The sequence below is a fragment of the Taudactylus pleione genome, unplaced genomic scaffold, assembly GCF_031769625.1.
Source record: "Taudactylus pleione unplaced genomic scaffold, aTauple2 ptg000282l, whole genome shotgun sequence".
NCBI classification, from domain to species: Eukaryota; Metazoa; Chordata; class Amphibia; order Anura; family Myobatrachidae; genus Taudactylus; species Taudactylus pleione.
Genome location: NW_028284684.1, coordinates 13,744,449 through 13,869,950, shown reverse-complemented (window position 1 = coordinate 13,869,950; position 125,502 = coordinate 13,744,449). Strand labels below are relative to the sequence as shown.

General features: G+C 39.1%; 49 non-coding genes across 49 annotated transcripts; all 49 read right to left on the bottom strand.

The window, feature by feature from the left end:
• Positions 1-5,665: 5,665 nt before the first annotated feature.
• TRNAD-GUC (transfer RNA aspartic acid (anticodon GUC)) lies at positions 5,666-5,737 on the bottom strand. The gene has a single exon. It is a non-coding gene; the product is annotated as a tRNA-Asp (tRNA).
• A 5,968-nt stretch (positions 5,738-11,705) lies between these two features.
• Positions 11,706-11,777, bottom strand: TRNAD-GUC (transfer RNA aspartic acid (anticodon GUC)). The gene has a single exon. It is a non-coding gene; the product is annotated as a tRNA-Asp (tRNA).
• A 5,970-nt stretch (positions 11,778-17,747) lies between these two features.
• Positions 17,748-17,819, bottom strand: TRNAD-GUC (transfer RNA aspartic acid (anticodon GUC)). Its single transcript has one exon. It is a non-coding gene; the product is annotated as a tRNA-Asp (tRNA).
• Positions 17,820-19,761: 1,942 nt separating this feature from the next.
• TRNAD-GUC (transfer RNA aspartic acid (anticodon GUC)) lies at positions 19,762-19,833 on the bottom strand. Its single transcript has one exon. It is a non-coding gene; the product is annotated as a tRNA-Asp (tRNA).
• A 1,939-nt stretch (positions 19,834-21,772) lies between these two features.
• On the bottom strand, positions 21,773-21,844 carry TRNAD-GUC (transfer RNA aspartic acid (anticodon GUC)). Its single transcript has one exon. It is a non-coding gene; the product is annotated as a tRNA-Asp (tRNA).
• Positions 21,845-25,347: 3,503 nt separating this feature from the next.
• On the bottom strand, positions 25,348-25,419 carry TRNAD-GUC (transfer RNA aspartic acid (anticodon GUC)). The gene has a single exon. It is a non-coding gene; the product is annotated as a tRNA-Asp (tRNA).
• Positions 25,420-27,359: 1,940 nt separating this feature from the next.
• TRNAD-GUC (transfer RNA aspartic acid (anticodon GUC)) lies at positions 27,360-27,431 on the bottom strand. Its single transcript has one exon. It is a non-coding gene; the product is annotated as a tRNA-Asp (tRNA).
• Positions 27,432-31,405: 3,974 nt separating this feature from the next.
• On the bottom strand, positions 31,406-31,477 carry TRNAD-GUC (transfer RNA aspartic acid (anticodon GUC)). The gene has a single exon. It is a non-coding gene; the product is annotated as a tRNA-Asp (tRNA).
• Positions 31,478-33,425: 1,948 nt separating this feature from the next.
• Positions 33,426-33,497, bottom strand: TRNAD-GUC (transfer RNA aspartic acid (anticodon GUC)). Its single transcript has one exon. It is a non-coding gene; the product is annotated as a tRNA-Asp (tRNA).
• Positions 33,498-35,446: 1,949 nt separating this feature from the next.
• TRNAD-GUC (transfer RNA aspartic acid (anticodon GUC)) lies at positions 35,447-35,518 on the bottom strand. Its single transcript has one exon. It is a non-coding gene; the product is annotated as a tRNA-Asp (tRNA).
• A 3,957-nt stretch (positions 35,519-39,475) lies between these two features.
• On the bottom strand, positions 39,476-39,547 carry TRNAD-GUC (transfer RNA aspartic acid (anticodon GUC)). Its single transcript has one exon. It is a non-coding gene; the product is annotated as a tRNA-Asp (tRNA).
• A 3,956-nt stretch (positions 39,548-43,503) lies between these two features.
• On the bottom strand, positions 43,504-43,575 carry TRNAD-GUC (transfer RNA aspartic acid (anticodon GUC)). Its single transcript has one exon. It is a non-coding gene; the product is annotated as a tRNA-Asp (tRNA).
• Positions 43,576-47,685: 4,110 nt separating this feature from the next.
• On the bottom strand, positions 47,686-47,757 carry TRNAD-GUC (transfer RNA aspartic acid (anticodon GUC)). Its single transcript has one exon. It is a non-coding gene; the product is annotated as a tRNA-Asp (tRNA).
• Positions 47,758-49,702: 1,945 nt separating this feature from the next.
• TRNAD-GUC (transfer RNA aspartic acid (anticodon GUC)) lies at positions 49,703-49,774 on the bottom strand. The gene has a single exon. It is a non-coding gene; the product is annotated as a tRNA-Asp (tRNA).
• Positions 49,775-51,720: 1,946 nt separating this feature from the next.
• Positions 51,721-51,792, bottom strand: TRNAD-GUC (transfer RNA aspartic acid (anticodon GUC)). Its single transcript has one exon. It is a non-coding gene; the product is annotated as a tRNA-Asp (tRNA).
• A 1,957-nt stretch (positions 51,793-53,749) lies between these two features.
• Positions 53,750-53,821, bottom strand: TRNAD-GUC (transfer RNA aspartic acid (anticodon GUC)). The gene has a single exon. It is a non-coding gene; the product is annotated as a tRNA-Asp (tRNA).
• Positions 53,822-55,778: 1,957 nt separating this feature from the next.
• On the bottom strand, positions 55,779-55,850 carry TRNAD-GUC (transfer RNA aspartic acid (anticodon GUC)). Its single transcript has one exon. It is a non-coding gene; the product is annotated as a tRNA-Asp (tRNA).
• Positions 55,851-57,796: 1,946 nt separating this feature from the next.
• On the bottom strand, positions 57,797-57,868 carry TRNAD-GUC (transfer RNA aspartic acid (anticodon GUC)). The gene has a single exon. It is a non-coding gene; the product is annotated as a tRNA-Asp (tRNA).
• A 1,938-nt stretch (positions 57,869-59,806) lies between these two features.
• On the bottom strand, positions 59,807-59,878 carry TRNAD-AUC (transfer RNA aspartic acid (anticodon AUC)). Its single transcript has one exon. It is a non-coding gene; the product is annotated as a tRNA-Asp (tRNA).
• A 1,947-nt stretch (positions 59,879-61,825) lies between these two features.
• TRNAD-AUC (transfer RNA aspartic acid (anticodon AUC)) lies at positions 61,826-61,897 on the bottom strand. The gene has a single exon. It is a non-coding gene; the product is annotated as a tRNA-Asp (tRNA).
• Positions 61,898-63,843: 1,946 nt separating this feature from the next.
• TRNAD-GUC (transfer RNA aspartic acid (anticodon GUC)) lies at positions 63,844-63,915 on the bottom strand. The gene has a single exon. It is a non-coding gene; the product is annotated as a tRNA-Asp (tRNA).
• Positions 63,916-65,858: 1,943 nt separating this feature from the next.
• Positions 65,859-65,930, bottom strand: TRNAD-AUC (transfer RNA aspartic acid (anticodon AUC)). The gene has a single exon. It is a non-coding gene; the product is annotated as a tRNA-Asp (tRNA).
• A 1,946-nt stretch (positions 65,931-67,876) lies between these two features.
• TRNAD-GUC (transfer RNA aspartic acid (anticodon GUC)) lies at positions 67,877-67,948 on the bottom strand. The gene has a single exon. It is a non-coding gene; the product is annotated as a tRNA-Asp (tRNA).
• A 1,964-nt stretch (positions 67,949-69,912) lies between these two features.
• On the bottom strand, positions 69,913-69,984 carry TRNAD-GUC (transfer RNA aspartic acid (anticodon GUC)). Its single transcript has one exon. It is a non-coding gene; the product is annotated as a tRNA-Asp (tRNA).
• Positions 69,985-71,928: 1,944 nt separating this feature from the next.
• On the bottom strand, positions 71,929-72,000 carry TRNAD-GUC (transfer RNA aspartic acid (anticodon GUC)). Its single transcript has one exon. It is a non-coding gene; the product is annotated as a tRNA-Asp (tRNA).
• A 1,940-nt stretch (positions 72,001-73,940) lies between these two features.
• Positions 73,941-74,012, bottom strand: TRNAD-GUC (transfer RNA aspartic acid (anticodon GUC)). The gene has a single exon. It is a non-coding gene; the product is annotated as a tRNA-Asp (tRNA).
• Positions 74,013-75,953: 1,941 nt separating this feature from the next.
• Positions 75,954-76,025, bottom strand: TRNAD-GUC (transfer RNA aspartic acid (anticodon GUC)). The gene has a single exon. It is a non-coding gene; the product is annotated as a tRNA-Asp (tRNA).
• Positions 76,026-77,969: 1,944 nt separating this feature from the next.
• On the bottom strand, positions 77,970-78,041 carry TRNAD-GUC (transfer RNA aspartic acid (anticodon GUC)). Its single transcript has one exon. It is a non-coding gene; the product is annotated as a tRNA-Asp (tRNA).
• A 1,941-nt stretch (positions 78,042-79,982) lies between these two features.
• Positions 79,983-80,054, bottom strand: TRNAD-GUC (transfer RNA aspartic acid (anticodon GUC)). Its single transcript has one exon. It is a non-coding gene; the product is annotated as a tRNA-Asp (tRNA).
• Positions 80,055-81,998: 1,944 nt separating this feature from the next.
• TRNAD-GUC (transfer RNA aspartic acid (anticodon GUC)) lies at positions 81,999-82,070 on the bottom strand. The gene has a single exon. It is a non-coding gene; the product is annotated as a tRNA-Asp (tRNA).
• A 1,941-nt stretch (positions 82,071-84,011) lies between these two features.
• On the bottom strand, positions 84,012-84,083 carry TRNAD-GUC (transfer RNA aspartic acid (anticodon GUC)). The gene has a single exon. It is a non-coding gene; the product is annotated as a tRNA-Asp (tRNA).
• A 1,944-nt stretch (positions 84,084-86,027) lies between these two features.
• Positions 86,028-86,099, bottom strand: TRNAD-GUC (transfer RNA aspartic acid (anticodon GUC)). The gene has a single exon. It is a non-coding gene; the product is annotated as a tRNA-Asp (tRNA).
• A 1,943-nt stretch (positions 86,100-88,042) lies between these two features.
• On the bottom strand, positions 88,043-88,114 carry TRNAD-GUC (transfer RNA aspartic acid (anticodon GUC)). Its single transcript has one exon. It is a non-coding gene; the product is annotated as a tRNA-Asp (tRNA).
• A 1,937-nt stretch (positions 88,115-90,051) lies between these two features.
• On the bottom strand, positions 90,052-90,123 carry TRNAD-GUC (transfer RNA aspartic acid (anticodon GUC)). The gene has a single exon. It is a non-coding gene; the product is annotated as a tRNA-Asp (tRNA).
• A 1,938-nt stretch (positions 90,124-92,061) lies between these two features.
• On the bottom strand, positions 92,062-92,133 carry TRNAD-GUC (transfer RNA aspartic acid (anticodon GUC)). The gene has a single exon. It is a non-coding gene; the product is annotated as a tRNA-Asp (tRNA).
• A 1,942-nt stretch (positions 92,134-94,075) lies between these two features.
• TRNAD-GUC (transfer RNA aspartic acid (anticodon GUC)) lies at positions 94,076-94,147 on the bottom strand. The gene has a single exon. It is a non-coding gene; the product is annotated as a tRNA-Asp (tRNA).
• A 1,938-nt stretch (positions 94,148-96,085) lies between these two features.
• Positions 96,086-96,157, bottom strand: TRNAD-GUC (transfer RNA aspartic acid (anticodon GUC)). The gene has a single exon. It is a non-coding gene; the product is annotated as a tRNA-Asp (tRNA).
• Positions 96,158-98,099: 1,942 nt separating this feature from the next.
• TRNAD-GUC (transfer RNA aspartic acid (anticodon GUC)) lies at positions 98,100-98,171 on the bottom strand. The gene has a single exon. It is a non-coding gene; the product is annotated as a tRNA-Asp (tRNA).
• Positions 98,172-100,114: 1,943 nt separating this feature from the next.
• On the bottom strand, positions 100,115-100,186 carry TRNAD-GUC (transfer RNA aspartic acid (anticodon GUC)). Its single transcript has one exon. It is a non-coding gene; the product is annotated as a tRNA-Asp (tRNA).
• Positions 100,187-102,127: 1,941 nt separating this feature from the next.
• On the bottom strand, positions 102,128-102,199 carry TRNAD-GUC (transfer RNA aspartic acid (anticodon GUC)). The gene has a single exon. It is a non-coding gene; the product is annotated as a tRNA-Asp (tRNA).
• Positions 102,200-104,142: 1,943 nt separating this feature from the next.
• On the bottom strand, positions 104,143-104,214 carry TRNAD-GUC (transfer RNA aspartic acid (anticodon GUC)). Its single transcript has one exon. It is a non-coding gene; the product is annotated as a tRNA-Asp (tRNA).
• A 1,937-nt stretch (positions 104,215-106,151) lies between these two features.
• On the bottom strand, positions 106,152-106,223 carry TRNAD-GUC (transfer RNA aspartic acid (anticodon GUC)). The gene has a single exon. It is a non-coding gene; the product is annotated as a tRNA-Asp (tRNA).
• Positions 106,224-108,161: 1,938 nt separating this feature from the next.
• On the bottom strand, positions 108,162-108,233 carry TRNAD-GUC (transfer RNA aspartic acid (anticodon GUC)). The gene has a single exon. It is a non-coding gene; the product is annotated as a tRNA-Asp (tRNA).
• A 1,942-nt stretch (positions 108,234-110,175) lies between these two features.
• On the bottom strand, positions 110,176-110,247 carry TRNAD-GUC (transfer RNA aspartic acid (anticodon GUC)). The gene has a single exon. It is a non-coding gene; the product is annotated as a tRNA-Asp (tRNA).
• Positions 110,248-112,190: 1,943 nt separating this feature from the next.
• On the bottom strand, positions 112,191-112,262 carry TRNAD-GUC (transfer RNA aspartic acid (anticodon GUC)). Its single transcript has one exon. It is a non-coding gene; the product is annotated as a tRNA-Asp (tRNA).
• Positions 112,263-114,199: 1,937 nt separating this feature from the next.
• TRNAD-GUC (transfer RNA aspartic acid (anticodon GUC)) lies at positions 114,200-114,271 on the bottom strand. The gene has a single exon. It is a non-coding gene; the product is annotated as a tRNA-Asp (tRNA).
• Positions 114,272-118,225: 3,954 nt separating this feature from the next.
• Positions 118,226-118,297, bottom strand: TRNAD-GUC (transfer RNA aspartic acid (anticodon GUC)). Its single transcript has one exon. It is a non-coding gene; the product is annotated as a tRNA-Asp (tRNA).
• Positions 118,298-120,242: 1,945 nt separating this feature from the next.
• TRNAD-GUC (transfer RNA aspartic acid (anticodon GUC)) lies at positions 120,243-120,314 on the bottom strand. The gene has a single exon. It is a non-coding gene; the product is annotated as a tRNA-Asp (tRNA).
• A 1,945-nt stretch (positions 120,315-122,259) lies between these two features.
• TRNAD-GUC (transfer RNA aspartic acid (anticodon GUC)) lies at positions 122,260-122,331 on the bottom strand. The gene has a single exon. It is a non-coding gene; the product is annotated as a tRNA-Asp (tRNA).
• Positions 122,332-125,502: the final 3,171 nt, after the last annotated feature.

The window sequence follows — 125,502 nt, the reverse complement described above, 5'->3', positions numbered from 1 at the left end:
AATTGATTTATGGTTGACCATTTCTGATGCTTGATTGTATATTTAGTAATTCAAGATCCTTTAAAAAGCTCAAATGAATTTATCAAAACCCATTACCCCTTATCAACTTTTTTCTAATTAGAATTTGCTTAGAAATCCTTGAATGGCTAAAAGACTATTATGCTAGAGACCAATGGTAGCTCTGCATGAGGAATATTAAACTCCAAATCTCTTCTGCTAAATTATGCCCAAATTATGTGAATGCTATAAAAATTGATAATTTATTCTATTATTCAGCTACTGTTTCCAACTTAATTAAAAAAAATATATATATGTATATATTCACTCTTCTTTTAAGGCACCAATAAATATCTATGCGTTTTCTGGATATTCTATACCATACAATTTTAATACATGGGAATCCTGAATATAAAGTCCAATAAATGCTGGATTTGCCATGTTGTACATGTTCTAAGCAATATCTTTTAGATTATAGCTGATATAGGGCCTGATTCAGAGCCACTTGCTGCTAGTGAGTGCTTGCTCAGAACAAGGGCGGTTTTTTATGTTTTGTATTTGTTTTTTTCTTTCATCAGGCCGCTCGCTAAGCTGTGGGTGACCTCCCACAGCTTTTGCGAGTGGCCTGGAGCCCATCGCGATTATCGTGACCATCAGGCTTGCGAGGAGACCCTGTGGAAGGGTCTGAGCTCTCACAAGCCCGAGTAAACTTCCTGCTCTAATAGAACAGGAAGTCCACTACTGACATCACTAGTAAGGCCACCCACAAACACCAGGCGTTCCTAAGGGAATGCCTGCATTTGTGCAGCCACCCCCCCCCTCCCCGCATGCAAAACACGGTGAGTTATCAATCAACATTGACAGCCGCTCCGTCTTGTAGCTAGACCCATATCGATGGAGCAGCCATCGATGGACGGATCTTGCGCATGCACACGCCGGAGGCGGCGCATGGGTAGTGGGGGACCGTCGAACCACTTACGAGTGTTGTGCGCTTGCGAGTGTGTCTGAATCAGGCCCATAGTCCTTAGGAAAATTTTTGGGTGCTTGCCAAAGACATGTAAATGAAGTGCTTGTTAAAAAATAAAATCCATTCTACTAACCATTGCAAAATGGAATTTGGGTCTTGAGGACCCACCTCATGGAGTTGGGCTTAGACAGCACAAGAAAATTGCTTGAGAAGTTACTTGACCTATACTGTTCTTGAGAATGGGGCCCAACAATGTGGTCTTTCAATGCTAGAAATGTCAAAATAATTCTGAATGTTGTAGTTTGATGTCCTGGAAAATGTGTGCAGTTTTCATTCCAAAAAGTGGCATACACCAATATGCCAACCTCCTTGCTTATATTTTATTTCTACATATAAAAATGTAAGTATGTATAAACCTTCCCAAAATACCAAACCATTCTGATTTATTCCATAGCCACCTAACGCCAACAAATGGTAATAGAAGTATATAATTACAGTTGGTACATTTTGTTTTCTCTATCTGCTATTCCATTTGTATGGATCTATGAGGGTTTCCTTTAAGTACACATCTCAATATATTATAGTTTGGGTTGTTATTTATGCATGCCATAACATTTGTATTATTATTTTTCCACTGTGTCTGAAATGGAATATTGGAGAAATAAAAGTTATAGCCTCCCCGTCGTGGAATTGAACCCCGGTCTCCCGCGTGACAGGCGGGGATACTCACCACTATACTAACGAGGATCAGCTGTGTGCTGGGATTTCTGGTCCAGTCCAGAAAATTGATTTTCAACTAAGAGTTGTTATAATTTCCTTGGGTAATGAAAATGATTGAAATCATTTATACATCAATTTGTTAGTGTACTCTTTCACCATATATCAGATCCATGTCGATTCTTCTGCATCATGAGCACTAGGTCAAATGCTTATAGAGATTGCCCCAGCTATCATTTTCTTACTCTACCCATGTCCGATAATCCCTGGACTGAGATGTTCTATGATTTTACTGTTGATTTGCCAGTGTTTATAGGTATTTCTATGAATTGATTTATGGTTGACCATTTCTGATGCTTGATTGTATATTTATTAATTCAAGATCCTTTAAAAAGCTCAAATGAATTTAGCAAAACCCATTACCCCTTATCAACTTTTTTCTAATTAGAATTTGCTTAGAAATCCTTGAATGGCTAAAAGACTATTATGCTAGAGACCAATGGTAGCTCTGCATGAGGAATATTAAACTCCAAATCTCTTCTGCTAAATTATGCCCAAATTATGTGAATGCTATAAAAATTGATAATTTATTCTATTATTCAGCTACTGTTTCCAACTTAATTAAAAAAAATATATATATGTAAATATTCACTCTTCTTTTAAGGCACAAATAAATATCTATGCGTTTTCTGGATATTCTATACCATACAATTTTAATACATGGGAATCCTGAATATAAAGTCCAATAAATGCTGGATTTGCCATGTTGTACATGTTCTAAGCAATATCTTTTAGATTATAGCTGATATAGGGCCTGATTCAGAGCCGCTTGCTGCTAGTGAGTGCTTGCTCAGAATAAGGGCGTTTTTTTATGTTTTGTATTTGTTTTTTTCTTTCATCAGGCCGCTCGCTAAGCTGTGGGTGACTACCCACAGCTTTTGCGAGTGGCCTGGAGCCCATCGCGATTATCGTGACCATCAGGCTTGCGAGGAGACCCTGTGGAAGGGTCTGAGCTCTCACAAGCCCGAGTAAACTTCCTGCTCTAATAGAACAGGAAGTCCACTACTGACATCACTAGTGATGTCAGTAGGGCCAACCACAAACACCAGGCGTTCCTAAGGGAATGCCTGCATTTGTGCAGCCACCCCCCCTCCCCGCATACAAAACGCGGTGATTTATCAATCAACATTGACAGCCGCTCCGTCTTGTAGCTAGACCCATATCGATGGAGCAGCCATCGCTGGACGGATCTTGCACATGCACACGCCGGAGGCGGCGCATGGGTAGTGGGGGACCGTCGAACCACTTACGAGTGTTGTGCGCTTGCGAGTGTGTCTGAATCAGGCCCATAGTCCTTAGGAAAAATTTTGGGTGCTTGCCAAAGACATGTAAATGAAGTGCTTGTTAAAAAATAAAATCCATTCTACTAACCATTGCAAAATGGAATTTGGGTCTTGAGGACCCACCTCATGGAGTTGGGCTTAGACAGCACAAGAAAATTGCTTGAGAAGTTACTTGACCTATACTGTTCTTGAGAATGGGGCCCAGCAATGTGGTCTTTCAATGCTAGAAATGTCAAAATAATTCTGAATGTTGTAGTTTGATGTCCTAGAAAATGTGTGCAGTTTTCATTCCAAAAAGTGGCATACACCAATATGCCAACCTCCTTGCCTATATTTTATTTCTACATATAAAAATGTAAGTATGTATAAACCTTCCCAAAATACCAAACCATTCTGATTTATTCCATAGCCACCGAACGCCAACAAATGGTAATAGAAGTATATCATTACAGTTGGTACATTTTGTTTTCTCTATCTGCTATTCCATTTGTATGGATCTATGAGGATTTCCTTTAAGTACACATCTCAATATATTATAGTTTGGGTTGTTATTTATGCATGCCATAACATTTGTATTATTATTTTTCCAGTGTGTCTGAAATGGAATATTGGAGAAATAAAAGTTATAGCCTCCCCGTCGGTGAATTCAACCCCAGTCTCCCGCGTGACAGGCGGGAACACTCACCACTATACTAACGAGGATCAGCTGTGTGCTGTGATTTCTGGTCCAGTCTTGAAAGTGATTTTCAACTAAGAGTTGTTATAATTTCCTTGGGTAATGAAAATGATTGAAATCATTTATACATCAAATTGTTAGTGTACTCTTTCACCATATATCAGATCCATGTCGATTCTTCTGCATCATGAGCTAGGTCAAATGCTTATAGAAATTGCCCCAGCTATCATTTTCTTACTCTACCCATGTCTGATAATCCCTGGACTGAGATGTTCTAGGATTTTACTGTTGATTTGCCAGTGTTTATAGGTATTTCTATGAATTGATTTATGGTTGACCATTTCTGATGCTTGATTGTATATTTAGTAATTCAAGATCCTTTAAAAAGCTCAAATGAATTTAGCAAAACCCATTACCCCTTATCAACTTTTTTCTAATTAGAATTTGCTTAGAAATCCTTGAATGGCTAAAAGACTATTATGCTAGAGACCAATGGTAGCTCTGCATGAGGAATATTAAACTCCAAATCTCTTCTGCTAAATTATGCCCAAATTATGTGAATGCTATAAAAATTGATAATTTATTCTATTATTCAGCTACTGTTTCCAACTTAATTAAAAAAAATTTATATATGTAAATATTCACTCTTCTTTTAAGGCACCAATAAATATCTATGCGTTTTCTGGATATTCTATACCATACAATTTTAATACATGGGAATCCTGAAAATAAAGTCCAATAAATGCTGGATTTGCCATGTTGTACATGTACTAAGCAATATCTTTTAGATTATAGCTGATATAGGGCCTGATTCAGAGCCGCTTGCTGCTAGTGAGTGCTTGCTCAGAATAAGGGCGTTTTTTATGTTTTGTATTTGTTTTTTTCTTTCATCAGGCCGCTCGCTAAGCTGTCGGTGACTACCCACAGCTTTTGCGAGTGGCCTGGAGCCCATTGCGATTATCGTGACCATCAGGCTTGCGAGGAGACCCTGTGGAAGGGTCTGAGCTCTCACAAGCCCGAGTAAACTTCCTGCTCTAATAGAACAGGAAGTCCACTACTGACATCACTAGTGATGTCAGTAGGGCCACCCACAAACACCAGGCGTTCCTAAGGGAATGCCTGCATTTGTGCAGCCACCCCCCCCTCCCCGCATACAAAACGCGGTGAGTTATCAATCAACATTGACAGCCGCTCCGTCTTGTAGCTAGACCCATATCGATGGAGCAGCCGTCGCTGGACGGATCTTGCGCATGCACACGCCAGAGGCGGCGCATGGGTAGTGGGGGACCGTCGAACCACTTACGAGTGTTGTGCGCTTGCGAGTGTGTCTGAATCAGGCCCATAGTACTTAGGAAATTTTTGGGTGCTTGCCAAAGACATGTAAATGAAGTGCTTGTTAAAAAATAAAATCCATTCTACTAACCATTGCAAAATGGAATTTGGGTCTTGAGGACCCACCTCATGGAGTTGGGCTTAGACAGCACAAGAAAATTGCTTGAGAAGTTACTTGACCTATACTGTTCTTGAGAATGGGGCCCAACAATGTGGTCTTTCAATGCTAGAAATGTCAAAATAATTCTGAATGTTGTAGTTTGATGTCCTAGAAAATGTGTGCAGTTTTCATTCCAAAAAGTGGCATACACCAATATGCCAACCTCCTTGCCTATATTTTATTTCTACATATAAAAATATAAGTATGTAGAAACCTTCCCAAAATACCAAACCATTCTGATTTATTCCATAGCCACCTAACGCCAACAAATGGTAATAGAAGTATATAATTACAGTTGGTACATTTTGTTTTCTCTATCTGCTATTCCATTTGTATGGATCTATGAGGGTTTCCTTTAAGTACACATCTCAATATATTATAGTTTGGGTTGTTATTTATGCATGCCATAACATTTGTATTATTATTTTTCCACTGTGTCTGAAATGGAATATTGGAGAAATAAAAGTTATAGCCTCCCCGTCGGGGAATTGAACCCCGGTCTCCCGCGTGACAGGCGGGGATACTCACCACTATACTAACGAGGATCAGCTGTGTGCTGTGATTTCTGGTCCAGTCCAGAAAAGTGATTTTCAACTAAGAGTTGTTATAATTTCCTTGGGTAATGAAAATGATTGAAATCATTTATACATCAATTTGTTAGTGTACTCTTTCACCATATATCAGATCCATGTCGATTCTTCTGCATCATGAGCTAGGTCAAATGCTTATAGAAATTGCCCCAGCTATCATTTTCTTACTCTACCCATGTCCGATAATCCCTGGACTGAGATGTTCTAGGATTTTACTGTTGATTTGCCAGTGTTTATAGGTATTTCTATGAATTGATTTATGGTTGACCATTTCTGATGCTTGATTGTATATTTAGTAATTCAAGATCCTTTAAAAAGCTCAAATGAATTTAGCAAAACCCATTACCCCTTATCAACTTTTTTCTAATTAGAATTTGCTTAGAAATCCTTGAATGGCTAAAAGACTATTATGCTAGAGACCAATGGTAGCTCTGCATGAGGAATATTAAACTCCAAATCTCTTCTGCTAAATTATGCCCAAATTATGTGAATGCTATAAAAATTGATAATTTATTCTATTATTCAGCTACTGTTTCCAACTTAATTAAAAAAAAAATATATATGTATATATTCACTCTTCTTTTAAGGCACCAATAAATATCTATGCATTTTCTGGATATTCTATACCATACAATTTTAATACATGGGAATCCTGAATATAAAGTCCAATAAATGCTGGATTTGCCATGTTGTACATGTTCTAAGCAATATCTTTTAGATTATAGCTGATATAGGGCCTGATTCAGAGCCGCTTGCTGCTAGTGAGTGCTTGCTCAGAATAACGGCGGTTTTTTATGTTTTGTATTTGTTTTTTTCTTTCATCAGGCCGCTCGCTAAGCTGTGGGTGACTACCCACAGCTTTTGCGAGTGGCCTGGAGCCCATCGCGATTATCGTGACCATCAGGCTTGCGAGGAGACCCTGTGGAAGGGTCTGAGCTCTCACGAGAGCGAGTAAACTTCCTGCTCTAATAGAACAGGAAGTCCACTACTGACATCACTAGTGATGTCAGTAGGGCCACCCACAAACACCAGGCGTTCCTAAGGGAATGCCTGCATTTGTGCAGCCACCCCCCCCTCCCCGCATACAAAACGCGGTGAGTTATCAATAAACATTGACAGCCGCTCCGTCTTGTAGCTAGACCCATATCGATGGAGCAGCCGTCACTGGACAGATCTTGCGCATGCACACGCCGGAGGCGGCGCATGGGTAGTGGGGGACCGTCGAACCACTTACGAGTGTTGTGCGCTTGCGAGTGTGTCTGAATCAGGCCCATAGTCCTTAGGAAAATTTTTGGGTGCTTGCCAAAGACATGTAAATGAAGTGCTTGTTAAAAAATAAAATCCATTCTACTAACCATTGCAAAATGGAATTTGGGTCTTGAGGACCCACCTCATGGAGTTGGGCTTAGACAGCACAAGAAAATTGCTTGAGAAGTTACTTGACCTATACTGTTCTTGAGAATGGGGCCCAGCAATGTGGTCTTTCAATGCTAGAAATGTCAAAATAATTCTGAATGTTGTAGTTTGATGTCCTAGAAAATGTGTGCAGTTTTCATTCCAAAAAGTGGCATACACCAATATGCCAACCTCCTTGCCTATATTTAATTTCTACATATAAAAATGTAAGTATGTATAAACCTTCCCAAAATACCAAACCATTCTGATTTATTCCATAGCCACCGAACGCCAACAAATGGTAATAGAAGTATATCATTACAGTTGGTACATTTTGTTTTCTCTATCTGCTATTCCATTTGTATGGATCTATGAGGGTTTCCTTTAAGTACACATCTCAATATATTATAGTTTGGGTAGTTATTTATGCATGCCATAACATTTGTATTATTATTTTTCCACTGTGTCTGAAATGGAATATTGGAGAAATAAAAGTTATAGCCTCCCCGTCGTGGAATTGAACCCCGGTCTCCCGCGTGACAGGCGGGGATACTCACCACTATACTAACGAGGATCAGCTGTGTGCTGGGATTTCTGGTCCAGTCCAGAAAATTGATTTTCAACTAAGAGTTGTTATAATTTCCTTGGGTAATGAAAATGATTGAAATCATTTATACATCAATTTGTTAGTGTACTCTTTCACCATATATCAGATCCATGTCGATTCTTCTGCATCATGAGCACTAGGTCAAATGCTTATAGAGATTGCCCCAGCTATCATTTTCTTACTCTACCCATGTCCGATAATCCCTGGACTGAGATGTTCTATGATTTTACTGTTGATTTGCCAGTGTTTATAGGTATTTCTATGAATTGATTTATGGTTGACCATTTCTGATGCTTGATTGTATATTTATTAATTCAAGATCCTTTAAAAAGCTCAAATGAATTTAGCAAAACCCATTACCCCTTATCAACTTTTTTCTAATTAGAATTTGCTTAGAAATCCTTGAATGGCTAAAAGACTATTATGCTAGAGACCAATGGTAGCTCTGCATGAGGAATATTAAACTCCAAATCTCTTCTGCTAAATTATGCCCAAATTATGTGAATGCTATAAAAATTGATAATTTATTCTATTATTCAGCTACTGTTTCCAACTTAATTAAAAAAAATATATATATGTAAATATTCACTCTTCTTTTAAGGCACAAATAAATATCTATGCGTTTTCTGGATATTCTATACCATACAATTTTAATACATGGGAATCCTGAATATAAAGTCCAATAAATGCTGGATTTGCCATGTTGTACATGTTCTAAGCAATATCTTTTAGATTATAGCTGATATAGGGCCTGATTCAGAGCCGCTTGCTGCTAGTGAGTGCTTGCTCAGAATAAGGGCGTTTTTTTATGTTTTGTATTTGTTTTTTTCTTTCATCAGGCCGCTCGCTAAGCTGTGGGTGACTACCCACAGCTTTTGCGAGTGGCCTGGAGCCCATCGCGATTATCGTGACCATCAGGCTTGCGAGGAGACCCTGTGGAAGGGTCTGAGCTCTCACAAGCCCGAGTAAACTTCCTGCTCTAATAGAACAGGAAGTCCACTACTGACATCACTAGTGATGTCAGTAGGGCCAACCACAAACACCAGGCGTTCCTAAGGGAATGCCTGCATTTGTGCAGCCACCCCCCCTCCCCGCATACAAAACGCGGTGATTTATCAATCAACATTGACAGCCGCTCCGTCTTGTAGCTAGACCCATATCGATGGAGCAGCCATCGCTGGACGGATCTTGCACATGCACACGCCGGAGGCGGCGCATGGGTAGTGGGGGACCGTCGAACCACTTACGAGTGTTGTGCGCTTGCGAGTGTGTCTGAATCAGGCCCATAGTCCTTAGGAAAAATTTTGGGTGCTTGCCAAAGACATGTAAATGAAGTGCTTGTTAAAAAATAAAATCCATTCTACTAACCATTGCAAAATGGAATTTGGGTCTTGAGGACCCACCTCATGGAGTTGGGCTTAGACAGCACAAGAAAATTGCTTGAGAAGTTACTTGACCTATACTGTTCTTGAGAATGGGGCCCAGCAATGTGGTCTTTCAATGCTAGAAATGTCAAAATAATTCTGAATGTTGTAGTTTGATGTCCTAGAAAATGTGTGCAGTTTTCATTCCAAAAAGTGGCATACACCAATATGCCAACCTCCTTGCCTATATTTTATTTCTACATATAAAAATGTAAGTATGTATAAACCTTCCCAAAATACCAAACCATTCTGATTTATTCCATAGCCACCGAACGCCAACAAATGGTAATAGAAGTATATCATTACAGTTGGTACATTTTGTTTTCTCTATCTGCTATTCCATTTGTATGGATCTATGAGGATTTCCTTTAAGTACACATCTCAATATATTATAGTTTGGGTTGTTATTTATGCATGCCATAACATTTGTATTATTATTTTTCCAGTGTGTCTGAAATGGAATATTGGAGAAATAAAAGTTATAGCCTCCCCGTCGGTGAATTCAACCCCAGTCTCCCGCGTGACAGGCGGGAACACTCACCACTATACTAACGAGGATCAGCTGTGTGCTGTGATTTCTGGTCCAGTCTTGAAAGTGATTTTCAACTAAGAGTTGTTATAATTTCCTTGGGTAATGAAAATGATTGAAATCATTTATACATCAAATTGTTAGTGTACTCTTTCACCATATATCAGATCCATGTCGATTCTTCTGCATCATGAGCTAGGTCAAATGCTTATAGAAATTGCCCCAGCTATCATTTTCTTACTCTACCCATGTCTGATAATCCCTGGACTGAGATGTTCTAGGATTTTACTGTTGATTTGCCAGTGTTTATAGGTATTTCTATGAATTGATTTATGGTTGACCATTTCTGATGCTTGATTGTATATTTAGTAATTCAAGATCCTTTAAAAAGCTCAAATGAATTTAGCAAAACCCATTACCCCTTATCAACTTTTTTCTAATTAGAATTTGCTTAGAAATCCTTGAATGGCTAAAAGACTATTATGCTAGAGACCAATGGTAGCTCTGCATGAGGAATATTAAACTCCAAATCTCTTCTGCTAAATTATGCCCAAATTATGTGAATGCTATAAAAATTGATAATTTATTCTATTATTCAGCTACTGTTTCCAACTTAATTAAAAAAAATTTATATATGTAAATATTCACTCTTCTTTTAAGGCACCAATAAATATCTATGCGTTTTCTGGATATTCTATACCATACAATTTTAATACATGGGAATCCTGAAAATAAAGTCCAATAAATGCTGGATTTGCCATGTTGTACATGTACTAAGCAATATCTTTTAGATTATAGCTGATATAGGGCCTGATTCAGAGCCGCTTGCTGCTAGTGAGTGCTTGCTCAGAATAAGGGCGTTTTTTATGTTTTGTATTTGTTTTTTTCTTTCATCAGGCCGCTCGCTAAGCTGTCGGTGACTACCCACAGCTTTTGCGAGTGGCCTGGAGCCCATTGCGATTATCGTGACCATCAGGCTTGCGAGGAGACCCTGTGGAAGGGTCTGAGCTCTCACAAGCCCGAGTAAACTTCCTGCTCTAATAGAACAGGAAGTCCACTACTGACATCACTAGTGATGTCAGTAGGGCCACCCACAAACACCAGGCGTTCCTAAGGGAATGCCTGCATTTGTGCAGCCACCCCCCCCTCCCCGCATACAAAACGCGGTGAGTTATCAATCAACATTGACAGCCGCTCCGTCTTGTAGCTAGACCCATATCGATGGAGCAGCCGTCGCTGGACGGATCTTGCGCATGCACACGCCAGAGGCGGCGCATGGGTAGTGGGGGACCGTCGAACCACTTACGAGTGTTGTGCGCTTGCGAGTGTGTCTGAATCAGGCCCATAGTACTTAGGAAATTTTTGGGTGCTTGCCAAAGACATGTAAATGAAGTGCTTGTTAAAAAATAAAATCCATTCTACTAACCATTGCAAAATGGAATTTGGGTCTTGAGGACCCACCTCATGGAGTTGGGCTTAGACAGCACAAGAAAATTGCTTGAGAAGTTACTTGACCTATACTGTTCTTGAGAATGGGGCCCAACAATGTGGTCTTTCAATGCTAGAAATGTCAAAATAATTCTGAATGTTGTAGTTTGATGTCCTAGAAAATGTGTGCAGTTTTCATTCCAAAAAGTGGCATACACCAATATGCCAACCTCCTTGCCTATATTTTATTTCTACATATAAAAATATAAGTATGTAGAAACCTTCCCAAAATACCAAACCATTCTGATTTATTCCATAGCCACCTAACGCCAACAAATGGTAATAGAAGTATATAATTACAGTTGGTACATTTTGTTTTCTCTATCTGCTATTCCATTTGTATGGATCTATGAGGGTTTCCTTTAAGTACACATCTCAATATATTATAGTTTGGGTTGTTATTTATGCATGCCATAACATTTGTATTATTATTTTTCCACTGTGTCTGAAATGGAATATTGGAGAAATAAAAGTTATAGCCTCCCCGTCGGGGAATTGAACCCCGGTCTCCCGCGTGACAGGCGGGGATACTCACCACTATACTAACGAGGATCAGCTGTGTGCTGTGATTTCTGGTCCAGTCCAGAAAAGTGATTTTCAACTAAGAGTTGTTATAATTTCCTTGGGTAATGAAAATGATTGAAATCATTTATACATCAATTTGTTAGTGTACTCTTTCACCATATATCAGATCCATGTCGATTCTTCTGCATCATGAGCTAGGTCAAATGCTTATAGAAATTGCCCCAGCTATCATTTTCTTACTCTACCCATGTCCGATAATCCCTGGACTGAGATGTTCTAGGATTTTACTGTTGATTTGCCAGTGTTTATAGGTATTTCTATGAATTGATTTATGGTTGACCATTTCTGATGCTTGATTGTATATTTAGTAATTCAAGATCCTTTAAAAAGCTCAAATGAATTTAGCAAAACCCATTACCCCTTATCAACTTTTTTCTAATTAGAATTTGCTTAGAAATCCTTGAATGGCTAAAAGACTATTATGCTAGAGACCAATGGTAGCTCTGCATGAGGAATATTAAACTCCAAATCTCTTCTGCTAAATTATGCCCAAATTATGTGAATGCTATAAAAATTGATAATTTATTCTATTATTCAGCTACTGTTTCCAACTTAATTAAAAAAAAAATATATATGTATATATTCACTCTTCTTTTAAGGCACCAATAAATATCTATGCATTTTCTGGATATTCTATACCATACAATTTTAATACATGGGAATCCTGAATATAAAGTCCAATAAATGCTGGATTTGCCATGTTGTACATGTTCTAAGCAATATCTTTTAGATTATAGCTGATATAGGGCCTGATTCAGAGCCGCTTGCTGCTAGTGAGTGCTTGCTCAGAATAACGGCGGTTTTTTATGTTTTGTATTTGTTTTTTTCTTTCATCAGGCCGCTCGCTAAGCTGTGGGTGACTACCCACAGCTTTTGCGAGTGGCCTGGAGCCCATCGCGATTATCGTGACCATCAGGCTTGCGAGGAGACCCTGTGGAAGGGTCTGAGCTCTCACGAGAGCGAGTAAACTTCCTGCTCTAATAGAACAGGAAGTCCACTACTGACATCACTAGTGATGTCAGTAGGGCCACCCACAAACACCAGGCGTTCCTAAGGGAATGCCTGCATTTGTGCAGCCACCCCCCCCTCCCCGCATACAAAACGCGGTGAGTTATCAATAAACATTGACAGCCGCTCCGTCTTGTAGCTAGACCCATATCGATGGAGCAGCCGTCACTGGACAGATCTTGCGCATGCACACGCCGGAGGCGGCGCATGGGTAGTGGGGGACCGTCGAACCACTTACGAGTGTTGTGCGCTTGCGAGTGTGTCTGAATCAGGCCCATAGTCCTTAGGAAAATTTTTGGGTGCTTGCCAAAGACATGTAAATGAAGTGCTTGTTAAAAAATAAAATCCATTCTACTAACCATTGCAAAATGGAATTTGGGTCTTGAGGACCCACCTCATGGAGTTGGGCTTAGACAGCACAAGAAAATTGCTTGAGAAGTTACTTGACCTATACTGTTCTTGAGAATGGGGCCCAGCAATGTGGTCTTTCAATGCTAGAAATGTCAAAATAATTCTGAATGTTGTAGTTTGATGTCCTAGAAAATGTGTGCAGTTTTCATTCCAAAAAGTGGCATACACCAATATGCCAACCTCCTTGCCTATATTTAATTTCTACATATAAAAATGTAAGTATGTATAAACCTTCCCAAAATACCAAACCATTCTGATTTATTCCATAGCCACCGAACGCCAACAAATGGTAATAGAAGTATATCATTACAGTTGGTACATTTTGTTTTCTCTATCTGCTATTCCATTTGTATGGATCTATGAGGGTTTCCTTTAAGTACACATCTCAATATATTATAGTTTGGGTAGTTATTTATGCATGCCATAACATTTGTATTATTATTTTTCCACTGTGTCTGAAATGGAATATTGGAGAAATAAAAGTTATAGCCTCCCCGTCAGGGAATTGAACCCCGGTCTCCCGCGTGACAGGCGGAGATACTCACCACTATACTAACGAAGATCAGCTGTGTGCTGTGATTTCTGGTCCAGTCCAGAAAAGTGATTTTCAACTAAGAGTTGTTAAAATTTCCTTGGGTAATGAAAATGATTGAAATCATTTATACATCAATTTGTTAGTGTATTCTTTCACCATATATCAGATCCATGTCGATTCTTCTGCATCATGAGCTAGGTCAAATGCTTATAGAAATTGCCCCAGCTATCATTTTCTTACTCTACCCATGTCCGATAATCCCTGGACTGAGATGTTCTAGGATTTTACTGTTGATTTGCCAGTGTTTATAGGTATTTCTATGAATTGATTTATGGTTGACCATTTCTGATGCTTGATTGTATATTTAGTAATTCAAGATCCTTTAAAAAGCTCAAATGAATTTAGCAAAACCCATTACCCCTTATCAACTTTTTTCTAATTAGAATTTGCTTAGAAATCCTTGAATGGCTAAAAGACTATTATGCTAGAGACCAATGGTAGCTCTGCATGAGGAATATTAAACTCCAAATCTCTTCTGCTAAATTATGCCCAAATTATGTGAATGCTATAAAAATTGATAATTTATTCTATTATTCAGCTACTGTTTCCAACTTAATTAAAAAAAAAAAATATATATATATATATATTCACTCTTCTTTTAAGGCACCAATAAATATCTATGCATTTTCTGGATATTCTATACCATACAATTTTAATACATGGGAATCCTGAATATAAAGTCCAATAAATGCTGGATTTGCCATGTTGTACATGTTCTAAGCAATATCTTTTAGATTATAGCTGATATAGGGCCTGATTCAGAGCCGCTTGCTGCTAGTGAGTGCTTGCTCAGAATAACGGCGTTTTTTTATGTTTTGTATTTGTTTTTTTCTTTCATCAGGCCGCTCGCTAAGCTGTGGGTGACTACCCACAGCTTTTGCGAGTGGCCTGGAGCCCATCGCGATTATCGTGACCATCAGGCTTGCGAGGAGACCCTGTGGAAGGGTCTGAGCTCTCACGAGCCCGAGTAAACTTCCTGCTCTAATAGAACAGGAAGTCCACTACTGACATCACTAGTGATGTCAGTAGGGCCACCCACAAACACCAGGCGTTCCTAAGGGAATGCCTGCATTTGTGCAGCCCCCCCCCTCCCCGCATACAAAACGCGGTGAGTTATCAATCAACATTGACAGCCGCTCCGTCTTGTAGCTAGACCCATATCGATGGAGCAGCCGTCGCTGGACGGATCTTGCGCATGCACACGCCGGAGGCGGCGCATGGGTAGTGGGGGACCGTCGAACCACTTACGAGTGTTGTGCGCTTGCGAGTGTGTCTGAATCAGGCCCATAGTCCTTAGGAAAATTTTTGGGTGCTTGCCAAAGACATGTAAATGAAGTGCTTGTTAAAAAATAAAATCCATTCTACTAACCATTGCAAAATGGAATTTGGGTCTTGAGGACCCACCTCATGGAGTTGGGCTTAGACAGCACAAGAAAATTGCTTGAGAAGTTACTTGACCTATACTGTTCTTGAGAATGGGGCCCAGCAATGTGGTCTTTCAATGCTAGAAATGTCAAAATAATTCTGAATGTTGTAGTTTGATGTCCTAGAAAATGTGTGCAGTTTTCATTCCAAAAAGTGGCATACACCAATATGCCAACCTCCTTGCCTATATTTTATTTCTACATATAAAAATGTAAGTATGTATAAACCTTCCCAAAATACCAAACCATTGTGATTTATTCCATAGCCACCTAACGCCAACAAATGGTAATAGAAGTATATCATTACAGTTGGTACATTTTGTTTTCTCTATCTGCTATTCCATTTGTATGGATCTATGAGGGTTTCCTTTAAGTACACATCTCAATATATTATAGTTTGGGTTGTTATTTATGCATGCCATAACATTTGTATTATTATTTTTCCACTGTGTCTGAAATAGAATATTGGAGAAATAAAAGTTATAGCCTCCCCGTCAGGGAAATGAACCCCGGTCTCCCGCGTGACAGGCGGGGATACTCACCACTATACTAACGAGGATCAGCTGTGTGCTATGATTTCTGGTCCAGTCCAGAAAAGTGATTTTCAAGTAAGAGTTGTTATAATTTCCTTGGGTAATGAAAATGATTGAAATCATTTATACATCAATTTGTTAGTGTACTCTTTCACCATATATCAGATCCATGTCGATTCTTCTGCATCATGAGCTAGGTCAAATGCTTATAGAAATTGCTCCAGCTATAATTTTCTTACTCTACCCATGTCCGATAATCCCTGGACTGAGATGTTCTAGGATTTTACTGTTGATTTGCCAGTGTTTATAGGTATTTCTATGAATTGATTTATGGTTGACCATTTCTGATGCTTGATTGTATATTTAGTAATTCAAGATCCTTTAAAAAGCTCAAATGAATTTAGCAAAACCCATTACCCCTTATCAACTTTTTTCTAATTAGAATTTGCTTAGAAATCCTTGAATGGCTAAAAGACTATTATGCTAGAGACCAATGGTAGCTCTGCATGAGGAATATTAAACTCCAAATCTCTTCTGCTAAATTATGCCCAAATTATGTGAATGCTATAAAAATTGATAATTTATTCTATTATTCAGCTACTGTTTCCAACTTAATTAAAAAAAATATATATATGTATATATTCACTCTTCTTTTAAGGCACCAATAAATATCTATGCATTTTCTGGATATTCTATACCATACAATTTTAATACATGGGAATCCTGAATATAAAGTCCAATAAATGCTGGATTTGCCATGTTGTACATGTTCTAAGCAATATCTTTTAGATTATAGCTGATATAGGGCCTGATTCAGAGCCGCTTGCTGCTAGTGAGTGCTTGCTCAGAATAACGGCGGTTTTTTATGTTTTGTATTTGTTTTTTTCTTTCATCAGGCCGCTCGCTAAGCTGTGGGTGACTACCCACAGCTTTTGCGAGTGGCCTGGAGCCCATCGCGATTATCGTGACCATCAGGCTTGCGAGGAGACCCTGTGGAAGGGTCTGAGCTCTCACGAGAGCGAGTAAACTTCCTGCTCTAATAGAACAGGAAGTCCACTACTGACATCACTAGTGATGTCAGTAGGGCCACCCACAAACACCAGGCGTTCCTAAGGGAATGCCTGCATTTGTGCAGCCCCCCCCCTCCCCGCATACAAAACGCGGTGAGTTATCAATCAACATTGACAGCCGCTCCGTCTTGTAGCTAGACCCATATCGATGGAGCAGCCGTCGCTGGACGGATCTTGCGCATGCACACGCCGGAGGCGGCGCATGGGTAGTGGGGGACCGTCGAACCACTTACGAGTGTTGTGCGCTTGCGAGTGTGTCTGAATCAGGCCCATAGTCCTTAGGAAAATTTTTGGGTGCTTGCCAAAGACATGTAAATGAAGTGCTTGTTAAAAAATAAAATCCATTCTACTAACCATTGCAAAATGGAATTTGGGTCTTGAGGACCCACCTCATGGAGTTGGGCTTAGACAGCACAAGAAAATTGCTTGAGAAGTTACTTGACCTATACTGTTCTTGAGAATGGGGCCCAGCAATGTGGTCTTTCAATGCTAGAAATGTCAAAATAATTCTGAATGTTGTAGTTTGATGTCCTAGAAAATGTGTGCAGTTTTCATTCCAAAAAGTGGCATACACCAATATGCCAACCTCCTTGCCTATATTTTATTTCTACATATAAAAATGTAAGTATGTATAAACCTTCCCAAAATACCAAACCATTGTGATTTATTCCATAGCCACCTAACGCCAACAAATGGTAATAGAAGTATATCATTACAGTTGGTACATTTTGTTTTCTCTATCTGCTATTCCATTTGTATGGATCTATGAGGGTTTCCTTTAAGTACACATCTCAATATATTATAGTTTGGGTTGTTATTTATGCATGCCATAACATTTGTATTATTATTTTTCCACTGTGTCTATAATGGAATATTGGAGAAATAAAAGTTATAGCCTCCCCGTCAGGGAATTGAACCCCGGTCTCCCGCGTGACAGGCGGGGATACTCACCACTATACTAACGAGGATCAGCTGTGTGCTATGATTTCTGGTCCAGTCCAGAAAAGTGATTTTCAAGTAAGAGTTGTTATAATTTCCTTGGGTAATGAAAATGATTGAAATCATTTATACATCAATTTGTTAGTGTACTCTTTCACCATATATCAGATCCATGTCGATTCTTCTGCATCATGAGCTAGGTCAAATGCTTATAGAAATTGCTCCAGCTATAATTTTCTTACTCTACCCATGTCCGATAATCCCTGGACTGAGATGTTCTAGGATTTTACTGTTGATTTGCCAGTGTTTATAGGTATTTCTATGAATTGATTTATGGTTGACCATTTCTGATGCTTGATTGTATATTTAGTAATTCAAGATCCTTTAAAAAGCTCAAATGAATTTAGCAAAACCCATTACCCCTTATCAACTTTTTTCTAATTAGAATTTGCTTAGAAATCCTTGAATGGCTAAAAGACTATTATGCTAGAGACCAATGGTAGCTCTGCATGAGGAATATTAAACTCCAAATCTCTTCTGCTAAATTATGCCCAAATTATGTGAATGCTATAAAAATTGATAATTTATTCTATTATTCAGCTACTGTTTCCAACTTAATTAAAAAAAAAATTTATATATGTATATATTCACCCTTCTTTTAAGGCACCAATAAATATCTATGCATTTTCTGGATATTCTATACCATACAATTTTAATACATGGGAATCCTGAATATAAAGTCCAATAAATGCTGGATTTGCCATGTTGTACATGTTCTAAGCAATATCTTTTAGATTATAGCTGATATAGGGCCTGATTCAGAGCCGCTTGCTGCTAGTGAGTGCTTGCTCAGAATAACGGCGGTTTTTTATGTTTTGTATTTGTTTTTTTCTTTCATCAGGCCGCTCGCTAAGCTGTGGGTGACTACCCACAGCTTTTGCGAGTGGCCTGGAGCCCATCGCGATTATCGTGACCATCAGGCTTGCGAGGAGACCCTGTGGAAGGGTCTGAGCTCTCACGAGAGCGAGTAAACTTCCTGCTCTAATAGAACAGGAAGTCCACTACTGACATCACTAGTGATGTCAGTAGGGCCACCCACAAACACCAGGCGTTCCTAAGGGAATGCCTGCATTTGTGCAGCCCCCCCCCTCCCCGCATACAAAACGCGGTGAGTTATCAATCAACATTGACAGCCGTTCCGTCTTGTAGCTAGACCCATATCGATGGAGCAGCCGTCGCTGGACGGATCTTGCGCATGCACACGCCGGAGGCGGCGCATGGGTAGTGGGGGACCGTCGAACCACTTACGAGTGTTGTGCGCTTGCGAGTGTGTCTGAATCAGGCCCATAGTCCTTAGGAAAATTTTTGGGTGCTTGCCAAAGACATGTAAATGAAGTGCTTGTTAAAAAATAAAATCCATTCTACTAACCATTGCAAAATGGAATTTGGGTCTTGAGGACCCACCTCATGGAGTTGGGCTTAGACAGCACAAGAAAATTGCTTGAGAAGTTACTTGACCTATACTGTTCTTGAGAATGGGGCCCAGCAATGTGGTCTTTCAATGCTAGAAATGTCAAAATAATTCTGAATGTTGTAGTTTGATGTCCTAGAAAATGTGTGCAGTTTTCATTCAAAAAAGTGGCATACACCAATATGCCAACCTCCTTGCCTATATTTTATTTCTACATATAAAAATGTAAGTATGTATAAACCTTCCCAAAATACCAAACCATTGTGATTTATTCCATAGCCACCTAACGCCAACAAATGGTAATAGAAGTATATCATTACAGTTGGTACATTTTGTTTTCTCTATCTGCTATTCCATTTGTATGGATCTATGAGGGTTTCCTTTAAGTACACATCTCAATATATTATAGTTTGGGTTGTTATTTATGCATGCCATAACATTTGTATTATTATTTTTCCACTGTGTCTGAAATGGAATATTGGAGAAATAAAAGTTATAGCCTCCCCGTCAGGGAATTGAACCCCGGTCTCCCGCGTGACAGGCGGGGATACTCACCACTATACTAACGAGGATCAGCTGTGTGCTATGATTTCTGGTCCAGTCCAGAAAAGTGATTTTCAAGTAAGAGTTGTTATAATTTCCTTGGGTAATGAAAATGATTGAAATCATTTATACATCAATTTGTTAGTGTACTCTTTCACCATATATCAGATCCATGTCGATTTTCTGCATCATGAGCTAGGTCAAATGCTTATAGAAATTGCTCCAGCTATAATTTTCTTACTCTACCCATGTCCGATAATCCCTGGACTGAGATGTTCTAGGATTTTACTGTTGATTTGCCAGTGTTTATAGGTATTTCTATGAATTGTTTTATGGTTGACCATTTCTGATGCTTGATTGTATATTTAGTAATTCAAGATCCTTTAAAAAGCTCAAATGAATTTAGCAAAACCCATTACCCCTTATCAACTTTTTTCTAATTAGAATTTGCTTAGAAATCCTTGAATGGCTAAAAGACTATTATGCTAGAGACCAATGGTAGCTCTGCATGAGGAATATTAAACTCCAAATCTCTTCTGCTAAATTATGCCCAAATTATGTGAATGCTATAAAAATTGATAATTTATTCTATTATTCAGCTACTGTTTCCAACTTAATTAAAAAAAAAAAATATATGTATATATTCACTCTTCTTTTAAGGCACCAATAAATATCTATGCATTTTCTGGATATTCTATACCATACAATTTTAATACATGGGAATCCTGAATATAAAGTCCAATAAATGCTGGATTTGCCATGTTGTACATGTTCTAAGCAATATCTTTTAGATTATAGCTGATATAGGGCCTGATTCAGAGCCGCTTGCTGCTAGTGAGTGCTTGCTCAGAATAACGGCGTTTTTTTATGTTTTGTATTTGTTTTTTTCTTTCATCAGTCCGCTCGCTAAGCTGTGGGTGACTACCCACAGCTTTTGCGAGTGGCCTGGAGCCCATCGCGATTATCGTGACCATCAGGCTTGCGAGGAGACCCTGTGGAAGGGTCTGAGCTCTCACGAGCCCGAGTAAACTTCCTGCTCTAATAGAACAGGAAGTCCACTACTGACATCACTAGTGATGTCAGTAGGGCCACCCACAAACACCAGGCGTTCCTAAGGGAATGCCTGCATTTGTGCAGCCCCCCCCCTCCCCGCATACAAAACGCGGTGAGTTATCAATCAACATTGACAGCCGCTCCGTCTTGTAGCTAGACCCATATCAATGGAGCAGCCGTCGCTGGACGGATCTTGCGCATGCACACGCCGGAGGCGGCGAATGGGTAGTGGGGGACCGTCGAACCACTTACGAGTGTTGTGCGCTTGCGAGTGTGTCTGAATCAGGCCCATAGTCCTTAGGAAAATTTTTGGGTGCTTGCCAAAGACATGTAAATGAAGTGCTTGTTAAAAAATAAAATCCATTCTACTAACCATTGCAAAATGGAATTTGGGTCTTGAGGACCCACCTCATGGAGTTGGGCTTAGACAGCACAAGAAAATTGCTTGAGAAGTTACTTGACCTATACTGTTCTTGAGAATGGGGCCCAGCAATGTGGTCTTTCAATGCTAGAAATGTCAAAATAATTCTGAATGTTGTAGTTTGATGTCCTAGAAAATGTGTGCAGTTTTCATTCCAAAAAGTGGCATACACCAATATGCCAACCTCCTTGCCTATATTTTATTTCTACATATAAAAATGTAAGTATGTATAAACCTTCCCAAAATACCAAACCATTGTGATTTATTCCATAGCCACCTAACGCCAACAAATGGTAATAGAAGTATATCATTACAGTTGGTACATTTTGTTTTCTCTATCTGCTATTCCATTTGTATGGATCTATGAGGGTTTCCTTTAAGTACACATCTCAATATATTATAGTTTGGCTTGTTATTTATGCATGCCATAACATTTGTATTATTATTTTTCCACTGTGTCTGAAATGGAATATTGGAGAAATAAAAGTTATAGCCTCCCCGTCGGGGAATTGAACCCCGGTCTCCCGCGTGACAGGCGGGGATACTCACCACTATACTAACGAGGATCAGCTGTGTGCTGTGAATTATGGTCCAGTCCAGAAAAGTGATTTTCAACTAAGAGTTGTTATAATTTCCTTGGGTAATGAAAATGATTGAAATCATTTATACATCAATTTGTTAGTGTACTCTTTCACCATATATCAGATCCATGTCGATTCTTCTGCATCATGAGCTAGGTCAAATGCTTATAGAAATTGCCCCAGCTATCATTTTCTTACTCTACCCATGTCCGATAATCCCTGGACTGAGATGTTCTAGGATTTTACTGTTGATTTGCCAGTGTTTATAGGTATTTCTATGAATTGATTTATGGTTGACCATTTCTGATGCTTGATTGTATATTTAGTAATTCAAGATCCTTTAAAAAGCTCAAATGAATTTAGCAAAACCTATTACCCCTTATCAATTTTTTTCTAATTAGAATTTGCTTAGAAATCCTTGAATGGCTAAAAGACTATTATGCTAGAGACCAATGGTAGCTCTGCATGAGGAATATTAAACTCCAAATCTCTTCTGCTAAATTATGCCCAAATTATGTGAATGCTATAAAAATTGATAATTTATTCTATTATTCAGCTACTGTTTCCAACTTAATTAAAAAAAAATATATATATATATATATATATTCACTCTTCTTTTAAGGCACCAATACATATCTATGCATTTTCTGGATATTCTATACCATACAATTTTAATACATGGGAATCCTGAATATAAAGTCCAATAAATGCTGGATTTGCCATGTTGTACATGTTCTAAGCAATATCTTTTAGATTATAGCTGATATAGGGCCTGATTCAGAGCCGCTTGCTGCTAGTGAGTGCTTGCTCAGAATAACGGCATTTTTTTATGTTTTGTATTTGTTTTTTTCTTTCATCAGGCCGCTCGCTAAGCTGTGGGTGACTACCCACAGCTTTTGCGAGTGGCCTGGAGCCCATCGCGATTATCGTGACCATCAGGCTTGCGAGGAGACCCTGTGGAAGGGTCTGAGCTCTCACAAGCCCGAGTAAACTTCCTGCTCTAATAGAACAGGAAGTCCACTACTGACATCACTAGTGATGTCAGTAGGGCCACCCACAAACACCAGGCGTTCCTAAGGGAATGCCTGCATTTGTGCAGCCCCCCCACTCCCCGCATACAAAACGCGGTGAGTTATCAATCAACATTGACAGCCGCTCCGTCTTGTAGCTAGACCCATATCGATGGAGCAGCCGTCGCTGGACGGATCTTGCGCATGCACACGCCGGAGGCGGCGCATGGGTAGTGGGGGACCGTCGAACCACTTACGAGTGTTGTGCGCTTGCGAGTGTGTCTGAATCAGGCCCATAGTCCTTAGGAAAATTTTTGGGTGCTTGCCAAAGACATGTAAATGAAGTGCTTGTTAAAAAATAAAATCCATTCTACTAACCATTGCAAAATGGAATTTGGGTCTTGAGGACCCACCTCATGGAGTTGGGCTTAGACAGCACAAGAAAATTGCATGAGAAGTTACTTGACCTATACTGTTCTTAAGAATAGGGCCCAACAATGTGGTCTTTCAATGCTAGAAATGTCAAAATAATTCTGAATGTTGTAGTTTGATGTCCTAGAAAATGTGTGCAGTTTTCATTCCAAAAAGTGGCATACACCAATATGCAACCTCCTTGCCTATATTTTATTTCTACATATAAAAATGTAAGTATGTATAAACCTTCCCAAAATACCAAACCATTCTGATTTATTCCATAGCATTTATTCAAATGCTTATAGAAATTGCCCCAGCTATCATTTTCTTACTCTACCCATGTCCGATAATCCCTGGACTGAGATGTTCTAGGATTTTACTGTTGATTTGCCAGTGTTTATAGGTATTTCTATGAATTGATTTATGGTTGACCATTTCTGATGCTTGATTGTATATTTAGTAATTCAAGATCCTTTAAAAAGCTCAAATGAATTTAGCAAAACCTATTACCCCTTATCAATTTTTTTCTAATTAGAATTTGCTTAGAAATCCTTGAATGGCTAAAAGACTATTATGCTAGAGACCAATGGTAGCTCTGCATGAGGAATATTAAACTCCAAATCTCTTCTGCTAAATTATGCCCAAATTATGTGAATGCTATAAAAATTGATAATTTATTCTATTATTCAGCTACTGTTTCCAACTTAATTAAAAAAAAATATATATATATATATATATATTCACTCTTCTTTTAAGGCACCAATACATATCTATGCATTTTCTGGATATTCTATACCATACAATTTTAATACATGGGAATCCTGAATATAAAGTCCAATAAATGCTGGATTTGCCATGTTGTACATGTTCTAAGCAATATCTTTTAGATTATAGCTGATATAGGGCCTGATTCAGAGCCGCTTGCTGCTAGTGAGTGCTTGCTCAGAATAACGGCATTTTTTTATGTTTTGTATTTGTTTTTTTCTTTCATCAGGCCGCTCGCTAAGCTGTGGGTGACTACCCACAGCTTTTGCGAGTGGCCTGGAGCCCATCGCGATTATCGTGACCATCAGGCTTGCGAGGAGACCCTGTGGAAGGGTCTGAGCTCTCACAAGCCCGAGTAAACTTCCTGCTCTAATAGAACAGGAAGTCCACTACTGACATCACTAGTGATGTCAGTAGGGCCACCCACAAACACCAGGCGTTCCTAAGGGAATGCCTGCATTTGTGCAGCCCCCCCACTCCCCGCATACAAAACGCGGTGAGTTATCAATCAACATTGACAGCCGCTCCGTCTTGTAGCTAGACCCATATCGATGGAGCAGCCGTCGCTGGACGGATCTTGCGCATGCACACGCCGGAGGCGGCGCATGGGTAGTGGGGGACCGTCGAACCACTTACGAGTGTTGTGCGCTTGCGAGTGTGTCTGAATCAGGCCCATAGTCCTTAGGAAAATTTTTGGGTGCTTGCCAAAGACATGTAAATGAAGTGCTTGTTAAAAAATAAAATCCATTCTACTAACCATTGCAAAATGGAATTTGGGTCTTGAGGACCCACCTCATGGAGTTGGGCTTAGACAGCACAAGAAAATTGCTTGAGAAGTTACTTGACCTATACTGTTCTTGAGAATGGGGCCCAGCAATGTGGTCTTTCAATGCTAGAAATGTCAAAATAATTCTGAATGTTGTAGTTTGATGTCCTAGAAAATGTGTGCAGTTTTCATTCCAAAAAGTGGCATACACCAATATGCCAACCTCCTTGCCTATATTTTATTTCTACATATAAAAATGTAAGTATGTATAAACCTTCCCAAAATACCAAACCATTCTGATTTATTCCATAGCCACCTAACGCCAACAAATGGTAATAGAAGTATATCATTACAGTTGGTACATTTTGTTTTCTCTATCTGCTATTCCATTTGTATGGATCTATGAGGGTTTCCTTTAAGTACACATCTCAATATATTATAGTTTGGGTTGTTATTTATGCATGCCATAACATTTGTATTATTATTTTTCCACTGTGTCTGAAATGGAATATTGGAGAAATAAAAGTTATAGCCTCCCCGTCGGGGAATTGAACCCCGGTCTCCCGCGTGACAGGCAGGGATACTCACCACTATACTAACGAGGATCAGCTGTGTGCTGTGATTTCTGGTCCAGTCCAGAAAAGTGATTTTCAACTAAGAGTTGTTATAATTTCCTTGGGTAATGAAAATGATTGAAATCATTTATACATCAATTTGTTAGTGTACTCTTTCACCATATATCAGATCCATGTCGATTCTTCTGCATCATGAGCTAGGTCAAATGCTTATAGAAATTGCCCCAGCTAACATTTTCTTACTCTACCCATGTCCGATAATCCCTGGACTGAGATGTTCTAGGATTTTACTGTTGATTTGCCAGTGTTTATAGGTATTTCTATGAATTGATTTATGGTTGACCATTTCTGATGCTTGATTGTATATTTAGTAATTCAAGATCCTTTAAAAAGCTCAAATGAATTTAGCAAAACCTATTACCCCTTATCAATTTTTTTCTAATTAGAATTTGCTTAGAAATCCTTGAATGGCTAAAAGACTATTATGCTAGAGACCAATGGTAGCTCTGCATGAGGAATATTAAACTCCAAATCTCTTCTGCTAAATTATGCCCAAATTATGTGAATGCTATAAAAATTGATAATTTATTCTATTATTCAGCTACTGTTTCCAACTTAATTAAAAAATATATATATATATATATATTCACTCTTCTTTTAAGGCACCAATACATATCTATGCATTTTCTGGATATTCTATACCATACAATTTTAATACATGGGAATCCTGAATATAAAGTCCAATAAATGCTGGATTTGCCATGTTGTACATGTTCTAAGCAATATCTTTTAGATTATAGCTGATATAGGGCCTGATTCAGAGCCGCTTGCTGCTAGTGAGTGCTTGCTCAGAATAACGGCGTTTTTTTATGTTTTGTATTTGTTTTTTTCTTTCATCAGGCCGCTCGCTAAGCTGTGGGTGACTACCCACAGCTTTTGCGAGTGGCCTGGAGCCCATCGCGATTATCGTGACCATCAGGCTTGCGAGGAGACCCTGTGGAAGGGTCTGAGCTCTCACAAGCCCGAGTAAACTTCCTGCTCTAATAGAACAGGAAGTCCACTACTGACATCACTAGTGATGTCAGTAGGGCCACCCACAAACACCAGGCGTTCCTAAGGGAATGCCTGCATTTGTGCAGCCCCCCCCCTCCCCGCATACAAAACGCGGTGAGTTATCAATCAACATTGACAGCCGCTCCGTCTTGTAGCTAGACCCATATCGATGGAGCAGCCGTCGCTGGACGGATCTTGCGCATGCACACGCCGGAGGCGGCGCATGGGTAGTGGGGGACCGTCGAACCACTTACGAGTGTTGTGCGCTTGCGAGTGTGTCTGAATCAGGCCCATAGTCCTTAGGAAAATTTTTGGGTGCTTGCCAAAGACATGTAAATGAAGTGCTTGTTAAAAAATAAAATCCATTCTACTAACCATTGCAAAATGGAATTTGGGTCTTGAGGACCCACCTCATGGAGTTGGGCTTAGACAGCACAAGAAAATTGCTTGAGAAGTTACTTGACCTATACTGTTCTTGAGAATGGGGCCCAGCAATGTGGTCTTTCAATGCTAGAAATGTCAAAATAATTCTGAATGTTGTAGTTTGATGTCCTAGAAAATGTGTGCAGTTTTCATTCCAAAAAGTGGCATACACCAATATGCCAACCTCCTTGCCTATATTTTATTTCTACATATAAAAATGTAAGTATGTATAAACCTTCCCAAAATACCAAACCATTCTGATTTATTCCATAGCCACCTAACGCCAACAAATGGTAATAGAAGTATATCATTACAGTTGGTACATTTTGTTTTCTCTATCTGCTATTCCATTTGTATGGATCTATGAGGGTTTCCTTTAAGTACACATCTCAATATATTATAGTTTGGGTTGTTATTTATGCATGCCATAACATTTGTATTATTATTTTTCCACTGTGTCTGAAACGGAATATTGGAGAAATAAAAGTTATAGCCTCCCCGTCAGGGAATTGAACCCCGGTCTCCCGCGTGACAGGCGGGGATACTCACCACTATACTAACGAGGATCAGCTGTGTGCTGTGATTTCTGGTCCAGTCCAGAAAAGTGATTTTCAACTAAGAGTTGTTATAATTTCCTTGGGTAATGAAAATGATTGAAATCATTTATACATCAATTTGTTAGTGTACTCTTTCACCATATATCAGATCCATGTCGATTCTTCTGCATCATGAGCTAGGTCAAATGCTTATAGAAATTGCCCCAGTTATCATTTTCTTACTCTACCCATGTCCGATAATCCCTGGACTGAGATGTTCTAGGATTTTACTGTTGATTTGCCAGTGTTTATAGGTATTTCTATGAATTGATTTATGGTTGACCATTTCTGATGCTTGATTGTATATTTAGTAATTCAAGATCCTTTAAAAAGCTCAAATGAATTTAGCAAAACCTATTACCCCTTATCAATTTTTTTCTAATTAGAATTTGCTTAGAAATCCTTGAATGGCTAAAAGACTATTATGCTAGAGACCAATGGTAGCTCTGCATGAGGAATATTAAACTCCAAATCTCTTCTGCTAAATTATGCCCAAATTATGTGAATGCTATAAAAATTGATAATTTATTCTATTATTCAGCTACTGTTTCCAACTTAATTTAAAAAAAAAAAAATATATATATATATTCACTCTTCTTTTAAGGCACCAATACATATCTATGCATTTTCTGGATATTCTATACCATACAATTTTAATACATGGGAATCCTGAATATAAAGTCCAATAAATGCTGGATTTGCCATGTTGTACATGTTCTAAGCAATATCTTTTAGATTATAGCTGATATAGGGCCTGATTCAGAGCCGCTTGCTGCTAGTGAGTGCTTGCTCAGAATAACGGCGGTTTTTTATGTTTTGTATTTGTTTTTTTCTTTCATCAGGCCGCTCGCTAAGCTGTGGGTGACTACCCACAGCTTTTGCGAGTGGCCTGGAGCCCATCGCGATTATCGTGACCATCAGGCTTGCGAGGAGACCCTGTGGAAGGGTCTGAGCTCTCACAAGCCCGAGTAAACTTCCTGCTCTAATAGAACAGGAAGTCCACTACTGACATCACTAGTGATGTCAGTAGGGCCACCCACAAACACCAGGTGTTCCTAAGGGAATGCCTGCATTTGTGCAGCCACCCCCCCCCTCCCCGCATACAAAACGCGGTGAGTTATCAATAAACATTGACAGCCGCTCCGTCTTGTAGCTAGACCCATATCGATGGAGCAGCCGTCACTGGACAGATCTTGCGCATGCACACGCCGGAGGCGGCGCATGGGTAGTGGGGGACCGTCGAACCACTTACGAGTGTTGTGCGCTTGCGAGTGTGTCTGAATCAGGCCCATAGTCCTTAGGAAAATTTTTGGGTGCTTGCCAAAGACATGTAAATGAAGTGCTTGTTAAAAAATAAAATCCATTCTACTAACCATTGCAAAATGGAATTTGGGTCTTGAGGACCCACCTCATGGAGTTGGGCTTAGACAGCACAAGAAAATTGCTTGAGAAGTTACTTGACCTATACTGTTCTTGAGAATGGGGCCCAGCAATGTGGTCTTTCAATGCTAGAAATGTCAAAATAATTCTGAATGTTGTAGTTTGATGTCCTAGAAAATGTGTGCAGTTTTCATTCCAAAAAGTGGCATACACCAATATGCCAACCTCCTTGCCTATATTTTATTTCTACATATAAAAATGTAAGTATGTATAAACCTCCCCAAAATACCAAACCATTCTGATTTATTCCATAGCCACCGAACGCCAACAAATGGTAATAGAAGTATATCATTACAGTTGGTCCATTTTGTTTTCTCTATCTGCTATTCCATTTGTATGGATCTATGAGGGTTTCCTTTAAGTACACATCTCAATATATTATAGTTTGGGTAGTTATTTATGCATGCCATAACATTTGTATTATTATTTTTCCACTGTGTCTGAAATGGAATATTGGAGAAATAAAAGTTATAGCCTCCCCATCAGGGAATTGAACCACGGTCTCCCGCGTGACAGGCGGAGATACTCACCACTATACTAACGAGGATCAGCTGTGTGCTGTGATTTCTGGTCCAGTCCAGAAAAGTGATTTTCAACTAAGAGTTGTTATAATTTCCTTGGGTAATGAAAATGATTGAAATCATTTATACATCAATTTGTTAGTGTACTCTTTCACCATATATCAGATCCATGTCGATTCTTCTGCATCATGAGCTAGGTCAAATGCTTATAGAAATTGCCCCAGCTATCATTTTCTTACTCTACCCATGTCCGATAATCCCTGGACTGAGATGTTCTAGGATTTTACTGTTGATTTGCCAGTGTTTATAGGTATTTCTATGAATTGATTTATGGTTGACCATTTCTGATGCTTGATTGTATATTTAGTAATTCAAGATCCTTTAAAAAGCTCAAATGAATTTAGCAAAACCCATTACCCCTTATCAACTTTTTTCTAATTAGAATTTGCTTAGAAATCCTTGAATGGCTAAAAGACTATTATGCTAGAGACCAATGGTAGCTCTGCATGAGGAATATTAAACTCCAAATCTCTTCTGCTAAATTATGCCCAAATTATGTGAATGCTATAAAAATTGATAATTTATTCTATTATTCAGCTACTGTTTCCAACTTAATTAAAAAAAAAAAAAAAAAATATATATATATATATATATTCACTCTTCTTTTAAGGCACCAATAAATATCTATGCATTTTCTGGATATTCTATACCATACAATTTTAATACATGGGAATCCTGAATATAAAGTCCAATAAATGCTGGATTTGCCATGTTGTACATGTTCTAAGCAATATCTTTTAGATTATAGCTGATATAGGGCCTGATTCAGAGCTGCTTGCTGCTAGTGAGTGCTTGCTCAGAATAACGGCGGTTTTTTATGTTTTGTATTTGTTTTTTTCTTTCATCAGGCCGCTCGCTAAGCTGTGGGTGACTACCCACAGCTTTTGCGAGTGGCCTGGAGCCCATCGTGATTATCGTGACCATCAGGCTTGCGAGGAGACCCTGTGGAAGGGTCTGAGCTCTCACGAGCCCGAGTAAACTTCCTGCTCTAATAGAACAGGAAGTCCACTACTGACATCACTAGTGATGTCAGTAGGGCCACCCACAAACACCAGGCGTTCCTAAGGGAATGCCTGCATTTGTGCAGCCACCCCCCCCCCCTCCCCGCATACAAAACGCGGTGAGTTATCAATAAACATTGACAGCCGCTCCGTCTTGTAGCTAGACCCATATCGATGGAGCAGCCGTCACAGGACAGATCTTGCGCATGCACACGCCGGAGGCGGCGCATGGGTAGTGGGGGACCGTCGAACCACTTACGAGTGTTGTGCGCTTGCGAGTGTGTCTGAATCAGGCCCATAGTCCTTAGGAAAATTTTTGGGTGCTTGCCAAAGACATGTAAATGAAGTGCTTGTTAAAAAATAAAATCCATTCTACTAACCATTGCAAAATGGAATTTGGGTCTTGAGGACCCACCTCATGGAGTTGGGCTTAGACAGCACAAGAAAATTGCTTGAGAAGTTACTTGACCTATACTGTTCTTGAGAATGGGGCCCAGCAATGTGGTCTTTCAATGCTAGAAATGTCAAAATAATTCTGAATGTTGTAGTTTGATGTCCTAGAAAATGTGTGCAGTTTTCATTCCAAAAAGTGGCATACACCAATATGCCAACCTCCTTGCCTATATTTTATTTCTACATATAAAAATGTAAGTATGTATAAACCTCCCCAAAATACCAAACCATTCTGATTTATTCCATAGCCACCGAACGCCAACAAATGGTAATAGAAGTATATCATTACAGTTGGTACATTTTGTTTTCTCTATCTGCTATTCCATTTGTATGGATCTATGAGGGTTTCCTTTAAGTACACATCTCAATATATTATAGTTTGGGTTGTTATTTATGCATGCCATAACATTTGTATTATTATTTTTCCACTGTGTCTGAAATGGAATATTGGAGAAATAAAAGTTATAGCCTCCCCGTCAGGGAATTGAACCCCGGTCTCCCGCGTGACAGGCGGGAATACTCACCACTATACTAACGAGGATCAGCTGTGTGCTGTGATTTCTGGTCCAGTCCAGAAAAGTGATTTTCAACTAAGAGTTGTTATAATTTCCTTGGGTAATGAAAATGATTGAAATCATTTATACATCAATTTGTTAGTGTACTCTTTCACCATATATCAGATCCATGTCGATTCTTCTGCATCATGAGCTAGGTCAAATGCTTATAGAAATTGCCCCAGCTATCAATTTCTTGCTCTACCCATGTCCGATAATCCCTGGACTGAGATGTTCTAGGATTTTACTGTTGATTTGCCAGTGTTTATAGGTATTTCTATGAATTGATTTATGGTTGACCATTTCTGATGCTTGATTGTATATTTAGTAATTCAAGATCCTTTAAAAAGCTCAAATGAATTTAGCAAAACCTATTACCCCTTATCAATTTTTTTCTAATTAGAATTTGCTTAGAAATCCTTGAATGGCTAAAAGACTATTATGCTAGAGACCAATGGTAGCTCTGCATGAGGAATATTAAACTCCAAATCTCTTCTGCTAAATTATGCCCAAATTATGTGAATGCTATAAAAATTGATAATTTATTCTATTATTCAGCTACTGTTTCCAACTTAATAAAAAAAAAAATATATATATATATATATATATTCACTCTTCTTTTAAGGCACCAATAAATATCTATGCATTTTCTGGATATTCTATACCATACAATTTTAATACATGGGAATCCTGAATATAAAGTCCAATAAATGCTGGATTTGCCATGTTGTACATGTTCTAAGCAATATCTTTAAGATTATAGCTGATATAGGGCCTGATTCAGAGCCGCTTGCTGCTAGTGAGTGCTTGCTCAGAATAACGGCGGTTTTTTATGTTTTGTATTTGTTTTTTTCTTTCATCAGGCCACTCGCTAAGCTGTGGGTGACTACCCACAGCTTTTGCGAGTGGCCTGGAGCCCATCGCGATTATCGTGACCATCAGGCTTGCGAGGAGACCCTGTAGAAGGGTCTGAGCTCTCACAAGCCCGAGTAAACTTCCTGCTCTAATAGAACAGGAAGTCCACTACTGACATCACTAGTGATGTCAGTAGGACCACCCACAAACACCAGGCGTTCCTAAGGGAATGCCTGCATTTGTGCAGCCACCCCCCCTTCTCCGCATACAAAACGCGGTGAGTTATCAATCAACATTGACAGCCGCTCCGTCTTGTAGCTAGACCCATATCGATGGAGCAGCCGTCGCTGGACGGATCTTGCGCATGCACACGCCAGAGGCGGCGCATGGGTAGTGGGGGACCGTCGAACCACTTACGAGTGTTGTGCGCTTGCGACTGTGTCTGAATCAGGCCCATAGTCCTTAGGAAAATTTTTGGGTGCTTGCCAAAGACATGTAAATGAAGTGCTTGTTAAAAAATAAAATCCATTCTACTAACCATTGCAAAATGGAATTTGGGTCTTGAGGACCCACCTCATGGAGTTGGGCTTAGAAAGCACAAGAAAATTGCTTGAGAAGTTACTTGACCTATACTGTTCTTGAGAATGGGGCCCAGCAATGTGGTCTTTCAATGCTAGAAATGTCAAAATAATTCTGAATGTTGTAGTTTGTTGTCCTAGAAAATGTGTGCAGTTTTCATTCCAAAAAGTGGCATACACCAATATGCCAACCTCCTTGCCTATATTTTATTTCTACATATAAAAATGTAAGTATGTATAAACCTTCCCAAAATACCAAACCATTCTGATTTATTCCATAGCCACCTAACGCCAACAAATGGTAATAGAAGTATATCATTACAGTTGGTACATTTTGTTTTCTCTATCTGCTATTCCATTTGTATGGATCTATGAGGGTTTCCTTTAAGTACACATCTCAATATATTATAGTTTGGGTTGTTATTTATGCATGCCATAACATTTGTATTATTATTTTTCCACTGTGTCTGAAATGGAATATTGGAGAAATAAAAGTTATAGCCTCCCCGTCGGGGAATTGAACCCCGGTCTCCCGCGTGACAGGCGGGGATACTCACCACTATACTAACGAGGATCAGCTGTGGGCTGTGATTTCTGGTCCAGTCCAGAAAAGTGATTTTCAACTAAGAGTTGTTATAATTTCCTTGGGTAATGAAAATGATTGAAATCATTTATACATCAATTTGTTAGTGTACTCTTTCACCATATATCAGATCCATGTCGATTCTTCTGCATCATGAGCTAGGTCAAATGCTTATAGAAATTGCCCCAGCTATCATTTTCTTACTCTACCCATGTCCGATAATCCCTGGACTGAGATGTTCTAGGATTTTACTGTTGATTTGCCAGTGTTTATAGGTATTTCTATGAATTGATTTATGGTTGACCATTTCTGATGCTTGATTGTATATTTAGTAATTCAAGATCCTTTAAAAAGCTCAAATGAATTTAGCAAAACCCATTACCCCTTATCAACTTTTTTATAATTAGAATTTGCTTAGAAATCCTTGAATGGCTAAAAGACTATTATGCTAGAGACCAATGGTAGCTCTGCATGAGGAATATTAAACTCCAAATCTCTTCTGCTAAATTATGCCCAAATTATGTGAATGCTATAAAAATTGATAATTTATTCTATTATTCAGCTACTGTTTCCAACTTAATTAAATAAAAAAAAAAAATATATATATATATATATTCACTCTTCTTTTAAGGCACCAATAAATATCTATGCATTTTCTGGATATTCTATACCATACAATTTTAATACATGGGAATCCTGAATATAAAGTCCAATAAATGCTGGATTTGCCATGTTGTACATGTTCTAAGCAATATCTTTTAGATTATAGCTGATATAGGGCCTGATTCAGAGCCGCTTGCTGCTAGTGAGTGCTTGCTCAGAATAAGGGCGGTTTTTTATGTTTTGTATTTGTTTTTTTCTTTCATCAGGCCGCTTGCTAAGCTGTGGGTGACTACCCACAGCTTTTGCGAGTGGCCTGGAGCCCATCGCGATTATCGTGACCATCAGGCTTGCGAGGAGACCCTGTGGAAGGGTCTGAGCTCTCACGAGCCCGAGTAAACTTCCTGCTCTAATAGAACAGGAAGTCCACTACTGACATCACTAGTGATGTCAGTAGGGCCACCCACAAACACCAGGCGTTCCTAAGGGAATGCCTGCATTTGTGCAGCCACCCCCCCCTCCCCGCATACAAAACGCGGTGAGTTATCAATCAACATTGACAGCCGCTCCATCTTGTAGCTAGACCCATATCGATGGAGCAGCCGTTGCTGGACGGATCTGGCCATGCACACGCCGGAGGCGGCGCATGGGTAGTGGTGGACCGTCGAACCACTTACGAGTGTTGTGCGCTTGCGAGTGTGTCTGAATCAGGCCCATAGTCCTTAGGAAAATTTTTGGGTGCTTGCCAAAGACATGTAAATGAAGTGCTTGTTAAAAAATAAAATCCATTCTAATAACAATTGCAAAATGGAATTTGGGTCTTGAGGACCCACCTCATGGAATTGGGCTTAGACAGCACAAGAAAATTGCTTGAGAAGTTACTTGACCTATACTGTTCTTGAGAATGGGGCCCAGCAATGTGGTCTTTTAATGCTAGAAATGTCAAAATAATTCTGAATGTTGTAGTTTGATGTCCTAGAAAATGTGTGCAGTTTTCATTCCAAAAAGTGGCATACACCAATATGCCAACCTCCTTGCCTATATTTTATTTCTACATATAAAAATGTAAGTATGTATAAACCTTCCCAAAATACCAAACCATTCTGATTTATTCCATAGCCACCTAACGCCAACAAATGGTAATAGAAGTATATCATTACAGTTGGTACATTTTGTTTTCTCTATCTGCTATTCCATTTGTATGGATCTATGAGGGTTTCCTTTAAGTACACATCTCAATATATTATAGTTTGGGTTGTTATTTATGCATGCCATAACATTTGTATTATTATTTTTCCACTGTGTCTGAAATGGAATATTGGAGAAATAAAAGTTATAGCCTCCCCGTCGGGGAATTGAACCCCGGTCTCCCGCGTGACAGGCGGGAATACTCACCACTATACTAACGAGGATCAGCTGTGTGCTGTGATTTCTGGTCCTGTCCAGAAAAGTGATTTTCAACTAAGAGTTGTTATAATTTCCTTGGGTAATGAAAATGATTGAAATCATTTATACATCAATTTGTTAGTGTACTCTTTCACCATATATCAGATCCATGTCGATTCTTCTGCATCATGAGCTAGGTCAAATGCTTATAGAAATTGCCCCAGCTATCATTTTCTTACTCTACCCATGTCCGATAATCCCTGGACTGAGATGTTCTAGGATTTTACTGTTGATTTGCCAGTGTTTATAGGTATTTCTATGAATTGATTTATGGTTGACCATTTCTGATGCTTGATTGTATATTTAGTAATTCAAGATCCTTTAAAAAGCTCAAATGAATTTAGCAAAACCCATAACCCCTTATCAACTTTTTTCTAATTAGAATTTGCTTAGAAATCCTTGAATGGCTAAAAGACTATTATGCTAGAGACCAATGGTAGCTCTGCATGAGGAATATTAAACTCCAAATCTCTTCTGCTAAATTATGCCCAAATTATGTGAATGCTATAAAAATTGATAATTTATTCTATTATTCAGCTACTGTTTCCAACTTAATTAAAATATATATATATATATATATTCACTCTTCTTTTAAGGCACCAATAAATATCTATGCATTTTCTGGATATTCTATACCATACAATTTTAATACATGGGAATCCTGAATATAAAGTCCAATAAATGCTGGATTTGCCATGTTGTACATGTTCTAAGCAATATCTTTTAGATTATAGCTGATATAGGGCCTGATTCAGAGCCGCTTGCTGCTAGTGAGTGCTTGCTCAGAATAGCGGCGTTTTTTTATGTTTTGTATTTGTTTTTTTCTTTCATCAGGCCGCTCGCTAAGCTGTGGGTGACCTCCCACAGCATTTGCGAGTGGCCTGGAGCCCATCGCGATTATCGTGACCATCAGGCTTGCGAGGAGACCCTGTGGAAGGGTCTGAGCTCTCACAAGCCCGAGTAAACTTCCTGCTCTAATAGAACAGGAAGTACACTACTGACATCACTAGTGATGTCAGTAGGGCTACCCACAAACACCAGGTGTTCCTAAGGGAATGCCTGCATTTGTGCAGCCACCCCCTCTCCCCGCATACAAAACACGGTGAGTTATCAATCAACATTGACAGCCGCTCCGTCTTGTAGCTAGACCCATATCGATGGAGCAGCCGTCGCTGGATGGATCTTGAGCATTCACAAGCCGGAGGCGGCACATGGGTAGTGGGGGACCGTCGAACCACTTACGAGCATTGTGCGCTTGCGAGTGTGTCTGAATCAGGCCCATAGTACTTAGGAAAATTTTTGGGTGCTTGCAAAAAACATGAAAATGAAGTGCTTGTTAAAAAATAAAATCCATTCTACTAACCATTGCAAAATGGAATTTGGGTCTTGAGGACCCACCTCATGGAGTTGGGCTTAGACAGCACAAGAAAATTGCTTGAGAAGTTACTTGACCTATACTGTTCTTGAGAATGGGGCCCAGCAATGTGGTCATTCAATGCTAGAAATGTCAAAATAATTCTGAATGTTGTAGTTTGATGTCCTAGAAAATGTGTGCAGTTTTCATTCCAAAAAGTGGCATACACCAATATGCCAACCTCCTTGCCTATATTTTATTTCTACATATAAAAATGTAAGTATGTATAAACCTTCCCAAATTACCAAACCATTCTGATTTATTCCATAGCCACCTAACGCCAACAAATGGTAATAGAAGTATATCATTACAGTTGGTACATTTTGTTTTCTCTATCTGCTATTCCATTTGTATGGATCTATGAGGGTTTCCTTTAAGTACACATCTCAATATATTATAGTTTGGGTTGTTATTTATGCATGCCATAACATTTGTATTATTATTTTTCCACTGTGTCTGAAATGGAATATTGGAGAAATAAAAGTTATAGCCTCCCCGTCGGGAAATTGAACCCCGGTCTCCCGCATGACAGGCGGGGATACTCACCATTATACTAACGAGGATCAGCTGTGTGCTGTGATTTCTGGTCCAGTCCAGAAAAGTGATTTTCAACTAAGAGTTGTTATAATTTCCTTGGGTAATGAAAATGATTGAAATCATTTATATATCAATTTGTTAGTGTACTCTTTCACCATATATCAGATCCATGTTGATTCTTCTGCATCATGAGCTAGGTCAAATGCTTATAGAAATTGCCCCAGCTATCATTTTCTTACTCTACCCATGTCCGATAATCCCTGGACTGAGATGTTCTAGGATTTTACTGTTGATTTGCCAGTGTTTATAGGTATTTCTATGAATTGATTTATGGTTGACCATTTCTGATGCTTGATTGTATATTTAGTAATTCAAGATCCTTTAAAAAGCTCAAATGAATTTAGCAAAACCCATTACCCCTTATCAACTTTTTTCTAATTAGAATTTGCTTAGAAATCCTTGAATGGCTAAAAGACTATTATGCTAGAGACCAATGGTAGCTCTGCATGAGGAATATTAAACTCCAAATCTCTTCTGCTAAATTATGCCCAAATTATGTGAATGCTATAAAAATTGATAATTTATTCTATTATTCAGCTACTGTTTCCAACTTAATTAAAAAAAAAAAATATATATATATATATATTCACTCTTCTTTTAAGGCACCAATAAATATCTATGCATTTTCTGGATATTCTATACCATACAATTTTAATACATGGGAATCCTGAATATAAAGTCCAATAAATGCTGGATTTGCCATGTTGTACATGTTCTAAGCAATATCTTTTAGATTATAGCTGATATAGGGCCTGATTCAGAGCCGCTTGCTGCTAGTGAGTGCTTGCTCAGAATAACGGCGGTTTTTTATGTTTTGTATTTGTTTTTTTCTTTCATCAGGCCACTCGCTAAGCTGTGGGTGACTACCCACAGCTTTTGCGAGTGGCCTGGAGCCCATCGAGATTATCGTGACCATCAGGCTTGCGAGGAGACCCTGTAGAAGGGTCTGAGCTCTCACAAGCCCGAGTAAACTTCCTGCTCTAATAGAACAGGAAGTCCACTACTGACATCACTAGTGATGTCAGTAGGGCCACCCACAAACACCAGGTGTTCCTACGGGAATGCCTGCATTTGTGCAGCCACCCCCCCCTCCCCGCATACAAAACGCGGTGAGTTATCAATCAACATTGACAGCCGCTCCGTCTTGTAGCTAGACCCATATCGATGGAGCAGCCGTCGCTGGATGGATCTTGAGCATGCACACGCCGGAGGCGGCGCATGGGTAGTGGGGGACCGTCGAACCACTTACGAGTGTTGTGCGCTTGCGAGTGTGTCTGAATCAGGCCCATAGTCCTTAGGAAAATTTTTGGGTGCTTGCCAAAGACATGTAAATGAAGTGCTTGTTAAAAAATAAAATCCATTCTACTAACCATTGCAAAATGGAATTTGGGTCTTGAGGACCCACCTCATGGAGTTGGGCTTAGACAGCACAAGAAAATTGCTTGAGAAGTTACTTGACCTATACTGTTCTTGAGAATGGGGCCCAGCAATGTGGTCTTTCAATGCTAGAAATGTCAAAATAATTCTGAATGTTGTAGTTTGATGTCCTAGAAAATGTGTGCAGTTTTCATTCCAAAAAGTGGCATACACCAATATGCCAACCTCCTTGCCTATATTTTATTTCTACATATAAAAATGTAAGTATGTATAAACCTCCCCAAAATACCAAACCATTCTGATTTATTCCATAGCCACCGAACGCCAACAAATGGTAATAGAAGTATATCATTACAGTTGGTACATTTTGTTTTCTCTATCTGCTATTCCATTTGTATGGATCTATGAGGGTTTCCTTTAAGTACACATCTCAATATATTATAGTTTGGGTTGTTATTTATGCATGCCATAACATTTGTATTATTATTTTTCCACTGTGTCTGAAATGGAATATTGGAGAAATAAAAGGTATAGCCTCCCCGTCAGGGAATTGAACCCCGGTCTCCCGCGTGACAGGCGGGGATACTCACCACTATACTAACGAGGATCAGCTGTGTGCTGTGATTTCTGGTCCAGTCCAGAAAAGTGATTTTCAACTAAGAGTTGTTATAATTTCCTTGGGTAATGAAAATGATTGAAATCATTTATACATCAATTTGTTAGTGTACTCTTTCACCATATATCAGATCCATGTCGATTCTTCTGCATCATGAGCTAGGTCAAATGCTTATAGAAATTGCCCCAGCTATCATTTTCTTGCTCTACCCATGTCCGATAATCCCAGGACTGAGATGTTCTAGGATTTTACTGTTGATTTGCCAGTGTTTATAGGTATTTCTATGAATTGATTTATGGTTGACCATTTCTGATGCTTGATTGTATATTTAGTAATTCAAGATCCTTTAAAAAGCTCAAATGAATTTAGCAAAACCTATTACCCCTTATCAATTTTTTTCTAATTAGAATTTGCTTAGAAATCCTTGAATGGCTAAAAGACTATTATGCTAGAGACCAATGGTAGCTCTGCATGAGGAATATTAAACTCCAAATCTCTTCTGCTAAATTATGCCCAAATTATGTGAATGCTATAAAAATTGATGATTTATTCTATTATTCAGCTACTGTTTCCAACTTAATTTAAAAAAAAAATTATATATATATATATTCACTCTTCTTTTAAGGCACCAATAAATATCTATGCATTTTCTGGATATTCTATACCATACAATTTTAATACATGGGAATCCTGAATATAAAGTCCAATAAATGCTGGATTTGCCATGTTGTACATGTTCTAAGCAATATCTTTAAGATTATAGCTGATATAGGGCCTGATTCAGAGCCGCTTGCTGCTAGTGAGTGCTTGCTCAGAATAACGGCGGTTTTTTATGTTTTGTATTTGTTTTTTTCTTTCATCAGGCCACTCGCTAAGCTGTGGGTGACTACCCACAGCTTTTGCGAGTGGCCTGGAGCCCATCGCCATTATCGTGACCATCAGGCTTGCGAGGAGACCCTGTAGAAGGGTCTGAGCTCTCACAAGCCCGAGTAAACTTCCTGCTCTAATAGAACAGGAAGTCCACTACTGACATCACTAGTGATGTCAGTAGGACCACCCACAAACACCAGGCGTTCCTAAGGGAATGCCTGCATTTGTGCAGCCACCCCCCCTTCTCCGCATACAAAACGCGGTGAGTTATCAATCAACATTGACAGCCGCTCCGTCTTGTAGCTAGACCCATATCGATGGAGCAGCCGTCGCTGGACGGATCTTGCGCATGCACACGCCGGAGGCGGCGCATGGGTAGTGGGGGACCGTCGAACCACTTACGAGTGTTGTGCGCTTGCGACTGTGTCTGAATCAGGCCCATAGTCCTTAGGAAAATTTTTGGGTGCTTGCCAAAGACATGTAAATGAAGTGCTTGTTAAAAAATAAAATCCATTCTACTAACCATTGCAAAATGGAATTTGGGTCTTGAGGACCCACCTCATGGAGTTGGGCTTAGACAGCACAAGAAAATTGCTTGAGAAGTTACTTGACCTATACTGTTCTTGAGAATGGGGCCCAGCAATGTGGTCTTTCAATGCTAGAAATGTCAAAATAATTCTGAATGTTGTAGTTTGTTGTCCTAGAAAATGTGTGCAGTTTTCATTCCAAAAAGTGGCATACACCAATATGCCAACCTCCTTGCCTATATTTTATTTCTACATATAAAAATGTAAGTATGTATAAACCTTCCCAAAATACCAAACCATTCTGATTTATTCCATAGCCACCTAACGCCAACAAATGGTAATAGAAGTATATCATTACAGTTGGTACATTTTGTTTTCTCTATCTGCTATTCCATTTGTATGGATCTATGAGGGTTTCCTTTAAGTACACATCTCAATATATTATAGTTTGGGTTGTTATTTATGCATGCCATAACATTTGTATTATTATTTTTCCACTGTGTCTGAAATGGAATATTGGAGAAATAAAAGTTATAGCCTCCCCGTCGGGGAATTGAACCCGGTCTCCCGCGTGACAGGCGGGGATACTCACCACTATACTAACGAGGATCAGCTGTGTGCTGTGATTTCTGGTCCAGTCCAGAAAAGTGATTTTCAACTAAGAGTTGTTATAATTTCCTTGGGTAATGAAAATGATTGAAATCATTTATACATCAATTTGTTAGTGTACTCTTTCACCATATATCAGATCCATGTCAATTCTTCTGCATCATGAGCTAGGTCAAATGCTTATAGAAATTGCCCCAGCTATCATTTTCTTACTCTACCCATGTCCGATAATCCCTGGACTGAGATGTTCTAGGATTTTACTGTTGATTTGCCAGTGTTTATAGGTATTTCTATGAATTGATTTATGGTTGACCATTTCTGATGCTTGATTGTATATTTAGTAATTCAAGATCCTTTAAAAAGCTCAAATGAATTTAGCAAAACCCATTACCCCTTATCAACTTTTTTATAATTAGAATTTGCTTAGAAATCCTTGAATGGCTAAAAGACTATTATGCTAGAGACCAATGGTAGCTCTGCATGAGGAATATTAAACTCCAAATCTCTTCTGCTAAATTATGCCCAAATTATGTGAATGCTATAAAAATTGATAATTTATTCTATTATTCAGCTACTGTTTCCAACTTAACTAAATAAAAAAAAATATATATATATATTCACTCTTCTTTTAAGGCACCAATAAATATCTATGCATTTTCTGGATATTCTATACCATACAATTTTAATACATGGGAATCCTGAATATAAAGTCCAATAAATGCTGGATTTGCCATGTTGTACATGTTCTAAGCAATATCTTTTAGATTATAGCTGATATAGGGCCTGATTCAGAGCCGCTTGCTGCTAGTGAGTGCTTGCTCAGAATAGCGGCGTTTTTTATGTTTTGTATTTGTTTTTTTCTTTCATCAGGCCGCTCGCTAAGCTGTGGGTGACCTCCCACAGCATTTGCGAGTGGCCTGGAGCCCATCACGATTACCGTGACCATCAGGCTTGCGAGGAGACCCTGTGGAAGGGTCTGAGCTCTCACAAGCCCGAGTAAACTTCCTGCTCTAATAGAACAGGAAGTACACTACTGACATCACTAGTGATGTCAGTAGGGCTACCCACAAACACCAGGTGTTCCTAAGGGAATGCCTGCATTTGTGCAGCCACCCCCCCTCCCCGCATACAAAACACAGTGAGTTATCAATCAACATTGACAGCCGCTCCGTCTTGTAGCTAGACCCATATCGATGGAGCAGCCGTCGCTGGATGGATCTTGAGCATTCACAAGCCGGAGGCGGCACATGGGTAGTGGGGGACCGTCGAACCACTTACGAGCATTGTGCGCTTGCGAGTGTGTCTGAATCAGGCCCATAGTACTTAGGAAAATTTTTGGGTGCTTGCAAAAAACATGTAAATGAAGTGCTTGTTAAAAAATAAAATCCATTCTACTAACCATTGCAAAATGGAATTTGGGTCTTGAGGACCCACCTCATGGAGTTGGGCTTAGACAGCACAAGAAAATTGCTTGAGAAGTTACTTGACCTATAATGTTCTTGAGAATGGGGCCCAGCAATGTGGTCATTCAATGCTAGAAATGTCAAAATAATTCTGAATGTTGTAGTTTGATGTCCTAGAAAATGTGTGCAGTTTTCATTCCAAAAAGTGGCATACACCAATATGCCAACCTCCTTGCCTATATTTTATTTCTACATATAAAAATGTAAGTATGTATAAACCTTCCCAAAATACCAAACCATTCTGATTTATTCCATAGCCACCTAACGCCAACAAATGGTAATAGAAGTATATCATTACAGTTGGTACATTTTGTTTTCTCTATCTGCTATTCCATTTGTATGGATCTATGAGGGTTTCCTTTAAGTACACATCTCAATATATTATAGTTTGGGTTGTTATTTATGCATGCCATAACATTTGTATTATTATTTTTCCACTGTGTCTGAAATGGAAAATTGGAGAAATAAATGTTATAGCCTCCCCGTCGGGGAATTGAACCCCGGTCTCCCGCGTGACGGGCGGGGATACTCACCACTATACTAACGAGGATCAGCTGTGGGCTGTGATTTCTGGTCCAGTCCAGAAAAGTGATTTTCAACTAAGAGTTGTTATAATTTCTTGGGTAATGAAAATGATTGAAATCATTTATACATCAATTTGTTAGTGTACTCTTTCACCATATATCAGATCCATGTCGATTCTTCTGCATCATGAGCTAGGTCAAATGCTTATAGAAATTGCCCCAGCTATCATTTTCTTACTCTACCCTTGGGTAATGAAAATGATTGAAATCATTTATACATCAATTTGTTAGTGTACTCTTTCACCATATATCAGATCCATGTCGATTCTTCTGCATCATGAGCTAGGTCAAATGCTTATAGAAATTGCCCCAGCTATCATTTTCTTACTCTACCCATGTCCGATAATGCCTGGACTGAGATGTTCTAGGATTTTACTGTTGATTTGCCAGTGTTTATAGGTATTTCTATGAATTGATTTATGGTTGACCATTTCTGATGCTTGATTGTATATTTAGTAATTCAAGATCCTTTAAAAAGCTCAAATGAATTTAGCAAAACCCATTACTCCTTATCAACTTTTTTCTAATTAGAATTTGCTTAGAAATCCTTGAATGGCTAAAAGACTATTATGCTAGAGACCAATGGTAGCTCTGCATGAGGAATATTAAACTCCAAATCTCTTCTGCTAAATTATGCCCAAATTATGTGAATGCTATAAAAATTGATAATTTATTCTATTATTCAGCTACTGTTTCCAACTTAATTTAAAAAAAAAAAAATATATATATATATATATATATTCACTCTTCTTTTAAGGCACCAATAAATATCTATGCATTTTCTGGATATTCTATACCATACAATTTTAATACATGGGAATCCTGAATATAAAGTCCAATAAATGCTGGATTTGCCATGTTGTACATGTTCTAAGCAATATCTTTTAGATTATAGCTGATATAGGGCCTGATTCAGAGCCGCTTGCTGCTAGTGAGTGCTTGCTCAGAATAACGGCGGTTTTTTATGTTTTGTATTTGTTTTTTTCTTTCATCAGGCCGCTCGCTAAGCTGTGGGTGACTACCCACAGCTTTTGCGAGTGGCCTGGAGCCCATCGCGATTATCATGACCATCAGGCTTGCGAGGAGACCCTGTAGAAGGGTCTGAGCTCTCACAAGCCCGAGTAAACTTCCTGCTCTAATAGAACAGGAAGTCCACTACTGACATCACTAGTGATGTCAGTAGGGCCACCCACAAACACCAGGCGTTCCTAAGGGAATGCCTGCATTTGTGCAGCCACCCCCCCTCCCCGCATACAAAACGCGGTGAGTTATCAATCAACATTGACAGCCGCTCCGTCTTGTAGCTAGACCCATATCGATGGAGCAGCCGTCGCTGGACGGATCTTGCGCATGCACACGCCGGAGGCGGCGCATGGGTAGTGGGGGACCGTCGAACCACTTACGAGTGTTGTGCGCTTGCGAGTGTGTCTGAATCAGGCCCATAGTCCTTAGAAAAATTTTTGGGTGCTTGCCAAAGACATGTAAATGAAGTGCTTGTTAAAAAATAAAATCCATTCTACTAACCATTGCAAAATGGAATTTGGGTCTTGAGGACCCACCTCATGGAGTTGGGCTTAGACAGCACAAGAAAATTGCTTGAGAAGTTACTTGACCTATACTGTTCTTGAGAATGGGGCCCAGCAATGTGGTCTTTCAATGCTAGAAATGTCAAAATAATTCTGAATGTTGTAGTTTGATGTCCTAGAAAATGTGTGCAGTTTTCATTCCAAAAAGTGGCATACACCAATATGCCAACCTCCTTGCCTATATTTTATTTCTACATATAAAAATGTAAGTATGTATAAACCTCCAAAAAATACCAAACCATTCTGATTTATTCCATAGCCACCGAACGCCAACAAATGGTAATTGAAGTATATCATTACAGTTGGTACATTTTGTTTTCTCTATCTGCTATTCCATTTGTATGGATCTATGAGGGTTTCCTTTAAGTACACATCTCAATATATTATAGTTTGGGTTGTTATTTATGCATGCCATAACATTTGTATTATTATTTTTCCACTATGTCTGAAATGGAATATTGGAGAAATAAAAGTTATAGCCTCCCCGTCGGGGAATTGAACCCCGGTCTCCCTCATGACAGGCGGGGATACTCACCACTATACTAACGAGGATCAGCTGTGTGCTGGCATTTCTGGTCCAGTCCAGAAAAGTGATTTTCAACTAAGAGTTGTTATAATTTCTTGGGTAATGAAAATGATTGAAATCATTTATACATCAATTTGTTAGTGTACTCTTTCACCATATATCAGATCCATGTCGATTCTTCTGCATCATGAGCTAGGTCAAATGCTTATAGAAATTGCCCCAGCTATCATTTTCTTACTCTACCCATGTCCGATAATCCCTGGACTGAAATGTTCTAGGATTTTACTGTTGATTTGCCAGTGTTTATAGGTATTTCTATGAATTGATTTATGGTTGACCATTTCTGATGCTTGATTGTATATTTAGTAATTCAAGATCCTTTAAAAAGCTCAAATGAATTTAGCAAAACCCATTACCCTTATCAACTTTTTTCTAATTAGAATTTGTTTAGAAATCCTTGAATGGCTAAAAGACTATTATGCTAGAGACCAATGGTAGCTCTGCATGAGGAATATTAAACTCCAAATCTCTTCTGCTAAATTATGCCCAAATTATGTGAATGCTATAAAAGTTGATAATTTATTCTATTATTCAGCTACTGTTTCCAACTTAATTAAAATATATATATATATATATATTCACTCTTCTTTTAAGGCACCAATAAATATCTATGCATTTTCTGGATATTCTATACCATACAATTTTAATACTTGGGAATCCTGAATATAAAGTCCAATAAATGCTGGATTTGCCATGTTGTACATGTTCTAAGCAATATCTTTAAGATTATAGCTGATATAGGGCCTGATTCAGAGCCGCTTGCTGCTAGTGAGTGCTTGCTCAGAATAACGGCGGTTTTTTATGTTTTGTATTTGTTTTTTTCTTTCATCAGGCCGCTCGCTAAGCTGTGGGTGACTACCCACAGCTTTTGCGAGTGGCCTGGAGCCCATCGCGATTATCATGACCATCAGGCTTGCGAGGAGACCCTGTAGAAGGGTCTGAGCTCTCACAAGCCCGAGTAAACTTCCTGCTCTAATAGAACAGGAAGTCCACTACTGACATCACTAGTGATGTCAGTAGGGCTACCCACAAACACCAGGCGTTCCTAAGGGAATGCCTGCATTTGTGCAGCCACCACCCCCTCCCCGCATACAAAACGCGGTGAGTTATCAATCAACATTGACAGCCGCTCCGTCTTGTAGCTAGACCCATATCGATGGAGCAGCCGTCGCTGGACGGATCATGCGCATGCACACGCCGGAGGCGGCGCATGGGTAGTGGGGGACCGTCGAACCACTTACGAGTGTTGTGCGCTTGCGAGTGTGTCTGAATCAGGCCCATAGTCCTTAGGAAAATTTTTGGGTGCTTGCCAAAGACATGTAAATGAAGTGCTTGTTAAAAAATAAAATCCATTCTACTAACCATTGCAAAATGGAATTTGGGTCTTGAGGACCCACCTCATGGAGTTGGGCTTAGACAGCACAAGAAAATTGCTTGAGAAGTTACTTGACCTATACTGTTCTTGAGAATGGGGCCCAGCAATGTGGTCTTTCAATGCTAGAAATGTCAAAATAATTCTGAATGTTGTAGTTTGATGTCCTAGAAAATGTGTGCAGTTTTCATTCCAAAAAGTGGCATACACCAATATGCCAACCTCCTTGCCTATATTTTATTTCTACATATAAAAATGTAAGTATGTATAAACCTCCCCAAAATACCAAACCATTCTGATTTATTCCATAGCCACCGAACGCCAACAAATGGTAATAGAAGTATATCATTACAGTTGGTACATTTTGTTTTCTCTATCTGCTATTCCATTTGTATGGATCTATGAGGGTTTCCTTTAAGTACACATCTCAATATATTATAGTTTGGGTTGTTATTTATGCATGCCATAACATTTGTATTATTATTTTTCCACTGTGTCTGAAATGGAATATTGGAGAAATAAAAGTTATAGCCTCCCCGTCGGGGAATTGAACCCCGGTCTCCCGCGTGACAGGCGGGGATACTCACCACTATACTAACGAGGATCAGCTGTGTGCTGTGATTTCTGGTCCAGTCCAGAAAAGTGATTTTCAACTAAGAGTTGTTATAATTTCTTGGGTAATGAAAATGATTGAAATCATTTATACATCAATTTGTTAGTGTACTCTTTCACCATATATCAGATCCATGTCGATTCTTCTGCATCATGAGCTAGGTCAAATGCTTATAGAAATTGCCCCAGCTATCATTTTCTTACTCTACCCATGTCCGATAATCCCTGGACTGAGATGTTCTAGGATTTTACTGTTGATTTGCCAGTGTTTATAGGTATTTCTATGAATTGATTTATGGTTGACCATTTCTGATGCTTGATTGTATATTTAGTCATTCAAGATCCTTTAAAAAGCTCAAATGAATTTAGCAAAACCCTTTACCCCTTATCAACTTTTTTCTAATTAGAATTTGCTTAGAAATCCTTGAATGGCTAAAAGACTATTATGCTAGAGACCAATGGTAGCTCTGCATGAGGAATATTAAACTCCAAATCTCTTCTGCTAAATTATGCCCAAATTATGTGAATGCTATAAAAATTGATAATTTATTCTATTATTCAGTTGCTGTTTCCAACTTAATTAAAAAAAAAAAAATTATATATATATATATTCACTCTTCTTTTAAGGCACCAATAAATATCTATGCATTTTCTGGATTTTCTATACCATACAATTTTAATACATGGGAATCATGAATATAAAGTCCAATAAATGCTGGATTTGCCATGTTGTACATGTTCTAAGCAATATCTTTTCAATTATAGCTGATATAGGGCCTGATTCAGAGCCGCTTGCTGCTAGTGAGTGCTTGCTCAGAATAACGGCGGTTTTTTATGTTTTGTATTTGTTTTTTTCTTTCATCAGGCCGCTCGCTAAGCTGTGGGTGACTACCCACAGCTTTTGCGAGTGGCCTGGAGCCCATCGCGATTATCGTGACCATCAGGCGTGCGAGGAGACCCTGTAGAAGGGTCTGAGCTCTCACAAGCCCAAGTAAACTTCCTGCTCTAATAGAACAGGAAGTCCACTACTGACATCACTAGTGATGTCAGTAGGGCCAATCACAAACACCAGGCGTTCCTAAAAGAATGCCTGCATTTGTGCAGCCACCCCCCCCTCCCCGCATACAAAACGCGGTGAGTTATCAATCAACATTGACAGCCGCTCCGTTTTGTAGCTAGACCCATATCGATGGAGCAGCCGTCGCTGGACGGATCTTGCACATGCACACGCCGGAGGTGGCGCATGGGTAGTGGGGGACCGTCGAACCACTTACGAGTGTTGTGCGCTTGCGAGTGTGTCTGAATCAGGCCCATAGTCCTTAGGAAAATTTTTGGGTGCTTGCCAAAGACATGTAAATGAAGTGCTTGATAAAAAATAAAATCAATTCTACTAACCATTGCAAAATGGAATTTGGGTCTTGAGGACCCACCTCATGGAGTTGGGCTTAGACAGCACAAGAAAATTGCTTGAGAAGTTACTTGACCTATACTGTTCTTGAGAATGGGGCCCAGCAATGTGGTCTATCAATGCTAGAAATGTCAAAATAATTCTGAATGTTGTAGTTTGATGTCCTAGAAAATGTGTGCAGTTTTCATTCCAAAAAGTGGCATACACCAATATGCCAACCTCCTTGCCTATATTTTATTTCTACATATAAAAATGTAAGTATGTATAAACCTTCCCAAAATACCAAACCATTCTGATTTATTCCATAGTCACCTAACGCCAACAAATGGTAATAGAAGTATATCATTACAGTTGGTACATTTTGTTTTCTCTATCTGCTATTCCATTTGTATGGATCTATGAGGGTTTCCTTTAAGTACACATCTCAATATATTATAGTTTGGGTTGTTATTTATGCTTGCCATAACATTTGTATTATTATTTTTCCACTGTGTCTGAAATGGAATATTGGAGAAATAAAAGTTATAGCCTCCCCGTCAGGGAATTGAACCCCGGTCTCCCGCGTGACAGGCGGGGATACTCACCACTATACTAACGAGGATCAGCTGTGTGCTGTGATTTCTGGTCCAGTCCAGAAAAGTGATTTTCAACTAAGAGTTGTTATAATTTCCTTGGGTAATGAAAATGATTGAAATCATTTATACATCAATTTGTTAGTGTACTCTTTCACCATATATCAGATCCATGTCGATTCTTCTGCATCATGAGCTAGGTCAAATGCTTATAGAAATTGCTCCAGCTATCATTTTCTTACTCTACCCATGTCCGATAATCCCTGGACTGAGATGTTCTAGGATTTTACTGTTGATTTGCCAGTGTTTATAGGTATTTCTATGAATTGATTTATGGTTGACCATTTCTGATGCTTGATTGTATATTTAGTAATTCAAGATCCTTTAAAAAGCTCAAATGAATTTAGCAAAACCCATTACCCCTTATCAACTTTTTTATAATTAGAATTTGCTTAGAAATCCTTGAATGGCTAAAAGACTATTATGCTAGAGACCAATGGTAGCTCTGCATGAGGAATATTAAACTCCAAATCTCTTCTGCTAAATTATGCCCAAATTATGTGAATGCTATAAAAATTCATAATTTATTCTGTTATTCAGCTACTGTTTCCAACTTAATTAAAAAAAAAAAAAATATATATATATATATTCACTCTTCTTTTAAGGCACCAATAAATATCTATGCATTTTCTGGATATTCTATACCATACAATTTTAATACATGGGAATCCTGAATATAAAGTCCAATAAATGCTGGATTTGCCATGTTGTACATGTTCTAAGCAATATCTTTTAGATTATAGCTGATATAGGGCCTGATTCAGAGCCGCTTGCTGCTAGTGAGTGCTTGCTCAGAATAAGGGCGGTTTTTTATGTTTTGTATTTGTTTTTTTCTTTCATCAGGCCGCTCGCTAAGCTGTGGGTGACTACCCACAGCTTTTGCGTGTGGCCTGGAGCCCATCGCGATTATCGTGACCATCAGGCTTGCGAGGAGACCCTGTGGAAGTTTCTGAGCTCTCACGAGCCCGAGTAAACTTCCTGCTCTAATAGAACAGGAAGTCCACTACTGACATCACTAGTGATGTCAGTAGGGCCACCCACAAACAGCAGGCGTTCCTAAGGGAATGCCTGCATTTGTGCAGCCACCCCCCCCTCCCCGCATACAAAACGCGGTGAGTTATCAATCAACATTGACAGCCGCTCCGTCTTGTAGCTAGACCCATATCGATGGAGCAGCCGTCGCTGGACGGATCTTGCGCATGCACACTCCGGAGGCGGCGCATGGGTAGTGGGGGACCGTCGAACCACTTACGAGTGTTGTGCGCTTGCGAGTGTGTCTGAATCAGGCCCATAGTCCTTAGGAAAATTTTTGGGTGCTTGCCAAAGACATGTAAATGAAGTGCTTGTTAAAAAATAAAATCCATTCTACTAACCATTGCAAAATGGAATTTGGGTCTTGAGGACCCACCTCATGGAGTTGGGCTTAGACAGCACAAGAAAATTGCTTGAGAAGTTACTTGACCTATACTGTTCTTGAGAATGGGGCCCAGCAATGTGGTCTTTCAATGCTAGAAATGTCAAAATAATTCTGAATGTTGTAGTTTGATGTCCTAGAAAATGTGTGCAGTTTTCATTCCAAAAAGTGGCATACACCAATATGCCAACCTCCTTGCCTATATTTTATTTCTACATATAAAAATGTAAGTATGTATAAACCTTCCCAAAATACCAAACCATTCTGATTTATTCCATAGCCACCTAACGCCAACAAATGGTAATAGAAGTATATCATTACAGTTGGTACATTTTGTTTTCTCTATCTGCTATTCCATTTGTATGGATCTATGAGGGTTTCCTTTAAGTACACATCTCAATATATTATAGTTTGGGTTGTTATTTATGCATGCCATAACATTTGTATTATTATTTTTCCACTGTGTCTGAAATGGAATATTGGAGAAATAAAAGTTATAGCCTCCCCGTCGGGGAATTGAACCCCGGTCTCCCGCGTGACAGGCGGGGATACTCACCACTATACTAACGAGGATCAGCTGTGTGCTGTGATTTCTGGTCCAGTCCAGAAAAGTGATTTTCAACTAAGAGTTGTTATAATTTCCTTGGGTAATGAAAATGATTGAAATCATTTATACATCAATTTGTTAGTGTACTCTTTCACCATATATCAGATCCATGTCGATTCTTCTGCATCATGAGCTAGGTCAAATGCTTATAGAAATTGCCCCAGCTATCATTTTCTTACTCTACCCATGTCCGATAATCCCTGGACTGAGATGTTCTAGGATTTTACTGTTGATTTGCCAGTGTTTATAGGTATTTCTATGAATTGATTTATGGTTGACCATTTCTGATGCTTGATTGTATATTTAGTAATTCAAGATCCTTTAAAAAGCTCAAATGAATTTAGCAAAACCCATTACCCCTTATCAACTTTTTTCTAATTAGAATTTGCTTAGAAATCCTTGAATGGCTAAAAGACTATTATGCTAGAGACCAATGGTAGCTCTGCATGAGGAATATTAAACTCCAAATCTCTTCTGCTAAATTATGCCCAAATTATGTGAATGCTATAAAAATTGATAACTTATTCTATTATTCAGCTACTGTTTCCAAATTAATTAAAAAAAAAAAAAAAAATATATATATATATATATATATATTCACTCTTCTTTTAAGGCACCAATAAATATCTATGCATTTTCTGGATATTCTATTCCATACAATTTTAATACATGGGAATCCTGAATATAAAGTCCAATAAATGCTGGATTTGCCATGTTGTACATGTTCTAAGCAATATCTTTTAGATTATAGCTGATATAGGGCCTGATTCAGAGCCGCTTGCTGCTAGTGAGTGCTTGCTGAGAATAAGGGCGGTTTTTTATGTTTTGTATTTGTTTTTTTCTTTCATCAGGCCGCTCGCTAAGCTGTGGGTGACTACCCACAGCTTTTGCGTGTGGCCTGGAGCCCATCGCGATTATCGTGACCATCAGGCTTGCGAGGAGACCCTGTGGAAGGGTCTGAGCTCTCACGAGCCCGAGTAAACTTCCTGCTCTAATAGAACAGGAAGTCCACTACTGACATCACTAGTGATGTCAGTAGGGCCACCCACAAACAGCAGGCGTTCCTAAGGGAATGCCTGCATTTGTGCAGCCACCCCCCCCTCCCCGCATACAAAACACGGTGAGTTATCAATCAACATTGACAGCCACTCCGTCTTGTAGCTAGACCCATATCGATGGAGCAGCCGTCGCTGGACGGATCTTGCGCATGCACACTCCGGAGGCGGCGCATGGGTAGTGGGGGACCGTCGAACCACTTACGAGTGTTGTGCGCTTGCGAGTGTGTCTGAATCAGGCCCATAGTCCTTAGGAAAATTTTTGGGTGCTTGCCAAAGACATGTAAATGAAGTGCTTGTTAAAAAATAAAATCCATTCTACTAACCATTGCAAAATGGAATTTGGGTCTTGAGGACCCACCTCATGGAGTTGGGCTTAGACAGCACAAGAAAATTGCTTGAGAAGTTACTTGACCTATACTGTTCTTGAGAATGGGGCCCAGCAATGTGGTCTTTCAATGCTAGAAATGTCAAAATAATTCTGAATGTTGTAGTTTGATGTCCTAGAAAATGTGTGCAGTTTTCATTCCAAAAAGTGGCATACACCAATATGCCAACCTCCTTGCCTATATTTTATTTCTACATATAAAAATGTAAGTATGTATAAACCTTCCCAAAATACCAAACCATTCTGATTTATTCCATAGCCACCTAACGCCAACAAATGGTAATAGAAGTATATCATTACAGTTGGTACATTTTGTTTTCTCTATCTGCTATTCCATTTGTATGGATCTATGAGGGTTTCCTTTAAGTACACATCTCAATATATTATAGTTTGGGTTGTTATTTATGCATGCCATAACATTTGTATTATTATTTTTCCACTGTGTCTGAAATGGAATATTGGAGAAATAAAAGTTATAGCCTCCCCGTCGGGGAATTGAACCCCGGTCTCCCGCGTGACAGGCGGGGATACTCACCACTATACTAATGAGGATCAGCTGTGTGCTGTGATTTCTGGTCCAGTCCTGAAAAGTGATTTTCAACTAAGAGTTGTTATAATTTCCTTGGGTAATGAAAATGATTGAAATCATTTATACATCAATTTGTTAGTGTACTCTTTCACCATATATCAGATCCATGTCGATTCTTCTGCATCATGAGCTAGGTCAAATGCTTATAGAAATTGCCCCAGCTATCATTTTCTTACTCTACCCATGTCCGATAATCCCTGGACTGAGATGTTCTAGGATTTTACTGTTGATTTGCCAGTGTTTATAGGTATTTCTATGAATTGATTTATGGTTGACCATTTCTGATGCTTGATTGTATATTTAGTAATTCAAGATCCTTTAAAAAGCTCAAATGAATTTAGCAAAACCCATTACCCCTTATCAACTTTTTTCTAATTAGAATTTGCTTAGAAATCCTTGAATGGCTAAAAGACTATTATGCTAGAGACCAATGGTAGCTCTGCATGAGGAATATTAAACTCCAAATCTCTTCTGCTAAATTATGCCCAAATTATGTGAATGCTATAAAAATTGATAACTTATTCTATTATTCAGCTACTGTTTCCAAATTAATTAAAAAAAAAAAAAAAAATATATATATATATATATATATATTCACTCTTCTTTTAAGGCACCAATAAATATCTATGCATTTTCTGGATATTCTATTCCATACAATTTTAATACATGGGAATCCTGAATATAAAGTCCAATAAATGCTGGATTTGCCATGTTGTACATGTTCTAAGCAATATCTTTTAGATTATAGCTGATATAGGGCCTGATTCAGAGCCGCTTGCTGCTAGTGAGTGCTTGCTGAGAATAAGGGCGGTTTTTTATGTTTTGTATTTGTTTTTTTCTTTCATCAGGCCGCTCGCTAAGCTGTGGGTGACTACCCACAGCTTTTGCGTGTGGCCTGGAGCCCATCGCGATTATCGTGACCATCAGGCTTGCGAGGAGACCCTGTGGAAGGGTCTGAGCTCTCACGAGCCCGAGTAAACTTCCTGCTCTAATAGAACAGGAAGTCCACTACTGACATCACTAGTGATGTCAGTAGGGCCACCCACAAACAGCAGGCGTTCCTAAGGGAATGCCTGCATTTGTGCAGCCACCCCCCCCTCCCCGCATACAAAACACGGTGAGTTATCAATCAACATTGACAGCCACTCCGTCTTGTAGCTAGACCCATATCGATGGAGCAGCCGTCGCTGGACGGATCTTGCGCATGCACACTCCGGAGGCGGCGCATGGGTAGTGGGGGACCGTCGAACCACTTACGAGTGTTGTGCGCTTGCGAGTGTGTCTGAATCAGGCCCATAGTCCTTAGGAAAATTTTTGGGTGCTTGCCAAAGACATGTAAATGAAGTGCTTGTTAAAAAATAAAATCCATTCTACTAACCATTGCAAAATGGAATTTGGGTCTTGAGGACCCACCTCATGGAGTTGGGCTTAGACAGCACAAGAAAATTGCTTGAGAAGTTACTTGACCTATACTGTTCTTGAGAATGGGGCCCAGCAATGTGGTCTTTCAATGCTAGAAATGTCAAAATAATTCTGAATGTTGTAGTTTGATGTCCTAGAAAATGTGTGCAGTTTTCATTCCAAAAAGTGGCATACACCAATATGCCAACCTCCTTGCCTATATTTTATTTCTACATATAAAAATGTAAGTATGTATAAACCTTCCCAAAATACCAAACCATTCTGATTTATTCCATAGCCACCTAACGCCAACAAATGGTAATAGAAGTATATCATTACAGTTGGTACATTTTGTTTTCTCTATCTGCTATTCCATTTGTATGGATCTATGAGGGTTTCCTTTAAGTACACATCTCAATATATTATAGTTTGGGTTGTTATTTATGCATGCCATAACATTTGTATTATTATTTTTCCACTGTGTCTGAAATGGAATATTGGAGAAATAAAAGTTATAGCCTCCCCGTCGGGGAATTGAACCCCGGTCTCCCGCGTGACAGGCGGGGATACTCACCACTATACTAATGAGGATCAGCTGTGTGCTGTGATTTCTGGTCCAGTCCTGAAAAGTGATTTTCAACTAAGAGTTGTTATAATTTCCTTGGGTAATGAAAATGATTGAAATCATTTATACATCAATTTGTTAGTGTACTCTTTCACCATATATCAGATCCATGTCGATTCTTCTGCATCATGAGCTAGGTCAAATGCTTATAGAAATTGCCCCAGCTATCATTTTCTTACTCTACCCATGTCCGATAATCCCTGGACTGAGATGTTCTAGGATTTTACTGTTGATTTGCCAGTGTTTATAGGTATTTCTATGAATTGATTTATGGTTGACCATTTCTGATGCTTGATTGTATATTTAGTAATTCAAGATCCTTTAAAAAGCTCAAATGAATTTAGCAAAACCCATTACCCCTTATCAACTTTTTTCTAATTAGAATTTGCTTAGAAATCCTTGAATGGCTAAAAGACTATTATGCTAGAGACCAATGGTAGCTCTGCATGAGGAATATTAAACTCCAAATCTCTTCTGCTAAATTATGCCCAAATTATGTGAATGCTATAAAAATTGATAATTTATTCTATTATTCAGCTACTGTTTCCAACTTAATTAAAAAAAATATATATAAATATATATATATTCACTCTTCTTTTAAGGCACCAATAAATATCTATGCATTTTCTGGATATTCTATTCCATACAATTTTAATACATGGGAATCCTGAATATAAAGTCCAATAAATGCTGGATTTGCCATGTTGTACATGTTCTAAGCAATATCTTTTAGATTATAGCTGATATAGGGCCTGATTCAGAGCCGCTTGCTGCTAGTGAGTGCTTGCTCAGAATAACGGCGGTTTTTTATGTTTTGTATTTGTTTTTTTCTTTCATCAGGCCGCTCGCTAAGCTGTGGGTGACTACCCACAGCTTTTGTGAGTGGCCTGGAGCCCATCGCGATTATCGTGACCATCAGGCTTGCGAGGAGACCCTGTGGAAGGGTCTGAGCTCTCACGAGCCCGAGTAAACTTCCTGCTCTAATAGAACAGGAAGTCCACTACTGACATCACTAGTGATGTCAGTAGGGCCACCCACAAACACCAGGCATTCCTAAGGGAATGCCTGCATTTGTGCAGCCACCCCCCCCTCCCCGCATACAAAACGCGGTGAGTTATCAATCAACATTGACAGCCGCTCCGTCTTGTAGCTAGACCCATATCGATGGAGCAGCCGTCGCTGGACGGATCTTGTGCATGCACACGCCGGAGGCGGCGCATGGGTAGTGGGGGACCGTCGAACCACTTACGAGTGTTGTGCGCTTGCGAGTGTGTCTGAATCAGGCCCATAGTCCTTAGGAAAATTTTTGGGTGCTTGCCAAAGACATGTAAATGAAGTGCTTGTTAAAAAATAAAATCCATTCTACTAACCATTGCAAAATGGAATTTGGGTCTTGAGGACCCACCTCATGGAGTTGGGCTTAGACAGCACAAGAAAATTGCTTGAGAAGTTACTTGACCTATACTGTTCTTGAGAATGGGGCCCAGCAATGTGGTCTTTCAATGCTAGAAATGTCAAAATAATTCTGAATGTTGTAGTTTGATGTCCTAGAAAATGTGTGCAGTTTTCATTCCAAAAAGTGGCATACACCAATATGCCAACCTCCTTGCCTATATTTTACTTCTACATATAAAAATGTAAGTATGTATAAACCTTCCCAAAATACCAAACCATTCTGATTTATTCCATAGCCACCTAACGCCAACAAATGGTAATAGAAGTATATCATTACAGTTGGTACATTTTGTTTTCTCTATCTGCTATTCCATTTGTATGGATCTATGAGGGTTTCCTTTAAGTACACATCTCAATATATTATAGTTTGGGTTGTTATTTATGCATGCCATAACATTTGTATTATTATTTTTCCACTGTGTCTGAAATGGAATATTGGAGAAATAAAAGTTATAGCCTCCCCGTCGGGGAATTGAACCCCGGTCTCCCGCGTGACAGGCGGGGATACTCACCACTATACTAACGAGGATCAGCTGTGTGCTGTGATTTCTGGTCCAGTCCAGAAAAGTGATTTTCAAGTAAGAGTTGTTATAATTTCCTTGGGTAATGAAAATGATTGAAATCATTTATACATCAATTTGTTAGTGTACTCTTTCACCATATATCAGATCCATGTCGATTCTTCTGCATCATGAGCTAGGTCAAATGCTTATAGAAATTGCTCCAGCTATCATTTTCTTACTCTACCCATGTCCGATAATCCCTGGACTGAGATGTTCTAGGATTTTACTGTTGATTTGCCAGTGTTTATAGGTATTTCTATGAATTGATTTATGGTTGACCATTTCTGATGCTTGATTGAATATTTAGTAATTCAAGATCCTTTAAAAAGCTCAAATGAATTTAGCAAAACCCATTACCCCTTATCAACTTTTTTCTAATTAGAATTTGCTTAGAAATCCTTGAATGGCTAAAAGACTATTATGCTAGAGACCAATGGTAGCTCTGCATGAGGAATATTAAACTCCAAATCTCTTCTGCTAAATTATGCCCAAATTATGTGAATGCTATAAAAATTGATAATTTATTCTATTATTCAGCTACTGTTTCCAACTTAATTAAAAAAAATATATATATATATTCTCTCTTCTTTTAAGGCACCAATAAATATCTATGCATTTTCTGGATATTTTATTCCATACAATTTTAATACATGGGAATCCTGAATATAAAGTCAAATAAATGCTGGATTTGCCATGTTGTACATGTTCTAAGCAATATCTTTTAGATTATAGCTGATATAGGGCCTGATTCAGAGCCGCTTGCTGCTAGTGAGTGCTTGCTCAGAATAACGGCGGTTTTTTATGTTTTGTATTTGTTTTTTTCTTTCATCAGGCCGCTTGCTAAGCTGTGGGTGACTACCCACAGCTTTTGCGAGTGGCCTGGAGCCCATCACGATTATCGTGACCATCAGGCTTGCGAGGAGACCCTGTGGAAGGGTCTGAGCTCTCACGAGCCCGAGTAAACTTCCTGCTCTAATAGAACAGGAAGTCCACTACTGACATCACTAGTGATGTCAGTAGGGCCACCCACAAACACCAGGCATTCCTAAGGGAATGCCTGCATTTGTGCAGCCACCCCCCCCTCCCCGCATACAAAACGCGGTGAGTTATCAATCAACATTGACAGCCGCTCCGTCTTGTAGCTAGACCCATATCGATGGAGCAGCAGTCGCTGGATGGATCTTGTGCATGCACACGCCGGAGGCGGCGCATGGGTAGTGGGGGACCGTCGAACCACTTACGAGTGTTGTGCGCTTGCGAGTGTGTCTGAATCAGGCCCATAGTCCTTAGGAAAATTTTTGGGTGCTTGCCAAAGACATGTAAATGAAGTGCTTGTTAAAAAATAAAATCCATTCTACTAACCATTGCAAAATGGAATTTGGGTCTTGAGGACCCACCTCATGGAGTTGGGCTTAGACAGCACAAGAAAATTGCTTGAGAAGTTACTTGACCTATACTGTTCTTGAGAATGGGGCCCAGCAATGTGGTCTTTCAATGCTAGAAATGTCAAAATAATTCTGAATGTTGTAGTTTGATGTCCTAGAAAATGTGTGCAGTTTTCATTCCAAAAAGTGGCATACACCAATATGCCAACCTCCTTGCCTATATTTTATTATTACATATAAAAATGTAAGTATGTATAAACCTTCCCAAAATACCAAACCATTCTGATTTATTCCATAGCCACCTAACGCCAACAAATGGTAATAGAAGTATATCATTACAGTTGGTACATTTTGTTTTCTCTATCTGCTATTCCATTTGTATGGATCTATGAGGGTTTCCTTTAAGTACACATCTCAATATATTATAGTTTGGGTTGTTATTTATGCATGCCATAACATTTGTATTATTATTTTTCCACTGTGTCTGAAATGGAATATTGGAGAAATAAAAGTTATAGCCTCCCCATCAGGGAATTGAACCCCGGTCTCCCGCGTGATAGGCGGGGATACTCACCACTATACTAACAAGGATCAGCTGTGGGCTGTGATTTCTGGTCCAGTCCAGAAAAGTGATTTTCAACTAAGAGTTGTTATAATTTCCTTGGGTAATGAAAATGATTGAAATCATTTATACATCAATTTGTTAGTGTACTCTTTCACCATATATCAGATCCATGTCGATTCTTCTGCATCATGAGCTAGGTCAAATGCTTATAGAAATTGCCCCAGCTATCATTTTCTTACTCTACCCATGTCCGATAATCCCTGGACTGAGATGTTCTAGGATTTTACTGTTGATTTGCCAGTGTTTATAGGTATTTCTATGAATTGATTTATGGTTGACCATTTCTGATGCTTGATTGTATATTTAGTAATTCAAGATCCTTTAAAAAGCTCAAATGAATTTAGCAAAACCCATTACCCCTTATCAACTTTTTTATAATTAGAATTTGCTTAGATATCATTGAATGGCTAAAAGACTATTATGCTAGAGACCAATGGTAGCTCTGCATGAGGAATATTAAACTCCAAATCTCTTCTGCTAAATTATGCCCAAATTATGTGAATGCTATAAAAATTGATAATTTATTCTATTATTCAGCTACTGTTTCCAACTTAATTAAAAAAAAAAATATATATATATATATATTCACTCTTCTTTTAAGGCACCAATAAATATCTATGCATTTTCTGGATATTCTATACCATACAATTTTAATACATGGGAATCCTGAATATAAAGTCCAATAAATGCTGGATTTGCCATGTTGTACATGTTCTAAGCAATATCTTTTAGATTATAGCTGATATAGGGCCTGATTCAGAGCCGCTTGCTGCTAGTGAGTGCTTGCTCAGAATAACGGCGTTTTTTTATGTTTTGTATTTGTTTTTTTTCTTTCATCAGGCCGCTCGCTAAGCTGTGGGTGACTACCCACAGCTTTTGCGAGTGGCCTGGAGCCCATCACGATTATTGTGACCATCAGGCTTGCGAGGAGACCCTGTAGAAGGGTCTGAGCTCTCACAAGCCCGAGTAAACTTCCTGCTCTAATAGAACAGGAAGTCTACTACTGACATCACTAGTGATGTCAGTAGGGCCACCCACAAACACCAGGCGTTCCTAAGGGATTGCCTGCATTTGTGCAGCCACCCCCCCCCTCCCCGCATACAAAACGCGGTGAGTTATCAATCAACATTGACAGCCGCTCCATCTTGTAGCTAGACCCATATCGATGGAGCAGCCGTCGCTGGACGGATCTTGCGCATGCATACGCCGGAGGCGGTGCATGGGTAGTGGGGGACCGTCGAACCACTTACGAGTGTTGTGCGCTTGCGAGTGTGTCTGAATCAGGCCCATAGTCCTTAGGAAAATTTTTGGGTGCTTGCCAAAGACATGTAAATGAAGTGCTTGTTAAAAAATAAAATCCATTCTACTAACCATTGCAAAATGGAATTTGGGTCTTGAGGACCCACCTCATGGAGTTGGGCTTAGACAGCACAAGAAAATTGCTTGAGAAGTTACTTGACCTATACTGTTCTTGAGAATGGGGCCCAGCAATGTGGTCTTTCAATGCTAGAAATGTCAAAATAATTCTGAATGTTGTAGTTTGATGTCCTAGAAAATGTCTGCAGTTTTCATTCCAAAAAGTGGCATACACCAATATGCCAACCTCCTTGACTATATTTTATTTCTACATATAAAAATGTAAGTATGTATAAACCATCCCAAAATACCAAACCATTCTGATTTATTCCATAGCCACCTAACGCCAACAAATGGTAATAGAAGTATATCATTACAGTTGGTACATTTTGTTTTCTCTATCTGCTATTCCATTTGTATGGATCTATGAGGGTTTCCTTTAAGTACACATCTCAATATATTATAGTTTGGGTTGTTATTTATGCATGCCATAACATTTGTATTATTATTTTTCCACTGTGTCTGAAATGGAATATTGGAGAAATAAAAGTTATAGCCTCCCCATCAGGGAATTGAACCCCGGTCTCCCGCGTGATAGGCGGGGATACTCACCACTATACTAACAAGGATCAGCTGTGGGCTGTGATTTCTGGTCCAGTCCAGAAAAGTGATTTTCAACTAAGAGTTGTTATAATTTCCTTGGGTAATGAAAATGATTGAAATCATTTATACATCAATTTGTTAGTGTACTCTTTCACCATATATCAGATCCATGTCGATTCTTCTGCATCATGAGCTAGGTCAAATGCTTATAGAAATTGCCGCAGCTATCATTTTCTTACTCTACCCATGTCCGATAATCCCTGGACTGAGATGTTCTAGGATTTTACTGTTGATTTGCCAGTGTTTATAGGTATTTCTATGAATTGATTTATGGTTGACCATTTCTGATGCTTGATTGTATATTTAGTAATTCAAGATCCTTTAAAAAGCTCAAATGAATTTAGCAAAACCCATTACCCCTTATCAACTTTTTTATAATTAGAATTTGCTTAGAAATCATTGAATGGCTAAAAGACTATTATGCTAGAGACCAATGGTAGCTCTGCATGAGGAATATTAAACTCCAAATCTCTTCTGCTAAATTATGCCCAAATTATGTGAATGCTATAAAAATTGATAATTTATTCTATTATTCAGCTACTGTTTCCAACTTAATTAAAAAAAAAAAATATATATATATATATTCACTCTTCTTTTAAGGCACCAATAAATATCTATGCATTTTCTGGATATTCTATACCATACAATTTTAATACATGGGAATCCTGAATATAAAGTCCAATAAATGCTGGATTTGCCATGTTGTACATGTTCTAAGCAATATCTTTTAGATTATAGCTGATATAGGGCCTGATTCAGAGCCGCTTGCTGCTAGTGAGTGCTTGCTCAGAATAACGGCGGTTTTTTATGTTTTGTATTTGTTTTCTTTCTTTCATCAGGCCGCTCGCTAAGCTGTGGGTGACTACCCACAGCTTTTGCGAGTGGCCTGGAGCCCATCACGATTATTGTGACCATCAGGCTTGCGAGGAGACCCTGTAGAAGGGTCTGAGCTCTCACAAGCCCGAGTAAACTTCCTGCTCTAATAGAACAGGAAGTCTACTACTGACATCACTAGTGATGTCAGTAGGGCCACCCACAAACACCAGGCGTTCCTAAGGGATTGCCTGCATTTGTGCAGCCACCCCCCCCCTCCCCGCATACAAAACGCGGTGAGTTATCAATCAACATTGACAGCCGCTCCATCTTGTAGCTAGACCCATATCGATGGAGCAGCCGTCGCTGGACGGATCTTGCGCATGCACACGCCGGAGGCGGCGCATGGGTAGTGGGGGACCGTCGAACCACTTACGAGTGTTGTGCGCTTGCGAGTGTGTCTGAATCAGGCCCATAGTCCTTAGGAAAATTTTTGGGTGCTTGCCAAAGACATGTAAATGAAGTGCTTGTTAAAAAATAAAATCCATTCTACTAACCATTGCAAAATGGAATTTGGGTCTTGAGGACCCACCTCATGGAGTTGGGCTTAGACAGCACAAGAAAATTGCTTGAGAAGTTACTTGACCTATACTGTTCTTGAGAATGGGGCCCAGCAATGTGGTCTTTCAATGCTAGAAATGTCAAAATAATTCTGAATGTTGTAGTTTGATGTCCTAGAAAATGTCTGCAGTTTTCATTCCAAAAAGTGGCATACACCAATATGCCAACCTCCTTGCCTATATTTTATTTCTACATATAAAAATGTAAGTATGTATAAACCATCCCAAAATACCAAACCATTCTGATTTATTCCATAGCCACCTAACGCCAACAAATGGTAATAGAAGTATATCATTACAGTTGGTATATTTTGTTTTCTCTATCTGCTATTCCATTTGTATGGATCTATGAGGGTTTCCTTTAAGTACACATCTCAATATATTATAGTTTGGGTTGTTATTTATGCATGCCATAACATTTGTATTATTATTTTTCCACTGTGTCTGAAATGGAATATTGGAGAAATAAAAGTTATAGCCTCCCCGTCGGGGAATTGAACCCCGGTCTCCCGCGTGACAGGCGGGGATACTCACCACTATACTAACGAGGATCAGCTGTGTGCTGTGATTTCTGGTCCAGTCCAGAAAAGTGATTTTCAACTAAGAGTTGTTATAATTTCCTTGGGTAATGAAAATGATTGAAATCATTTATACATCAATTTGTTAGTGTACTCTTTCACCATATATCAGATCCATGTCGATTCTTCTGCATCATGAGCTAGGTCAAATGCTTATGGAAATTGCCCAAGCTATCATTTTCTTACTCTACCCATGTCCGATAATCCCTGGACTGAGATGTTCTAGGATTTTACTGTTGATTTGCCAGTGTTTATAGGTATTTCTATGAATTGATTTATGGTTGACCATTTCTGATGCTTGATTGTATATTTAGTAATTCAAGATCCTTTAAAAAGCTCAAATGAATTTAGCAAAACCCATTACCCCTTATCAACTTTTTTCTAATTAGAATTTGCTTAGAAATCCTTGAATGGCTAAAAGACTATTATGCTAGAGACCAATGGTAGCTCTGCATGAGGAATATTAAACTCCAAATCTCTTCTGCTAAATTATGCCCAAATTATGTGAATGCTATAAAAATTGATAATTTATTCTATTATTCAGCTACTGTTTCCAACTTAATTAAAAAAAAAATATATATATATTTATATTCACTCTTCTTTTAAGGCACCAATAAATATCTATGCATTTTCTGGATATTCTATACCATACAATTTTAATACATGGGAATCCTGAATATAAAGTCCAATAAATGCTGGATTTGCCATGTTGTACATGTTCTAAGCAATATCTTTTAGATTATAGCTGATATAGGGCCTGATTCAGAGCCGCTTGCTGCTAGTGAGTGCTTGCTCAGAATAACGGCGGTTTTTTATGTTTTGTATTTGTTTTTTTCTTTCATCAGGCCGCTCGCTAAGCTGTGAGTGACTACCCACAGCTTTTGCGAGTGGCCTGGAGCCCATCGCGATTATCGTGACCATCAGGCTTGCGAGGAGACCCTGTAGAAGGGTCTGAGCTCTCACAAGCCCGAGTAAACTTCCTGCTCTAATAGAACAGGAAGTCCACTACTGACATCACTAGTGATGTCAGTAGGGCCACCCACAAACACCAGGCGTTCCTAAGGGAATGCCTGCATTTGTGCAGCCACCCCCCCTCCCCGCATACAAAACGCGGTGAGTTATCAATCAACATTGACAGCCGCTCCGTCTTGTAGCTAGACCCATATCGATGGAGCAGCCGTCGCTGGACGGATCTTGCGCATGCATACGCCGGAGGCGGCGCATGGGTTGTGGGGGACCGTCGAACCACTTACGAGTGTTGTGCGCTTGCGAGTGTGTCTGAATCAGGCCCATAGTCCTTAGGAAAATTTTTGGGTGCTTGCCAAAGACATGTAAATGAAGTGCTTGTTAAAAAATAAAATCCATTCTACTAACCATTGCAAAATGGAATTTGGGTCTTGAGGACCCACCTCATGGAGTTGGGCTTAGACAGCACAAGAAAATTGCTTGAGAAGTTACTTGACCTATACTGTTCTTGAGAATGGGGCCCAGCAATGTGGTCTTTCAATGCTAGAAATGTCAAAATAATTCTGAATGTTGTAGTTTGATGTCCTAGAAAATGTGTGCAGTTTTCATTCCAAAAAGTGGCATACACCAATATGCCAACCTCCTTGCCTATATTTTATTTCTACATATAAAAATGTAAGTATGTATAAACCTTCCCAAAATACCAAACCATTCTGATTTATTCCATAGCCACCTAATGCCAACAAATGGTAATAGAAGTATATCATTACAGTTGGTACATTTTGTTTTCTCTATCTGCTATTCCATTTGTATGGATCTATGAGGGTTTCCTTTAAGTACACATCCCAATATATTATAGTTTGGGTTGTTATTTATGCATGCCATAACATTTGTATTATTATTTTTCCACTGTGTCTGAAATGGAATATTGGAGAAATAAAAGTTATAGCCTCCCCATCAGGGAATTGAACCCCGGTCTCCCGCGTGATAGGCGGGGATACTCACCACTATACTAACAAGGATCAGCTGTGGGCTGTGATTTCTGGTCCAGTCCAGAAAAGTGATTTTCAACTAAGAGTTGTTATAATTTCCTTGGGTAATGAAAATGATTGAAATCATTTATACATCAATTTGTTAGTGTACTCTTTCACCATATATCAGATCCATGTCGATTCTTCTGCATCATGAGCTAGGTCAAATGCTTATAGAAATTGCCCCAGCTATCATTTTCTTACTCTACCCATGTCCGATAATCCCTGGACTGAGATGTTCTAGGATTTTACTGTTGATTTGCCAGTGTTTATAGGTATTTCTATGAATTGATTTATGGTTGACCATTTCTGATGCTTGATTGTATATTTAGTAATTCAAGATCCTTTAAAAAGCTCAAATGAATTTAGCAAAACCCATTACCCCTTATCAACTTTTTTATAATTAGAATTTGCTTAGAAATCATTGAATGGCTAAAAGACTATTATGCTAGAGACCAATGGTAGCTCTGCATGAGGAATATTAAACTCCAAATCTCTTCTGCTAAATTATGCCCAAATTATGTGAATGCTATAAAAATTGATAATTTATTCTATTATTCAGCTACTGTTTCCAACTTAATTAAAAAAATATATATATATATATATATATTCACTCTTCTTTTAAGGCACCAATAAATATCTATGCATTTTCTGGATATTCTATACCATACAATTTTAATACATGGGAATCCTGAATATAAAGACCAATAAATGCTGGATTTGCCATGTTGTACATGTTCTAAGCAATATCTTTTAGATTATAGCTGATATAGGGCCTGATTCAGAGCCGCTTGCTGCTAGTGAGTGCTTGCTCAGAATAACGGCGTTTTTTTAAGTTTTGTATTTGTTTTTTTCTTTCATCAGGCCGCTCGCTAAGCTGTGGGTGACTACAAACAGCTTTTGCGAGTGGCCTGGAGCCCATCGCGATTATCGTGACCATCAGGCTTGCGAGGAGACCCTGTGGAAGGGTCTGAGCTCTCACAAGCCCGAGTAAACTTCCTGCTCTAATAGAACAGGAAGTCCACTACTGACATCACTAGTGATATCAGTAGGGCCACCCACAAACACCAGGCGTTCCTAAGGGAATGCCTGCATTTGTGCAGCCACCCCCCCCTCCCCGCATACAAAACGCGGTGAGTTATCAATCAACATTGACAGCCGCTCCGTCTTGTAGCTAGACACATATCGATGGAGCAGCCGTCACTGGACGGATCTTGCGCATGCACACGCCGGAGGCAGCGCATGGGTAGTGGGGGACCGTCGAACCACTTACGAGTGTTGTGCACTTGCGAGTGTGTCTGAATCAGGCCCATAGTCCTTAGGAAAATTTTTGGGTGCTTGCCAAAGACATGTAAATGAAGTGCTTGTTAAAAAATAAAATCCATTCTACTAACCATTGCAAAATAGAATTTGGGTCTTGAGGACCCACCTCATGGAGTTGGGCTTAGACAGCACAAGAAAATTGTTTGAGAAGTTACTTGACCTATACTGTTCTTGAGAATGGGGCCCAGCAATGTGGTCTTTCAATGCTAGAAATGTCAAAATAATTCTGAATGTTGTAGTTTGATGTCCTAGAAAATGTGTGCAGTTTTCATTCCAAAAAGTGGCATACACCAATATGCCAACCTCCTTGCCTATATTTTATTTCTACATATAAAATTGTAAGTATGTATAAACCTTCCCAAAATACCAAACCATTCTGATTTATTCCATAGCCACCTAACGCCAACAAATGGTAATAGAAGTATATCATTACAGTTGGTACATTTTGTTTTCTCTATCTGCTATTCCATTTGTATGGATCTATGAGGGTTTCCTTTAAGTACACATCTGAATATATTATAGTTTGGGTTGTTTTTTTATGCATGCCATAACATTTGTATTATTATTTTTCCACTGTGTCTGAAATGGAATATTGGAGAAATAAAAGTTATAGCCTCCCCGTCGGGGAATTGAACCCCGGTCTCCCGCGTGACAGGCGGGGATACTCACCACTATACTAACGAGGATCAGCTGTGGGCTGTGATTTCTGGTCCAGTCCAGAAAAGTGATTTTCAACTAAGAGTTGTTATAATTTCCTTGGGTAATGAAAATGATTGAAATCATTTATACATCAATTTGTTAGTGTACTCTTTCACCATATATGAGATCCATGTTGATTCTTCTGCATCATGAGCTAGGTCAAATGCTTATAGAAATTGCCCCAGCTATCATTTTCTTACTCTACCCATGTCCGATAATCCCTGGACTGAGATGTTCTAGGATTTTACTGTTGATTTGCCAGTGTTTATAGGTATTTCTATGAATTGATTTATGGTTGACCATTTCTGATGCTTGATTGTATATTTAGTAATTCAAGATCCTTTAAAAAGCTCAAATGAATTTAGCAAAACCCATTACCCCTTATCAACTTTTTTATAATTAGAATTTGCTTAGAAATCCTTGAATGGCTAAAAGACTATTATGCTAGAGACCAATGGTAGCTCTGCATGAGGAAAATTAAACTCCAAATCTCTTCTGCTAAATTATGCCCAAATTATGTGAATGCTATGAAAATTGATAATTTATTCTATTATTCAGCTACTGTTTCCAACTTAATTAAAAAAAAAAAATATATATATATATATATATATATATATATATATATTCTCTCTTCTTTTAAGGTACCAATAAATATCTATGCATTTTCTGGATATTCTATACCATACAATTTTAATACATGGGAATCCTGAATATAAAGTCCAATAAATGCTGGATTTGCCATGTTGTACATGTTCTAAGCAATATCTTTTAGATTATAGCTGATATAGGGCCTGATTCAGAGCCGCTTGCTGCTAGTGAGTGCTTGCTCAGAATAACGGCGTTTTTTTATGTTTTGTATTTGTTTTTTTCTTTCATCAGGCCGCTCGCTAAGCTGTGGGTGACTACCCACAGCTTTTGCGAGTGGCCTGGAGCCCATCGCGATTATCGTGACCATCAGGCTTGCGAGGAGACCCTGTGGAAGGGTCTGAGCTCTCACAAGCCCGAGTAAACTTCCTGCTCTAATAGAACAGGAAGTCCACTACTGACATCACTAGTGATATCAGTAGGGCCACCCACAAACACCAGGCGTTCCTAAGGGAATGCCTGCATGTGTGCAGCCACCCCCCCCTCCCCGCATACAAAACGCGGTGAGTTATCAATCAACATTGACAGCCGCTCCGTCTTGTAGCTAGACACATATCGATGGAGCAGCCGTCACTGGACGGATCTTGCGCATGCACACGCCGGAGGCGGCGCATGGGTAGTGGGGGACCGTCGAACCACTTACGAGTGTTGTGCACTTGCGAGTGTGTCTGAATCAGGCCCATAGTCCTTAGGAAAATTTTTGGGTGCTTGCCAAAGACATGTAAATGAAGTGCTTGTTAAAAAATAAAATCCATTCTACTAACCATTGCAAAATGGAATTTGGGTCTTGAGGACCCACCTCATGGAGTTGGGCTTAGACAGCACAAGAAAATTGCTTGAGAAGTTACTTGACCTATACTGTTCTTGAGAATAGGGCCCAACAATGTGGTCTTTCAATGCTAGAAATGTCAAAATAATTCTGAATGTTGTAGTTTGATGTCCTAGAAAATGTGTGCAGTTTTCATTCCAAAAAGTGGCATACACCAATATGCCAACCTCCTTGCCTATATTTTATTTCTACATATAAAAATGTAAGTATGTATAAACCTTCCCAAAATACCAAACCATTCTGATTTATTCCATAGCCACCTAACGCCAACAAATGGTAATAGAAGTATATCATTACAGTTGGTACATTTTGTTTTCTCTATCTGCTATTCCATTTGTATGGATCTATGAGGGTTTCCTTTAAGTACACATCTCAATATATTATAGTTTAGGTTGTTATTTATGCATGCCATAACATTTGTATTATTATTTTTCCACTGTGTCTGAAATGGAATATTGGAGAAATAAAAGTTATAGCCTCCCCATCGGGGAATTGAACCCCAGTCTCCCGCGTGACAGGCGGGGATACTCACCACTATACTAACGAGGATCAGCTGTGTGCTATGATTTCTGGTCCAGTCCAGAAAAGTGATTTTCAACTAAGAGTTGTTATAATTTCCTTGGGTAATGAAAATGATTGAAATCATTTATACATCAATTTGTTAGTGTACTCTTTCACCATATATCAGATCCATGTCGATTCTTCTGCATCATGAGCTAGGTCAAATGCTTATAGAAATTGCCCCAGCTATCATTTTCTTACTCTACCCATGTCCGATAATCCCTGGACTGAGATGTTCTAGGATTTTACTGTTGATTTGCCAGTGTTTATAGGTATTTCTATGAATTGATTTATGGTTGACCATTTCTGATGCTTGATTGTATATTTAGTAATTCAAGATCCTTTAAAAAGCTCAAACGAATTTAGCAAAACCCATTACCCCATATCAACTTTTTTCTAAATAGAATTTGCTTAGAAATCCTTGAATGGCTAAAAGACTATTATGCTAGAGACCAATGGTAGCTCTGCATGAGGAAAATTAAACTCCAAATCTCTTCTGCTAAATTATGCCCAAATTATGTGAATGCTATGAAAATTGATAATTTATTCTATTATTCAGCTACTGTTTCCAACTTAATTAAAAAAAAAATATATATATATATATATTCTCTCTTCTTTTAAGGTACCAATAAATATCTATGCATTTTCTGGATATTCTATACCATACAATTTTAATACATGGGAATCCTGAATATAAAGTCCAATAAATGCTGGATTTGCCATGTTGTACATGTTCTAAGCAATATCTTTTAGATTATAGCTGATATAGGGCCTGATTCAGAGCCGCTTGCTGCTAGTGAATGCTTGCTCAGAATAACGGCGTTTTTTTATGTTTTGTATTTGTTTTTTTCTTTCATCAGGCCGCTCGCTAAGCTGTGGGTGACTACCCACAGCTTTTGCGAGTGGCCTGGAGCCCATCGCGATTATCGTGACCATCAGGCTTGCGAGGAGACCCTGTGGAAGGGTCTGAGCTCTCACAAGCCCGAGTAAACTTCCTGCTCTAATAGAACAGGAAGTCCACTACTGACATCACTAGTGATATCAGTAGGGCCACCCACAAACACCAGGCGTTCCTAAGGGAATGCCTGCATTTGTGCAGCCACCCCCCCCTCCCCGCATACAAAACGCGGTGAGTTATCAATCAACATTGACAGCCGCTCCGTCTTGTAGCTAGACACATATCGATGGAGCAGCCGTCACTGGACGGATCTTGCGCATGCACACGCCGGAGGCAGCGCATGGGTAGTGGGGGACCGTCGAACCACTTACGAGTGTTGTGCACTTGCGAGTGTGTCTGAATCAGGCCCATAGTCCTTAGGAAAATTTTTGGGTGCTTGCCAAAGACATGTAAATGAAGTGCTTGTTAAAAAATAAAATCCATTCTACTAACCATTGCAAAATAGAATTTGGGTCTTGAGGACCCACCTCATGGAGTTGGGCTTAGACAGCACAAGAAAATTGTTTGAGAAGTTACTTGACCTATACTGTTCTTGAGAATGGGGCCCAGCAATGTGGTCTTTCAATGCTAGAAATGTCAAAATAATTCTGAATGTTGTAGTTTGATGTCCTAGAAAATGTGTGCAGTTTTCATTCCAAAAAGTGGCATACACCAATATGCCAACCTCCTTGCCTATATTTTATTTCTACATATAAAAATGTAAGTATGTATAAACCTTCCCAAAATACCAAACCATTCTGATTTATTCCATAGCCACCTAACGCCAACAAATGGTAATAGAAGTATATCATTACAGTTGGTACATTTTGTTTTCTCTATCTGCTATTCCATTTGTATGGATCTATGAGGGTTTCCTTTAAGTACACATCTGAATATATTATAGTTTGGGTTGTTATTTATGCATGCCATAACATTTGTATTATTATTTTTCCACTGTGTCTGAAATGGAATATTGGAGAAATAAAAGTTATAGCCTCCCCGTCGGGGAATTGAACCCCGGTCTCCCGCGTGACAGGCGGGGATACTCACCACTATACTAACGAGGATCAGCTGTGGGCTGTGATTTCTGGTCCAGTCCAGAAAAGTGATTTTCAACTAAGAGTTGTTATAATTTCCTTGGGTAATGAAAATGAGTGAAATCATTTATACATCAATTTGTTAGTGTACTCTTTCACCATATATCAGATCCATGTCGATTCTTCTGCATCATGAGCTAGGTCAAATGCTTATAGTAATTGCCCCAGCTATCATTTTCTTACTCTACCCATGTCCGATAATCCCTGGACTGAGATGTTCTAGGATTTTACTGTTGATTTGCCAGTGTTTATAGGTATTTCTATGAATTGATTTATGGTTGACCATTTCTGATGCTTGATTGTATATTTAGTAATTCAAGATCCTTTAAAAAGCTCAAATGAATTTAGCAAAACCCATTACCCCTTATCAACTTTTTTATAATTAGAATTTGCTTAGAAATCCTTGAATGGCTAAAAGACTATTATGCTACAGACCAATGGTAGCTCTGCATGAGGAAAATTAAACTCCAAATCTCTTCTGCTAAATTATGCCCAAATTATGTGAATGCTATGAAAATTGATAATTTATTCTATTATTCAGCTACTGTTTCCAACTTAATTAAAAAAAATATATATATATATATTCTCTCTTCTTTTAAGGTACCAATAAATATCTATGCATTTTCTGGATATTCTATACCATACAATTTTAATACATGGGAATCCTGAATATAAAGTCCAATAAATGCTGGATTTGCCATGTTGTACATGTTCTAAGCAATATCTTTTAGATTATAGCTGATATAGGGCCTGATTCAGAGCCGCTTGCTGCTAGTGAGTGCTTGCTCAGAATAACGGCGTTTTTTTAAGTTTTGTATTTGTTTTTTTCTTTCATCAGGCCGCTCGCTAAGCTGTGGGTGACTACCCACAGCTTTTGCGAGTGGCCTGGAGCCCATCGCGATTATCGTGACCATCAGGCTTGCGAGGAGACCCTGTGGAAGGGTCTGAGCTCTCACAAGCCCGAGTAAACTTCCTGCTCTAATAGAACAGGAAGTCCACTACTGACATCACTAGTGATATCAGTAGGGCCACCCACAAACACCAGGCGTTCCTAAGGGAATGCCTGCATTTGTGCAGCCAACCCCCCCTCCCCGCATACAAAACGCGGTGAGTTATCAATCAACATTGACAGCCGCTCCGTCTTGTAGCTAGACCCATATCGATGGAGCAGCCGTCGCTGGACGGATCTTGCGCATGCACACGCCGGAGGCTGCGCATGAGTAGTGGGGGACCGTCGAACCACTTACGAGTGTTGTGCGCTTGCGAGTGTGTCTGAATCAGGCCCATAGTCCTTAGGAAAATTTTTGGGTGCTTGCCAAAGACATGTAAATGAAGTGCTTGTTAAAAAATAAAATCCATTCTACTAACCATTGCAAAATGGAATTTGGGTCTTGAGGACCCACCTCATGGAGTTGGGCTTAGACAGCAGAAGAAAATTGCTTGAGAAGTTACTTGACCTATACTGTTCTTGAGAATAGGGCCCAACAATGTGGTCTTTCAATGCTAGAAATGTCAAAATAATTCTGAATGTTGTAGTTTGATGTCCTAGAAAATGTGTGCAGTTTTCATTCCAAAAAGTGGCATACACCAATATGCCAACCTCCTTGCCTATATTTTATTTCTACATATAAAAATGTAAGTATGTATAAACCTTCCCAAAATACCAAACCATTCTGATTTATTCCATAGCCACCTAACGCCAACAAATGGTAATAGAAGTATATCATTACAGTTGGTACATTTTGTTTTCTCTATCTGCTATTCCATTTGTATGGATCTATGAGGGTTTCCTTTAAGTACACATCTCAATATATTATAGTTTGGGTTGTTATTTATGCATGCCATAACATTTGTATTATTATTTTTCCACTGTGTCTGAAATGGAATATTGGAGAAATAAAAGTTATAGCCTCCCCGTCGGGGAATTGAACCCCGGTCTCCCGCATGACAGGCGGGGATACTCACCACTATACTAACGAGGATCAGCTGTGGGCTGTGATTTCTGGTCCAGTCCAGAAAAGTGATTTTCAACTAAGAGTTGTTATAATTTCCTTGGGTAATGAAAATGATTGAAATCATTTATACATCAATTTGTTAGTGTACTCTTTCACCAAATATCAGATCCATGTCGATTCTTCTGCATCATGAGCTAGGTCAAATGCTTATAGAAATTGCCCCAGCTATCATTTTCTTACTCTACCCATGTCCGATAATCCCTGGACTGAGATGTTCTAGGATTTTACTGTTGATTTGCCAGTGTTTATAGGTATTTCTATGAATTGATTTATGGTTGACCATTTCTGATGCTTGATTGTATATTTAGTAATTCAAGATCCTTTAAAAAGCTCAAATGAATTTAGCAAAACCCATTACCCCTTATCAACTTTTTTCTAATTAGAATTTGCTTAGAAATCCTTGAATGGCTAAAAGACTATTATGCTAGAGACCAATGGTAGCTCTGCATGAGGAATATTAAACTCCAAATCTCTTCTGCTAAATTATGCCCAAATTATGTGAATGCTATAAAAATTGATAATTTATTCTATTATTCAGCTACTGTTTCCAACTTAATTAAAAAAAAAATATATATATATATATTCACTCTTCTTTTAAGGCACCAATAAATATCTATGCATTTTCTGGATATTCTATACCATACAATTTTAATACATGGGAATCCTGAATATAAAGTCCAATAAATGCTGGATTTGCCATGTTGTACATGTTCTAAGCAATATCTTTTAGATTATAGCTGATATAGGGCCTGATTCAGAGCCGCTTGCTGCTAGTGAGTGCTTGCTCAGAATAACGGCGGTTTTTTATGTTTTGTATTTGTTTTTTTCTTTCATCAGGCCGCTCGTTAAGCTGTGGGTGACTACCCACAGCTTTTGCGAGAGGCCTGGAGCCCATCGTGATTATCGTGACCATCAGGCTTGCGAGGAGACCCTGTGGAAGGGTCTGAGCTCTCACAAGCCCGAGTAAACTTCCTGCTCTAATAGAACAGGAAGTCCACTACTGACATCACTAGTGATATCAGTAGGGCCACCCACAAACACCAGGCGTTCCTAAGGGAATGCCGGCATTTCTGCAGCCACCCCCCCTCCCCGCATACAAAACGCGGTGAGTTATCAATCAACATTGACAGCCGCTCCGTCTTGTAGCTAGACCCATATCGATGGAGCAGCCATCGCTGGATGGATCTTGCGCATGCACACGCCGGAGGCGGCGCATGGGTAGTGCGGGACCGTCGAACCACTTACGAGTGTTGTGCGCTTGCGAGTGTGTCTGAATCAGGCCCATAGTCCTTAGGAAAATTTTTGGGTGCTTGCCAAAGACATGTAAATGAAGTGCTTGTTAAAAAATAAAATCCATTCTACTAACCATTGCAAAATGGAATTTGGGTCTTGAGGACCCACCTCATGGAGTTGGGCTTAGACAGCACAAGAAAATTGCTTGAGAAGTTACTTGACCTATACTGTTCTTGAGAATAGGGCCCAACAATGTGGTCTTTCAATGCTAGAAATGTCAAAATAATTCTGAATGTTGTAGTTTGATGTCCTAGAAAATGTGTGCAGTTTTCATTCCAAAAAGTGGCATACACCAATATGCCAACCTCCTTGCCTATATTTTATTTCTACATATAAAAATGTAAGTATGTATAAACCTTCCCAAAATACCAAACCATTCTGATTTATTCCATAGCCACCTAACGCCAACAAATGGTAATAGAAGTATATCATTACAGTTGGTACATTTTGTTTTGTCTATCTGCTATTCCATTTGTATGGATCTATGAGGGTTTCCTTTAAGTACACATCTCAATATATTATAGTTTGGGTTGTTATTTATGCATGCCATAACATTTGTATTATTATTTTTCCACTGTGTCTGAAATGGAATATTGGAGAAATAAAAGTTATAGCCTCCCCGTCGGGGAATTGAACCCTGGTCTCCCGCGTGACAGGCGGGGATACTCACCACTATACTAACGAGGATCAGCTGTGTGCTGTGATTTCTGGTCCAGTCCAGAAAAGTGATTTTCAACTAAGAGTTGTTATAATTTCCTTGGGTAATGAAAATGATTGAAATCATTTATACATCAATTTGTTAGTGTACTCTTTCACCATATATCAGATCCATGTCGATTCTTCTGCATCATGAGCTAGGTCAAATGCTTATAGAAATTGCCCCAGCTATCATTTTCTTACTCTACCCATGTCCGATAATCCCTGGACTGAGATGTTCTAGGATTTTACTGTTGATTTGCCAGTGTTTATAGGTATTTCTATGAATTGATTTATGGTTGACCATTTCTGATGCTTGATTGTATATTTAGTAATTCAAGATCCTTTAAAAAGCTCAAATGAATTTAGCAAAACCCATTACCCCTTATCAACTTTTTTCTAATTAGAATTTGCTTAGAAATCCTTGAATGGCTAAAAGACTATTATGCTAGAGACCAATGGTAGCTCTGCATGAGGAATATTAAACTCCAAATCTCTTCTGCTAAATTATGCCCAAATTATGTGAATGCTATAAAAATTGATAATTTATTCTATTATTCAGCTACTGTTTCCAACTTAATTAAAAAAAAAATATATATATATATTTCACTCTTCTTTTAAGGCACCAATAAATATCTATGCATTTTCTGGATATTCTATACCATACAATTTTAATACATGGGAATCCTGAATATAAAGTCCAATAAATGCTGGATTTGCCATGTTGTACATGTTCTAAGCAATATCTTTTAGATTATAGCTGATATAGGGCCTGATTCAGAGCCGCTTGCTGCTAGTGAGTGCTTGCTCAGAATAACGGCGTTTTTTTATGTTTTGTATTTGTTTTTTTCTTTCATCAGGCCGCTCGCTAAGCTGTGGGTGACTACCCACAGCTTTTGCGAGTGGCCTGGAGCCCATCGCGATTATCGTGACCATCAGGCTTGCGAGGAGACCCTGTGGAAGGGTCTGAGCTCTCACAAGCCCGAGTAAACTTCCTGCTCTAATAGAACAGGAAGTCCACTACTGACATCACTAGTGATGTCAGTAGGGCCACCCACAAACACCAGGCGTTCCTAAGGGAATGCCGGCATTTGTGCAGCCACCCCCCCCTCCCCGCATACAAAACGCGGTGAGTTATCAATCAACATTGACAGCCGCTCCGTCTTGTAGCTAGACCCATATCGATGGAGCAGCCGTCGCTGGACGGATCTTGCGCATGCACACGCCGGAGGCGGCGCATGGGTAGTGGGGGACCGTCGAACCACTTACGAGTGTTGTGCGCTTGCGAGTGTGTCTGAATCAGGCCCATAGTCCTTAGGAAAATTTTTGGGTGCTTGCCAAAGACATGTAAATGAAGTGCTTGTTAAAAAATAAAATCCATTCTACTAACCATTGCAAAATGGAATTTGGGTCTTGAGGACCCACCTCATGGAGTTGGGCTTAGACAGCACAAGAAAATTGCTTGAGAAGTTACTTGACCTATACTGTTCTTGAGAATAGGGCCCAACAATGTGGTCTTTCAATGCTAGAAATGTCAAAATAATTCTGAATGTTGTAGTTTGATGTCCTAGAAAATGTGTGCAGTTTTCATTCCAAAAAGTGGCATACACCAATATGCCAACCTCCTTGCCTATATTTTATTTCTACATATAAAAATGTAAGTATGTATAAACCTTCCCAAAATACCAAACCATTCTGATTTATTCCATAGCCACCTAACGCCAACAAATGGTAATAGAAGTATATCATTACAGTTGGAACATTTTGTTTTCCCTATCTGCTATTCCATTTGTATGGATCTATGAGGGTTTCCTTTAAGTACACATCTCAATATATTATTATTGTTTGGGTTGTTATTTATGCATGCCATGACATTTGTATTATTATTTTTCCACTGTGTCTGAAATGGAATATTGGAGAAATAAAAGTTATAGCCTCCCCGTCGGGGAATTGAACCCCGGTCTCCCGCATGACAGGCGGGGATACTCACCACTATACTAACGAGGATCAGCTGTGGGCTGTGATTTCTGGTCCAGTCCAGAAAAGTGATTTTCAACTAAGAGTTGTTATAATTTCCTTGGGTAATGAAAATGATTGAAATCATTTATACATCAATTTGTTAGTGTACTCTTTCACCAAATATCAGATCCATGTCGATTCTTCTGCATCATGAGCTAGGTCAAATGCTTATAGAAATTGCCCCAGCTATCATTTTCTTACTCTACCCATGTCCGATAATCCCTGGACTGAGATGTTCTAGGATTTTACTGTTGATTTGCCAGTGTTTATAGGTATTTCTATGAATTGATTTATGGTTGACCATTTCTGATGCTTGATTGTATATTTAGTAATTCAAGATCCTTTAAAAAGCTCAAATGAATTTAGCAAAACCCATTACCCCTTATCAACTTTTTTCTAATTAGAATTTGCTTAGAAATCCTTGAATGGCTAAAAGACTATTATGCTAGAGACCAATGGTAGCTCTGCATGAGGAATATTAAACTCCAAATCTCTTCTGCTAAATTATGCCCAAATTATGTGAATGCTATAAAAATTGATAATTTATTCTATTATTCAGCTACTGTTTCCAACTTAATTAAAAAAAAAAAATATATATATATATTCACTCTTCTTTTAAGGCACCAATAAATATCTATGCATTTTCTGGATATTCTATACCATACAATTTTAATACATGGGAATCCTGAATATAAAGTCCAATAAATGCTGGATTTGCCATGTTGTACATGTTCTAAGCAATATCTTTTAGATTATAGCTGATATAGGGCCTGATTCAGAGCCGCTTGCTGCTAGTGAGTGCTTGCTCAGAATAACGGCGGTTTTTTATGTTTTGTATTTGTTTTTTTCTTTCATCAGGCCGCTCGTTAAGCTGTGGGTGACTACCCACAGCTTTTGCGAGAGGCCTGGAGCCCATCGTGATTATCGTGACCATCAGGCTTGCGAGGAGACCCTGTGGAAGGGTCTGAGCTCTCACAAGCCCGAGTAAACTTCCTGCTCTAATAGAACAGGAAGTCCACTACTGACATCACTAGTGATATCAGTAGGGCCACCCACAAACACCAGGCGTTCCTAAGGGAATGCCGGCATTTCTGCAGCCACCCCCCCTCCCCGCATACAAAACGCGGTGAGTTATCAATCAACATTGACAGCCGCTCCGTCTTGTAGCTAGACCCATATCGATGGAGCAGCCATCGCTGGATGGATCTTGCGCATGCACACGCCGGAGGCGGCGCATGGGTAGTGCGGGACCGTCGAACCACTTACGAGTGTTGTGCGCTTGCGAGTGTGTCTGAATCAGGCCCATAGTCCTTAGGAAAATTTTTGGGTGCTTGCCAAAGACATGTAAATGAAGTGCTTGTTAAAAAATAAAATCCATTCTACTAACCATTGCAAAATGGAATTTGGGTCTTGAGGACCCACCTCATGGAGTTGGGCTTAGACAGCAGAAGAAAATTGCTTGAGAAGTTACTTGACCTATACTGTTCTTGAGAATAGGGCCCAACAATGTGGTCTTTCAATGCTAGAAATGTCAAAATAATTCTGAATGTTGTAGTTTGATGTCCTAGAAAATGTGTGCAGTTTTCATTCCAAAAAGTGGCATACACCAATATGCCAACCTCCTTGCCTATATTTTATTTCTACATATAAAAATGTAAGTATGTATAAACCTTCCCAAAATACCAAACCATTCTGATTTATTCCATAGCCACCTAACGCCAACAAATGGTAATAGAAGTATATCATTACAGTTGGTACATTTTGTTTTGTCTATCTGCTATTCCATTTGTATGGATCTATGAGGGTTTCCTTTAAGTACACATCTCAATATATTATAGTTTGGGTTGTTATTTATGCATGCCATAACATTTGTATTATTATTTTTCCACTGTGTCTGAAATGGAATATTGGAGAAATAAAAGTTATAGCCTCCCCGTCGGGGAATTGAACCCTGGTCTCCCGCGTGACAGGCGGGGATACTCACCACTATACTAACGAGGATCAGCTGTGTGCTGTGATTTCTGGTCCAGTCCAGAAAAGTGATTTTCAACTAAGAGTTGTTATAATTTCCTTGGGTAATGAAAATGATTGAAATCATTTATACATCAATTTGTTAGTGTACTCTTTCACCATATATCAGATCCATGTCGATTCTTCTGCATCATGAGCTAGGTCAAATGCTTATAGAAATTGCCCCAGCTATCATTTTCTTACTCTACCCATGTCCGATAATCCCTGGACTGAGATGTTCTAGGATTTTACTGTTGATTTGCCAGTGTTTATAGGTATTTCTATGAATTGATTTATGGTTGACCATTTCTGATGCTTGATTGTATATTTAGTAATTCAAGATCCTTTAAAAAGCTCAAATGAATTTAGCAAAACCCATTACCCCTTATCAACTTTTTTCTAATTAGAATTTGCTTAGAAATCCTTGAATGGCTAAAAGACTATTATGCTAGAGACCAATGGTAGCTCTGCATGAGGAATATTAAACTCCAAATCTCTTCTGCTAAATTATGCCCAAATTATGTGAATGCTATAAAAATTGATAATTTATTCTATTATTCAGCTACTGTTTCCAACTTAATTAAAAAAAATATATATATATATATTTCACTCTTCTTTTAAGGCACCAATAAATATCTATGCATTTTCTGGATATTCTATACCATACAATTTTAATACATGGGAATCCTGAATATAAAGTCCAATAAATGCTGGATTTGCCATGTTGTACATGTTCTAAGCAATATCTTTTAGATTATAGCTGATATAGGGCCTGATTCAGAGCCGCTTGCTGCTAGTGAGTGCTTGCTCAGAATAACGGCGTTTTTTTATGTTTTGTATTTGTTTTTTTCTTTCATCAGGCCGCTCGCTAAGCTGTGGGTGACTACCCACAGCTTTTGCGAGTGGCCTGGAGCCCATCGCGATTATCGTGACCATCAGGCTTGCGAGGAGACCCTGTGGAAGGGTCTGAGCTCTCACAAGCCCGAGTAAACTTCCTGCTCTAATAGAACAGGAAGTCCACTACTGACATCACTAGTGATGTCAGTAGGGCCACCCACAAACACCAGGCGTTCCTAAGGGAATGCCGGCATTTGTGCAGCCACCCCCCCCTCCCCGCATACAAAACGCGGTGAGTTATCAATCAACATTGACAGCCGCTCCGTCTTGTAGCTAGACCCATATCGATGGAGCAGCCGTCGCTGGACGGATCTTGCGCATGCACACGCCGGAGGCGGCGCATGGGTAGTGGGGGACCGTCGAACCACTTACGAGTGTTGTGCGCTTGCGAGTGTGTCTGAATCAGGCCCATAGTCCTTAGGAAAATTTTTGGGTGCTTGCCAAAGACATGTAAATGAAGTGCTTGTTAAAAAATAAAATCCATTCTACTAACCATTGCAAAATGGAATTTGGGTCTTGAGGACCCACCTCATGGAGTTGGGCTTAGACAGCACAAGAAAATTGCTTGAGAAGTTACTTGACCTATACTGTTCTTGAGAATAGGGCCCAACAATGTGGTCTTTCAATGCTAGAAATGTCAAAATAATTCTGAATGTTGTAGTTTGATGTCCTAGAAAATGTGTGCAGTTTTCATTCCAAAAAGTGGCATACACCAATATGCCAACCTCCTTGCCTATATTTTATTTCTACATATAAAAATGTAAGTATGTATAAACCTTCCCAAAATACCAAACCATTCTGATTTATTCCATAGCCACCTAACGCCAACAAATGGTAATAGAAGTATATCATTACAGTTGGAACATTTTGTTTTCCCTATCTGCTATTCCATTTGTATGGATCTATGAGGGTTTCCTTTAAGTACACATCTCAATATATTATTATTGTTTGGGTTGTTATTTATGCATGCCATGACATTTGTATTATTATTTTTCCACTGTGTCTGAAATGGAATATTGGAGAAATAAAAGTTATAGCCTCCCCGTCGGGGAATTGAACCCCGGTCTCCCGCATGACAGGCGGGGATACTCACCACTATACTAACGAGGATCAGCTGTGGGCTGTGATTTCTGGTCCAGTCCAGAAAAGTGATTTTCAACTAAGAGTTGTTATAATTTCCTTGGGTAATGAAAATGATTGAAATCATTTATACATCAATTTGTTAGTGTACTCTTTCACCAAATATCAGATCCATGTCGATTCTTCTGCATCATGAGCTAGGTCAAATGCTTATAGAAATTGCCCCAGCTATCATTTTCTTACTCTACCCATGTCCGATAATCCCTGGACTGAGATGTTCTAGGATTTTACTGTTGATTTGCCAGTGTTTATAGGTATTTCTATGAATTGATTTATGGTTGACCATTTCTGATGCTTGATTGTATATTTAGTAATTCAAGATCCTTTAAAAAGCTCAAATGAATTTAGCAAAACCCATTACCCCTTATCAACTTTTTTCTAATTAGAATTTGCTTAGAAATCCTTGAATGGCTAAAAGACTATTATGCTAGAGACCAATGGTAGCTCTGCATGAGGAATATTAAACTCCAAATCTCTTCTGCTAAATTATGCCCAAATTATGTGAATGCTATAAAAATTGATAATTTATTCTATTATTCAGCTACTGTTTCCAACTTAATTAAAAAAAAAAAATATATATATATATTCACTCTTCTTTTAAGGCACCAATAAATATCTATGCATTTTCTGGATATTCTATACCATACAATTTTAATACATGGGAATCCTGAATATAAAGTCCAATAAATGCTGGATTTGCCATGTTGTACATGTTCTAAGCAATATCTTTTAGATTATAGCTGATATAGGGCCTGATTCAGAGCCGCTTGCTGCTAGTGAGTGCTTGCTCAGAATAACGGCGGTTTTTTATGTTTTGTATTTGTTTTTTTCTTTCATCAGGCCGCTCGTTAAGCTGTGGGTGACTACCCACAGCTTTTGCGAGAGGCCTGGAGCCCATCGTGATTATCGTGACCATCAGGCTTGCGAGGAGACCCTGTGGAAGGGTCTGAGCTCTCACAAGCCCGAGTAAACTTCCTGCTCTAATAGAACAGGAAGTCCACTACTGACATCACTAGTGATATCAGTAGGGCCACCCACAAACACCAGGCGTTCCTAAGGGAATGCCGGCATTTCTGCAGCCACCCCCCCTCCCCGCATACAAAACGCGGTGAGTTATCAATCAACATTGACAGCCGCTCCGTCTTGTAGCTAGACCCATATCGATGGAGCAGCCATCGCTGGATGGATCTTGCGCATGCACACGCCGGAGGCGGCGCATGGGTAGTGCGGGACCGTCGAACCACTTACGAGTGTTGTGCGCTTGCGAGTGTGTCTGAATCAGGCCCATAGTCCTTAGGAAAATTTTTGGGTGCTTGCCAAAGACATGTAAATGAAGTGCTTGTTAAAAAATAAAATCCATTCTACTAACCATTGCAAAATGGAATTTGGGTCTTGAGGACCCACCTCATGGAGTTGGGCTTAGACAGCAGAAGAAAATTGCTTGAGAAGTTACTTGACCTATACTGTTCTTGAGAATAGGGCCCAACAATGTGGTCTTTCAATGCTAGAAATGTCAAAATAATTCTGAATGTTGTAGTTTGATGTCCTAGAAAATGTGTGCAGTTTTCATTCCAAAAAGTGGCATACACCAATATGCCAACCTCCTTGCCTATATTTTATTTCTACATATAAAAATGTAAGTATGTATAAACCTTCCCAAAATACCAAACCATTCTGATTTATTCCATAGCCACCTAACGCCAACAAATGGTAATAGAAGTATATCATTACAGTTGGTACATTTTGTTTTGTCTATCTGCTATTCCATTTGTATGGATCTATGAGGGTTTCCTTTAAGTACACATCTCAATATATTATAGTTTGGGTTGTTATTTATGCATGCCATAACATTTGTATTATTATTTTTCCACTGTGTCTGAAATGGAATATTGGAGAAATAAAAGTTATAGCCTCCCCGTCGGGGAATTGAACCCTGGTCTCCCGCGTGACAGGCGGGGATACTCACCACTATACTAACGAGGATCAGCTGTGTGCTGTGATTTCTGGTCCAGTCCAGAAAAGTGATTTTCAACTAAGAGTTGTTATAATTTCCTTGGGTAATGAAAATGATTGAAATCATTTATACATCAATTTGTTAGTGTACTCTTTCACCATATATCAGATCCATGTCGATTCTTCTGCATCATGAGCTAGGTCAAATGCTTATAGAAATTGCCCCAGCTATCATTTTCTTACTCTACCCATGTCCGATAATCCCTGGACTGAGATGTTCTAGGATTTTACTGTTGATTTGCCAGTGTTTATAGGTATTTCTATGAATTGATTTATGGTTGACCATTTCTGATGCTTGATTGTATATTTAGTAATTCAAGATCCTTTAAAAAGCTCAAATGAATTTAGCAAAACCCATTACCCCTTATCAACTTTTTTCTAATTAGAATTTGCTTAGAAATCCTTGAATGGCTAAAAGACTATTATGCTAGAGACCAATGGTAGCTCTGCATGAGGAATATTAAACTCCAAATCTCTTCTGCTAAATTATGCCCAAATTATGTGAATGCTATAAAAATTGATAATTTATTCTATTATTCAGCTACTGTTTCCAACTTAATTAAAAAAAATATATATATATATATTTCACTCTTCTTTTAAGGCACCAATAAATATCTATGCATTTTCTGGATATTCTATACCATACAATTTTAATACATGGGAATCCTGAATATAAAGTCCAATAAATGCTGGATTTGCCATGTTGTACATGTTCTAAGCAATATCTTTTAGATTATAGCTGATATAGGGCCTGATTCAGAGCCGCTTGCTGCTAGTGAGTGCTTGCTCAGAATAACGGCGTTTTTTTATGTTTTGTATTTGTTTTTTTCTTTCATCAGGCCGCTCGCTAAGCTGTGGGTGACTACCCACAGCTTTTGCGAGTGGCCTGGAGCCCATCGCGATTATCGTGACCATCAGGCTTGCGAGGAGACCCTGTGGAAGGGTCTGAGCTCTCACAAGCCCGAGTAAACTTCCTGCTCTAATAGAACAGGAAGTCCACTACTGACATCACTAGTGATGTCAGTAGGGCCACCCACAAACACCAGGCGTTCCTAAGGGAATGCCGGCATTTGTGCAGCCACCCCCCCCTCCCCGCATACAAAACGCGGTGAGTTATCAATCAACATTGACAGCCGCTCCGTCTTGTAGCTAGACCCATATCGATGGAGCAGCCGTCGCTGGACGGATCTTGCGCATGCACACGCCGGAGGCGGCGCATGGGTAGTGGGGGACCGTCGAACCACTTACGAGTGTTGTGCGCTTGCGAGTGTGTCTGAATCAGGCCCATAGTCCTTAGGAAAATTTTTGGGTGCTTGCCAAAGACATGTAAATGAAGTGCTTGTTAAAAAATAAAATCCATTCTACTAACCATTGCAAAATGGAATTTGGGTCTTGAGGACCCACCTCATGGAGTTGGGCTTAGACAGCACAAGAAAATTGCTTGAGAAGTTACTTGACCTATACTGTTCTTGAGAATAGGGCCCAACAATGTGGTCTTTCAATGCTAGAAATGTCAAAATAATTCTGAATGTTGTAGTTTGATGTCCTAGAAAATGTGTGCAGTTTTCATTCCAAAAAGTGGCATACACCAATATGCCAACCTCCTTGCCTATATTTTATTTCTACATATAAAAATGTAAGTATGTATAAACCTTCCCAAAATACCAAACCATTCTGATTTATTCCATAGCCACCTAACGCCAACAAATGGTAATAGAAGTATATCATTACAGTTGGAACATTTTGTTTTCCCTATCTGCTATTCCATTTGTATGGATCTATGAGGGTTTCCTTTAAGTACACATCTCAATATATTATTATTGTTTGGGTTGTTATTTATGCATGCCATGACATTTGTATTATTATTTTTCCACTGTGTCTGAAATGGAATATTGGAGAAATAAAAGTTATAGCCTCCCCGTCGGGGAATTGAACCCCGGTCTCCCGCATGACAGGCGGGGATACTCACCACTATACTAACGAGGATCAGCTGTGGGCTGTGATTTCTGGTCCAGTCCAGAAAAGTGATTTTCAACTAAGAGTTGTTATAATTTCCTTGGGTAATGAAAATGATTGAAATCATTTATACATCAATTTGTTAGTGTACTCTTTCACCATATATCAGATCCATGTCGATTCTTCTGCATCATGAGCTAGGTCAAATGCTTATAGAAATTGCCCCAGCTATCATTTTCTTACTCTACCCATGTCCGATAATCCCTGGACTGAGATGTTCTAGGATTTTACTGTTGATTTGCCAGTGTTTATAGGTATTTCTATGAATTGATTTATGGTTGACCATTTCTGATGCTTGATTGTATATTTAGTAATTCAAAATCCTTTAAAAAGCTCAAATGAATTTAGCAAAACCCATTACCCCTTATCAACTTTTTTCTAATTAGAATTTGCTTAGAAATCCTTGAATGGCTAAAAGACTATTATGCTAGAGACCAATGGTAGCTCTGCATGAGGAATATTAAACTCCAAATCTCTTCTGCTAAATTATGCCCAAATTATGTGAATGCTATAAAAATTGATAATTTATTCTATTATTCAGCTACTGTTTCCAACTTAATTAAAAAAAATATATATATGTATATATTCACTCTTCTTTTAAGGCACCAATAAATATCTATGCATTTTCTGGATATTCTATACCATACAATTTTAATACATGGGAATCCTGAATATAAAGTCCAATAAATGCTGGATTTGCCATGTTGTACATGTTCTAAGCAATATCTTTTAGATTATAGCTGATATAGGGCCTGATTCAGAGCCGCTTGCTGCTAGTGAGTGCTTGCTCAGAATAACGGCGTTCTTTTATGTTTTGTATTTGTTTTTTTTCTTTCATCAGGCCGCTCGCTAAGCTGTGGGTGACTACCCACAGCTTTTGCGAGTGGCCTGGAGCCCATCACGATTATCGTGACCATCAGGCTTGCGAGGAGACCCTGTGGAAGGGTCTGAGCTCTCACAAGCCCGAGTAAACTTCCTGCTCTAATAGAACAGGAAGTCCACTACTGACATCACTAGTGATGTCAGTAGGGCCACCCAAAAACACCAGGCGTTCCTAAGGGAATGCCTGCATTTGTGAAGCCAACCCCCCCTCCCCGCATACAAAACGCGGTGAGTTATCAATCAACATTGACAGCCGCTCCGTCTTGTAGCTAGACCCATATCGATGGAGCAGCCGTCGCTGGACGGATCTTGCGCATGCACACGCCGGAGGCAGCGCATGGGTAGTGGGGGACCGTCGAACCACTTACGAGTGTTGTGCGCTTGCGAGTGTGTCTGAATCAGGCCCATAGTCCTTAGGAAAATTTTTGGGTGCTTGCCAAAGACATGTAAATGAAGTGCTTGTTAAAAAATAAAATCCATTCTACTAACCATTGCAAAATGGAATTTGGGTCTTGAGGACCCACCTCATGGAGTTGGGCTTAGACAGCACAAGAAAATTGCTTGAGAAGTTACTTGACCTATACTGTTCTTGAGAATAGGGCCCAACAATGTGGTCTTTCAATGCTAGAAATGTCAAAATAATTCTGAATGTTGTAGTTTGATGTCCTAGTAAATGTGTGCAGTTTTCATTCCAAAAAGTGGCATACACCAATATGCCAACCTCCTTGCCTATATTTTATTTCTACATATAAAAATGTAAGTATGTATAAACCTTCCCAAAATACCAAACCATTCTGATTTATTCCATAGCCACCTAACGCCAACAAATGGTAATAGAAGTATATCATTACAGTTGGTACATTTTGTTTTCTCTATCTGCTATTCCATTTGTATGGATCTATGAGGGTTTCCTTTAAGTACACATCTCAATATATTATAGTTTGGGTTGTTATTTATGCATGCCATAACATTTGTATTATTATTTTTCCACTGTGTCTGAAATGGAATATTGGAGAAATAAAAGTTATAGCCTCCCCGTCGGGGAATTGAACCCTGGTCTCCCGCATGACAGGCGGGGATACTCACCACTATACTAACGAGGATCAGCTGTGTGCTGTGATTTCTGGTCCAGTCCAGAAAAGTGATTTTCAACTAAGAGTTGTTATAATTTCTTGGGTAATGAAAATGATTGAAATCATTTATACATCAATTTGTTAGTGTACTCTTTCACCATATATCAGATCCATGTCGATTCTTCTGCATCATGAGCTAGGTCAAATGCTTATAGAAATTGCCCCAGCTATCATTTTCTTACTCTACCCATGTCCGATAATCCCTGGACTGAGATGTTCTAGGATTTTACTGTTGATTTGCCAGTGTTTATAGGTATTTCTATGAATTGATTTATGGTTGACCATTTCTGATGCTTGATTGTATATTTAGTAATTCAAGATCCTTTAAAAAGCTCAAATGAATTTAGCAAAACCCATTACCCCTTATCAACTTTTTTCTAATTAGAATTTGCTTAGAAATCCTTGAATGGCTAAAAGACTATTATGCTAGAGACCAATGGTAGCTCTGCATGAGGAATATTAAACTCCAAATCTCTTCTGCTAAATTATGCCCAAATTATGTGAATGCTATAAAAATTGATAATTTATTCTATTATTCAGCTACTGTTTCCAACTTAATTAAAAAAAAAATATATATATATATATTCACTCTTCTTTTAAGGCACCAATAAATATCTATGCATTTTCTGGATATTCTATACCATACAATTTTAATACATGGGAATCCTGAATATAAAGTCCAATAAATGCTGGATTTGCCATGTTGTACATGTTCTAAGCAATATCTTTTAGATTATAGCTGATATAGGGCCTGATTCAGAGCCGCTTGCTGCTAGTGAGTGCTTGCTCAGAATAACGGCGGTTTTTTATGTTTTGTATTTGTTTTTTTCTTTCATCAGGCCGCTCGTTAAGCTGTGGGTGACTACCCACAGCTTTTGCAAGTGGCCTGGAGCCCATCGCGATTATCGTGACCATCAGGCTTGCGAGGAGACCCTGTGGAAGGGTCTGAGCTCTCACAAGCCCGAGTAAACTTCCTGCTCTAATAGAACAGGAAGTCCACTACTGACATCACTAGTGATATCAGTAGGGCCACCCACAAACACCAGGCGTTCCTAAGGGAATGCCTGCATTTGTGCAGCCACCCCCCCTCCCCGCATACAAAACGCGGTGAGTTATCAATCAACATTGACAGCCGCTCCGTCTTGTAGCTAGACCCATATCGATGGAGCAGCCGTCGCTGGACGGATCTTGCGCATGCACACGCCGGAGGCAGCGCATGGGTAGTGGGGGACCGTCGAACCACTTACGAGTGTTGTGCGCTTGCGAGTGTGTCTGAATCAGGCCCATCCTTAGGAAAATTTTTGGGTGCTTGCCAAAGACATGTAAATGAAGTGCTTGTTAAAAAATAAAATCCATTCTACTAACCATTGCAAAATGGAATTTGGATCTTGAGGACCCACCTCATGGAGTTGGGCTTAGACAGCACAAGAAAATTGCTTGAGAAGTTACTTGACCTATACTGTTCTTGAGAATAGGGCCCAACAATGTGGTCTTTCAATGCTAGAAATGTCAAAATAATTCTGAATGTTGTAGTTTGATGTCCTAGTAAATGTGTGCAGTTTTCATTCCAAAAAGTGGCATACACCAATATGCCAACCTCCTTGCCTATATTTTATTTCTACATATAAAAATGTAAGTATGTATAAACCTTCCCAAAATACCAAACCATTCTGATTTATTCCATAGCCACCTAACGCCAACAAATGGTAATAGAAGTATATCATTACAGTTGGTACATTTTGTTTTCTCTATCTGCTATTCCATTTGTATGGATCTATGAGGGTTTCCTTTAAGTACACATCTCAATATATTATAGTTTGGGTTGTTATTTATGCATGCCATAACATTTGTATTATTATTTTTCCACTGTGTCTGAAATGGAATATTGGAGAAATAAAAGTTATAGCCTCCCCGTCGGGGAATTGAACCCTGGTCTCCCGCATGACAGGCGGGGATACTCACCACTATACTAACGAGGATCAGCTGTGTGCTGTGATTTTTGGTCCAGTCCAGAAAAGTGATTTTCAACTAAGAGTTGTTATAATTTCCTTGGGTAATGAAAATGATTGAAATCATTTATACATCAATTTGTTAGTGTACTCTTTCACCATATATCAGATCCATGTCGATTCTTCTGCATCATGAGCTAGGTCAAATGCTTATAGAAATTGCCCCAGCTATCATTTTCTTACTCTACCCATGTCCGATAATCCCTGGACTGAGATGTTCTAGGATTTTACTGTTGATTTGCCAGTGTTTATAGGTATTTCTATGAATTGATTTATGGTTGACCATTTCTGATGCTTGATTGTATATTTAGTAATTCAAGATCCTTTAAAAAGCTCAAATGAATTTAGCAAAACCCATTACCCCTTATCAACTTTTTTCTAATTAGAATTTGCTTAGAAATCCTTGAATGGCTAAAAGACTATTATGCTAGAGACCAATGGTAGCTCTGCATGAGGAATATTAAACTCCAAATCTCTTCTGCTAAATTATGCCCAAATTATGTGAATGCTATAAAAATTGATAATTTATTCTATTATTCAGCTACTGTTTCCAACTTAATTAAAAAAAATATATATATATATATATTCACTCTTCTTTTAAGGCACCAATAAATATCTATGCATTTTCTGGATATTCTATACCATACAATTTTAATACATGGGAATCCTGAATATAAAGTCCAATAAATGCTGGATTTGCCATGTTGTACATGTTCTAAGCAATATCTTTTAGATTATAGCTGATATAGGGCCTGATTCAGAGCCGCTTGCTGCTAGTGAGTGCTTGCTCAGAATAACGGCGGTTTTTTATGTTTTGTATTTGTTTTTTTCTTTCATCAGGCCGCTCGCTAAGCTGTGGGTGACTACCCACAGCTTTTGCAAGTGGCCTGGAGCCCATCGCGATTATCGTGACCATCAGGCTTGCGAGGAGACCCTGTGGAAGGGTCTGAGCTCTCACAAGCCCGAGTAAACTTCCTGCTCTAATAGAACAGGAAGTCCACTACTGACATCACTAGTGATATCAGTAGGGCCACCCACAAACACCAGGCGTTCCTAAGGGAATGCCTGCATTTGTGCAGCCACCCCCCCTCCCCGCATACAAAACGCGGTGAGTTATCAATCAACATTGACAGCCGCTCCGTCTTGTAGCTAGACCCATATCGATGGAGCAGCCGTCGCTGGATGGATCTTGCGCATGCACACGCCGGAGGCAGCGCATGGGTAGTGGGGGACCGTCGAACCACTTACGAGTGTTGTGCGCTTGCGAGTGTGTCTGAATCAGGCCCATCCTTAGGAAAATTTTTGGGTGCTTGCCAAAGACATGTAAATGAAGTGCTTGTTAAAAAATAAAATCCATTCTACTAACCATTGCAAAATGGAATTTGGATCTTGAGGACCCACCTCATGGAGTTGGGCTTAGACAGCACAAGAAAATTGCTTGAGAAGTTACTTGACCTATACTGTTCTTGAGAATAGGGCCCAACAATGTGGTCTTTCAATGCTAGAAATGTCAAAATAATTCTGAATGTTGTAGTTTGATGTCCTAGAAAATGTGTGCAGTTTTCATTCCAAAAAGTGGCATACACCAATATGCCAACCTCCTTGCCTATATTTTATTTCTACATATAAAAATGTAAGTATGTATAAACCTTCCCAAAATACCAAACCATTCTGATTTATTCCATAGCCACCTAACGCCAACAAATGGTAATAGAAATTTATCATTACAGTTGGTACATTTTGTTTTCTCTATCTGCTATTCCATTTGTATGGATCTATGAGGGTTTCCTTTAAGTACACATCTCAATATATTATAGTTTGGGTTGTTATTTATGCATGCCATAACATTTGTATTATTATTTTTCCACTGTGTCTGAAATGGAATATTGGAGAAATAAAAGTTATAGCCTCCCCGTCGGGGAATTGAACCCCGGTCTCCCGCGTGACAGGCGGGGACACTCACCACTATACTAACAAGGATCAGCTGTGTGCTGTGATTTCTGGTCCAGTCCAGAAAAGTGATTTTCAACTAAGAGTTGTTATAATTTCCTTGGGTAATGAAAATGATTGAAATCATTTATACATCAATTTGTTAGTGTACTCTTTCACCATATATCAGATCCATGTCGATTCTTCTGCATCATGAGCTAGGTCAAATGCTTATAGAAATTGCCCCAGCTATCATTTTCTTACTCTACCCATGTCCGATAATCCCTGGACTGAGATGTTCTAGGATTTTACTGTTGATTTGCCAGTGTTTATAGGTATTTCTATGAATTGATTTATGGTTGACCATTTCTGATGCTTGATTGTATATTTAGTAATTCAAGATCCTTTAAAAAGCTCAAATGAATTTAGCAAAACCCATTACCCCTTATCAACTTTTTTCTAATTAGAATTTGCTTAGAAATCCTTGAATGGCTAAAAGACTATTATGCTAGAGACCAATGGTAGCTCTGCATGAGGAATATTAAACTCCAAATCTCTTCTGCTAATATATGCCCAAATTATGTGAATGCTATAAAAATTGATAATTTATTCTATTATTCAGCTACTGTTTCCAACTTAATTTAAAAAAAAATATATATATATATATTCACTCTTCTTTTAAGGCACCAATAAATATCTATGCATTTTCTGGATTTTCTATACCATACAATTTTAATACATGGGAATCCTGAATACAAAGTCCAATAAATGCTGGATTTGCCATGTTGTACATGTTCTAAGCAATATCTTTTAGATTATAGCTGATATAGGGCCTGATTCAGAGCCGCTTGCTGCTAGTGAGTGCTTGCTCAGAATATCGGCGTTTTTTTATGTTTTGTATTTGTTTTTTTATTTCCTCAGGCCGCTCGCTAAGCTGTGGGTGACTACCCACAGCTTTTGCGAGTGGCCTGGAGCCCATCGCGATTATCGTGACCATCAGGCTTGCGAGGAGACCCTGTGGAAGGGTCTGAGCTCTCACAAGCCCGAGTAAACTTCCTGCTCTAATAGAACAGGAAGTCCACTACTGACATCACTAGTGATGTCAGTAGGGCCACCCAAAAACACCAGGCGTTCCTAAGGGAATGCCTGCATTTGTGCAGCCAACCCCCCCTCCCCGCATACAAAACGCGGTGAGTTATCAATCAACATTGACAGCCGCTCCGTCTTGTAGCTAGACCCATATCGATGGAGCAGCCGTCGCTGGACAGATCTTGCGCATGCACATGCCGGAGGCTGCGCATGGGTAGTGGGGGACCGTCGAACCACTTACGAGTGTTGTGCGCATGCGAGTGTGTCTGAATAAGGCCCATAGTCCTTAGGAACATTTTTGGGTGCTTGCCAAAGACATGTAAATGAAGTGCTTGTTAAAAAATAAAATCCATTCTACTAACCATTGCAAAATGGAATTTGGATCTTGAGGACCCACCTCATGGAGTTGGGCTTAGACAGCACAAGAAAATTGCTTGAGAAGTTACTTGACCTATACTGTTCTTGAGAATAGGGCCCAACAATGTGGTCTTTCAATGCTAGAAATGTCAAAATAATTCTGAATGTTGTAGTTTGATGTCCTAGTAAATGTGTGCAGTTTTCATTCCAAAAAGTGGCATACACCAATATGCCAACCTCCTTGCCTATATTTTATTTCTACATATAAAAATGTAAGTATGTATAAACCTTCCCAAAATACCAAACCATTCTGATTTATTCCATAGCCACCTAACGCCAACAAATGGTAATAGAAGTATATCATTACAGTTGGTACATTTTGTTTTCTCTATCTGCTATTCCATTTGTATGGATCTATGAGGGTTTCCTTTAAGTACACATCTCAATATATTATAGTTTGGGTTGTTATTTATGCATGCCATAACATTTGTATTATTATTTTTCCACTGTGTCTGAAATGGAATATTGGAGAAATAAAAGTTATAGCCTCCCCGTCGGGGAATTGAACCCTGGTCTCCCGCATGACAGGCGGGGATACTCACCACTATACTAACGAGGATCAGCTGTGTGCTGTGATTTTTGGTCCAGTCCAGAAAAGTGATTTTCAACTAAGAGTTGTTATAATTTCCTTGGGTAATGAAAATGATTGAAATCATTTATACATCAATTTGTTAGTGTACTCTTTCACCATATATCAGATCCATGTCGATTCTTCTGCATCATGAGCTAGGTCAAATGCTTATAGAAATTGCCCCAGCTATCATTTTCTTACTCTACCCATGTCCGATAATCCCTGGACTGAGATGTTCTAGGATTTTACTGTTGATTTGCCAGTGTTTATAGGTATTTCTATGAATTGATTTATGGTTGACCATTTCTGATGCTTGATTGTATATTTAGTAATTCAAGATCCTTTAAAAAGCTCAAATGAATTTAGCAAAACCCATTACCCCTTATCAACTTTTTTCTAATTAGAATTTGCTTAGAAATCCTTGAATGGCTAAAAGACTATTATGCTAGAGACCAATGGTAGCTCTGCATGAGGAATATTAAACTCCAAATCTCTTCTGCTAAATTATGCCCAAATTATGTGAATGCTATAAAAATTGATAATTTATTCTATTATTCAGCTACTGTTTCCAACTTAATTAAAAAAAATATATATATATATATATTCACTCTTCTTTTAAGGCACCAATAAATATCTATGCATTTTCTGGATATTCTATACCATACAATTTTAATACATGGGAATCCTGAATATAAAGTCCAATAAATGCTGGATTTGCCATGTTGTACATGTTCTAAGCAATATCTTTTAGATTATAGCTGATATAGGGCCTGATTCAGAGCCGCTTGCTGCTAGTGAGTGCTTGCTCAGAATAACGGCGGTTTTTTATGTTTTGTATTTGTTTTTTTCTTTCATCAGGCCGCTCGCTAAGCTGTGGGTGACTACCCACAGCTTTTGCAAGTGGCCTGGAGCCCATCGCGATTATCGTGACCATCAGGCTTGCGAGGAGACCCTGTGGAAGGGTCTGAGCTCTCACAAGCCCGAGTAAACTTCCTGCTCTAATAGAACAGGAAGTCCACTACTGACATCACTAGTGATATCAGTAGGGCCACCCACAAACACCAGGCGTTCCTAAGGGAATGCCTGCATTTGTGCAGCCACCCCCCCTCCCCGCATACAAAACGCGGTGAGTTATCAATCAACATTGACAGCCGCTCCGTCTTGTAGCTAGACCCATATCGATGGAGCAGCCGTCGCTGGATGGATCTTGCGCATGCACACGCCGGAGGCAGCGCATGGGTAGTGGGGGACCGTCGAACCACTTACGAGTGTTGTGCGCTTGCGAGTGTGTCTGAATCAGGCCCATCCTTAGGAAAATTTTTGGGTGCTTGCCAAAGACATGTAAATGAAGTGCTTGTTAAAAAATAAAATCCATTCTACTAACCATTGCAAAATGGAATTTGGATCTTGAGGACCCACCTCATGGAGTTGGGCTTAGACAGCACAAGAAAATTGCTTGAGAAGTTACTTGACCTATACTGTTCTTGAGAATAGGGCCCAACAATGTGGTCTTTCAATGCTAGAAATGTCAAAATAATTCTGAATGTTGTAGTTTGATGTCCTAGAAAATGTGTGCAGTTTTCATTCCAAAAAGTGGCATACACCAATATGCCAACCTCCTTGCCTATATTTTATTTCTACATATAAAAATGTAAGTATGTATAAACCTTCCCAAAATACCAAACCATTCTGATTTATTCCATAGCCACCTAACGCCAACAAATGGTAATAGAAATTTATCATTACAGTTGGTACATTTTGTTTTCTCTATCTGCTATTCCATTTGTATGGATCTATGAGGGTTTCCTTTAAGTACACATCTCAATATATTATAGTTTGGGTTGTTATTTATGCATGCCATAACATTTGTATTATTATTTTTCCACTGTGTCTGAAATGGAATATTGGAGAAATAAAAGTTATAGCCTCCCCGTCGGGGAATTGAACCCCGGTCTCCCGCGTGACAGGCGGGGACACTCACCACTATACTAACAAGGATCAGCTGTGTGCTGTGATTTCTGGTCCAGTCCAGAAAAGTGATTTTCAACTAAGAGTTGTTATAATTTCCTTGGGTAATGAAAATGATTGAAATCATTTATACATCAATTTGTTAGTGTACTCTTTCACCATATATCAGATCCATGTCGATTCTTCTGCATCATGAGCTAGGTCAAATGCTTATAGAAATTGCCCCAGCTATCATTTTCTTACTCTACCCATGTCCGATAATCCCTGGACTGAGATGTTCTAGGATTTTACTGTTGATTTGCCAGTGTTTATAGGTATTTCTATGAATTGATTTATGGTTGACCATTTCTGATGCTTGATTGTATATTTAGTAATTCAAGATCCTTTAAAAAGCTCAAATGAATTTAGCAAAACCCATTACCCCTTATCAACTTTTTTCTAATTAGAATTTGCTTAGAAATCCTTGAATGGCTAAAAGACTATTATGCTAGAGACCAATGGTAGCTCTGCATGAGGAATATTAAACTCCAAATCTCTTCTGCTAATATATGCCCAAATTATGTGAATGCTATAAAAATTGATAATTTATTCTATTATTCAGCTACTGTTTCCAACTTAATTTAAAAAAAAATATATATATATATATTCACTCTTCTTTTAAGGCACCAATAAATATCTATGCATTTTCTGGATTTTCTATACCATACAATTTTAATACATGGGAATCCTGAATACAAAGTCCAATAAATGCTGGATTTGCCATGTTGTACATGTTCTAAGCAATATCTTTTAGATTATAGCTGATATAGGGCCTGATTCAGAGCCGCTTGCTGCTAGTGAGTGCTTGCTCAGAATATCGGCGTTTTTTTATGTTTTGTATTTGTTTTTTTATTTCCTCAGGCCGCTCGCTAAGCTGTGGGTGACTACCCACAGCTTTTGCGAGTGGCCTGGAGCCCATCGCGATTATCGTGACCATCAGGCTTGCGAGGAGACCCTGTGGAAGGGTCTGAGCTCTCACAAGCCCGAGTAAACTTCCTGCTCTAATAGAACAGGAAGTCCACTACTGACATCACTAGTGATGTCAGTAGGGCCACCCAAAAACACCAGGCGTTCCTAAGGGAATGCCTGCATTTGTGCAGCCAACCCCCCCTCCCCGCATACAAAACGCGGTGAGTTATCAATCAACATTGACAGCCGCTCCGTCTTGTAGCTAGACCCATATCGATGGAGCAGCCGTCGCTGGACAGATCTTGCGCATGCACATGCCGGAGGCTGCGCATGGGTAGTGGGGGACCGTCGAACCACTTACGAGTGTTGTGCGCATGCGAGTGTGTCTGAATAAGGCCCATAGTCCTTAGGAACATTTTTGGGTGCTTGCCAAAGACATGTAAATGAAGTGCTTGTTAAAAAATAAAATCCATTCTACTAACCATTGCAAAATGGAATTTGGGTCTTGAGGACCCACCTCATGGAGTTGGGCTTAGACAGCACAAGAAAATTGCTTGAGAAGTTACTTGACCTATACTGTTCTTGAGAATAGGGCCCAACAATGTGGTCTTTCAATGCTAGAAATGTCAAAATAATTCTGAATGTTGTAGTTTGATGTCCTAGAAAATGTGTGCAGTTTTCATTCCAAAAAGTGGCATACACCAATATGCCAACCTCCTTGCCTATATTTTATTTCTACATATAAAAATGTAAGTATGTATAAACCTTCCCAAAATACCAAACCATTCTGATTTATTCCATAGCCACCTAACGCCATCAAATGGTAATAGAAGTATATCATTACAGTTGGTACATTTTGTTTTCTCTATCTGCTATTCCATTTGTATGGATCTATGAGGGTTTCCTTTAAGTACACATCTCAATATATTATAGTTTGGGTTGTTATTTATGCATGCCATAACATTTGTATTATTATTTTTCCACTGTGTCTGAAATGGAATATTGGAGAAATAAAAGTTATAGCCTCCCCGTCGGGGAATTAAACCCCGGTCTCCCGCGTGACAGGCGGGGATACTCACCACTATACTAACGAGGATCAGCTGAGTGCTGTGATTTCTGGTCCAGTCCAGAAAAGTGATGTTCAACTAAGAGTTGTTATAATTTCCTTGGGTAATGAAAATGATTGAAATCATTTATACATCAATTTGTTAGTGTACTCTTTCACCATATATCAGATCCATGTCGATTCTTCTGCATCATGAGCTAGGTCAAATGCTTATAGAAATTGCCCCAGCTATCATTTTCTTACTCTACCCATGTCCGATAATCCCTGGACTGAGATGTTCTAGGATTTTACTGTTGATTTGCCAGTGTTTATAGGTATTTCTATGAATTGATTTATGGTTGACCATTTCTGATGCTTCATTGTATATTTAGTAATTCAAGATCCTTTAAAAAGCTCAAATGAATTTAGCAAAACCCATTACTCCTTATCAACTTTTTTCTAATTAGAATTTGCTTAGAAATCCTTGAATGGCTAAAAGACTATTATGCTAGAGACCAATGGTAGCTCTGCATGAGGAATATTAAACTCCAAATCTCTTCTGCTAAATTATGCCCAAATGATGTGAATGCTATAAAAATTGATAATTTATTCTATTATTCAGCTACTGTTTCCAACTTAATTTAAAAAAATATATATATATATATATATATTCACTCTTCTTTTAAGGCACCAATAAATATCTATGCATTTTCTGGATATTCTATACCATACAATTTTAATACATGGGAATCCTGAATATAAAGTCCAATAAATGCTGGATTTGCCATGTTGTACATGTTCTAAGCAATATCTTTTAGATTATAGCTGATATAGGGCCTGATTCAGAGCCGCTTGCTGCTAGTGAGTGCTTGCTCAGAATAACGGCGTTCTTTTATGTTTTGTATTTGTTTTTTTTCTTTCATCAGGCCGCTCGCTAAGCTGTGGGTGACTACCCACAGCTTTTGCGAGTGGCCTGGAGCCCATCACGATTATCGTGACCATCAGGCTTGCGAGGAGACCCTGTGGAAGGGTCTGAGCTATCACAAGCCCAAGTAAACTTCCTGCTCTAATAGAACAGGAAGTCCACTACTGACATCACTAGTGATGTCAGTAGGGCCACCCAAAAACACCAGGCGTTCCTAAGGGAATGCCTGCATTTGTGCAGCCACCCCCCCTCCCCGCATACAAAACGCGGTGAGTTATCAATCAACATTGACAGCCGCTCCGTCTTGTAGCTAGACCCATATCGATGGAGCAGCCGTCGCTGGACGGATCTTGCGCATGCACACGCCGGAGGCAGCGCATGGGTAGTGGGGGACCGTCGAACCACTTACGAGTGTTGTGCGCTTGCGAGTGTGTCTGAATCAGGCCCATCCTTAGGAAAATTTTTGGGTGCTTGCCAAAGACATGTAAATGAAGTGCTTGTTAAAAAATAAAATCCATTCTACTAACCATTGCAAAATGGAATTTGGATCTTGAGGACCCACCTCATGGAGTTGGGCTTAGACAGCACAAGAAAATTGCTTGAGAAGTTACTTGACCTATACTGTTCTTGAGAATAGGGCCCAACAATGTGGTCTTTCAATGCTAGAAATGTCAAAATAATTCTGAATGTTGTAGTTTGATGTCCTAGTAAATGTGTGCAGTTTTCATTCCAAAAAGTGGCATACACCAATATGCCAACCTCCTTGCCTATATTTTATTTCTACATATAAAAATGTAAGTATGTATAAACCTTCCCAAAATACCAAACCATTCTGATTTATTCCATAGCCACCTAACGCCAACAAATGGTAATAGAAGTATATCATTACAGTTGGTACATTTTGTTTTCTCTATCTGCTATTCCATTTGTATGGATCTATGAGGGTTTCCTTTAAGTACACATCTCAATATATTATAGTTTGGGTTGTTATTTATGCATGCCATAACATTTGTATTATTATTTTTCCACTGTGTCTGAAATGGAATATTGGAGAAATAAAAGTTATAGCCTCCCCGTCGGGGAATTGAACCCTGGTCTCCCGCATGACAGGCGGGGATACTCACCACTATACTAACGAGGATCAGCTGTGTGCTGTGATTTCTGGTCCAGTCCAGAAAAGTGATTTTCAACTAAGAGTTGTTATAATTTCCTTGGGTAATGAAAATGATTGAAATCATTTATACATCAATTTGTTAGTGTACTCTTTCACCATATATCAGATCCATGTCGATTCTTCTGCATCATGAGCTAGGTCAAATGCTTATAGAAATTGCCCCAGCTATCATTTTCTTACTCTACCCATGTCCGATAATCCCTGGACTGAGATGTTCTAGGATTTTACTGTTGATTTGCCAGTGTTTATAGGTATTTCTATGAATTGATTTATGGTTGACCATTTCTGATGCTTGATTGTATATTTAGTAATTCAAGATCCTTTAAAAAGCTCAAATGAATTTAGCAAAACCCATTACCCCTTATCAACTTTTTTCTAATTAGAATTTGCTTAGAAATCCTTGAATGGCTAAAAGACTATTATGCTAGAGACCAATGGTAGCTCTGCATGAGGAATATTAAACTCCAAATCTCTTCTGCTAAATTATGCCCAAATTATGTGAATGCTATAAAAATTGATAATTTATTCTATTATTCAGCTACTGTTTCCAACTTAATTAAAAAAAATATATATATATATATATTCACTCTTCTTTTAAGGCACCAATAAATATCTATGCATTTTCTGGATATTCTATACCATACAATTTTAATACATGGGAATCCTGAATATAAAGTCCAATAAATGCTGGATTTGCCATGTTGTACATGTTCTAAGCAATATCTTTTAGATTATAGCTGATATAGGGCCTGATTCAGAGCCGCTTGCTGCTAGTGAGTGCTTGCTCAGAATAACGGCGGTTTTTTATGTTTTGTATTTGTTTTTTTCTTTCATCAGGCCGCTCGCTAAGCTGTGGGTGACTACCCACAGCTTTTGCAAGTGGCCTGGAGCCCATCGCGATTATCGTGACCATCAGGCTTGCGAGGAGACCCTGTGGAAGGGTCTGAGCTCTCACAAGCCCGAGTAAACTTCCTGCTCTAATAGAACAGGAAGTCCACTACTGACATCACTAGTGATATCAGTAGGGCCACCCACAAACACCAGGCGTTCCTAAGGGAATGCCTGCATTTGTGCAGCCACCCCCCCTCCCCGCATACAAAACGCGGTGAGTTATCAATCAACATTGACAGCCGCTCCGTCTTGTAGCTAGACCCATATCGATGGAGCAGCCGTCGCTGGACGGATCTTGCGCATGCACACGCCGGAGGCAGCGCATGGGTAGTGGGGGACCGTCGAACCACTTACGAGTGTTGTGCGCTTGCGAGTGTGTCTGAATCAGGCCCATAGTCCTTAGGAAAATTTTTGGGTGCTTGCCAAAGACATGTAAATGAAGTGCTTGTTAAAAAATAAAATCCATTCTACTAACCATTGCAAAATGGAATTTGGATCTTGAGGACCCACCTCATGGAGTTGGGCTTAGACAGCACAAGAAAATTGCTTGAGAAGTTACTTGACCTATACTGTTCTTGAGAATAGGGCCCAACAATGTGGTCTTTCAATGCTAGAAATGTCAAAATAATTCTGAATGTTGTAGTTTGATGTCCTAGAAAATGTGTGCAGTTTTCATTCCAAAAAGTGGCATACACCAATATGCCAACCTCCTTGCCTATATTTTATTTCTACATATAAAAATGTAAGTATGTATAAACCTTCCCAAAATACCAAACCATTCTGATTTATTCCATAGCCACCTAACGCCAACAAATGGTAATAGAAATTTATCATTACAGTTGGTACATTTTGTTTTCTCTATCTGCTATTCCATTTGTATGGATCTATGAGGGTTTCCTTTAAGTACACATCTCAATATATTATAGTTTGGGTTGTTATTTATGCATGCCATAACATTTGTATTATTATTTTTCCACTGTGTCTGAAATGGAATATTGGAGAAATAAAAGTTATAGCCTCCCCGTCGGGGAATTGAACCCCGGTCTCCCGCGTGACAGGCGGGGACACTCACCACTATACTAACAAGGATCAGCTGTGGGCTGTGATTTCTGGTCCAGTCCAGAAAAGTGATTTTCAACTAAGAGTTGTTATAATTTCCTTGGGTAATGAAAATGATTGAAATCATTTATACATCAATTTGTTAGTGTACTCTTTCACCATATATCAGATCCATGTCGATTCTTCTGCATCATGAGCTAGGTCAAATGCTTATAGAAATTGCCCCAGCTATCATTTTCTTACTCTACCCATGTCCGATAATCCCTGGACTGAGATGTTCTAGGATTTTACTGTTGATTTGCCAGTGTTTATAGGTATTTCTATGAATTGATTTATGGTTGACCATTTCTGATGCTTGATTGTATATTTAGTAATTCAAAATCCTTTAAAAAGCTCAAATGAATTTAGCAAAACCCATTACCCCTTATCAACTTTTTTCTAATTAGAATTTGCTTAGAAATCCTTGAATGGCTAAAAGACTATTATGCTAGAGACCAATGGTAGCTCTGCATGAGGAATATTAAACTCCAAATCTCTTCTGCTAAATTATGCCCAAATTATGTGAATGCTATAAAAATTGATAATTTATTCTATTATTCAGCTACTGTTTCCAACTTAATTAAAAAAAATATATATATGTATATATTCACTCTTCTTTTAAGGCACCAATAAATATCTATGCATTTTCTGGATATTCTATACCATACAATTTTAATACATGGGAATCCTGAATATAAAGTCCAATAAATGCTGGATTTGCCATGTTGTACATGTTCTAAGCAATATCTTTTAGATTATAGCTGATATAGGGCCTGATTCAGAGCCGCTTGCTGCTAGTGAGTGCTTGCTCAGAATAACGGCGTTCTTTTATGTTTTGTATTTGTTTTTTTTCTTTCATCAGGCCGCTCGCTAAGCTGTGGGTGACTACCCACAGCTTTTGCGAGTGGCCTGGAGCCCATCACGATTATCGTGACCATCAGGCTTGCGAGGAGACCCTGTGGAAGGGTCTGAGCTCTCACAAGCCCGAGTAAACTTCCTGCTCTAATAGAACAGGAAGTCCACTACTGACATCACTAGTGATGTCAGTAGGGCCACCCAAAAACACCAGGCGTTCCTAAGGGAATGCCTGCATTTGTGAAGCCAACCCCCCCTCCCCGCATACAAAACGCGGTGAGTTATCAATCAACATTGACAGCCGCTCCGTCTTGTAGCTAGACCCATATCGATGGAGCAGCCGTCGCTGGACGGATCTTGCGCATGCACACGCCGGAGGCAGCGCATGGGTAGTGGGGGACCGTCGAACCACTTACGAGTGTTGTGCGCTTGCGAGTGTGTCTGAATCAGGCCCATAGTCCTTAGGAAAATTTTTGGGTGCTTGCCAAAGACATGTAAATGAAGTGCTTGTTAAAAAATAAAATCCATTCTACTAACCATTGCAAAATGGAATTTGGGTCTTGAGGACCCACCTCATGGAGTTGGGCTTAGACAGCACAAGAAAATTGCTTGAGAAGTTACTTGACCTATACTGTTCTTGAGAATAGGGCCCAACAATGTGGTCTTTCAATGCTAGAAATGTCAAAATAATTCTGAATGTTGTAGTTTGATGTCCTAGTAAATGTGTGCAGTTTTCATTCCAAAAAGTGGCATACACCAATATGCCAACCTCCTTGCCTATATTTTATTTCTACATATAAAAATGTAAGTATGTATAAACCTTCCCAAAATACCAAACCATTCTGATTTATTCCATAGCCACCTAACGCCAACAAATGGTAATAGAAGTATATCATTACAGTTGGTACATTTTGTTTTCTCTATCTGCTATTCCATTTGTATGGATCTATGAGGGTTTCCTTTAAGTACACATCTCAATATATTATAGTTTGGGTTGTTATTTATGCATGCCATAACATTTGTATTATTATTTTTCCACTGTGTCTGAAATGGAATATTGGAGAAATAAAAGTTATAGCCTCCCCGTCGGGGAATTGAACCCTGGTCTCCCGCATGACAGGCGGGGATACTCACCACTATACTAACGAGGATCAGCTGTGTGCTGTGATTTCTGGTCCAGTCCAGAAAAGTGATTTTCAACTAAGAGTTGTTATAATTTCTTGGGTAATGAAAATGATTGAAATCATTTATACATCAATTTGTTAGTGTACTCTTTCACCATATATCAGATCCATGTCGATTCTTCTGCATCATGAGCTAGGTCAAATGCTTATAGAAATTGCCCCAGCTATCATTTTCTTACTCTACCCATGTCCGATAATCCCTGGACTGAGATGTTCTAGGATTTTACTGTTGATTTGCCAGTGTTTATAGGTATTTCTATGAATTGATTTATGGTTGACCATTTCTGATGCTTGATTGTATATTTAGTAATTCAAGATCCTTTAAAAAGCTCAAATGAATTTAGCAAAACCCATTACCCCTTATCAACTTTTTTCTAATTAGAATTTGCTTAGAAATCCTTGAATGGCTAAAAGACTATTATGCTAGAGACCAATGGTAGCTCTGCATGAGGAATATTAAACTCCAAATCTCTTCTGCTAAATTATGCCCAAATTATGTGAATGCTATAAAAATTGATAATTTATTCTATTATTCAGCTACTGTTTCCAACTTAATTAAAAAAAAAATATATATATATATATTCACTCTTCTTTTAAGGCACCAATAAATATCTATGCATTTTCTGGATATTCTATACCATACAATTTTAATACATGGGAATCCTGAATATAAAGTCCAATAAATGCTGGATTTGCCATGTTGTACATGTTCTAAGCAATATCTTTTAGATTATAGCTGATATAGGGCCTGATTCAGAGCCGCTTGCTGCTAGTGAGTGCTTGCTCAGAATAACGGCGGTTTTTTATGTTTTGTATTTGTTTTTTTCTTTCATCAGGCCGCTCGCTAAGCTGTGGGTGACTACCCACAGCTTTTGCAAGTGGCCTGGAGCCCATCGCGATTATCGTGACCATCAGGCTTGCGAGGAGACCCTGTGGAAGGGTCTGAGCTCTCACAAGCCCGAGTAAACTTCCTGCTCTAATAGAACAGGAAGTCCACTACTGACATCACTAGTGATATCAGTAGGGCCACCCACAAACACCAGGCGTTCCTAAGGGAATGCCTGCATTTGTGCAGCCACCCCCCCTCCCCGCATACAAAACGCGGTGAGTTATCAATCAACATTGACAGCCGCTCCGTCTTGTAGCTAGACCCATATCGATGGAGCAGCCGTCGCTGGACGGATCTTGCGCATGCACACGCCGGAGGCAGCGCATGGGTAGTGGGGGACCGTCGAACCACTTACGAGTGTTGTGCGCTTGCGAGTGTGTCTGAATCAGGCCCATCCTTAGGAAAATTTTTGGGTGCTTGCCAAAGACATGTAAATGAAGTGCTTGTTAAAAAATAAAATCCATTCTACTAACCATTGCAAAATGGAATTTGGATCTTGAGGACCCACCTCATGGAGTTGGGCTTAGACAGCACAAGAAAATTGCTTGAGAAGTTACTTGACCTATACTGTTCTTGAGAATAGGGCCCAACAATGTGGTCTTTCAATGCTAGAAATGTCAAAATAATTCTGAATGTTGTAGTTTGATGTCCTAGTAAATGTGTGCAGTTTTCATTCCAAAAAGTGGCATACACCAATATGCCAACCTCCTTGCCTATATTTTATTTCTACATATAAAAATGTAAGTATGTATAAACCTTCCCAAAATACCAAACCATTCTGATTTATTCCATAGCCACCTAACGCCAACAAATGGTAATAGAAGTATATCATTACAGTTGGTACATTTTGTTTTCTCTATCTGCTATTCCATTTGTATGGATCTATGAGGGTTTCCTTTAAGTACACATCTCAATATATTATAGTTTGGGTTGTTATTTATGCATGCCATAACATTTGTATTATTATTTTTCCACTGTGTCTGAAATGGAATATTGGAGAAATAAAAGTTATAGCCTCCCCGTCGGGGAATTGAACCCTGGTCTCCCGCATGACAGGCGGGGATACTCACCACTATACTAACGAGGATCAGCTGTGTGCTGTGATTTTTGGTCCAGTCCAGAAAAGTGATTTTCAACTAAGAGTTGTTATAATTTCCTTGGGTAATGAAAATGATTGAAATCATTTATACATCAATTTGTTAGTGTACTCTTTCACCATATATCAGATCCATGTCGATTCTTCTGCATCATGAGCTAGGTCAAATGCTTATAGAAATTGCCCCAGCTATCATTTTCTTACTCTACCCATGTCCGATAATCCCTGGACTGAGATGTTCTAGGATTTTACTGTTGATTTGCCAGTGTTTATAGGTATTTCTATGAATTGATTTATGGTTGACCATTTCTGATGCTTGATTGTATATTTAGTAATTCAAGATCCTTTAAAAAGCTCAAATGAATTTAGCAAAACCCATTACCCCTTATCAACTTTTTTCTAATTAGAATTTGCTTAGAAATCCTTGAATGGCTAAAAGACTATTATGCTAGAGACCAATGGTAGCTCTGCATGAGGAATATTAAACTCCAAATCTCTTCTGCTAAATTATGCCCAAATTATGTGAATGCTATAAAAATTGATAATTTATTCTATTATTCAGCTACTGTTTCCAACTTAATTAAAAAAAATATATATATATATATATTCACTCTTCTTTTAAGGCACCAATAAATATCTATGCATTTTCTGGATATTCTATACCATACAATTTTAATACATGGGAATCCTGAATATAAAGTCCAATAAATGCTGGATTTGCCATGTTGTACATGTTCTAAGCAATATCTTTTAGATTATAGCTGATATAGGGCCTGATTCAGAGCCGCTTGCTGCTAGTGAGTGCTTGCTCAGAATAACGGCGGTTTTTTATGTTTTGTATTTGTTTTTTTCTTTCATCAGGCCGCTCGCTAAGCTGTGGGTGACTACCCACAGCTTTTGCAAGTGGCCTGGAGCCCATCGCGATTATCGTGACCATCAGGCTTGCGAGGAGACCCTGTGGAAGGGTCTGAGCTCTCACAAGCCCGAGTAAACTTCCTGCTCTAATAGAACAGGAAGTCCACTACTGACATCACTAGTGATATCAGTAGGGCCACCCACAAACACCAGGCGTTCCTAAGGGAATGCCTGCATTTGTGCAGCCACCCCCCCTCCCCGCATACAAAACGCGGTGAGTTATCAATCAACATTGACAGCCGCTCCGTCTTGTAGCTAGACCCATATCGATGGAGCAGCCGTCGCTGGATGGATCTTGCGCATGCACACGCCGGAGGCAGCGCATGGGTAGTGGGGGACCGTCGAACCACTTACGAGTGTTGTGCGCTTGCGAGTGTGTCTGAATCAGGCCCATCCTTAGGAAAATTTTTGGGTGCTTGCCAAAGACATGTAAATGAAGTGCTTGTTAAAAAATAAAATCCATTCTACTAACCATTGCAAAATGGAATTTGGATCTTGAGGACCCACCTCATGGAGTTGGGCTTAGACAGCACAAGAAAATTGCTTGAGAAGTTACTTGACCTATACTGTTCTTGAGAATAGGGCCCAACAATGTGGTCTTTCAATGCTAGAAATGTCAAAATAATTCTGAATGTTGTAGTTTGATGTCCTAGAAAATGTGTGCAGTTTTCATTCCAAAAAGTGGCATACACCAATATGCCAACCTCCTTGCCTATATTTTATTTCTACATATAAAAATGTAAGTATGTATAAACCTTCCCAAAATACCAAACCATTCTGATTTATTCCATAGCCACCTAACGCCAACAAATGGTAATAGAAATTTATCATTACAGTTGGTACATTTTGTTTTCTCTATCTGCTATTCCATTTGTATGGATCTATGAGGGTTTCCTTTAAGTACACATCTCAATATATTATAGTTTGGGTTGTTATTTATGCATGCCATAACATTTGTATTATTATTTTTCCACTGTGTCTGAAATGGAATATTGGAGAAATAAAAGTTATAGCCTCCCCGTCGGGGAATTGAACCCCGGTCTCCCGCGTGACAGGCGGGGACACTCACCACTATACTAACAAGGATCAGCTGTGTGCTGTGATTTCTGGTCCAGTCCAGAAAAGTGATTTTCAACTAAGAGTTGTTATAATTTCCTTGGGTAATGAAAATGATTGAAATCATTTATACATCAATTTGTTAGTGTACTCTTTCACCATATATCAGATCCATGTCGATTCTTCTGCATCATGAGCTAGGTCAAATGCTTATAGAAATTGCCCCAGCTATCATTTTCTTACTCTACCCATGTCCGATAATCCCTGGACTGAGATGTTCTAGGATTTTACTGTTGATTTGCCAGTGTTTATAGGTATTTCTATGAATTGATTTATGGTTGACCATTTCTGATGCTTGATTGTATATTTAGTAATTCAAGATCCTTTAAAAAGCTCAAATGAATTTAGCAAAACCCATTACCCCTTATCAACTTTTTTCTAATTAGAATTTGCTTAGAAATCCTTGAATGGCTAAAAGACTATTATGCTAGAGACCAATGGTAGCTCTGCATGAGGAATATTAAACTCCAAATCTCTTCTGCTAATATATGCCCAAATTATGTGAATGCTATAAAAATTGATAATTTATTCTATTATTCAGCTACTGTTTCCAACTTAATTTAAAAAAAAATATATATATATATATTCACTCTTCTTTTAAGGCACCAATAAATATCTATGCATTTTCTGGATTTTCTATACCATACAATTTTAATACATGGGAATCCTGAATACAAAGTCCAATAAATGCTGGATTTGCCATGTTGTACATGTTCTAAGCAATATCTTTTAGATTATAGCTGATATAGGGCCTGATTCAGAGCCGCTTGCTGCTAGTGAGTGCTTGCTCAGAATATCGGCGTTTTTTTATGTTTTGTATTTGTTTTTTTATTTCCTCAGGCCGCTCGCTAAGCTGTGGGTGACTACCCACAGCTTTTGCGAGTGGCCTGGAGCCCATCGCGATTATCGTGACCATCAGGCTTGCGAGGAGACCCTGTGGAAGGGTCTGAGCTCTCACAAGCCCGAGTAAACTTCCTGCTCTAATAGAACAGGAAGTCCACTACTGACATCACTAGTGATGTCAGTAGGGCCACCCAAAAACACCAGGCGTTCCTAAGGGAATGCCTGCATTTGTGCAGCCAACCCCCCCTCCCCGCATACAAAACGCGGTGAGTTATCAATCAACATTGACAGCCGCTCCGTCTTGTAGCTAGACCCATATCGATGGAGCAGCCGTCGCTGGACAGATCTTGCGCATGCACATGCCGGAGGCTGCGCATGGGTAGTGGGGGACCGTCGAACCACTTACGAGTGTTGTGCGCATGCGAGTGTGTCTGAATAAGGCCCATAGTCCTTAGGAACATTTTTGGGTGCTTGCCAAAGACATGTAAATGAAGTGCTTGTTAAAAAATAAAATCCATTCTACTAACCATTGCAAAATGGAATTTGGGTCTTGAGGACCCACCTCATGGAGTTGGGCTTAGACAGCACAAGAAAATTGCTTGAGAAGTTACTTGACCTATACTGTTCTTGAGAATAGGGCCCAACAATGTGGTCTTTCAATGCTAGAAATGTCAAAATAATTCTGAATGTTGTAGTTTGATGTCCTAGAAAATGTGTGCAGTTTTCATTCCAAAAAGTGGCATACACCAATATGCCAACCTCCTTGCCTATATTTTATTTCTACATATAAAAATGTAAGTATGTATAAACCTTCCCAAAATACCAAACCATTCTGATTTATTCCATAGCCACCTAACGCCATCAAATGGTAATAGAAGTATATCATTACAGTTGGTACATTTTGTTTTCTCTATCTGCTATTCCATTTGTATGGATCTATGAGGGTTTCCTTTAAGTACACATCTCAATATATTATAGTTTGGGTTGTTATTTATGCATGCCATAACATTTGTATTATTATTTTTCCACTGTGTCTGAAATGGAATATTGGAGAAATAAAAGTTATAGCCTCCCCGTCGGGGAATTAAACCCCGGTCTCCCGCGTGACAGGCGGGGATACTCACCACTATACTAACGAGGATCAGCTGAGTGCTGTGATTTCTGGTCCAGTCCAGAAAAGTGATGTTCAACTAAGAGTTGTTATAATTTCCTTGGGTAATGAAAATGATTGAAATCATTTATACATCAATTTGTTAGTGTACTCTTTCACCATATATCAGATCCATGTCGATTCTTCTGCATCATGAGCTAGGTCAAATGCTTATAGAAATTGCCCCAGCTATCATTTTCTTACTCTACCCATGTCCGATAATCCCTGGACTGAGATGTTCTAGGATTTTACTGTTGATTTGCCAGTGTTTATAGGTATTTCTATGAATTGATTTATGGTTGACCATTTCTGATGCTTCATTGTATATTTAGTAATTCAAGATCCTTTAAAAAGCTCAAATGAATTTAGCAAAACCCATTACTCCTTATCAACTTTTTTCTAATTAGAATTTGCTTAGAAATCCTTGAATGGCTAAAAGACTATTATGCTAGAGACCAATGGTAGCTCTGCATGAGGAATATTAAACTCCAAATCTCTTCTGCTAAATTATGCCCAAATGATGTGAATGCTATAAAAATTGATAATTTATTCTATTATTCAGCTACTGTTTCCAACTTAATTTAAAAAAATATATATATATATATATATATTCACTCTTCTTTTAAGGCACCAATAAATATCTATGCATTTTCTGGATATTCTATACCATACAATTTTAATACATGGGAATCCTGAATATAAAGTCCAATAAATGCTGGATTTGCCATGTTGTACATGTTCTAAGCAATATCTTTTAGATTATAGCTGATATAGGGCCTGATTCAGAGCCGCTTGCTGCTAGTGAGTGCTTGCTCAGAATAACGGCGTTCTTTTATGTTTTGTATTTGTTTTTTTTCTTTCATCAGGCCGCTCGCTAAGCTGTGGGTGACTACCCACAGCTTTTGCGAGTGGCCTGGAGCCCATCACGATTATCGTGACCATCAGGCTTGCGAGGAGACCCTGTGGAAGGGTCTGAGCTATCACAAGCCCAAGTAAACTTCCTGCTCTAATAGAACAGGAAGTCCACTACTGACATCACTAGTGATGTCAGTAGGGCCACCCAAAAACACCAGGCGTTCCTAAGGGAATGCCTGCATTTGTGCAGCCACCCCCCCTCCCCGCATACAAAACGCGGTGAGTTATCAATCAACATTGACAGCCGCTCCGTCTTGTAGCTAGACCCATATCGATGGAGCAGCCGTCGCTGGACGGATCTTGCGCATGCACACGCCGGAGGCAGCGCATGGGTAGTGGGGGACCGTCGAACCACTTACGAGTGTTGTGCGCTTGCGAGTGTGTCTGAATCAGGCCCATCCTTAGGAAAATTTTTGGGTGCTTGCCAAAGACATGTAAATGAAGTGCTTGTTAAAAAATAAAATCCATTCTACTAACCATTGCAAAATGGAATTTGGATCTTGAGGACCCACCTCATGGAGTTGGGCTTAGACAGCACAAGAAAATTGCTTGAGAAGTTACTTGACCTATACTGTTCTTGAGAATAGGGCCCAACAATGTGGTCTTTCAATGCTAGAAATGTCAAAATAATTCTGAATGTTGTAGTTTGATGTCCTAGTAAATGTGTGCAGTTTTCATTCCAAAAAGTGGCATACACCAATATGCCAACCTCCTTGCCTATATTTTATTTCTACATATAAAAATGTAAGTATGTATAAACCTTCCCAAAATACCAAACCATTCTGATTTATTCCATAGCCACCTAACGCCAACAAATGGTAATAGAAGTATATCATTACAGTTGGTACATTTTGTTTTCTCTATCTGCTATTCCATTTGTATGGATCTATGAGGGTTTCCTTTAAGTACACATCTCAATATATTATAGTTTGGGTTGTTATTTATGCATGCCATAACATTTGTATTATTATTTTTCCACTGTGTCTGAAATGGAATATTGGAGAAATAAAAGTTATAGCCTCCCCGTCGGGGAATTGAACCCTGGTCTCCCGCATGACAGGCGGGGATACTCACCACTATACTAACGAGGATCAGCTGTGTGCTGTGATTTCTGGTCCAGTCCAGAAAAGTGATTTTCAACTAAGAGTTGTTATAATTTCCTTGGGTAATGAAAATGATTGAAATCATTTATACATCAATTTGTTAGTGTACTCTTTCACCATATATCAGATCCATGTCGATTCTTCTGCATCATGAGCTAGGTCAAATGCTTATAGAAATTGCCCCAGCTATCATTTTCTTACTCTACCCATGTCCGATAATCCCTGGACTGAGATGTTCTAGGATTTTACTGTTGATTTGCCAGTGTTTATAGGTATTTCTATGAATTGATTTATGGTTGACCATTTCTGATGCTTGATTGTATATTTAGTAATTCAAGATCCTTTAAAAAGCTCAAATGAATTTAGCAAAACCCATTACCCCTTATCAACTTTTTTCTAATTAGAATTTGCTTAGAAATCCTTGAATGGCTAAAAGACTATTATGCTAGAGACCAATGGTAGCTCTGCATGAGGAATATTAAACTCCAAATCTCTTCTGCTAAATTATGCCCAAATTATGTGAATGCTATAAAAATTGATAATTTATTCTATTATTCAGCTACTGTTCCAACTTAATTAAAAAAAATATATATATATATATATTCACTCTTCTTTTAAGGCACCAATAAATATCTATGCATTTTCTGGATATTCTATACCATACAATTTTAATACATGGGAATCCTGAATATAAAGTCCAATAAATGCTGGATTTGCCATGTTGTACATGTTCTAAGCAATATCTTTTAGATTATAGCTGATATAGGGCCTGATCAGAGCCGCTTGCTGCTAGTGAGTGCTTGCTCAGAATAACGGCGGTTTTTATGTTTTGTATTTGTTTTTTTCTTTCATCAGGCCGCTCGCTAAGCTGTGGGTGACTACCCACAGCTTTTGCAAGTGGCCTGGAGCCCATCGCGATTATCGTGACCATCAGGCTTGCGAGGAGACCCTGTGGAAGGGTCTGAGCTCTCACAAGCCCGAGTAAACTTCCTGCTCTATAGAACAGGAAGTCCACTACTGACATCACTAGTGATATCAGTAGGGCCACCCACAAACACCAGGCGTTCCTAAGGGAATGCCTGCATTTGTGCAGCCACCCCCCCTCCCCGCATACAAAACGCGGTGAGTTATCAATCAACATTGACAGCCGCTCCGTCTTGTAGCTAGACCCATATCGATGGAGCAGCCGTCGCTGGACGGATCTTGCGCATGCACACGCCGGAGGCAGCGCATGGGTAGTGGGGGACCGTCGAACCACTTACGAGTGTTGTGCGCTTGCGAGTGTGTCTGAATCAGGCCCATAGTCCTTAGGAAAATTTTTGGGTGCTTGCCAAAGACATGTAAATGAAGTGCTTGTTAAAAAATAAAATCCATTCTACTAACCATTGCAAAATGGAATTTGGATCTTGAGGACCCACCTCATGGAGTTGGGCTTAGACAGCACAAGAAAATTGCTTGAGAAGTTACTTGACCTATACTGTTCTTGAGAATAGGGCCCAACAATGTGGTCTTTCAATGCTAGAAATGTCAAAATAATTCTGAATGTTGTAGTTTGATGTCCTAGAAAATGTGTGCAGTTTTCATTCCAAAAAGTGGCATACACCAATATGCCAACCTCCTTGCCTATATTTTATTTCTACATATAAAAATGTAAGTATGTATAAACCTTCCCAAAATACCAAACCATTCTGATTTATTCCATAGCCACCTAACGCCAACAAATGGTAATAGAAATTTATCATTACAGTTGGTACATTTTGTTTTCTCTATCTGCTATTCCATTTGTATGGATCTATGAGGGTTTCCTTTAAGTACACATCTCAATATATTATAGTTTGGGTTGTTATTTATGCATGCCATAACATTTGTATTATTATTTTTCCACTGTGTCTGAAATGGAATATTGGAGAAATAAAAGTTATAGCCTCCCCGTCGGGGAATTGAACCCCGGTCTCCCGCGTGACAGGCGGGGACACTCACCACTATACTAACAAGGATCAGCTGTGGGCTGTGATTTCTGGTCCAGTCCAGAAAAGTGATTTTCAACTAAGAGTTGTTATAATTTCCTTGGGTAATGAAAATGATTGAAATCATTTATACATCAATTTGTTAGTGTACTCTTTCACCATATATCAGATCCATGTCGATTCTTCTGCATCATGAGCTAGGTCAAATGCTTATAGAAATTGCCCCAGCTATCATTTTCTTACTCTACCCATGTCCGATAATCCCTGGACTGAGATGTTCTAGGATTTTACTGTTGATTTGCCAGTGTTTATAGGTATTTCTATGAATTGATTTATGGTTGACCATTTCTGATGCTTGATTGTATATTTAGTAATTCAAGATCCTTTAAAAAGCTCAAATAAATTTAGCAAAACCCATTACCCCTTATCAACTTTTTTCTAATTAGAATTTGCTTAGAAATCCTTGAATGGCTAAAAGACTATTATGCTAGAGACCAATGGTAGCTCTGCATGAGGAATATTAAACTCCAAATCTCTTCTGCTAAATTATGCCCAAATTATGTGAATGCTATAAAAATTGATAATTTATTCTATTATTCAGCTACTGTTTCCAACTTAATTAAAAAAAAAATATATATATATATATTCACTCTTCTTTTAAGGCACCAATAAATATCTATGCATTTTCTGGATATTCTATACCATACAATTTTAATACATGGGAATCCTGAATATAAAGTCCAATAAATGCTGGATTTGCCATGTTGTACATGTTCTAAGCAATATCTTTTAGATTATAGCTGATATAGGGCCTGATTCAGAGCCGCTTGCTGCTAGTGAGTGCTTGCTCAGAATAACGGCGGTTTTTTATGTTTTGTATTTGTTTTTTTCTTTCATCAGGCCGCTCGCTAAGCTGTGGGTGACTACCCACAGCTTTTGCGATTGGCCTGGAGCCCATCGCGATTATCGTGACCATCAGGCTTGCGAGGAGACCCTGTGGAAGGGTCTGAGCTCTCACAAGCCCGAGTAAACTTCCTGCTCTAATAGAACAGGAAGTCCACTACTGACATCACTAGTGATATCAGTAGGGCCACCCACAAACACCAGGCGTTCCTAAGGGAATGCCTGCATTTGTGCAGCCACCCCCCCTCCCCGCATACAAAACGCGGTGAGTTATCAATCAACATTGACAGCCACTCCGTCTTGTAGCTAGACCCATATCGATGGAGCAGCCGTCGCTGGACGGATCTTGCGCATGCACACGCCGGAGGCGGCGCATGGGTAGTGGGGGACCGTCGAACCACTTACGAGTGTTGTGCGCTTGCGAGTGTGTCTGAATCAGGCCCATAGTCCTTAGGAAAATTTTTGGGTGCTTGCCAAAGACATGTAAATGAAGTGCTTGTTAAAAAATAAAATCCATTCTACTAACCATTGCAAAATGGAATTTGGATCTTGAGGACCCACCTCATGGAGTTGGGCTTAGACAGCACAAGAAAATTGCTTGAGAAGTTACTTGACCTATACTGTTCTTGAGAATAGGGCCCAACAATGTGGTCTTTCAATGCTAGAAATGTCAAAATAATTCTGAATGTTGTAGTTTGATGTCCTAGAAAATGTGTGCAGTTTTCATTCCAAAAAGTGGCATACACCAATATGCCAACCTCCTTGCCTATATTTTATTTCTACATATAAAAATGTAAGTATGTATAAACCTTCCCAAAATACCAAACCATTCTGATTTATTCCATAGCCACCTAACGCCAACAAATGGTAATAGAAATATATCATTACAGTTGGTACATTTTGTTTTCTCTATCTGCTATTCCATTTGTATGGATCTATGAGGGTTTCCTTTAAGTACACATCTCAATATATTATAGTTTGGGTTGTTATTTATGCATGCCATAACATTTGTATTATTATTTTTCCACTCTGTCTGAAATGGAATATTGGAGAAATAAAAGTAATAGCCTCCCCGTCGGGGAATTGAACCCAGGTCTCCCGCGTGACAGGCGGGGATACTCACCACTTTACTAACGAGGATCAGCTGTGGGCTGTGATTTCTGGTCCAGTCCAGAAAAGTGATTTTCAACTAAGAGTTGTTATAATTTCCTTGGGTAATGAAAATGATTGAAATCATTTATACATCAATTTGTTAGTGTACTCTTTCACCATATATCAGATCCATGTCGATTCTTCTGCATCATGAGCTAGGTCAAATGCTTATAGAAATTGCCCCAGCTATCATTTTCTTACTCTACCCATGTCCGATAATCTCTGGACTGAGATGTTCTAGGATTTTACTGTTGATTTGCCAGTGTTTATAGGTATTTCTATGAATTGATTTATGGTTGACCATTTCTGATGCTTGATTGTATATTTAGTAATTCAAGATCCTTTAAAAAGCTCAAATGAATTTAGCAAAACCCATTACCCCTTATCAACTTTTTTCTAATTAGAATTTGCTTAGAAATCCTTGAATGGCTAAAAGACTATTATGCTAGAGACCAATGGTAGCTCTGCATGAGGAATATTAAACTCCAAATCTCTTCTGCTAAATTATGCCCAAATTATGTGAATGCTATAAAAATTGATAATTTATTCTATTATTCAGCTACTGTTTCCAACTTAATTAAAAAAAAAATATATATATATATATTCACTCTTCTTTTAAGGCACCAATAAATATCTATGCATTTTCTGGATATTCTATACCATACAATTTTAATACATGGGAATCCTGAATATAAAGTCCAATAAATGCTGGATTTGCCATGTTGTACATGTTCTAAGCAATATCTTTTAGATTATAGCTGATATAGGGCCTGATTCAGAGCCGCTTGCTGCTAGTGAGTGCTTGCTCAGAATAACGGCGGTTTTTTATGTTTTGTATTTGTTTTTTTCTTTCATCAGGCCGCTCGCTAAGCTGTGGGTGACTACCCACAGCTTTTGCGATTGGCCTGGAGCCCATCGCGATTATCGTGACCATCAGGCTTGCGAGGAGACCCTGTGGAAGGGTCTGAGCTCTCACAAGCCCGAGTAAACTTCCTGCTCTAATAGAACAGGAAGTCCACTACTGACATCACTAGTGATATCAGTAGGGCCACCCACAAACACCAGGCGTTCCTAAGGGAATGCCTGCATTTGTGCAGCCACCCCCCCTCCCCGCATACAAAACGCGGTGAGTTATCAATCAACATTGACAGCCACTCCGTCTTGTAGCTAGACCCATATCGATGGAGCAGCCGTCGCTGGACGGATCTTGCGCATGCACACGCCGGAGGCGGCGCATGGGTAGTGGGGGACCGTCGAACCACTTACGAGTGTTGTGCGCTTGCGAGTGTGTCTGAATCAGGCCCATAGTCCTTAGGAAAATTTTTGGGTGCTTGCCAAAGACATGTAAATGAAGTGCTTGTTAAAAAATAAAATCCATTCTATTAACCATTGCAAAATGGAATTTGGATCTTGAGGACCCACCTCATGGAGTTGGGCTTAGACAGCACAAGAAAATTGCTTGAGAAGTTACTTGACCTATACTGTTCTTGAGAATAGGGCCCAACAATGTGGTCTTTCAATGCTAGAAATGTCAAAATAATTCTGAATGTTGTAGTTTGATGTCCTAGAAAATGTGTGCAGTTTTCATTCCAAAAAGTGGCATACACCAATATGCCAACCTCCTTGCCTATATTTTATTTCTACATATAAAAATGTAAGTATGTATAAACCTTCCCAAAATACCAAACCATTCTGATTTATTCCATAGCCACCTAACGCCAACAAATGGTAATAGAAATATATCATTACAGTTGGTACATTTTGTTTTCTCTATCTGCTATTCCATTTGTATGGATCTATGAGGGTTTCCTTTAAGTACACATCTCAATATATTATAGTTTGGGTTGTTATTTATGCATGCCATAACATTTGTATTATTATTTTTCCACTCTGTCTGAAATGGAATATTGGAGAAATAAAAGTTATAGCCTCCCCGTCGGGGAATTGAACCCAGGTCTCCCGCGTGACAGGCGGGGATACTCACCACTATACTAACGAGGATCAGCTGTGGGCTGTGATTTCTGGTCCAGTCCAGAAAAGTGATTTTCAACTAAGAGTTGTTATAATTTCCTTGGGTAATGAAAATGATTGAAATCATTTATACATCAATTTGTTAGTGTACTCTTTCACCATATATCAGATCCATGTCGATTCTTCTGCATCATGAGCTAGGTCAAATGCTTATAGAAATTGCCCCAGCTATCATTTTCTTACTCTACCCATGTCCGATAATCTCTGGACTGAGATGTTCTAGGATTTTACTGTTGATTTGCCAGTGTTTATAGGTATTTCTATGAATTGATTTATGGTTGACCATTTCTGATGCTTGATTGTATATTTAGTAATTCAAGATCCTTTAAAAAGCTCAAATGAATTTAGCAAAACCCATTACCCCTTATCAACTTTTTTCTAATTAGAATTTGCTTAGAAATCCTTGAATGGCTAAAAGACTATTATGCTAGAGACCAATGGTAGCTCTGCATGAGGAATATTAAACTCCAAATCTCTTCTGCTAAATTATGCCCAAATTATGTGAATGCTATAAAAATTGATAATTTATTCTATTATTCAGCTACTGTTTCCAACTTAATTAAAAAAAAAATATATATATATATTTCACTCTTCTTTTAAGGCACCAATAAATATCTATGCATTTTCTGGATATTCTATACCATACAATTTTAATACATGGGAATCCTGAATATAAAGTCCAATAAATGCTGGATTTGCCATGTTGTACATGTTCTAAGCAATATCTTTTAGATTATAGCTGATATAGGGCCTGATTCAGAGCCGCTTGCTGCTAGTGAGTGCTTGCTCAGAATAACGGCGGTTTTTTATGTTTTGTATTTGTTTTTTTCTTTCATCAGGCCGCTCGCTAAGCTGTGGGTGACTACCCACAGCTTTTGCGAGTGGCCTGGAGCCCATCGCGATTAATCGTGACCATCAGGCTTGCGAGGAGACCCTGTGGAAGGGTCTGAGCTCTCACAAGCCCGAGTAAACTTCCTGCTCTAATAGAACAGGAAGTCCACTACTGACATCACTAGTGATGTCAGTAGGGCCACCCACAAACACCAGGCGTTCCTAAGGGAATGCCGGCATTTGTGCAGCCACCCTCCACTCCCCGCATACAAAACGCGGTGAGTTATCAATCAACATTGACAGCCGCTCCGTCTTGTAGCTAGACCCATATCGATGGAGCAGCCGTCACTGGACGGATCTTGCGCATGCACACGCCGGAGGCGGCGCATGGGTAGTGGGGGACCGTCGAACCACTTACGAGTGTTGTGCGCTTGCGAGTGTGTCTGAATCAGGCCCATAGTCCTTAGGAAAATTTTTGGGTGCTTGCCAAAGACATATAAATGAAGTGCTTGTTAAAAAATAAAATCCATTCTACTAACCATTGCAAAATGGAATTTGGGTCTTGAGGACCCACCTCATGGAGTTGGGCTTAGACAGCACAAGAAAATTGCTTGAGAAGTTACTTGACCTATACTGTTCTTGAGAATAGGGCCCAACAATGTGGTCTTTCAATGCTAGAAATGTCAAAATAATTCTGAATGTTGTAGTTTGATGTCCTAGAAAATGTGTGCAGTTTTCATTCCAAAAAGTGGCATACACCAATATGCCAACCTCCTTGCCTATATTTTATTTCTACATATAAAAATGTAAGTATGTATAAACCTTCCCAAAATACCAAACCATTCTGATTTATTCCATAGCCACCTAATGCCAACAAATGGTAATAGAAGTATATCATTACAGTTGGAACATTTTGTTTTCCCTATCTGCTATTCCATTTGTATGGATCTATGAGGGTTTCCTTTAAGTACACATCTCAATATATTATTATTGTTTGGGTTGTTATTTATGCATGCCATGACATTTGTATTATTATTTTTCCACTGTGTCTGAAATGGAATATTGGAGAAATAAAAGTTATAACCTCCCCGTCGGGGAATTGAACCCCGGTCTCCCGCGTGACAGGCGGGGATACTCACCACTATACTAACGAGGATCAGCTGTGTGCTGTGATTTCTGGTCCAGTCCAGAAAAGTGATTTTCAACTAAGAGTTGTTATAATTTCCTTGGGTAATGAAAATGATTGAAATCATTTATACATCAATTTGTTAGTGTACTCTTTCACCATATATCAGATCCATGTCGATTCTTCTGCATCATGAGCTAGGTCAAATGCTTATAGAAATTGCCCCAGCTATCATTTTCTTACTCTACCCATGTCCGATAATCCCTGGACTGAGATGTTCTAGGATTTTACTGTTGATTTGCCAGTGTTTATTGGTATTTCTATGAATTGATTTATGGTTGACCATTTCTGATGCTTGATTGTATATTTAGTAATTCAAGATCCTTTAAAAAGCTCAAATGAATTTAGCAAAACCCATTACCCCTTATCAACTTTTTTCTAATTAGAATTTGCTTAGAAATCCTTGAATGGCTAAAAGACTATTATGCTAGAGACCAATGGTAGCTCTGCATGAGGAATATTAAACTCCAAATCTCTTCTGCTAAATTATGCCCAAATTATGTGAATGCTATAAAAATTGATAATTTATTCTATTATTCAGCTACTGTTTCCAACTTAATTTAAAAAAAAATATATATATATATATTCACTCTTCTTTTAAGGCACCAATAAATATCTATGCATTTTCTGGATATTCTATACCATACAATTTTAATACATGGGAATCCTGAATATAAAGTCCAATAAATGCTGGATTTGCCATGTTGTACATGTTCTAAGCAATATCTTTTAGATTATAGCTGATATAGGGCCTGATTCAGAGCCGCTTGCTGCTAGTGAGTGCTTGCTCAGAATAACGGCGGTTTTTTATGTTTTGTATTTGTTTTTTTCTTTCATCAGGCCGCTCGCTAAGCTGCGGGTGACTACCCACAGCTTTTGCGAGTGGCCTGGAGCCCATCGCGATTATCGTGACCATCAGGCTTGCGAGGAGACCCTGTGGAAGGGTCTGAGCTCTCACAAGCCCGAGTAAACTTCCTGCTCTAATAGAACAGGAAGTCCACTACTGACATCACTAGTGATGTCAGTAGGGCCACCCACAAACACCAGGCGTTCCTAAGGGAATGCCGGCATTTGTGCAGCCACCCTCCACTCCCCGCATACAAAACGCGGTGAGTTATCAATCAACATTGACAGCCGCTCCGTCTTGTAGCTAGACCCATATCGATGGAGCAGCCGTCACTGGACGGATCTTGCGCATGCACACGCCGGAGGCGGCGCATGGGTAGTGGGGGACCGTCGAACCACTTACGAGTGTTGTGCGCTTGCGAGTGTGTCTGAATCAGGCCCATAGTCCTTAGGAAAATTTTTGGGTGCTTGCCAAAGACATATAAATGAAGTGCTTGTTAAAAAATAAAATCCATTCTACTAACCATTGCAAAATGGAATTTGGGTCTTGAGGACCCACCTCATGGAGTTGGGCTTAGACAGCACAAGAAAATTGCTTGAGAAGTTACTTGACCTATACTGTTCTTGAGAATAGGGCCCAACAATGTGGTCTTTCAATGCTAGAAATGTCAAAATAATTCTGAATGTTGTAGTTTGATGTCCTAGAAAATGTGTGCAGTTTTCATTCCAAAAAGTGGCATACACCAATATGCCAACCTCCTTGCCTATATTTTATTTCTACATATAAAAATGTAAGTATGTATAAACCTTCCCAAAATACCAAACCATTCTGATTTATTCCATAGCCACCTAACGCCAACAAATGGTAATAGAAGTATATCATTACAGTTGGAACATTTTGTTTTCCCTATCTGCTATTCCATTTGTATGGATCTATGAGGGTTTCCTTTAAGTACACATCTCAATATATTATTATTGTTTGGGTTGTTATTTATGCATGCCATGACATTTGTATTATTATTTTTCCACTGTGTCTGAAATGGAATATTGGAGAAATAAAAGTTATAACCTCCCCGTCGGGGAATTGAACCCCGGTCTCCCGCGTGACAGGCGGGGATACTCACCACTATACTAACGATGATCAGCTGTGTGCTGTGATTTCTGGTCCAGTCCAGAAAAGTGATTTTCAACTAAGAGTTGTTATAATTTCCTTGGGTAATGAAAATGATTGAAATCATTTATACATCAATTTGTTAGTGTACTCTTTCACCATATATCAGATCCATGTCGATTCTTCTGCATCATGAGCTAGGTCAAATGCTTATAGAAATTACCCCAGCTATCATTTTCTTACTCTACCCATGTCCGATAATCCCTGGACTGAGATGTTCTAGGATTTTACTGTTGATTTGCCAGTGTTTATTGGTATTTCTATGAATTGATTTATGGTTGACCATTTCTGATGCTTGATTGTATATTTAGTAATTCAAGATCCTTTAAAAAGCTCAAATGAATTTAGCAAAACCCATTACCCCTTATCAACTTTTTTCTAATTAGAATTTGCTTAGAAATCCTTGAATGGCTAAAAGACTATTATGCTAGAGACCAATGGTAGCTCTGCATGAGGAATATTAAACTCCAAATCTCTTCTGCTAAATTATGCCCAAATTATGTGAATGCTATAAAAATTGATAATTTATTCTATTATTCAGCTACTGTTTCCAACTTAATTTAAAAAAATATATATATATATATATTCACTCTTCTTTTAAGGCACCAATAAATATCTATGCATTTTCTGGATATTCTATACCATACAATTTTAATACATGGGAATCCTGAATATAAAGTCCAATAAATGCTGGATTTGCCATGTTGTACATGTTCTAAGCAATATCTTTTAGATTATAGCTGATATAGGGCCTGATTCAGAGCCGCTTGCTGCTAGTGAGTGCTTGCTCAGAATAACGGCGGTTTTTTATGTTTTGTATTTGTTTTTTTCTTTCATCAGGCCGCTCGCTAAGCTGCGGGTGACTACCCACAGCTTTTGCGAGTGGCCTGGAGCCCATCGCGATTATCGTGACCATCAGGCTTGCGAGGAGACCCTGTGGAAGGGTCTGAGCTCTCACAAGCCCGAGTAAACTTCCTGCTCTAATAGAACAGGAAGTCCACTACTGACATCACTAGTAATATCAGTAGGGCCACCCACAAACACCAGGCGTTCCTAAGGGAATGCCTGCATTTGTGCAGCCACCCCCCCTCCCCGCATACAAAACGCGGTGAGTTATCAATCAACATTGACAGCCGCTCCGTCTTGTAGCTAGACCCATATCGATGGAGCAGCCGTCGCTGGACGGATCTTGCGCATGCACACGCCGGAGGCGGCGCATGGGTAGTGGGGGACCGTCGAACCACTTACGAGTGTTGTGCGCTTGCGAGTGTGTCTGAATCAGGCCCATAGTCCTTAGGAAAATTTTTGGGTGCTTGCCAAAGACATGTAAATGAAGTGCTTGTTAAAAAATAAAATCCATTCTACTAACCATTGCAAAATGGAATTTGGATCTTGAGGACCCACCTCATGGAGTTGGGCTTAGACAGCACAAGAAAATTGCTTGAGAAGTTACTTGACCTATTCTGTTCTTGAGAATAGGGCCCAACAATGTGGTCTTTCAATGCTAGAAATGTCAAAATAATTCTGAATGTTGTAGTTTGATGTCCTAGAAAATGTGTGCAGTTTTCATTCCAAAAAGTGGCATACACCAATATGCCAACCTCCTTGCCTATATTTTATTTCTACATATAAAAATGTAAGTATGTATAAACCTTCCCAAAATACCAAACCATTCTGATTTATTCCATAGCCACCTAACGCCAACAAATGGTAATAGAAGTATATCATTACAGTTGGTACATTTTGTTTTCTCTATCTGCTATTCCATTTGTATGGATCTATGAGGGTTTCCTTTAAGTACACATCTCAATATATTATAGTTTGAGTTGTTATTTATGCATGCCATAACATTTGTATTATTATTTTTCCACAGGAAATCCCTGGACTGAGATGTTCTAGGATTTTACTGTTGATTTGCCAGTGTTTATAGGTATTTCTATGAATTGATTTATGGTTGACCATTTCTGATGCTTGATTGTATATTTAGTAATTCAAGATCCTTTAAAAAGCTCAAATGAATTTAGCAAAACCCATTAACCCTTATCAACTTTTTTCTAATTAGAATTTGCTTAGGAATCCTTGAATGGCTAAAAGACTATTATGCTAGAGACCAATGGTAGCTCTGCATGAGGAATATTAAACGCCAAATCTCTTCTGCTAAATTATGCCCATATTATGTGAATGCTATAAAAATTGATAATTTATTCTATTATTCAGCTACTGTTTCCAACTTAATTTAAAAAAATATATATATATATATATATTCACTCTACTTTTAAGGCACCAATAAATATTTATGCATTTTCTGGATATTCTATACCATACAATTTTAATACATGGGAATCCTGAATATAAAGTCCAATAAATGCTGGATTTGCCATGTTGTACATGTTCTAAGCAATATCTTTTAGATTATAGCTGATATAGGGCCTGATTCAGAGCCGCTTGCTGCTAGTGAGTGCTTGCTCAGAATAAGGGCGGTTTTTTATGTTTTGTATTTGTTTTTTTCTTTCATCAGGCCGCTCGCTAAGCTGTGGGTGACTACCCACAGCTTTTGCAAGTGGGCTGGAGCCCATCACGATTATCGTGACCATCAGGCTTGCGAGGAGACCCTGTGGAAGGGTCTGAGCTCTCACAAGCCCGAGTAAACTTCCTGCTCTAATAGAACAGGAAGTCCACTACTGACATCACTAGTGATGTCAGTAGGACCACCCACAAACACCAGGCGTTACTAAGGGAATGCCTGCATTTGTGCAGCCACCCCCCCCCCCCTCCCCGCATACAAAACGCGGTGAGTTATCAATCAACATTGACAGCCGCTCCGTCTTGTAGCTAGACCCATATCGATGGAGCAGCCATCGCTGGACGGATCTTGCGCATGCACACGCCGGAGGCAGCGCATGGGTAGTGGGGGACCGTCGAACCACTTACGAGTGTTGTGCGCTTGCGAGTGTGTCTGAATCAGGCCCATAGTCATTAGGAAAATTTTTGGGTGCTTGCCAAAGACATGTAAATGAAGTGCTTGTTAAAAAATAAAATCAATTCTACTAACCATTGCAAAATGGAATTTGGGTCTTGAGGACCCACCTCATGGAGTTGGGCTTAGACAGCACAAGAAAATTACTTGAGAAGTTACTTGAC